This window comes from Trichogramma pretiosum, unplaced genomic scaffold (genome assembly GCF_000599845.2).
Source record: "Trichogramma pretiosum strain Unisexual culture from Peru unplaced genomic scaffold, Tpre_2.0 scaffold45, whole genome shotgun sequence".
NCBI classification, from domain to species: Eukaryota; Metazoa; Arthropoda; class Insecta; order Hymenoptera; family Trichogrammatidae; genus Trichogramma; species Trichogramma pretiosum.
In genome coordinates, this window is record NW_019641665.1 from 715,747 (window position 1) to 832,268 (window position 116,522).

Consider the following 116,522-nt stretch of genomic DNA (forward strand, 5'->3'; position numbering starts at 1 on the left):
AAACCGATGCACCGGGCGGTGTCGGCGATGGTTAATTATTGAGAAATAATGCTCATTTTATGCAATACAATGAGTTAATCATACGTAAAATCAAACGTGTTTAATTGTAATGATAGAAAATCACTCGACTTTTCACACTCTCTCGCTATTATATAATATTTTCTCTTTGTTTTATTATTTTTTTTCAACTCTTTTATATATAGGCATAATAATATAATATCGAAGTCGAACAAGTTCACATTGTAAGAGTTAAACAACAGTTGGGGGGATGTTTGAGAAATGAGAAAGACTGAAATTTTATACGCTCGATGACATTGTACACACAGTTATATCTGTATAGACAATTGATCGATATAAGTTGCAACATTGAATTTGTGACACACACCAGGTATGAATAAAGGTAGAGCCAAAACAGATGTTGAGAAAGAGTGAGACAGACGGACAGAGTAAAGGAGAGCTAAAGATAAGGTACATTACGAATACATGGCAGTGTACATGTCTTTTTTTTATATAATGTATACATTTTTTTTATTTATAGATGTACAATTTAATTTGTCTTGCGAGAAAGGGTGACACGTCGTTGAGGATAGATTATCAAGTACACGATAGATACTCTTGAGATAGCGAAAATGTCTTTGTGTGAAAAACACGAGTGAGCGCAATTGAAAAATGAAAACATAGATTTTTTCTCCATTAAGATTATAATATAAGAGAGTATCAATATATAATTACGATGACACCAATCATTACACGCAATTACATTTACTTCCATGATTACATTAACATCGTACCTATTGAGTGAATGTATCAGTTGTTTTTTTCTGTCATATTTTTTTGTTAATCCCATAATTCCTGCATATATTGGTGGATTTCTCTCATTTTCTTGCACAATACAGTATGTTAATACAAAGAGATATTAATTATATTTCATATATAGGGTCAAGTTTATATGTCGAATATAATTAATATGTTGACAATATATTAACGTATATTATAACATCATTCTACAATAATAATGATCATCTTAAATCAGTTTTTTTATTTTTTAGCTTTTTTTCGATTTCATTCTGCAATTACTATTTTTTAATTTTTCAATCCTTTTTCTCATATATATTTATTTCATTATAACAGTCAGACTTCGAGGTTGATGTGATGTGACATAAATACATACAATATGTAGATATACATATACATTCGTGTATATATACATGTACATACACACACATTTATATCGAATTTAAGGTTTATTTCTTTATTTTTTTCTCGGAGGATCGGAAGAGGGGCACGATAATCACTCACGTTCATTATTATTTTTATAATATAATATATATATTCCATTTTTCTTTTTCTTGACATCATAATTCTGCATTCTATGCGTCGTTAGTGTTATTTTTAATTTATCCTCAATTTAACATGTCATTGCTATGCTTCATATTAATTTTTTATCTCTGTCGATTTTTCCATTATGTTTCTCGTAAAAGGCAAGATTACGTTTCAACGTAATTGCTTACCTTAAGACATACAAATACTGTACCCTCCTGTTTGTATAATAATTCTGTACTTTTCCAATTTTTTTACACATATATATTAAGAAATAACACTCGCGAACTACAGTGGATAACACTGTGCAAGAGTATAAAAAAATTGAGATTCACACAATATATCGTTTTCTTTTTCCATCGACAATTTCCATTTTAAGTGGATTTATAATTTTTTTTATATTTTTTGCAATTGCAGCCTCCACCCCAAAGTTCATCGGTTAATTTTGTTACTTCATACAATTTATATCAATATATATCACACTCGCACAGCTGCATAATATACCTTATCTCGATATAAGTCATAAACAACTATAATAATCACTCACTCGTACCTATTTTTAATAATACTCTTAAAGTAGCTTTCATTCTTACATTATTGCTTTGAAATTCCGTATTGAAGACGCATGAGTGTCATTAAATTTGTTTGTTTATTATTTTTATTCTGTTAAATTCTCTCTTTTATGTTAATATTTGTAATAATATATATTTATTACGGGAATATCAAAGGAACGGGAACGTTTTTTATGTAATGTAGTAATTTGCTTTTCAATATGTTTGATTAGAACAATAGGAGAATCGTGGTGTTTTGTTTGTTTTGTCTTGACACTCGGCGAAAAAAAGTTTTAAGCACAGACTTTTTTTCAATGATTTTTATAATAATCGTATATAAATCTTTATAAGAATAGTTGAATGTAGATAATTTTTTTGTCATTATACTGTTATATCATGCGGAAGTGACTAAATCATTTTTAATCATGTGTGATTTCGTGTACCTATTATGTTTTGTTAATGATCGAAAATTCAACTCTCACGTAGGTGTTCAAATGGATGAAAAGTGTCGTGTCGTTTTTTATTAATTATAAATTCACAATAACGAGGATCAGTTCATTAAAGACTAGAATGATTGAGGAAACTCGTTAATAAATTGTTTTGTGACGTCAGCATTCAGATACAATATCGACCCCTCAAAGAAATCTTTTCGTAATATTTATATTTTTATATACCGTTCTACATTCATGGATTAGCATTGAATATGCAATTTTATAAATATATATATGTATATATAGATATACAGTTTGACTCGTACGTAAACTTCTTAATATATTATTTATATAAATACCTATATAATTTTTATTTATTTTATATTTATCATCTCCAATGATGTTTATGAATACATTATTATGTTCTCGGGTGAGTGATTGTGTTTATGCTACGTCCGTGGAAAACTCATGTGATGTGATGCCCATTGTAGGGATTGTAAAACGGTTTTGCATGTGTATGGTTTTTGTTTCAAGTGTAACTTATATTCATTAATTTACGTTACTTTATATTGCACGTTTACGCATTTTTTCTTAATTTTTAGGCCTCGTTAAAAATGCATCATTTTTCACCATCTTTACAATGTATACTGACAAAAGATTCACGAGAAATACATGAGATCTTTATAGAATATATATAATTTATATTTGAAAGTTCATCTGTGAATTATAATATTTTTCGGATTTAAGTTAACCAAATCAATGGATACATTTAAATATTAGTCTGTTAGAAATCTCTGTTTTTTATTATATCGTCAAATAATATTTTTAAAATTTTTGACTTGCTCAGTCTGAATCGTTTCATTGTTTGTTGCGTACTGATCGCTTCGAAGCTTCGATTTTTTTTATTTTTATCTTTTAATCCATTTGTAATGGAACATGACGTTTTTTTAAACGTTTTATCACTCATATAATTTTTTTCGCGATTATCGCGCTTGCGTTAAGCGCGTTTTTATCAAAAATACTTTGATCTTTATCATTTATGTTAATTAAATTTTAGCTTTTATTTTAAGGACAACCAATTTATTTATACAAGCCTAGAAGAATTAATTTTGCGCGTTACGATTAAAAAAGATACGAGGCGGTTCCATCGATAACTTCGACTTGTATTAATTATTATAGCCAATTTTTGCAGCTAGAAATGTCGTCAATTCGTAAGCAAGCTACATTAAAATAATTTCTACGAATAAGGTACTCTTAACACAATATACAAGTATTTTTCCTCGAATAAAAAAAATTTAAGAAAAAATGTTTAAAGCTTACGCGATCGAAACAACGAGCAGTCAGTGTTTATGTACGTGGTTATGAGATTTCATGGCGAGAATACGGGTGGGAGTTTCGTTGTGTTGTTCTTGTCATCTTTCATAACAATATTTCGTCAATTGGTTTTTTCTTTTCCAACGCACAAAACTCCCCTCAGCGAATAACTTTTCAGGCTCTTTGATCGTTAAATTTCATAATCTATTTCAGTATTCTTATTTGGCATGCCTTCCTCGGCAAATTGTTGTTTCACACCAAAAATCAGATTTTCTTCAAATTCTTTCGTAGATATTACAATAATATTTGCCTTATTAACTCAGCTCTGGTTATTAGTTATTTATATTCTCGAAGTGTTAGCTTTCAGTAATTTCCAACCCTCATTACGATAATCAGTCGAAAAGCTATAATATGCACATTAAAGTACGTATAAATATATTGTATATACACAGTAACGAGTATAATATATATACTTTACTATAAATATATCATGTACTTGTATGTCATATCACTTATTTATAACGAATTTTTATTCGTATGTAGGTTTATATATAAGTATATCCTATAAATCCTTTTTTTCTCGGACACTACACCTATTCTGTTTACCGCGAACAAAATTTTTTTGCGAATTTACGGAAGATATTGAATATCTCACAGGAATGAGCCTCAAAACCCGTTAGATTTACCCCATTTCTACCTATATAAGCCTCGCAATGTGTATTTTTGCTTTGCTTACATTAATACACATATATAACTATTACAATGACGAATAGTCACTGTCAGTCAGTCGCGTGATTTATATTCATTACATATCTATATGTTTTTATCAATATATCTTTTTTTAATAAACAGCCCCGTATAGTATAATAAATGACAAAAGATTGCGATTGGGCTCTTTAATATATAAGCGAGACTTCCTTAGACTTTAACAATTCTACGCCCGCAAAGTACTACTGCAGGATTAATTTTTTTACTTCATTCGTGCATACAAACTTCAATAATATACTCCTTCATTTGAATGCCTACTTTTCATTTCTATATCTCGGAATTCTTTCAAGCTGTCATTCTGTTAACCGTTTGCGTACTTGATGTGCGTAATCGATAATTTTTTTATTTTAATATGCACTAAAATACAGAGATTTTTTATTTTTATAATTGCGAACATACTGGCAGTCACTGGTTACGGTTTTCTCCTCAATTGTGTTTTTTACACAATTGTCGTGATATTTAAGTCTTACATTTAGGTAAAATTTAATAATATTGTGTTTAGTATGCATTATAACGTAGATTTATTATTATATAATTGTTATAATAATCGTAATAATAAATCGTAATAATAATGTACATCATCATATATATTTTAATTTAATATTACTTTTTTTAAACTTTTCTAACGTTTCATAGTTCGAAAAATAAATATAAAAATAATCCGGGCATTTAGGTATTAATATTTTGTATTTTAATAATTTTATTTCTCTTAATTACGGCATTTAATTATTAATCATTCCCGTGTATTCCTCGATTATTAACTTTTGCGATTTTTGCACAGTGAAAAGTCCATTATCTCTTTTATAATTTTTTTTGTATTACTTTTTAATATATTCATATAAATTTGTCCAACCTTTTTAAGTGTGCGCAATCGCAAGTACATTTTTCATATCATTCATGCATAGTATCATTGCGATTAAAAATCTGTATTTGAGCTTGCGACACTTTTTTTCAATCGTGATTCGACTTAAATGTGGGGTATCGACAACAACTTGATGAGCGATTTCCTTTGATTTTTATTTTATTGCAGGTCTTTGTCAATTTTCCGCTGACATGAAAAATATATGCTCGCATAGAGAAACTCTACTTTTTTTATGTCATTTTATTATTTCGTCACTCGCAAACTCCTATTTATGTTTATTTTTAAACGCGGTTAATACCAAAACCCGTGCAATAAAACGTCATCGTTATTTTTTCTTTTTTTTTCATAACCTAAATTCATTTTTACATTGTGGGAAGACTGGATGAAAATCGACCATATTTTCAACGGGAAAACGACTTACTACGTACTTTCCTGCATATTGATTCATCTACTTTACTTGAATTTCAATCTTTTTCGACGTCTTATCCTTCTTTTTCTCTCGCAAAAAGTTGTCTCATTTAAACGTTGCCGTTGTTAGATATTTCATTTTCTGCCTGTACTCGCGCGTATATGTGATCGATGTAATTGAAAAATCGTTCGGTTTTCTTATGAAAAAAGTCAAAGACACTAGATTATTTATGCTTCACAAATTTCGGATCCCCATAGAAATCTTACAATAATATACACGAATGAAAAGAACAATAATCATATATTTTTTAATGAGTACACGTCTACCATTTGCAGCGATTCAGTAGGATATTATCGAGAGCATTATCACCCGTAACATTAGCCAACTCAAGTCTCTTTATTATACGCAAGGTACACCTATAACTAAACAAATAAAGCAGCTATTGCCACTTGTTATACTCGATTGCATCGCATTTTTTTACTCCCACATGGAAAGAGGAACAGAATATATAATCAGCATGAAGCAGTCGTTGACATTATCGTGGAATGCACCATCAGCCCTAAAATTATCGATTACAGCAGCTTTTTTTTCTTCTCCGACTCGCGCGAGACTGTCTGAACTTTTGCTTTGCTGCATCAGTTCATTATTTTTTTTCGCGTTTTTATTCTCATTTGATAAAGCAATTTTCTCGCCGCATGAATGTAACGCTCTCATTCTCGAATATTGATCGACGCGCAAAGCAGTATAGCGTGCGCACATATACACGAACATAAATATATACGTATTATATTCGAGTCTGAGTGCAAGTACAGCTCGTGCAGATAGATGTATAGAGAGAAGTTCGCAGCCCTTATAGCATCGGAATTTCAATGGCCGCCCACGCCCTCCAACGCTTCACTTATGATAAGGCTTCATCTAAAGCTCATTTCAATTATTGCACAAACGTTTTAAATGTATATGATTTAGCATAACGATTTTCTTCTACAGCATTAGCCTAGCAACTTTAGCGTATAATCGAACACGTTAGTGATGAACTTTTAATCATACCATGACTCTTCGACATTACGATAGCACCAAGAGAAATGTTGTTTTCGGGTAAAGCGATAATATTTCCATGACGTTTCGCAAGTTTATTCATTCGAAATTTACTAGTACATGAAAAATTGTCCCGAGCTCGCGACTACTGTAGCATGTATGAAAAAAGTTTGATGCGCATAGGCGTCCCGAGGCGTATACGTAAGCTTCAAAACTCCATGTCAAAGTTGATTCAAGCCGTCGAGCATTCGAAAACTTTTTGATAGAAAACTCTTTTGCGAGAAAATAGATTCGTTTTTATCTTCGCGGTCTCGTTTGTTGTTTCATTTTTTCCATTGGAGGAAAAAAATAACAGTAAAAAAGCCACGTGGCAGCCATGCCGCGCCGTTGCCTTTGCAGATCAATGACACGAATCTGTGCGCGTAGCGAGGTTGAGAACCCGCTCCGAGCTTTGCGCAAGTGTGAGTGTATGTGGATGTGCGTGGGTGTGTGTTTGTGCATATACGTGCCCGCGAGGGGGTGGCTCCGAGCTCTCTTCTGTACAGGGCGTCGCCGCCGCACAGCACAGCACAGCACAATATCGACCGCTACGATGCCGTGTCATCGTCGAAGGAATGGTGTGTGCCTGCGTATCTGTGTGATTTGCATGAAACAGATGTTCTCGAGCGATTTTTAAGGAGCAGCGTCCTTTTGAACTTTTCCGTTGCATTCTTAATTTTCCTATATCGTATAGAATATGTTTCAGGATGACATTACATGACGCGATGGCCCTGGGGAAATATTTAACGTCTCGAATAGCTCGTTGTCATTGCCTAGAAATCACTCGGAAAATCAGGGAGGGATGCATCGACTCCGATGGAATATTTAGCCCTCCGCCCTCGGCAGTATCGCGATATCTTGCCACGGCAAATATCTCGGCTACAGTACGGAGCGTAAATTTCAGAAACACGAAGAATCTCGTCGTTGGCGCGTCGATCGCAAACATTCGCCGTACACTCATTTTCTTGTCCATGTCATCATCGAAAAACGAGGAGGCGAAAAAAAGAGCTCAAGCCATGCTGCTCGTCACGTCGCTCGCTAAGAAAAAATCTAGAGCGCGGTCAAGCAACTCTCTCGGCCGCATTTTTTCTTCTTTTTTTTATTCCCGCGATTATACGTATATATGTGTATATAAAATACTCCGAGTCTGTATGTGCGCGAGGGTAGCACGTTCATGCGGCAACAGCAGTATTTATCGATTTACTGCTGTGACTTCACGTACATGCACACGGTGAAAAGAGCGCGTGAGAGAGAAAGAGAGAGAGAGAGAGAGAGAGAGAGAGAGAGAGAAAAAGAGAGAGAGAGAGCAGAGCAAAGCCAAGACGAGGGCGGAGGCTGCACGTTTTGCCAGAGAAAAACTTTGAGCCGATAATTATGTGTAGGAACGATTATTGGTTTGCCGATTAAAAGGGAGCTTTCGTACTGCAGTTTTACAATATTAAAATACGAACACGAATTGTCATACGCAAGATGCAAGTGAAGAAAAAGTTTTGGATGGCGTTGCGAAAAACACAGGATGACGATAAGTAGTCGGAGCTATAAATCGCGCAACCCTTTTCCGGCCCAAGTCGTACGCCATAAAGTATAAACATCGGAGCTAATACGAGCGAGCGTGTGCTCAATACGGCGAGGCAGATAGCTATTGCATAATATATATCGACACTTACTCACGTGCACAAGCACAGACACACAGGCACACGGACACGAGCGCGCTGCAGTGTGTATAATGTAAAAGCACAGAGCAGCCTCCATCGCGGCGAGTCGAATCTCTGGCTCTGGGGTCTCTGAATGATGAGGAACAGGCGCGCCACCAAGCAACCCGACGGCATCGACCGCAAATGTTAAACGCACCACCACCCCCTTTGCAGACGAGGCGAGAGCGGCCAAGAGCGCTGCAATGCGACGTTGCCATCCCAACGGCCAACAGCCCCTGCCTGACTGCCTGCCTGCCAGCGCACAACACCCGATGCCCCCGTGTAGTATATACCACGCGTACACACGTATTTTCTATACCTATACACATGCCTGCTCTTAGCAAGCACGTGACATTTACTTATTTAGCACGCTTCGCGACGCGCTCGTTCTTGGCCGAGCGCGAGCCCAGCTTTTTCCAACATTTTTCGAGCTTGCGCCGAGCTTTTTTTGCGAACGCCTCGCGCGACGACGCCCGACTAACTTCATCCGACACCTCCATTATTTTCCTAATATCAACCGGATTCTGATATTAATGCTGTAATAAAATGCACGCCCGTCGTTGACTTCGCGGATCATCTCGAATACGTTTTTTCCCTTGCAGGTCGCCGTTGCCGCAGCATATTAGAGCCGCTAAAGCGGTAGAGCTCTGCTCCCTTTCGCGGTTGTTCAACCCCTCCCCCCCCCCCCCCCCCCCCCCNNNNCCCCCCCCCCCCTCTCTCTCTCTCTCTTCCCTTTTTTGATTGCTGTGCAATGCGCGTTACGTATAGCTTTAATGCCAACTTTTATGCTTTAATGCCATGTGCACCGTCTGCATGCAATTCGGGCATTTTTTCCGCTGCTTTTTTGTGTGTTTTACGGAAATTCAAGCTTCGCGTAATAAAGAAAGTTCATATTGAAATATGCAAAATAACAAAAAATAAAGAAGAGATAGGTATTAAAAATTTCTCAAAATTAGAGTGAATTTCTGTTTACAAAAATTTTCAATTTCAAAAAATGGAATGAACCATTTCTTATTGAAAAATATGTAAATTTTAAATTATTTAGTTATTTCATAATATAACTATAATAGTATAAATCATAATAATTATAATAATGAAAAAAATAAGGAATTAATAAATGAAGGAAAATAAAGGAAACAAAAGGTTGAAAAAATAATAAGATCAAAAATTTCAAAAATCATATATATTAAAATATTCATAATAAGTATTATAATGTAATAGTAATAATCGAGTAATATTGATTACTGTATATCCGTAAAATTACATAAAAAAATATAGAAATAATAAACTCGCATATTTATAGTAATTTTTCTTTCTGAAATCGCATTATTATTTTTTGTTTGTTAACGAACCATCGATATCTTAAATATTTTTTTTTAAACACTCATTAACGCGCTTTTTCAATTTTTTCATATAAACATTTAATGTTCATAACCGTAAATATATATGTAAATATATACTTAATTCTATAATCAGTATAGTATACATGCACATAACTGAGTTCCATGTGTGTGTAGGTGTGAGAGTGAATAAACGGAGTTGTCGTACTCACAAATCAGTATGTTTTCTTTTTCTTTTTACACAATTCTTTTTTGAATTAATGAAATTGAAAAAAATTATATAAACTTATGAAAAAAACAACATTCATAATAATAAATCGAAAAAATGACGATATGTTTATCCGTATGTGATATAATAAATTAAACGTATAAGTGAAAATGCTCTAAAAGCTACGACACATAAAATGTTTGTCGAATCAATCGAACTCTAACTTTACATAATATAATCGGCCACATTCTTAATCACTAATTTTACGAATGTATCTTAATTATACATATATGAGCAGTTTATGCTGGCTGATGTGTGTGTCAACGACTGAAAACTTCTGAGTTTTTTTGTCATTCATTACTTTTGTTTTACCCCTAATCACCCCTTCGGTACCATTCAAATTTGTCCCATAATGCCCGTAAGTATTCTCACTGAAGGATTGTTTCTTTTTTACTATTTTGCATTATAGTTATTTCATATTTAGAGGGGTAAACAAAAGAAGCTTGAAGTTATAAATATGAATGAATAAATTTATCATAAATAAACTAGAAGGGTCACATACAAACGTAAAAATATGACCACAACTACGCACGTTATTTTGCATAGGTCCATTCGGCTTCATTAAAAATCCCACAATGACTCAATACCATAAAATAATGCATGAATGGTAGTGCTTTTCATGAGTTTAAGTTTTTTACTAATTAAAATTAAATAATAATATATACAAAATAAATAATTACAAAGAATGAGATTTGTAGTAGGTGAGACGTCGACGCGGATAGCAATGCAATTTTTGTCTATATCTTGGATCTTTTACTCTTTCATCCAATTTAATTATTTTTGTTCGTTTTTTCGATTAATAATTACAATTAAAATAATAATAATACAATATATCAATATAAAATCTTTCTCAATAACATATGTAAACTTTCATAGACTTTTTAAAAGCAAAAATGAGTAAAGCAAAGAAATACGACTTCAATTCGACAGCATTCCTATTGGTAACAAGACACCGCTCTCCGCGTCGATTGTCATCAATCGAGTGAAAATACACTTTTTCACAGGTATTTTGACAATAATAATATCATCACTTGTTATGTACATCAACTAATAATAGTAACTGATAAAACCGAAATGGTAGCTATAATAATTTTTCTGATTTCTTAAATAATCATCACTGCTTGTATTATATGATAATCTTGCATTGACAAATGGCATCTGACAAAAACTTTATGCACAACAGTTAATAAATATAATATATCCATAATTATAATAATAAATACGTAACTATAATAATGCATTTATTCATATAATTCTTTTGCGTAAAGTATAATTTGCAGGTGCGATTTTCAAAACCTCGGAAATAACATCAAGCGGCGAAATTCAATTTGTTTGAAAAAAATTTGCGCGCCATGTTCAATAAATTGTTATTATTCCACTGATCAACGACCGAATATTTTTGCCCTGATTTATGAATTGATTCCTCTTTCCATGTTTTTAATTTCTTGATACTAAATCATCCATTTTTTTCCCTACTTTTGAAGTTCACTGCCTATCGTTTTTATGTTATTTTTACGATTAATTTATTATATGCTGAAATACTGTTTCAATATTCATAGTTTTATCGTTCGATTCCGCGGGCGGTTGCCATTTTCTCGAACAAAATGTTTTTTTTAATACGTTAAAGAAGTATCGGTTTCACTTTTTACACTCGCATATGTACTAAGTAAACTACATTATTTAATAGACATTTACAACACATTTATTTGTATACCGTAGCGTTTACGTCCCTGTTATTCATTTCATTTTATATCATTCCTTCTTTAATCGCTTTTCCATTTATATTGTAACCTAGTGATTTTCACGTGAATTTAAAAGTGTACGCAAAATTGAGTTCGCATACGACTTGTTTTTATCGATCAATTTGCAAAACTAAAAAAAGGAAAAAAATTTGTACAGAAAAAAGTAACTAAGCAGGAAAGCATGAAGGTGCCACTTTTGTATTATTGAAGCAAAAATGACTATATAACATCACACAAAAATAATGAATTTTTATTGGGACGCGAACGTCTTTCTTGTCAAGGTATTTGTTTAAAATTTGAGATCGTATCAGCCGTGTACAGCGTGTATTACCGCGCTTGTATTTTTAAATGAAAAAAGTAAATAATTGAAATAAATATTAAGTCAGAAGTGATGAGGTGCAATCATTATATTGGTTAGATTTTATTATATATACTAGACCGTGTCAAGTGCATTAATTAGACGATTATGAGGGTTCAGCGAGTGAATTCAGAGTCACATTATGAATCAAATGAGTACCCTTACAGACGTTAAGAATTTGTTTAAATGCGTGGGATATATGTGCTTTAAAAATGTACTGTTTCAATGCATTGTTAAAAATGAGGATGTGATAATAATAATATTAATCAAACGTCTTTAAGATGAGAAAATTATTACGGAAATGTAAAATCGAGCTCCTATAAATTTACTTTCATCTTTTCCTGTCCCATTTCTCATAATTAAGTATTTAAGCAGGTAAGTAAGTAGGTATGAAGTAAGTCAAAAGCAAAGTAATGATGAAAAATAATCATGTTTCAACTTTATAGAAATAATATATAATTTTGAGTATCAATTATGCTCATATAATATAATTTTTAATTTATAATGTGCTTACTTGCAATTTACAAACGTATAATATATTTTATTTCACATAGAAATTCATTTTTTTAAATAAATATTATATATTCAACTCTCACTCTTAATCTCAATCATTACTCTTTCTGATTATAACGTTATACACTTTAAACATAAAGAAAGAAATTAAAAAAATTGTTTTAAACAGTCTGAAACAAGTACATGTACAAAAAAATACAAAGAAATATTCAATGATTGCTCAAACTAGCAGAAAAAAATATATAAAATAATATAATAATAATAATATATAATAATATAATAATAAGCCATAAATATAATAAATAATGTTCATAAAAATAAAGATAAACGATATTTTTCTTTTCAATTTGTATCTCACTATATGCTTATATATTTGGGTCACATAACTTTCGTTAGCTCTATTGTAGTTTTCTCTATATCAATAATAAAACAAAATAAAAATTATTATAGATTTATGCTTGAGTGGGTTAGATGATTATTTCATTAACGAAGTTGAATTGATTACAAAAATTGTGTAATTGATCAGTAATATTGGTCAAGCACAAATACCCACTGTATGTGAAGTTTATGTTCTTATTCGTACTCGCGCTTTAGATCGATGTGCTCACTGGATTAGGTGATAAAAATGCACAAAAAAAACAATCGGTTTAAATATAATATCAATGTGTTAGTAATGGTAAAATATGGCGTGAAAAAAATTATAGTGTAATCAATTTTCATAATGAAGCTCATTGAATTTTTTATTTCACTAGATTTTCAAAGCAAAGTTCGGATATTTAACTTTTGTGAACTAATTTATCTTTTCTTTTACCACACATTATTTTCTTCATTTAAGATGCAAAATCTCACACTATTAATTTGTAATAATAATCATGTAGTTGTCATTCTAACCAAAAGTTATATTTAATAAGAATTATTAAACACGTTCACTATAAAATGATATATAGTTATTTAATAGAATAATATTTATATAACGTAGTAAATACAGATTAAATTAAGCAACAATCGTATCTATCGGGTTTCTTTTCGTTTATATGTCTATTATACAAAGTTGATATCTATGATTTATCATTTACCCGTTTCACGTTCATACTCGCTACTACATTTAAATCTCTAATAAATGTCTTACACCATAATTATTATTCTTTGAGATATGTATCGTCATGTATTAATTTTTTTCATAGTTTTTTTACGTCACGTTAGATTCTATATTTAAATATTTTATAAAATGCTCTCGTAATCGCGCATCTCATCGAACTTAAGAGGGATACACGAAGCTCTATTTATCATTCTGTCAATCTCTCTTTTATCATTTTTTTTGTTTGTAACTATAATAAATTTATATTTCTATACTTTTATATTGTTTACAAAAATTCTACAAAAGATAATAATAAAAAATAAAATAGGATCATTTGATTTGAAAAATCTCTTTGCTGAAGTTGGCTGGATAAATGTATTTATATATTTATATATCTACATGATTACGGGGTTTCTTTAAGGAAATCGAACACCGACACGCTCTTGTTACCATTTTTTTCAAATATTCTTCCCTTTTTCGTTTTAACACGTACAAGTGAATAAATATTTTTACGAGATTTTATAAATCCAAACAATGTGCGCACGATCGGAAAAACTGGCCTTGACTCCCTTGTTTACTTCGATACCTAATCACGAAAATTTTCCATGATTATTAAAATTGTGTAAGTCTTTTTTGCTATATTATATCGAAAATCGCTCGAAAGTATTGATCACATTGAAATATCTTTATTATTGTTGTTAATCTAATTTTTTTCAATTTTTCTTTTTCGAGAATTTATTTAGTCTTTTTTTTATGAAAATGGCAGTTATCGGTCACAGCCAATGGCTATTTAATAAACGCTTATGTTAGAACTATCGGTTACGTCATTATGTTTTAATATTAATTGCAACTAGTCAGTAGTAAAAGTCTTAAAAGTGCGCCATTTACGCTTTTATTATAACTCGTTGAAATATTTTTATTATAAGTTCACATTAATCGTTTTTTTAACTTTTTTCTGGCATGAAGAAACAAGACCGTGCGACAACCGAGTTTGAATCAGTACAAGAAGTCAAAATGTCGGATAATAAAAGCATTTCTACAGGGTTGGCGTGAAAAATTGGAAGAAGGCGATTGGTTCGCTCAGAAGGCAATATTGGTACATATTTTCTTGGTTTATACGTGCCTCAATTCTTCAAATTTTTTTCCAGCCGAAAAAGTTTTTTATCAATACTTCAGAGTTCTATAAACTCGATTCTATGCAATTCTTCGATAAACGTTTTTCAAAAATTTATTAGCTCGAAAATGGAAATTGCTTTCTATTCGAACCATAGTTTAGAACAAAGTGGCTTGTTTATAATAATGAACTTTGATCTCAAATAAATGCACATTTTCTATAAGAAGCTCGGAACCTCGGCTAAAGTAAGAGTCTAGCGGAGATTCGCGCGCCTGACTTATACTCGACTCATACTACTCAATCTCGCTCGAGCATGGCATTTTTTTCGCTCGCGAATCAGTTCAGCTTCAATTTTAGATGATTTAGTTATTTAAATCATCATCAGGTTATATTGATGAAGCATAAAATAAAGATTTATTACGTATATATTGTGACGAAAAAGAAACCGAGTTGGTCGGCAACCGCCCCTATATTTTGCGATGTATTTTGGTGGTTATTTCATTCGTTATTAGTTTCACGAAAAGTTCCTCAACTTTTAAGAAATTAGATTTCTGTATTTGTTCACGTGAAAACTCGCTTTCTTAATTATCATAATTGAATTGCAATAATAAAGCATGGTGACTCGTATTTACTTTTTCAATCTCGTGTGTCTTAGACGTATTTATAATACCATAATAATAATAATGGTAATCATACAAGATATTGAGAATTCTTCGTACGCCAATATACTAGTTTTTATTTACTTGATTACCTCATTGAAACACGAAAATTTTATCCTGCAGATATTTTCAGAAATTATGTACGCTCACGGTTTTATTTCGATTTCGTGAAGTCTTTAATATTATAACTATTATTATTTTTTTTTTTTGATTTTCTTTTCTCTCGACGAAAGATAAATGTTGATAGATCCTAACGATAATCTTGCTCGCTCGCACTCCGCGTTGAATCATCTGTTCACTTCATTTATTTATTTTTTTCGGTACGCCATTAAATTTTAATGGAGAATATTAACACACCTATAGTCGCGACTCTCGAAATATCAGACTTTATTTATTGAAGAGAATTACGTAATTCTGCATGATCTACATTACATACACGTACACATATAATTAACCACCCGTTATTACGCGGGTCACCTTTGTTCGTACATATATACCCACACACATATATATTAATATATTTATAATATATTTTTTATATTCTGTTTTGTTGATTACTTCTTTATACTCTATTATATAATAATTATTAAAAATTTTTTTCATGGTTTAAGTTGGAACGTTGATGCTAAAGAGAATACCTATAAATATATAATATATGTATTATGACATCACCGTTTTTTCTTTAAATTTTCACATTTTCATTGTAATTTATAATTTTTTTTTTCATATCATATATTCCGTTATACTTAACATAGAAAAAATATAGAATTCATTTTGCCTTGAACTTAAATATAATAAACCTCTTTTTTACTCATACATCTATCGTAAGCTTCTCCGTTTACACGTTTAAAAATTACTTTTGTCTCTCGAGCATCGTTCGTTTATCCACAGTTATATTTATTTATATATATTATAATTAATAATTAAGTGCGGTGCATTGTTCTTAATATAGTGCGACACGGCGCGTTTCAATATTTTTTTCTTCAATATAGTTTGCAGTGTAGAATTTTCAAGCACGACTTTTTTCTATTATGACATACTTTCCCCTCAAACGAAAATTCAACGGAAAACAAGCAAATATGTCAATTTCTGCACGAAAAACGGTCTTTACTATAAAATGAAGCGTATTTAATATAATATAAATAATATAAAAAAACATTGGTTTTTTCAAACTAATAAAATATTGGATCGTTGAGTAAATAAAGTTATCGACACGCACAAAAGAGAGAGATAGAGAGAGAGCGGATAGGTGTCTAAAATACCCGCAAACATTTTTTTAAATAATTGTTTTATTAATATTTTCTATTTTTCGAATACGATAAAAATTTGAACGACAAAAACTACAACAAATATAATATAATCAATCAAAATACAGAGGATACATAAATAAATGCACGTTCAATCGTGCAACTCTTTTTTGACAAAATTTTCACCGCGTGATCAATTTCCTTCAGATTTAATGAGGTAAAAAAGATAAAGTTAAAAAAAATTAATTGATGAATTAATTAATTGACTTCAATCTTTCTTATGCTCGTAAAATCATCAGAATCGAATTCTTAATTCACATGAGAATCACTTTTGGTAGATCTAAACCACGCAACGCGCGGAATCAATAAATGCTCTTTTGTTTTTTTGTAAATCTATTCATTCGATTACCCTTACGTTCTCTTTCTTTTTTTTTACTTTCTCTTTCTATAATATATATAAAAATAAAATAAATTACAAAAATATTATACGTCATTTTGAGGAAAAAGCCTTAAAATTATCGACGACGACGTTTTTTGTAGACTTATCAACGCGTACCTCGCTTTTTAGTCCTGTTCATTTTTTAAATGCGTGTTACATACTAATGTTTATCTGTGAGTGTAAGTGTCAATGTTTGTGTTCACTTGGGTATTACTAAGCACGTGGATGTTACAAATGTCTATATGCTGATAATCCGTCGATATTTACGAATCTCGTTGATTAGTTATTACTCAATTATTACTCAAGTTTTTGATAGTACAGATCCATCGTGCTACCGTTTATAGAAATAATTCAATTTGATAATCTATGATTTAAAAAAATAAATAAATTTTGGTAATCTTTAATCACAATCAATCCTAATTTTTTTTCGTTTTTTTTTTGTTTTTTCTTGGAATGACAACCAACAATTTTCGTAAATAAATAAATGCAAATATTTTAAAAACTTATTGACATTAGTAATATTATTTTTAAAATGAATGCAAATAGCTTTTTCTATCAATTATGTAACATTTAGATTATATTACTCTTCGATTGTTTCTGTAGATCGGTAGCACGATCGAAGGCATAATTTTTTCTTTCCATACCATAATTGTTCTTTTTTAGTTTTACACTGGTCATCTAATCTTTTTGCGTCATAATTGTTAAACAAAGAACGCGTTTACTAGCCTATACTGCAATATCAGCGCCATTTCGGAACACACTTAAACCAACGACCTTTGGATAGGGCAGGGCTTGGTTCAATTTTTCTAATTCTTCGACGACCACCTTGATTTACGATTTTTTTGCTTTTTCAATTACACAATTTTATTGCAATTATACGGCAATAATATATTTAATTCTAGGTATAAAATTTTTTTGCTTTTTATACATATTCAATTTTTGTTTTATAAGTATTCAAAGTTGCCGTGGAAGTGGAGGGGCTTTATATAGCCTAGACCGTCGACGGTCGTGCAAATGTATTTTTTTTGTTTCTCTTTTTCAAGCGCGTCTCACTGTTATTATTTATTTATTTATTTTTTTTAATTTTTTTATTCGTTACTTTTTTCTCCTCAAAATCGAATTTTGAATATCGGATAATATCACAATTATCGCGAGACGCGTGAAATTTTGACAAACACCACATATTTATAGAAAATAAATTTATCTCCCTTCGCCTTCTGCCAACAACTTTTCGTACTTGTTCTAGTCGAATTTTTTTACAAAATTATATAGATTTAACATGCAACTCAATTTTTTATCTACCTCAAATGATCATAATATAAATATAAAGTATAGTTCTCCGTAAGTCTATTGAAGTCATTATGTATATGTACATATACATACATTTAATATATATAAGATACATATATATAATCTCACGTCGACTTACTTCGGTGGTCGTCGACAGTCTATAGAATATCTGCATTATTAAATTTTATTTTTTCATCACCATACACGCACGATAGATTTAATAAAACATGCAAAAATCTAAATTTGCTCTTTTTTATAATATATACTCATGCTCAACACACATATATTGTTATATATTTTTATATTATATCGCTCGCGCATTTGTATACACAAAACAAGGAAAAATAATTCATCAAACAAAAAAATATAAATATAACAAAATACCAAGTTTTCATAAATCGCGTTTTGTATTGATCAATCGCTACTGACTTGTATTTATCTTCAACTACTGAATACCGTAAAAGATAAAATGTTCAGTTTTTACCATATTTTTCATATTACTTTAAAAATTGATTCGTTGTATTCGTATATAATATTTTAAATATATATTAAGTTTTTTAACGTTCGGTGAGGGCACGCGAATTGTATCATATTCACATCTATTATACATATATATCGTTATATTATATGCATAATTTCATTTACACATATCAATGTTCACTCATGTCTACTCTCCTTCCCTACAATGAAACAATGAAAAGAAAGTTGCGAGCTCTATGATAATATTAGTAATACACACGGGGTAAAAATTGTGAAGGACTAAAGATAAAACACAACTATATCTTATAAGATGTGTATATATACATGTACTATAATAAAACGTGCAAATTTCTCGCGTCGTTCGCGCACTCTCGACCGAATAAATAAGCTAATCTGCAATTATTCACCATTGTATATGATTTTGTTAAATACATTCTGACTGATTCGCATGATATTTACTATAAGAGACACACGCTTTTATACGGTTTTTCGTTAACGACATTTTTTTGTCTTTACATACTACGAGTTACATTATATTGGCAGCAGTAGCAGTGGAATATTTTTTTAGTTTCAAAACGTTGTGCGCTCTCGTACTTCACTGTTATCAATTCACGATCAATCGCTGGTAGTCCGTGTCAAATGTCAAATCATCAGGGTCTTGAATTATAATTCGTCGATGAAATGATACCGTGTCCCAGGATTGAATTTCTTTTCGATGAGCGAAGAAATGTTCATTTAGTCGTAGTAATGTGAAATCAAAATTCGAACTTAACGATGTAAATTTCGTATTTTCACACACGAGTCTTAGTCTCGGAGGGTTGGGGCATAGGGAGGGCTCTTCATTTTTGTTATATACCCATGTGTTCTCATATATGTACGTAGAGATCCATTGAATTAGCGTCCGTTGTTCATTAATAATAATCACATCGATACATCACCTCTTACTTTCAAGAGAGATTGCATATATATAGTAAATATATAGTAGTTGTACACAAAAAAGTAAGTTCTTCCCAGAAGATCCTCTCCCAATTGTAGCGTCGTTTATCAAAGTATAAAAAATCGCGTGTGTGAATCTTCATTTTTCTCATTCATGTCTTTCATCTATAGTATATGTTTGTTTTCGTTTAAACTAGTTTAAATCGAGAGTACACGTATGTATCTGTCTAAGTGAATGAGGAAGCGTGTGTGTTCATACCTTTGAGGTACGAATGAGCGTGTTGTGTGTTAAATGTAAATGTGTTATTGTGTCATAATCATCAGTCGGTAATGTATCTTACGCTGCCATCGTCTTAGATGATGATGCGCAACGCCTGAAGTACAGGCTTCGAGCAGACTGGACACTGGGGCTCGGAGCTCACGCAGATGCGATGTCCGCACTCGATGCAGAATGACTTGTGGCCGCAGGGCACGAGGGCCGTGGAGACGTCTTTGTCGCCGCAAACGACGCATTCCCGAGCGCCACCTTGGCTTCCGGGGCTGCCGGGACTGCCGGCGCTGACGCTGCATCCTGACGTGTTGGCAGTGCCTAGAAGCGAGTCCGTGGGCGAGACGGGAGACGTTGAGGCTGGAGGCGATGGTCTTGACGGCAGAGCTACTCCAGGAAAGGACCAGATCGACGACGCGTTGGCGGGCTGGGATTCGAAGCTGGGCGACTCGCCGATACCTTCGTCCCGCTCGAGGCCGTTACCCCAGATGGCGACGAGGTCGTTGAGGCCTGGAGCGCCGGAGCTGGACGACGAGCTGCTGCAGCTTCCCGAGGAAGAGAAGGCGCCAGAGGATCCATTGCTACCCTTGCTGCCGTTGTTGGGCTGACCGTCGAGACAGCCGAGTATGGACGTGAGACCGCCGCGGCACAGGGCCTCGAGCAGATCTTTCTCTTCGTTCATGCAGATCGGCAGCACGCCGGTGCGCTGGGTGATGTGGGCTTGGATCTCGGTTCTGGCCGCGGCTACGCTTTCGGGCAGGCCCGTGACCTCGAAGACCGGCTCCTTGTCGCGACTCGGCGTCACGATGTACGTGTGCGTCTGGTGCTGGATGCGCTTGATGGTGGCTCCCTTGGGACCGACCACCAGGCCGACTACGCGGTACGGCACGCGTACTTGAATGGTGATGTGACCGGGCACGGAGGCCGGTGGGCCTGGAGGTGTACCCAAAAGGGCACCCAAGGATGACTTGCGCGAAGCTCGGATTTGCGAAAAGTGCTCGGCGGCTGAGAGGATTTCGCGCTTGGCGCGAGATACATCTTCCTTGCGTCCGGTTACGACGAATACTGGCTCTTCACCGCGGACTGGAGTTTTGATGTAAGTGTTCGTCTTGGCACGCAGAGCCTTGATTTTGCATCCTGTGAACAGAAAGAAAACAACAAAAGTATTAGTTATGCTACAATCGTTGAGCAATGTTCGAGTGGCTCGTATCAAGAACCTGACGTTTAGTGATTTCGATTTTTCATCTATATGCTATATTAATGCGCGCGGTGCAAAGCTCTTTTGTTGCGTCGCACAATCGAAGCTCTTATTATCAGTCGAACGAACTCGCATAAAGCTGCGAAAACATAATACTTTCGAGCGTTCGGAATCTCGCAGCTGCCTATTGTAAGTCTGTAGCCTTACTGTTTAGCCTATAACATAACACATTAATGCCCCTCTCTTTTCAATTATATTCTCGAATCTTATGTACACACTCGGATGGGCTTTTTGAAGAAACCATACGTTAGGCTCATTCACCTTTTTCTATGGATTTCAACAAAAATTTTAAAGCTCAGCCACGTGCATGTCCCCTCACTCGCTGGTTCTTTTTGTCTTAGAGATCAGAGTGCTCGCGACGACAGAAAGAGAGAGAACAGTATCATCATAAGGTGCGTGTAAGTGAAGCGATAAAGGAGCGAGAGAGAGAGAGAGAGAGAGAGATAGAGAAAGAGAGTTGCAGCAGCAATTCAGTTGGCCTTGAAACCAGCTTGTGTATGTGAATGTGTGTATGTGTGTATCTGTTGCGCGCGTGTGTGTGGCGTGCATGCCAGTAATGCAGGTGAACCAAGAGCGAGAGAGCTTCTTTCTTTCTTTCTTCCTTTCGTTCGCTCGTTCACTCTCTCTCTCCGGTGCTGCTGCTGCTTCTGCTCTGACTTATAATATACTCATAGCAGAACTCGTTTCTCAGCAACAGCACACACCAACTTGGAGCTAGCTCTGGGAATTCATGTACGTATATATGTTGACTCTCGATCCTACATGTGACTATGCTTGGGCCTGCTCTGCCTCTGCTACCTTTAAGCTATTTGCAGGAAAGTAGGTAATCCTAGTTGTACGAGCATATCGTGTTTAGAATTAGGGTGAGAGAGCGCCTAGGATCAAGAGACAAGCAGTGACTCTTTTGACCGATGAAAATTGAAGCGATTATTATACGTTGATCTTGACTGTGAAAAACTCGACCGTCCAGGATTTTTTGTCATCCTCGAAAATTTGATGTCGGGACCAAAACTTGACAAACTGGGCATGACAGGAAAGTAGAAGACGAGTTTGAAATAATAATTGGAAAAAATGTTTTCTCAGTTCAACAAAATGGCATTCTTTTCAATTTAAACTATGCTTGCATTTCGATAATATCGATAAATATAATCCAAAAGCATTGCCTTGACGTATATACATAAATATACTATCATATACCATTATAAGACAAAGGACTTGAAACTCAGAGAGCGAGAGAAATCCTTGCGCGCATACCGCGACGCAATGTCAGGGTCGTTCAGTGTACAGCAGCAGTACAAACACATGCACGTCCACTAACACACACACATACACACTTATATACTTACACACTCACGCAAACACATTCTCTATCATGTGCAGTAGTGCACAGCGCGAAAAGCGAAGAAGTCTCGGAGCCGATGCTATGAGCCGTATGTTTATATTTTTAGTGTTTCAGGAAAAGAGAGTGCAACGATCGCGCGAAAGACTCGTAACGTGCGTTAAGGATGTATGTTGTGTGTGAACTGCATTGCCGATGTGTACATAGATATATGTATATTTCTATACGCGTGTACGTGCCCTGTGTGATGGTTACTCCATGTTGTAAGCTTCGGAGATGCGATTGGAAAAATAAAAATCATTATGATTACCGGTGAATCATCTATATAGAGAAGATCATTGGACGCCTAATGAAATAATCGCGAGGCAAGAGTTTATTCCGATATTAAAGAAATAGAAACATGTTCTTTTTCGATCAATGTTATTATTGTCGAGCCGCCAACCGGGGCCTCTGGATATTTTTCTCTTTCTTTCTTTCTCTCTTTCTCCTTCCTTCCCGCCGTCTTCTGCGATTCGCAAATTCGTCCTATTTTATTTTTGCTATCAAAGCGAGAGGCCCACGCTACGCATACAATATTTTTTTTTAATTTTATTTCACGACGTCGTTTCTGTCTCCCGTTCTCACGCGCTCGTCGCTCTTTATTTTGTCGGCTGCTGCTGCTGTTCTCGCTCGCCTGTTCTCAAAGCGCATCTATGGATTCTTTGTGACGCTTCAAAAGAGAACCAGGCGTATATATATACACGCTTGCACACATACATGTAAGAAAGAGAGGAAGGGATAAACTCCTTTTTTCGACTGTGAAACAAGAGTATTTTTCGCTCGTACACGCGGCCGCCCATAGCTCCTTCGGTAATATGTGCTTTAAACTTGAGAATCGATATTTCAAATCTATTTAAATTGGTCACGCTACGCGAGAGATATTCTCGCGCGTACGAAATAATAACAATCGGTCGTTTGAGGACAGCCGAACAGGTGATTGTTTCTCCTCTCTTGGTCGCTGCACCAGCCACAAGAGAGAAAAGGAGAGAGGAAGAGAGGCGGCAAGAGACATAAGACACACGTTGAAGCGAAGCAAAGAAAGAAGTGGAGGAAAGAGTCGATAAAACGTGGCACGCGCAAACTCGGCTATGTATATATATCTATAGGTGCAAGCGAAGAAAGGACGAGAGACGAGGATGTTGGTACAGTCCGAGCCGAAAACTCGAAATAATGCGATATCGCAGTCGTCGCCTTGGAGGTGAAAAAAATTTCACGAAAATTTCGAAATTTATCACGTACGCCGCCCCGAGATTAACATTGAAATTTAATGCTAGGCAGCGAATCATTGGTATTCGACAAACTTTAATAACGCCCGTACAGCACAATCCTGGCGTTTGTTGCACGATGTGTATATACGTTTCGTTCTCTCTTTTTCTCTCTCTCTCTCTCTCTCCGATCGTCCGCGTGCACCATGCTGCAGCATGCGCACTATATAGGTATATACAATACGTGCACCGCACGCAGCTTCGTATTCCGAAGGAGAAAGGAAAAGCAAAGAAAGAAAGAAGAAGTAGGAGTATGGGGGCGTGGGTCGTAGACAGTTGAAGGGCCGCGGCCAAGGTGAGTTGCGCGACTCGAAACTGCATGTCTGAGTTTGTGGCTCTGCCTGTGCATGTATATAAGTCTGAGCGCATTTGTGTGCGTTTATGTCTGCACGTTTGTGTGCGTGTATGGTGCGCACATGCAACGCCACGCGCGCTCGCTCGCAAGACAACTCAAACTCGTATCGAGATAACTTTTTTATTATTATTTTTGAAGATTAAGCCAGCAGGTGCAGCAGCGGAATCTCTATACGGTGTGGTCTGGCGCGAGACCATAATGTATATATACGAGGATTAGTCTGTTGGTGATGATGTTTACTATGAGATATGTGCAAACTTGATCTAGGGACCTTAAGCTACATTTATGTGCGAATATACCTCAATCGTTTGGGACCTTTTTTTCTCGGCAGCGAATCGAAAAGTGAAATATTTATATGGGCCGATCAGGGCGGTCCACACGTTGTACGCCGTCACTATAAGCGCGTCTATAGTTTCGTAATTGAAGATGAAGGGTTGCACAAAGAACCTACAAGAGCCCTTTTTCTCCTCTTTTTTTTTTTTTTTTTACTTTCAACGCACCAGCTGTTGTGTTCGATACACGTACTCGTTACTTTGTTGCACGCAAAAAGACTCGTCTTTTGTTACAGGCCACATATAAATTTATACATAAAATGCGAAGAAACGGAAATCGTTTCAAAAATGAAGTACATATAATCGCATATTCAATGCCGATATCGCGCAATAAAACACGCGGATGTCGCGTCTTATTGACATAAAAAAACAAAAGTAAAAAAAAGCAACAAATGAAATCCGACGTGCGCGAGTGTGTCGATGATCAATGATCGGCATACGAATGAGATGGAAAGCGCCAAACATTTCTTCCGCTACGCGATGTTTCCGAACAGGCTCTCTACGTACCCACACGATAGTCTCAAAGAGTCAATGTACTTGGTACGCGGGTGCGCGGCGCATAGGAAACCTCCACCACCGCCTGCATCGCCGCCGCAGCCGCACAGTGCACAGTGCAATTGTACACATGGCGCGCGTGACGTTACGTAATTTTTTTTCGAAGATGCAGTGGCGGCAGAGAGCAACAGCTCTCGTTGCTCAAAATTTAAACACATCCAGTGAGCAAAAAGAGAGAGAGAGAGAGAACCAGAAGCACAGCGGCTCATTCAGGCGAGTTTGAATGGCAAAAAAATGCAACGCTCGCGCCACTGGAACAAAGAATCGCGAGAGAGTTTCTTTTCAAGCTGCAGTTGCGTATATGTAAGTGCAAGGAGGGGGGCTAAATTCACGTTGTCATATTCCCACGGAACGACGCGCACAGAAGCTCCGCAGCCTTTAACTTACGAGTTCTCTGTCATCGATGAATGAGTGAGAAAATTGTCATGTTTGAAATAAGTCAAAAGAAGGTTTGAGGAACGAGTTTTTTTACTCCCTTCGTATAATGGTTCCCTGTTATTTGAGCAAGTTTGAAAATTCACTCGGTTTTTCTCATAAAGATCATTGCTAAGCGGTGTTTCACACATTTCGAAAGTTATAAATTTTATCGACGATTAGATCTCGTATCAAAAAAGAAGCAATCGAGAACAAACGAACTTCTTTAAGTGATCGATTGTAAGTGAAAGAGAAAAGAGAAAAAATATTGAGCAGCGGCTCGTCGACGCGCTTAGCAAAACGGCAGCAAAAAGGAAAAAATCGGTCTATTTGCATTCTCCTATTTCAAAGGATCTCTCCTCGGCCTCTCTCTCTCTCTCTCTGGCTCTCGACTCTGCGCACTAAATCACGCGGCGGTTGTTGTTGTTGCACAGGGCCCAGGTAACAGGAGCTTCGGTGGCCGATCGGCGGTGGTCGCATTATCATCGCCGCGCGCAGGAACATTTCGTGGAAACGAGAACGCGCCATCTGCCGCGCGCGGTCAATTACGGAGAACACAAATACTCAACAACGAAATGCGCGCGCGCGCGAATAGCCCCAACCGGCACAAAGTTTTGGCCTTGATCGCGCGCGCGAACGAGCCTCGTCCAACACCCAACTCTTTTTACCTCCTTCCTTTAGAGCGAAAGGCCATTTTTTCGTGAGAAAAATTAGTATCGGTTTTATTTATATGCTCGCGAAGAGAGCGTAATGAATTGAGATGTATATATACGTATATATCTCTCTGAGCATTATGTACAGCGATCGGCAAGGATATGCACGATCGATTCAGCCAATCTTATCCGCAATTCCGCGTATCCACTAATTAAAGGCCGAAAAAAAAAGTTGCAAAAATTCTGATCGATATCGGGGACCCATGACGCAATTCCATGGACTTGCGCGATTTAAGGATCCAATCTCGCCTCGTCGTTGACGTCGGTAAAACAGCGCAGCGCGACTCGGTGCCGGGTCAATTTCGGACGACATTGTACATTAACCTGGGAGGCCAGGAGTAAAAAAGTTAACATTTGCAAGCGTACATTATCCAAGAATTTCCGTGAGTCAGGTCAGTGAAACTGCTGTTGGCCGTCAAGTTGAAGGCCAACACCCCACACACGTACACACATTATATGCACATCGTACACAATATTGCAGGCGGTGTATATATGTATATGAGGTGGCGCACGAGCAAAAGAGAGAACCCGTGTTGTTCGTGTGCAGCATACACATACACACACACACACAAACTCACACGCATAAAGAAGAAGAGAGAAGTGTATGTGCACATGCACATTCCCCTCCACTTACATCGACAAAGTGCAGTGCATCGGAGGTTTCCCCCCTTCTCCTTCATGGTTTTGTGCCGTCGTCGTTCGTTATTTTTCGTTTTCCAACGCGCTATGTATAGTGTTTGCCAGCGAGTTTCATCCTAATCTCTCTGTTGTCGTTTTTTCAGCGACTCGCGCATGGCCAAGCCTCGAAAAGAGCTTCTGTCGCGCTTATCGATACGTCTAGTCGGGAAAGTGGGCAATTTTTCAAGCTCTTTTTCCATCGATGGAAATCCCCGTGGTAAATGAATTAAACTCGGCAAAATGAGCGAACGAGCCGTGGGTATATATAAAATTGCTCGCGCGCACACGTTCAAACGGACACACACATGAGTTGGGCTCTCTACATACGTAGTATGCATGTGCACTCTCGCCTTCCTCTCGGGCGCGTCCGCCTCTATAATAGTACGTTGACTCTTGGCTACTCTATATAGGCAAAGTAGCGCTACGAATAATTTGCGACTCTCGCCTCGTGTCGCGTCGTCGTAGTCATCGTAGTCATCTTTGTCGTCGTCGTCGTCGTCGTCGTTCGGACACGATTCAGAAATAATATGCGCGCACAGATGTTGTTTCGTCTTCGCATGAGCTTACTATAATACACCGAGAGCGATGATTATTTAGCAACGCTTTTTTATCAAGTGGTTTTTCTCCGAATGCCGCATGGGCACTATGTGCGCGCGGCGCAGCACTGCGTATATTTTTACGCTCGCGCGTACACGAGTATAGCTGCTTTTCTTCTAATCCCGAGTAAAGTAATGTTGAAAGACAATCGTGAATCATGCATAAAAATTGCGCGTACGCTTACACAGCAGCCGGGGGGATCGTCTTTATAATAATTATGTCTGCGAAATCGGAGGCGCCGATGAAAAGCTGCGCCAAGACAAAAGAAGCAGCAAGTGCGGAGAAATTTATCCGTATAGAATTTTGTTAACCTTGGACAAGTGGCAACAATAATGCTCTAGTCAAGAAGCATAAAATTTTTTTAATAGCTCGCCATTAAAGCTGCTCGAATAAGTGCGAGCTTTTTAGCCAGGCGCGCTCATAGTCGCAGCCACGGCGCGAATTTTACATCAGCAGCAGCAGTAGAAGCAGTTGAGCTTGCAGCTCTTGCGTTTAGTGCATTGCACCAGGCAGTTATATGTGTACCGTATAGTTATTTCAGAATGACTCGCGCGCAAGCACATACGCTTATAAACGCGTACGGAAAGCACATACATGCGGACAGGTCGTAGCTTCTTCTTTCTGGGCCGAGTGTCATCGATCTATTTTCGCTCTTTCTCTCTCTCGCTGGGGAATTTTGCTCGCGTATAAGCAAGTGTGTGTGCACATCGCTAAAGATGGAAAGAGCGAGAAGAGCGACGAGCTAGCCTATACACGTTTTATAGACCATATAGATACATCATTTGAGATTGATCGATTAGCTTTTGAAAACTATATGGTGATTGCGCGGCTAACAGGTAAAGTGCTGTGGTACTTATGTAAGTAACACATTTTGCACAGCGGAAAATGGCTGGTCATCGTAAAGTTCATTGATTCTAATTGAACTTTATATTATTCAAGTTTTTACACGGATGCATACTAATTGCTCCCAATTTTTAAAAGAAACTTGCGAGGAAAAAAACAATTTCGTATGCACTTGGACACTGTGTAAGTTGTATGACTTTGTGCATTTATAATAATAGCAAAAGTTCGTTTGCGGTGCACACTGCTGCTACATGTGTGTAATGTATTATTGTATATAGGCGGATATAAGCCGGTAGAGAGGGAGACCGGTCGTATGTACTATATTAAGATTGAACTCCACTGACACCGCGACGTCGTCGTCATAGTCTCTCTGCACTCGGTGTATTTGCCTTAGCGCATATATACGTATATAAGTAGCAAAACTTCTCAGTGGTGGTCGTCGTGCACGCGCAGTCGCACATATACACTCACACAAGTACACGCACTTGGACACACGTATACAACGCACACAGACACACATCAAGGCAGACATACGCGCAGCGTGCTCCCTTTTTTCACGCACGCTCAAAGTAGCGTAGCTCTTTGTCAACTCGCATGTACTTACGGTGACGGCTCGATGCATTATAACTTTTTCTCGCTTCGCGCAGTGCGTACGATTGCCCACAAGCATCTGCGTGGATATTTTACTTTCGGCAATCGCAACAGAGTGACGATTGTAACGCATTTTTACGATTATCTGGACGTCGTGATACGCTCGATACGATTGCTTCAAAAGCGTCCTTGAATCTTTGCGACGCACAATATTCGTAATAATAAAATAACATGCGGACGATGCCTCATTGCGCGCTGCTCCAATAATAATAATCATAATCGATCCCTATAGCATTTATTTCTCTCGATTCGTTATAATCTTGCCGAGTGCGAATGAGGGAGAAAATATCGCAGCGAGTAGAGTCAGATGTGTAAAATAAGGAGAAGTAAAAATATTTTTGCGCTCGGTTGCCGCCGTGAAAATAATAGAAACGTAATAAATGCTCGTTCGAGTGAGCAGTGAAAATACATAAGCGGCACGTAACGAAGACGAGACTCGGAGCTCTGAGCGTAACAATGCGAAGGACACGTGCGCGCGGCTGCGGATTGTATTTATTCAGCGTCAGGAAGATGATAAGGTTACTCGAAGCTATAGAGTAGGATTTTACTCAACGCATGTATCAACGACATTTGCGATTAAATTATTACTTTGCCGACCCAAGGCCACTGTCGTTGGAAAAAGTTGAGAGAGAGAGAGAGAGAGAGAGAAAAAAAGTTTCTCATTGTCGCGAGTAGATTATAATCCCCAGTGAAAATCGCAACATGCTCATTGGAGAAGAAAAGAACATGGCATGGGATGAGTCGCGTAACCTTATTCAAAGAGTCTCGCCGAGTTGAGGTCGGCAGTGCGGCCGTTCGCACCAATTAGTAGTTATTAGAAGCTTCGCGGACGCTAACCAGTAGTCCCTCGCCAAAGAATGAAGTATAACGTCGCAGATCGTCGCCCACACACACGCCTGCATACGGCATGCATATGTGCGTGCTTTTTTGACGAGAGAAAGAGTGATAAAAAGAAAAAAACGAGCGAATGATTCATTCCGTTGACTCGATTTAATTGAACGCAACGAGCATCTCATGTCTTGATCGGTGCAAAAGCACCGAGCGGGAAAATTTCGCGCTCTCGCCGATTTTGAGCCAGGTGTTTGAGAAAAACATTCTCATAGAGCTTGAAAATGCGAGACGACGCCGGCTCTCTCTCTCGTGGGACTAATACACGCAGTCGACACCGAACGTCTAAGTGTACACGCACACATACACAGTTATGACGTGTACGCTTGGCAAGAGCTTAGTTTTTCTCCCCTTTGCCGATGCCTGGGTGCATATTATATATATGTGTGTGCTATACGAGGGGGTAGCACTGTGTATAGTCATCAGCTGTGCCAACAGCTGTGGGGATTCACCGTTTTTCTGTAACGTGTGTAATACTATGGGGAAAAAGACTCCAAGAAAAAGAGAACCCCTCCGGTGAGTTATATACGTAGAGCCGGTTACATATATTACAATCGATTCTTCGAGCCATAGCAGCAACAACAACAACAAAAAATGAAAGAACTTATGAGCAATTCTTCGCGAGTTGCCCCTTTTGCCTCAGTGTTCTTGCGCATTTCAGACGGCAGCGTTCGGCTTCGGATACGCTTGCTCAATTTTTGGTACTCGATTACTCGATTCCATATATTTCATTATGGAGACGCGCGCGGATACGCGTCTCTGATATTGTATACATAAAATGAACGCGACGAGAATATTTAATCAAAATCTCACCGACCGACTGTATACGAACGACATTTGATATTATGCTCAATGCTAAATTAATATATTGAAATATTCGATGCGAGCATCCAGGCCCTCTTTGTGACAAAATAATACCCGAAAACAGGTGTTCGTAGCCTTCAAAACTCATTCTCTCGAAAAATGCCAGGACACAAGAGAGAGAGGTAAAAAAGGAATACAAATCTTAGAATTCATAAAGATACGCGCGTGATGCTTATCAAGACTTAGATGAGGTAGACAAGAGCTGAAAAAAGGAAAAACGCAACGTCCGATGCCATTGGATTAGGCATGGAAAAAAAGTTTTTTTTATATACTCTTCGATGCAAAATCTTCTTCCGACGACCAATACTCTCTCGCATACACATTCACGGCACACATACACAATACTCCCCTATTTTTTTCAAGCGAAAAGACGAGCAACTGTTCGCTTATAAAGATGAAATTCGAAGCCGAAAAGAAAAAGAATGAGAAAGGTGGTCCCCGGAGGCTTGGATTCGAAGCACTGTGGCCTTTGTTCATTCCGCGACTCAAGAATTTTTCTCTCTGCCCTCCGCAGACTATATCATTTACTACCTTTTTTTGTATGCAATATAGTCCTTTTTTTAGATAGAAAGAAGAAAAGAAGAAGAATTGTTAAGTGGCAATTTTCAAAGTAATGAGTTTGTTCGAGAAATACTCACGCCATGTCCGATTTGAGCAATCAAACCGGACATATACTTAAGAGATAAGCAAAAATCGTCCTCTCAAACGCCAGGTAGTATTGTCAGGTAATTTAATCGATGTCTCACCTGTAACAGAAAAATAAAGTAGGTATAAGTACAAAGAGTGAATGATAAGGTACATTGTTGTTAATAGTTATGAGCCCGAGTACTTTCGAGTACTTGTAATGCAACGACGATAACAATTAATCCACCGGTCTTTATGCACGGGTCCCTAACCTTACTCTCGTTACTGAAAAAAAACACAACATCTGCCACTAGCAAATATTCTTCCTGCGCCAGCTTTTAGCAAAGCAAAAGAGAGAGAAAGAGAGAGAGAAAGCATTGAGAGAAAAAGAAGAGATGAAAAAGAAGACTGGACTAGCTAGAATCCCTAACACAGTTGAGTTACACACAAAAACACATATTATACACACGCAGTGCATATTAATCGTGTGAAAAATAAGCGCGAACTAAACTACAAAAGAATCGCTTGCGACGATACGAGCCATACGTCTTCGTATACATAATGTGTAAACGTTTCATCGATTGTCAATTGCTCACTTTTTCCCTTATATAACAATAATGCAGTGCGTTGCGCTCGGCTTTGCACCAAATTTATATGTTTTCACCCTCAGCTGGGCATGCGAATCGTCGCATTAACACGCAGGAGTAGTAGACGAACGGAAGTCAGAAAAGTCACTGGACGTGTAAGATAAATTTGAAATTATTAGCAAGTTTGTCTTCATTCAGTCTCATTGGATTAATTTTCCTTGCGAAAATAGAAATATCATTTTCGGGGAAACAGATTAAACAAGCATCCGCGCTTAATTAAAACAGATAGGGATTTTTTTTCTCATGCACGTTTTTACGATGCGTATCTAGACAAGGATATATACAAAGCACGTCTGATTAGGTATGTGTTCCCTCTCTCTCTCTCTCTCTTTTAGCTGCTGTGTCGTCGACGTCGTACTACAGATCCCTTAAATGTTCACCTTCTCACCTCATAAAAAACGCACGCCTGTCTGTTAGTTCTCGCACAGACGTGCGTGCGTCCGACTCGCTGTATAAATTAACTCGCTCGTCATCATCAGCGCGCGAGCGGCGTTTCATCGAATAATCGTTAAAGCGAATCGGCGCTAAAAATTCGATACACTATCGAATGCACGTCTTTTTCGGTACGATTTTTTTATCTTCCTCCTTTTTTTTTAGCAAAGACGTATATAGCACATAAAGAAATAAGCCGCTGTTGTTTTTTATATTCTCTAGCATATATATAAATGGCCGAGCGCTTTGTGTGCATGTTGGAGGATTCCGCGAATTTTCAAAAGGAGGCGCCGAGCCCCGCCGAAACTGCCACGTTTTAATAATATTACTCACACGAAGACGCGCAGACACGAATTTGTGTATACAGCATCGGGTGGAAGCAGCAGTGGCAGCGGCAACGGCAGAAGCAGCAGTATATGATTCTTTCGTGAATACGCAATAACAAGGTCGCGGCAACATAATTTCTCAGACGAGAACAGATGAGGAGCGAGCGTAATAAATTATACATGCAATGTATTAAGATCTTTTCGCAGATCCGATCACGTCTCATCGTGCGTAGTATACTGTCTTTGTCATGCTGCGCCGGAGCTTTCGACTTTGTTTATGGACTACTCGGTCATTTTTCTTTAATTTGATTTTTTTCGCTTAAAAACAATTATTTGTTAAAATACAAAATCAATTCATACACAACTTTATGGCTCTATGGTTTAATCGAAAATCATACTGAAGATACGGTGAATAAGAGGGCAGCTGTCTGCCAACAAAGATCGATATATTTATAATTTCGCGTGCCACGAGGCAACGTCACGCGAGCTAGACGTAGGATGAACGTGCACAGCCATTGCAAAAGCAATATGGTTTGCGGTAAGTTCTGCACACTTGCGTATGTGCGAGTACTAAATTTACCTTTAATACTTGCACTGCTCGCACGAGAAAATATATGACGCGCGTGAGCTTTGCAAAAATCAACCATCGATTTTATGCGTCGACATGCAGGGAAGTTGACTGCGGTACGTACGGTATACCTGCAATATTGACTACAGAATTTTTTTTAGCATCTTCATGAGATGTTATAATTTTTCACGAAAAAAAAAATTCGCGACTTGCGAGAGCATAGTTGCTTGGCCACGTGGTTCGCACCCGGTCTGCAGACACGAGCGCACGCGCATGAGGGACAGACCGGAACAGCATCTATATGTATATGGAATTAACAGCGACTCACACGCGATATAAGTACGCGCTCAATTTTGTGCCAAGCGAAACGAGACGATCCGAGTTGGAGCGAGAGAGCATATGCACGAGCTCGACACAATAACAATAAAAAAATACGGCGACGACGATGCAGAGAGAGAGAGAGAGAGAGAGAGAGAGAGAGAGAGAGAGAGAGAGAGAGNAGAGAGAGAGAGAGAGAGAGAGAGAGAGAGAGAGAGAGAGAGAGAGAGAGAGAGTAAGAGGGAAGAGACAAGGACACTGGGACACATGCAAAAGAGGGTGTACATGTTTAAGTGTCGCACGCCGCGCCCATTCATGGAAACACGTCCCACGCGCCCACACTTTTTTTATAGGGCTTCTTCGCTATACGTATGCGCGCATATATAATATAATGCCGCGTAGCTCGGGTGTAAATCTCCGGATGGATTATCGACTCCCCATTTGCCCGGAGACGAAATTTCAATTTTCAACTAATTAGAGCAAAGATTTGAAGCGTAAGTTCGTGTACGCGCATAGAACGAAAGTTTATAGCATTATATATAAAAGCACATCCAAGCACATACTTGCATCATGTATATATGCAGACGAGCCATACATGAGTCATGGCAAGAATAGCACATACGTGCAGCGAGCGAAGCACCCGGCGAAAAAAGAGAGAGAGAGAGAAAAAGAGAAAAAGAATATGACGACGAAGACGGAGCCGCAAGCCTGCGTGCGCCGCGCGTTGAACTTTCTCGACTCGCCTTCGCTTCGCGGGCTCTCTGCGGACTTGCTACGCAAATACACGCGAGTATACATATGCAGCATGCGCCGCACCGGCGCGATGTTGTGCAACGTTATACAAAGACAAACGCAGCGCTCTCGTCCCTGCCGTCTTTTCGGCAGCTGAGCCTGCGGTCCTGTACATTTTTTTTGTTTTGCGTCGAATGAAAAATAGCCTGACTACGTTGTACGTGTGAAAATGATTCATTCGTACACGCGACGATGAATAATCAGCGAGGAAAAATCAATATAGAAAATAGAAAGACCTCGTGCCAAAAGCCGGTTTATAATTCACAATAGCAGCCTACATGCACGGCAGAGCTTTGAAAATCTAGAGTCACTAATTAATCGTCTCATGTACACGTACAGTAGCTAGCGGCCCTTACGTCGTGTGCTTTTCGTATAACGCATGAACCCCTTTTAGATCAGCACGCGACCAATGTACTACGCATACACGGCCGGATCATGGATGTATGCTATGCTACATATATAAATGCTATATAGATAGAGGAGGTGATCTTTCAAAACGAACGAGCGACCGAGCTCGAGCGCGAGGTGGTGCGCGCCGGCATATATTGACTTAACAGTGAATCACGAAAGCGAGCAGAGGGCTCGAGCTCCTGCCTGTACTCCACTCCGCAACGTACATTGCCAATAAGACAACGGATATTTATTTTCAAAACAGCGCTATATCACTGCGGTCGCCCGACAGGTGAATAATTAAACGAAACGTTAATAGCTCGAGTCCTAATTTTTTTTTTACACGTGCGTGAAATACTTCTCGAAAATTATCGATTTTACATTGATTACATTATTCGCTCAAATTAAACTCGGTGTCCATGGACATCTACAAACTCGTGTCGTCGATATCATCAAAATTATGTTAAGTATCATTGTAAAACCAAATTAATTTATTGGCTCGGTGGAGAGATTTATTGCCAAATGTTACGTAAGCTCGCCGTATTGATGAAATTTCTTTCCCGTATAAGCAGAAATTCGAAAAGGTCTATTCATCAATGAAATGCCAACTATGCTAAAACTGGAAGATTTTTTTCCAAGAAGCTTTGAAAAGAGGATGAATTCAATGATTTTTCACAAATTCATAAACCATTGTATTTTTTCCGCAAAGCGAAAGAAATCCATTCAATTTTGCAGTATATTTTCTCGGTAAATGCTCATTGATTGTAATATCTTTTCGAAGTTCATTAAGTAAAGGCTATAACAAAACATTCAATGAAACATAACAATACAGTTCCAAACGTCATAGGAAATTGTGTCATCTATACGTGGGTGATATTCCAAGAAAATTCGGTAAATATTGAATGAGACTCTGGAATCAATGAGCTTTACGAAAAAAAAATCACAACGAGAGATGCGAGCGAATGCTTCGCAAGAAAATTCACATAATAATTAGTTACCGAAATAGTAATTGCTTAAATTTTTTTCATCATTGCAAAAAAGTATCTCATGAGCTTTCTCTGCCTGAAACTCCATCGCAAGTCCGAACCATGCGCGCGCGCGTTCGTAAAAGTTCAGCAAAAAAGTTCCAATTATCTGTCGATAAAACTTTACGATGTACCTGGCAGGCATGTTGTGCTAGTTACAAACAAAAGTCTCGAGCTTGCCGAAAAAAAATGTACTGCGGACAGTACAAGAAAGGATTCATGGCTATTCAAAAGAAACTCTCCTTCTCTTCCCTCTGTAACGGAAATAAAATTCAGCAATGTCAACAATTCACAGGTATTATCGCGGGGCAACAATCGTCGTTTTTTGGAGCGAGGATAAATGAGTTTTACGACTGCAAAAACTAATTGCCGGTACAGTCGCTGTATCCCAGCGCGAGCCGAAGCTTTTTCGAACTTGCGCATCAATTTCAATCGAAAAGTATGGAAATCGAGGCTCGATGAACGCGGCGATAAACCTTGAGGCGCGCTCGAGTTTTCGCGATCATATTGGTGCACTTTTTTCGCTCTCGTTCGCGGAAGATCACGGCGAACGATAAGTTGTGCGCTACGTATGCGTGTAAACAATATATAGCAGCGCGCGCGGCAAGAGAGCGAGAGTGAGCTCAGAACACAGCGCTTAATAACCGACGTCCTCCTTATAATTTAGCCCTATTACCAGCTCTGCGTGCACTTGGCCAACGGCTCGTTCTCGTATTCTACTCTCTTTTGCTCTTTCGCTCTCTCTCTCTCTCTCTCTCTATCTCTCTCTCTTTGCGTGTATATTATATATAGATGTGCAAGTGCGCAAGCGTGTGTAATTTTTATTTATGTTCTTCTCGCTTTTATTTTTCAATGTGTGCAGCGAGCAGTTTTTGTAGCCTCGACAACCGACTCCTGGTCATTCTCTTTTCGTGTGGCTGACTCTCTCTCTCACTCTGCTAAATGTGACAGGTGAATTTTCTTTTTCGTACCTTAGAGTCGACACCGAGGCATAGTTAAGTTTTTTCATCCAAATGTCCCATTCAAAATCTATTGCTCGTTACTCAAAGGGCTGTAAGTTAAAGACAGCCGAGTACTATATCTTGCCATGCGTACGCACTTATAATAGATGCAAAATTCCAAGAAGCTGGCGCGTCGTCGTCGTCGTACGTACGGAGAGTAGATTATAGCTGGCACGACGAACTCTGGGGCACGCATGTCTCCCTCGTTATCCTCCTTTTTCTGAAGACGCTCGAGACCCGCACGGGTAGAAAATAAATCGCGAATCTCTCACGCGTATTTATATATTCCGACGGCATTAGGCGCAAATAATTTTCCAACTATGCTGCAGAGAGTGCACGCGCGGCGACTTGCCTCGAAAATTTTGTGGATGTAAAATCATTCGAGAGAGAGAGAGAGTGACAATCATTGCCGTATTACAGACCAAAGCGGACAACGCCGAGAAAAATAAAACGACAGTCAAAATTCAATTTACGGGGCACATATTTTTCAGACGTGCACCAGGCTCGGCCAGCGAGAGGCAATAATTGAAAACCACACGATACGGAGGGCGAAGAGTGCATCTAAATATATACGTGTGTAGTGTCAAGATCCGACAACATTTGTGTGTGAGTATAATACGTGCTCACACAGACACATACACGCATTCACTCGCTGGCTCGCGCGAAGTAGTAAGAAAGAGAGACAGAGAAAGAAGGAGTACGTATTCTCAATCGTCCTTGCGGCTCGGCTGCACTTGCACGAGCCTGCGTAATAACTTTTTTTCGAGCCCTTTGCGCACGGACGATGTGCTGCGCGCATTATTGTTATTGTTACTGTTGCTGTGTAGCCGCAGGGCAGCCAACTGAGCGAAACGCAAACGCGGGCGAGCACGCGCACGCGCATCACAACCGAAAGACCGCAAGAAATATCATTGCTCGACACAGCGCGTAGAACAATTTTGAATCGATTTTTTTCACTTCTAGTGTGTAAGAAAAACAACATTTTTGTGATACGGTCAACCAGAATGTATACACAAAAAGTTGAAGACGAATCTTATCGACCAATAGCTGGCTATAAATTACAACGCTTTTTTATGTACGAGCAAGAACCTATAATATAAAAATCCACCTGAACTTTTTGAACTACCCTTTTGCTTGTGTTCTGGTTCTCTTTCTCTCTCTCTCTCTCTTTTTTTCTCTACTTCACGGTGGAAACAAAAAATTAAAGCGCCGCCTCTTTCATTCCAATACATCTTGTTTTCTCACGATCAGCATTTCTGTTCTGGCTGCTATAGTTTTATTCGCTCTTTCTATAACGTGCAAAAAGTATCGTCGGTGGTGGCAACACAACTACTATATATCGATGTAATGATCATGATGATGATCGTCGGGTGTGTGTATTTATACCCACACAGAGGGAGATGAAAAGAAGGAAGGAAGGAACGAGACGTTTCGAGCTGTGTTTGTATATATATCGTGCATCCTCTATGCCGATTGCACATGCCGAGTTGAGGCCCCAGCGCTGAGCTATAAAAAAATGCATGAAAAAAAAGAGGAAGGATTGAGAAAGAAAAACAGCCTGCAAACTCGGCCTTGAAGCCACTGAACCACTGTGAGGTTCAACGATTGAACGACTAGAGTATCTCCTTCAGATGAGTACATACCATTAACATTAATGGAGCTACAGTAACAGAATCGGCCTCTTCTTTTTTAAACTAATGAAAAAAACTCTAGATAGTATTCAACATTGACAGTTTTGTATCAATAATACTAATAAATAAGTTATTAATCGACTCGCACACGATTGATATTTTTAGGTCTTGTTAGACGTAGCAATCCTTCTTTACGTATACAAGCGATTCTGGTATCCAATAACCACATCCTGCGTATCGTGATTTCTCAAGGCTTTGTACGCTCACACATATGCAATTTATACGTACAAACCTTTTCTTTCTTCAATAGCAGCTCAATGTGTACTTTTCTTCGGTTTAATATTAATTTTTCGAGAAAAAGCAGGGAAAATGGATATCGAAGTTAAGAGTACAAATTTGTGCCGAGGGCTGAGATATCAAGTAATTCAATTATCGAGCTCCGGGCATCGAAAATGTACCGATTTTCTTCTCAACAGCCGGAGAAGGAGACGGAAAAAACTGCGACAAGCTTAATCTTCGGTTAGCGTTACATACTCGCTCATATATTCACACAGGCGTACACAAACAAAATCGGCCTGCATGCGGTTGTAGTTAGCCTTGAAAAAACATTCGTATATATATAGAAACCCGCCACCCAACTTTGCATTGCTCCACGTGCTTTTTCCCGCGTTCAATGCACTGCCTCATGCACACTCTCACACACGAACATGTATATCGCATATGTACACTCGCAAGACGGAGCATCAAGAGATTCAGACGACACCTTTTGTACGCAGCGCATTGAATGGCTTTGAAGCAGCACACCATGCGGACGAGCAAAGCGATTTCTATTTTTTGTGCTTATTTTCCCTTTGCGGAATTTCCTTTCTCATATTTATTCGCATCCGTCAAAGTCCAAAGATCGGGCAGAGAAAAAAAAAGAGACGAGCGCCGTCAACCGCGAAAATTTTTGATCCTCTACCGGCTCAAGCGTAGAGAATAAAAATGAAGGATTATTCTAGAAGCAAGATACACATTGTTTAAAATATATACTTCGTGTACTTAGGGTGAGAAAGCGAGCATGAATGAAACATTCGAGCTTAGTATGAATAGACATGATTGTAGCAGAAGCTTTGTCAATATTTGCCCAGAATTATTCGAGTTTTATATGAAACGACGTGCATAGAGGATTCAGTTATTCTTTCCGTAGGTTTACAGTTTACTGGCAGCTATTTTCTGTAGTTTTCCATGATTTCAATTTTAATAAAGAAACATTTGTTTTTTCACCTATCGCTCACCCACGCACGCGACGAATTCATTTGGACTCGACCAACGATCGCTTACACACGTTTACTCACGTGAAGCAAAGAGAAATTATAGAGACTATTTCCAGATAAAAAATTCGTAATCGAATAATCATTTATACGAGGTGTTATATGAGCGTGTCATGTCCCGAGCACTTACGTAAGTTTGAATTTAAGGATTATCAGACAAAAGAATTTATGATAATGGTTTAAAAGAGAACAAAAGATATGTGAGTATATAAGCTCATCTGTATTCTGAATGATAGAGATGAAGTAACGTACACATCATAGATAAACCACACAAGGTGATCTTACGTATTCTAACGAATACCACAGAGAATCAAATGTCATTCCAAAACTAGTATATGCAGAATTCATGCACTTTTTGACGAACTATTTAGCTAATATTCACAGGATTTTGAAGTAGCTAAAGATGTTAAAGACGATTGTACGTGCAATTAAAATGGCATCGGTATTGTGTTCTTTTTAGTGCGTAAATGCCAAGCATCACCGGAAATCTATCTTAGAGTCGAATCGACCAATCATTACTTATTTTCTCCACGATACTCTTCGTAGAAATATCTACGCCAACATATATATAATATAGACGACCTCGTGGCTACCTGCTTATTTTCCATTCAAGCCATGTGCGCCAAGCTTTTGTGGATGATACGCGTCTTCCGTTCGCGTGATCAAACTTTTATTGCAAATATTTTTTTTTTATTTCTATTATTGCTTTAAATTGATAGATATTCCATGCGAATTTTTTCACAGATTTGACGTATTTTTCCTTAAAATACATACAATATTCAATAATATAAAAATCTCATCCAAATATACTTATATTTTCACTACCTATACAGAAAAGGTTTATGTGTGTTCAAGACTGCGGCAAAGATATGTCAATGCATACGCATATAGATGCGCGCGAAAAATTACCCAAACTAATTTGTAATGATAGACCGCCTGCAGAAATTTCGAAATCGTATGCATCACGTCTTTTTTTTCTTATGAATAAAAGTAGAAACAAAGTTTGATGGTGTATGTGTATATAATGCATATATACGTGCGTGTACACGCGAATTAAAGGTAATTTGCCGACTCAGACTCTCTGCGTTGTGTATGTGGTATATTTGAGTGCCAGACAACCTTATTCTTTTAAAGCAGAGAGTAAAATTGCAAACGGTAGAAGAAAAAGATGAAGAGATGAAGAGAGAAAGAAATGATGAGGCAAAAAAAAGGCGTGGGGGCCAAGGGCATAGAAAATATCATTATTGCAGCACAACAAACGAAGCAAAAAGTAAATAAATTTGTATAATGCAAATTCATGTGCAGCCAGCAGCCGTTTTAATGCGGATTTATGAAGAGATCCTTCAATTTGCGTGAAATAGTATAATTGACTTTTTAAATATTTTATTGAGATAAGTGACAAGTTCATCAAAACAACGATGCTAAATTTATGAAAATAGATGATAAGGATTTATCATGAATGAAAATCCATAAAACTTACGTAAAAGTAATTGCACAACGTTGAGAAAAAAGTTTTGTCGTTAAGACGGGTCAATAAATTCTCAATACGTTGGTCACAATGGTTAATACATAGCACAAAAATCACTTCTCAATTTGATTGTTACTCAGATTTAAAATTATTGCAAGAAAATTAGAAGAATAAGCTGCGGTTATGGGATGATAATTGGATTACAGGGTTTATTTATTAGTCGAGAAGGAGCAGATTTCACGGTTAAGTTTAAAAAAGTTGATATCACATAAATATCGATTAACATAAAAATTTCTTTAAGAGCTCAATGAACAATAAAAGTAAAAATGAAAATTTGTTTGTATGAGAAACTTTAGGTAGTATTATTATACGATTACATCCTGTAGTTCTAATTCTCATTTCCACCTAACCAATAGTTCGAAAGCAAACATAAAAATTTCGAGCTAACAAAAAAATTAATTTTGATAAAGCTGTAAAAGTCCTTCTCGAGAGAACAAACAACCCGCGTGTTTGGCCCATTATCGCGAAAGACCACAAATAGCTGCTTTCTCGGCAATCGTAAAAAGTGCCGAAAGTCACGATTAGTAAAAAACCAAAAGAGCGCTCGGAGGAAGCTCCACGGATGAAGAAGATATATTTTTTTAATTTTACCTTCGAGCATCGGAGTCGGAAAAGAGAGCAGCACTTAAAAAATGAAATGGTTTCGCTCGACGCATGCATTCTGTCTAATGAGTACAAGCAAATGTTATAAAGGATATATTGTTAAGCAACAACACGCTAGTTTCTCAGATACATATTCGGTACGTGCAATTTTTATAATATTCCGCACCTGTATGTATGTTTTCAGCTGCACACATAACGACGGTCGATAATTTTTTTTCTCCGAATTCGTAGTTAGCTGATTTTTTTAAATTTTTTAAATGCATCATTTTGAGTTATTGTTAACAAAGCGACGAGGTTTGGCTGTGTAAGTCGAGTGTACAACAATTATATCGGTAACTTACGATTTTTATAAGAAACACGTTGATTATTAAGATCTCCCAATGCTTACCTGCAACAAAAAAACAAAAGACATTTAAGATTAAAGAAGAAGCAAAGCACCACTTTGAAAAAAGGGAACGCTTAAATCACTATTATCGCTTAATTAAAGCCGCACCGTGAGTTTGAAAGTCTCTCCTGGTCGAGAGCTGATCATTCGTAACGATAGCCGAGGAAGTGACTTTTCTTTGTCTGTAGATATGTCTCTGTTGTATGCAACCGCGTGCGTTTGTGTGCGTGCGCGCGGGTATTTGTATAAAAAGTGATTAGTAGTTTGCCGCCTAATGAATTGCCTTATTTCTTTTTAGTGTAAACAAAAAAGACAGACGCAGAAAATAAATCGAGCGACAAGCCTAATAACGAATAAGAGAAGATGCGACGACGACGTAGTTCATATGCTCAAAGAGACTGTCTGCGAGAAGGGGAGAAAAAATATTTGAATAAAAGCAGTTCGTGCGTGTTTATTTTGTGATAATATTTGCGCGAGGATATTGTTTGATCGCTCGTTATCGATAATGCAAAAGCGAGAGGAAGGCCAATACGTCTCTCGGAGCCCGGATTGTTTCTTTAAAGGATTTTGGGACCTTGCACGGACGCTCGACGAGAGTACAAACGATTGGCAAATATTTTCAGTGAGTTGTTACTTCGTGGGAAGGCTGAGCGTGCGCTTCTGGCTCCATTAACTTGAGAACTTGGTGAATTAACATGATCAAAGTCGGTGCACGGACGATCGCCTCGCGCTCGATTTATCGATCACCCGCGTTTTGTGTATGAAACTAGCCAAAGATAAATCATATGTTTACGATGATGTGTACCAGTGCCGATCTAAAAATAATAGGACCAACTTGTAACAAAGAGCCGATACGTTATCGGCATGGTCGATCTTCGAGTCTCAAGGTAAGCTATCCGGTCCATTGCTGGCCATTATACACATAGATTTCACCTGCATATTGCCCGACGATAAATAGATGTGGAGTAGATCTTTTTTCTATTCTCCAGACGTAAAACTGCGACTCGCTAACAGCATCGATACGGATTTAGCCGCACGATGAAAGAATAAAAGATAAGTTGAGAACCATCGCGCCAATTCCCTTTGTCTGGAGGAGGAAAAAGAGAATGAAGGAGCTCAGGGGCATACGCGAGCTATTAAGCGCCAGCGGCACATTTTTTTCTTTTCTGATTTACTTTTTTTGTTGCTGTTGTTGAAAACCACGAAAGCAACGGAGAACGTTAGAACCCGCTGGCACAAAATATTGTATTTTCGAATCGTCCCCGTGTTTTTAATGTTTTCTACCGTTTTTAGAATAGCGTCTGTGATAATGAAAATTGCAAAACGTTTCGTACGAGTGATTGATTTAATCGACGGACGTGTTTTTAAATCGTCCTGTATAACAAGCACCAAAACATATGTTTTTTCAACTCGAATTATGTATATTTCGCTAACTACTTATAAAAACAACATTCTTGGATTTTATTGACAATGATTCACCGGCTCGACACGGTCTCAACATGCGCGCATACGAAATTTCCCATGTAAAGCTTAAAATTCTCATTAAATATAATCGAATTTCATAGGCAAAAACTCATCGCGCAGAAGAGAAGAAAGAAAAAACGATAAGATTTGCCGAAACACGATGAAGCCCGCACATCGAGAAAAAGACGATGACGATAGGCTGCGAAGAGGAGGCACGAACCGGAACGAAGTCGAGTGTGCGAACGAATTCCTTTTCGTGTCTGCACGCCCGACACGCCGCTATACGTGTGCTCCTTTATGATATTTCAAAATCGCCGGCACCACGCGCGCTCCAAACCAGAAAAGTCTAATACCGTCATCTCGATTAAAAGTGCTAGACCGAGTGTTCAAGTGTAAGGGCAGAATAGACCTTAAAGTCCTTTTCATCTTTTTCTGTTTCTATCTGGTTGATTCTCTTGCTATCTTCCCAACGAGGATTGATTCAAGGGCCTTTCGAGTGCCCAACTAATCAAATTCACACTTCAGTCATTTGTGAACGTGATTCTCTAGATCTACTTATCAATTACAATGCAAGAAAACATCCGCAATTGCTGCATTTGTCGATATATGCAGACGTGTAGAGCCGTATTTTTTTTACGTTGGTCGAACCTTTTTTTCCAAGTATCTTAGATGCCATATGAAGAAAACGAAAGTGCCACGCTCTATTTGACTAGCAAGATACGCGGGGAATAGAGATTATACTTTCCTTGTTCAAATAATGACTTTGAAATTGAAAGTGGTATTCTCATAGTTTTTTCAAATCTGGTTGCTATTCAATCTACATGAAAATCAACGAAAAACCGAGCCTTTTCTCATGCAAGATGAATTTTGAAAAATATATTTTGATCACGGTTCAGTAAATGTAAGGAGAGCTCATTTTAAAAATTAATGCACTCGTTATGTAATTTAGCCGTATGGTGTATAACATGGTTAGAGCATCTGAAATCGAGGTTAGAAACTTTTTCTCGTTTCAAGTCCGAAGAGAGTACGTAGCTCGTATAAGTGTTACAGTTAGAATCATTTAGTAAGTCAATTGCCACTGGCTGCCTCTAACAAATACATTACAAGCCAAGTGCCACGTATCATGTGTCCATCTCTCTGCTTTTAGCTCGATCAAATATTTTTTGCCGAAAATAGCATACGTAGAGCGGGAAAAAATCTGACAGGCCTTGTCACGTGTTCTGCGAATTATCAAGCACCGCCGAGCACAGCCATCTCAATAACCAATTTTTATACAAAAAAAAAACATTGTATTACTTCGGTGGTGTGTAGTGCGGTGGATTTTTATCCACCTTTTCGCCCGAATGATTCATTGATTCTTAATAAAATCAATGATTCTGTCATAAATTTGGTAATAAGCATACACTCTTCAAGGAGGCGCGCGCGGTGCAAAGCAATTTCACTGTGCGCTTCGGAGAGATTCAAAGAAGATGATACATCGTTTCGTACTGCGTGAAAATATTTATAAGCCTATTATCATTTAGGTTTCTTTGAAATATATCACAGATTTTAAAGGTAAAAACTACCACTGTATTTTAGCGAGATGAATAACGCACGAGTCAAAGTTTGGACCGGCGTTTTTGATTCAGTTGAACAAGCCTTATGAAATGATAAAAGGAGATAAGAAGCGACAGCTGACGAATATCATGCTTGACTTGAAATTTCGTTTGATTCAATACGAAGTAACCGAATTCGTTTGTTTTTCAAATATTTAACATCGGTTAAAACAAACTTCCGACTCTATGAGTACGACTATCTTATATGAAAAAAAATAAAGAAGACTGTACTGCCACTATTATTTTTGAGTATACATTAAAGAGTATTCAGCGGCTGCCGTTAATGAGCCATAATTTTTTTTTTCAATTTCTCAGAATTATCTTTCCAGTAGCATTTAAAAATGAAACTGCATTACTTCAATTAGCAAATAGATATATTGCCTTAAAATATTTACCATTTGTGAAATTAAGGTGGAAACTCGAGAAAGTTTAATTATGGAAACAATACTTTAAATCATAGGTAGCTCCAAATAACTTGTGTCGTATGATGGACTGGATTTTAATTTGAATGTGAGAACATTCTCAAGAAGCTACTGCGTGGATTTTTTCTTTGCTCTGCTCTCCAGATATATTAAATTACAATATTCGAAACTTTATTGAATTCAGATTCAGATTTATAATCGGATTTAAAACGATGGCAATGAAACTTTGGAAAGTCTTTTGTGCGGAATATGAGCGCGTGGCTGCTTTATTGGATATAAATTTATAGCACATTTTGATTAACCAAAAATTTATTGCGAACAATAGGCGATTAATTATTACGAGTTACTTGTTTAATCATCGAATTATGAATTTTCGTCAAATCGAATGATTGACAATAACCTAGGCCAATGTGTAATGTAGAGAAGATCAATAATACATTAAAATCACGTTGTTCTTATAGATCAGCCTCATCGAATTACAATGGCGTTTAAATGGCCGAGTTCGATACGACAATTCGAATTTAAGAAGGTTCTCAATTAATTTCTCAAAATCAAGCAAAAAAATATATGCGTGGACAACGTCATTGTCTTCGCTCGTGTGAAAAAGCTATAAACCATAAATTTCGCCACTATGTTGAAAAAAAAATCTCGAAAATATTAGCACCACAATTAAAAACGACTTCCAACGAAGTAGTAAAAATTCTCGCAGTCGCTATTTACAAAACAAAAAATATACGAGAAAGAATTTTTTCTCCAAATTTCCGAACGCATATCGCTTAATCGCCAAATATTCATGGCATTATACTAATATGCCAATACACACCGACGTCGAGAATGAGCTTTACCGTCAGCAAGTTGGTACTTGCTTGCACACGTAACGTCTCCGAGTAATTGCGTAAGCCTCGAGACTTCTTTGTATCGCGCGCCCAGTCACACACGTGTGAGAATGCATCGTCCTACTGCACTGCACGTGTTTTTCTCCGTGAAAAAGCGCGGCCTTGAGGCGAAAGCGAGTTTCTTATGAAAAAAAAGAGAAAAGGAGGTGAAAGAGCAATAACGCATTCAATATGTTGCACCAATCGAACAAGGGGGTAATATGGTGTCCTCAATTCCTTCGAAAAGAATAATTCTGCGGTAAATCGAAAGAGTATAGGACAGAGAAAAATGTAATCAAGTCATTAACATTTTTCATCATACTATTCGTACAGGTGCGTTCATTTTCTGATTGAGAGTCTTTAATCAATGCAAATTAAATTAAAATAAAAGAAATTTATACATTTATATCTGCTCGTGTGCATACGAAATTTCGATACGCCAGTTCATCGAAATAGATTCACAGAAACCAATAATTTATTCTTTTAGCGGCATGTTGTCCATGAAATAGCTTTTTTCTCCCTCGCTCTTAATACCATCGGATAAGGAACAACCTTCTCAGGTATATTATCTTCCTCTCATCGATCAGAATTTAACGATGTAAAAAAAATTTACTCCTCAGCGATCTTTAGGTGCGAAATACGGAGAGGTAAATGATATTATAAATAACGTAAACACATTATTTGTGAGCTAATAATATTGTATAATCATTCTGTATTCAACAATTATGAGCCATTCTACAAATCAAACTTGGACTTTATATGCTTTTATAATTTGGAGCTACTCACGATCGAGCGATCGCACACGGAGTCAAGACGGATCAGAGAGAGAGAGAGAGAGAGAGAGAGAGAAAAAAATCGATCTGCGAGAACCGCAATGGAGCAATTATACGTGTATATAAGCAAGGCCGCGAAAGGATTGAAAGGTTGCATGCCGTAAAGCTATCGAAACCTTCTTCGTTGTCTCGAGACATGGCCGAGCTGGAATCACTATGCGTACTTTTCTGTGCGCGGCGTCTTGCAATTGATAGAGAGCGAGAGAACATTTGCACTTTTTGTATTTTTAATGCTCGGTCTACGTACGTACGATATATCGAGGAAGATCGATTTAAATGCTGTGTTAGCGTATATACAACAAATAAAATCGCGTGCACAAACCTGGGTTAAATTGATGCTTAGAGGCACAGGTTGTGGTAGGTGTGTATGAAAAAAAGAATTCGCTCTTCTCTCCCTTTTCTATCTCTCGCTGCTTCGTTCCAGCGAGATTATACGCGTAGCGTCAAGAAGATTAGGTAAATTACAGTGGAACGATCGGGATTCTTTGTATTATTTGTATCCATTTTGTACATCTCGTCATTCGCAAAGACTTGACTTCAACGATTCGTCATTTGTAATTATTTATTAGCCAAACTACGCGCGTAGTTTTCTTTGAAAAACCTGATTTCAAATTTGAAGCAAAAATGTGTTGAGAATCGAAATGGTGAAACTACTTGGAGCAGCATGTGCATTTGTTTGTCCGTATAAAAAGACATGAAAGAAAGACGAAGAAAAAAAATTGCGTCGACGGTCGACGGCGATGTGATTGCCCCTCTCGCGCGCACGCGTATGTGTGAGGCAGTAAAAGACGGTCTCTCCTCGCAGCTCGCGCGTAGGCGTCGAGAATACGTTAGCAGGAGAGATAAAAGAAAAAGAACCTGATTGGTTTAATAGGTGTTTGATATCTCTTCTTCGTATGGTGCGCTGCGTTAGCTTCGACTATTTTTCGCACTCGACAAAACTTGAGAGACGGGCCGCGCTGCTGCTCGCTCCGATCTATCGGCCAATAAAAATGATAAACTACTTTTCGAAAATTTCGAGGCCGAAACAACATAATTACGCGCGAGATAAAATTGTCGGACGCGAGACAGCGATGAATGAATCGGCCTCGTGTAACTGTGAAATTTAAGAACATCGACAATGGCTGCTGCAGCTGCGCACACAGTCACACACACACATGCATTATACACACGGAGAGGCGGCAGACGCGGGCGCACAGAACGAGTACATCGAACTATGACGTCGTCGACGTCGCAGCTAACTATAGTACGGCCAGCTATTATCGTCTCTCGGCAAAGGCGACTCTTTCTCGCTGGCGCGCGCGCTCGTGTGCTGCTCGCTCGTTTCCTAGGTCAAGACTCAAACGCGTATACGCATAAAACACACTGGCCCATTGTGTTTAATGTGCAAATTGCGACTATTAAAAAAAGAAAAAGAACGAGAAAAATGGCAACGAAAAAGGACAAGATAGTCGTGAGGAAGGAAAAATGTGTACAAGACATTTTAATCGGTATCGTGGATATATTTTTATACATGTAATGTAATATATGCGACAAGCTTCGGGACTAGTTATACCCCATGGAATTACGGAGTGAATTCACTATGCCAGTGTCTATTTGAAATTTGTCATGAGAAACACATCCAGCATCATCGAAAGAGAGAGAGAAGAGAGAATGATCAGGCATACACGTGCACCGGAAATCTTAGAAGACGTCGCGTAGAACATGTGTAAGTAACTTTCGCTATCCTCAGAAGCGCAGGAAATAAAAAAAGGCAGACGAAAAGCCGGGAAAAGAAACACCAACGTTGACGACGACTACGATGATGAAGCAGCAGCAGCAGCTCGGCACTGCAGAGCCTCGACGAAACGTTCGAAATATACTCGCGTGTATATACAGGCTTCTGTATTCTAAACACAGCCGAGTGGAAAAAAATATCGCTCGCGCGCTACGATGACCCAGATTGTCGCGAGCGCGCGCGCGCAAGTTCACTACTATGCGCTCGCTGCGATAAATAAAAGGTGCGCGCGCGTGTGCACACGCGAGGAAGAGAGAAGAAGAGCGAATCGAGGCAGAGCGGAAATGCTGCCTGCAGTAGCCATTGTCTAGCGAATAAGCGCGGCAATTCCGCGCAACGAGCTGCGGAGCTATAAGCTAGCCGGCAGCAACGGCGGCACGCGGCATTTAGCCGAGTATACATGTAGTGCGCCTCTGCACGAGCGATCACGAGAGCTCGTAACGAGCAGAAATATAAAGCTATACGTGTAGCGAGTCTCGTGTCGAAAATCCATATTACGTACACAATTTTTGCCGAATTAAGCCAAACGCAGGTATGAGAAACGATCGCGCGAAATTCTCCCAATTTGACTTTCGCCGGAGTCGCGCGAGGACAGATTTGTTGCTGGCCTATCTCGTGTACTCGGCACGTGCGTCGTGTTTGTACCTGCTATCCGCAGCGAGATGTCGTTATACGGACTCGCGTGTAATATAAAATCACCGAGCGTACAACATATACGTACGGGAGGGGGCGCGGGGAGAAAGAAAAATAAGGACTCGCGCACGAGTATCCGATTATAAAAGCCATCAAGAGACCGCACAGGCTATATGGCTACATATATGTACGAACAGCAGCATACGTGCCGTATACGCGAGGAAAGTATGCGCGCGCCCTGCGGAGGAAGCGGAGAGAAGCAGCAGCGGCAGCCAGAGCCTCTCTCATCATGCGGATAGTTGTTATATTACCACCCACTGCATCGTATATAGGCATGCATATATACGTATAAATACGTTGTACATGTGTGTGGAGCTCGCTTCTCCTCTCTTCTGCTCTCTTTCGCTCCCTCGTCTGCTCTGCTCTGCCCTGCACTGCACTCTCTGTGTGAGAGAGATGATGCGGTCTGCTTCAGGCTGCGCCGTGCGAATCGTTATATTACGACTTTGTGGAATGTGCCATACCAATATATACTGCGTATCCGAGAGAGACAAGACGCGACGTATTTCCACTCGTATTATCAATGATTGAACACAAACGTTTGACAATGAAAGTCGATCGAGGACTCGAGTGAACTTTTGCATTACTTCCAATAAAGATTAGATATTCGATGAAAATTTCCAAATTTAACGCCGAATAGCGCCGAGGAGAAACTTTGTTCGAGGTTAATCGAACAGGTCCCCAGGATGACATTTGATACCCCGACGCGGGGACATGCGTGTTTGTAAAAAAGAGTTCTTCGCTTCCGATTCGCACGCGCTTTAACGTTATATGAACACCTGAAATCTTACGCGACCCATCGTCACGCACCGTCCTTTTTTCCTTCTTTGCTGCTTTTTTTCTTTTTCTTTTATTGGCCGTTAAAACTCCGGCAGAGAGAGAGAGAGAGAGAGAGAGAGAGAGAGGACAATATGGATAATTGAGCGATAACGACGTGTACATCCTTCGTTTTACCATACTTTTTTCACGGCAGGTACATTCGAGACGCCTCTTCCTCGTTCCTTTGGTAATTTATATTTGAAACCGCGCTAACTGTGACGTTTCATTTTGAGCGAGGATCAACAGCAGCACATATATGACAGTAGCCCAAAAACGAAACTACATATCGGAGCAAAAATTTATTATCAGAAGAGAAAAAGTCCGTCAATATTTAGTTGTCCACTTCCTCATTTAGCATCGAATCCATAAGTGCAATCATTCTTATCGTCGTCGGGTCGTCTATATATACTAATGAATCACTTTGAGTTGCAAATCATAACGAGAACTCATCTTTTTTTGGCCTCTGCAGTGCAGTCTCGTGTTAAAAACATTAAATCTACATCTCGATATTGTAAACGCGTCACGCACTAACGAATAAAAGCCGAATTGAAGAATTAAAATGAAACGTGACAGTTGGTATATGTTTCGGTACTTTTAGTTGGTTTTTGCCGTTGGTAATCGAAATTGCTCACTCGGTAAATAAATACGTGTGTAATAACGTGCAAGAAAAAGTCGCAGGAGCAACTCGTATCTGGAATCAGTTATACATGCTCCAAAGGGGGGGGGGGGGGGGGGGNGGGGGGGGGGGGGGGGGGGATAAAAAAATTTTGCGCGGTCCGCACACACATGATATGACGAACGCGGCTCTTAAAATGTACGCGCGCATGAGGCGAGAGAGTAGCACGTGGTGCGGCGCTCGTTCGTTCGCTCGCTCGCAATATGTATACACACAAACACACACACACACACCGCAGCGTGCACTCCATATATATGCGTACAAGCCATGCATAAACATCTGTTGGACGAGCAGAGCCAGCAGACGTCCGCACCGTCAGTGTCTCTCAACTCGTATTTTTACGTCGATTTTACAATTCGAGGAACTCGATCGTCGCGAAATGCGCCTTCGACCAAACTTTACTGTCTTTCGCGCAAAGTGTACTCGTGCACTCGCTAACGTATGTGCATCAAGCCTGGTCTATGTATCGGTCATTGATGCGAATATACTTTGATAAGGCGATCGATGAGGTTCGAATATATGTGACGCATGTATACAAACGCGTGTGGGTAGTCGCGACCGTACAGTACAGCCAGCTATATTCAAAGTGGATAAGTGTTACAATTTAGTCAGACTAGTTCGATAAGATGATTGGATAAACTATACCACATATATTCGCAATCAAAACAAACGGAATCGACTGAATTTACTATACATTGACCTAACATTGTGTATTACATTTACTCATTCACTCGATGAATATAAAGGAGAAAAAAGGCGTATAGTCAATATGCGAATAGCTGTTGTTATTGTTTCCGGATAAATCTAGTTATTAGTATTGATTAGCAACTTACGAACCCCTATCGACAATAGATTTTTGGTTGTTGATTGCGTTACTCACCTATAACATAAAAAAGAAACGATTATTAGTTATTGCAACTATGGAGTAAATATATTTTTCTATATAGAAATTTCGAGAAAAATTACTATTCATAACGGTTAAGCATAAACGAATAAGTTAATTACTATAAGAATGAATGATGCCGTGTAGTTTGTTTATTACGTAAAAAATTATTCGATATGATAATCTATCTATTAGTTTAGATTATAGTGAAGAAAGTTTAAAACAATTTATAGTATATGCTATCAATGATGTGCTCGGTAATGAGCATAATATTTTGTGTTGAACGCGTAATGTTGTTGACGAATTACATTTAAAAAATATTGATTATAAGCTTCGCACACTACTTTATAAAGCAACGCAGCACGCGATCTTCCATTCTCACAATGGAAAGGTTCTTTATTCTCGTCTCTCCGAACTACACATGCATACGAGGTATATTGTTGTAAAAATATGACGACGCAATAACAAATGCGCGTGCATCGGTTCATATGTGCGGCTCTCGGTGTGTCTGTAGGGCCGGAAGTTAATAATTTTGCGGTCACCTGTTCATCGTGGCTCAAGAATACGACGAGCGTTTCCCTTGGCATCGTTCACGAAATTTGAAGGAAGCCCCGCGCGCGAAAAAAGAGGCGCATTCACGGAAGAAAAGACACTCTTTCTTTTTGCAGCTCGTAATTTTCTTGGTCATCCTTGTCTCGGGACAAAAGTTGCTCTCCTTGTGCGGTTTTTAGCTAGCAACCGCACGCCAAGCTCTGGCTTTTCATTGATGAAAAATGTGTACAGTTAAGTACGCGAGTGTATAAGTACATGCACGATTCAATGGATGCGGAGAGAAAATGTGCACCACGTCGATTTCGATGGAATCGAGTGTAGCAGCTTGCGAAGAGCTTGCCGGTTTCATCAATTTCATTGTATAATGCATAACAGTAGTTACTTATAAAGATCGAAAAAAGATCGATAATACATCGGAGTGCGAAAATTCGTGATCAAACGACAATACTGTCTCATCATTCTTGAACGATGCAAATATAAAGTTCCATAACTCCATAGCAAGAGGATAGCTTATATTATCTGCCTACATAAACTATGCATGTATGTTGGTGATTCACCGTTGAAAATTGAAATTAGTCTTGACTTTTTGCCTATTGCAGGTTGATATCACCTGTCACCGGGGTATTATACAACGTTTTCTATGGGTAAACGAAAAATACCTGCTACGGCTAGCGTATGCAGAGAAAGCAGCAGTAAAAAATACACATGAGCCTTTGCTGGCGATGTGGCACGCAAGCAACGCTTGGAAACTCGATGCTCCGAGCCAAATGTGCCGCATATACATATAAAGCGGCGGTGGCGGCGACGAAGGAATCCCTGGCTCAGCGGCACTGACCGTTTCTCATGCGCGCACGCTGCTGCTGCTGCTGCTGCTGCTCTCATCGTCGCCGTCGTCGTCGTATAAGTATGTATATGTTGCAATAATACGCCAGAGGAGATAGAGCAAAACAAAAGCGTCACGTGCCGAGAGGGAGTAGTAGCTGCGACGAGATTTTGTTGCGCGGGAATGCAAGCGCGAAAGCAGGTAATTACGATCGGGGAATTTAACCAAGAGACAGATGAAAAACAATCCTCAGCTCCGACACGTCGCTGGGACAAGTGTGGAAGCACAGACAAAATTACCCGCGGCTGGCCGCGATTAAAAAACCAGTGCACACTGACAATAGCCCGAGACACGTTAAGCTGAGCGTCGTGTAATAGAAATACCCCGCACCACGTGCTTTCAGCGAATCGCAGATATTCAAATAACAAAGACATCGCTATCGTTGACGTGTACGGCGAATTTTTACTCTTATATCGTGCGCAGCTCTCTGTACGGTCTCGCATGCAAACAAAATAATATCTAAAATTACGCAGTGCTGTACAGATTTATCGAAACGTCGCGGTGCATTTTAGCTTTGCCATGCGTATCACAAAGCTCCTCTCGGGCGCTCGCGCGAGAGACCGAACGAGCTTATCGATCGGATCAATACGTATGCGCGTTTGAGAATGAAAACGTCTTACGCACACACTATACGAGGCAGAGTCGGTATTTTTTTAATCGTTCGACTACACACATGCATTCCCCCTTCTTGCCTTGGTATAAATTCAGCCCATTGAGCGCTCGAAAAGTTCAAATCCAGCCGTTGCTGGCTGGCCTTATCATCTCTCTCACTCAGCTCGCAATTCAATGATTCATCGCGCGAGACGGGACTTGGTAGCAGCAGCAGCATATTGTCGAACTGGTTTTCAAGCGCGCACGAGAGGCAGGCCAACGCACAAAGCAGTGACCCTACTGCATACGCGCATCGAGCTTTTTAACACGAAATCTTTGTTCGCGCTGCGCTCCGAAGGCGGATCTAGTTAACGCGCGAGCCTAAAATTTCGATGGTAGTTAGCGATTAACAAAGGCTAACCGCGCGCAAACGGCTTGTCACGCGGCTCATACAAAGACAGAGTATGCCGCGGGCTCGACATCGAGCGTACGTCGAATAATGCCGAAACAACTTCATCGTGCGATGCATGTATGCGTGTAAAGTCGCGTGCACAGCACATCGTTGTAGATGGCATTATGTACGCATACACCTCTTGTGTATCGATAAAATTAGTCGTCACCGATGCAAGAAGTTTGAAACCATACAACCACCAGCAACAGCCACTACTGCAACCTCATAGTCGACTGTGTAGGTGAGACTGCATGAATAGACATGTATACGTAAACGTACATGCGCGACTAGTATCATATTATCGGCCGCGACAATAACATGCACGCACGCGTCTATATATAATTTGCCTGCGCGTATGTGTCTGTGTGTGTGTAAACGTTGCAACGTCTCGATCATTGAGCGAATACTGCGACTACCGATGATTCTTCTCGTTAAATATAATTAATTTTAAGCAATCGTTTGATCAATTGACAAGTGAATGATTAATCATGGATTCGCGTGACAATATTTAATTCGAGTTTAAATTGAACTGCACCGAACAAACCATTGAACACAGCATGGCTTACGCAAAGCTTTCCAGAAGCTCGAGGATCGGTATTTGACCTTGACCATCATTTAATTTTGACAAGAACCGTCGAGGAGTGGACGATCTATCATTGAAACTAATCAAACAAGGTACCAACATCTGTCGGATAAGTAAATATAAAACTTTTTTGAATCATCGTTTATACACAGCAATATGAGAAAACATATGTTTGGGCTCTCGATTAATGAATATCGCTAGAAAAAAAGACCTCAAAAGCGAAAAAAAAAGCAAGATGAGCCGACGTCGAGCGGAAATGTGAAATCACGCCGCTAGATTACTCTCGTCAAAGCTCGATTTCGAAAAAAAAAATTTTATTCTATAGCGATTTGTGACAGAGTATGGTTCGCGTGCACGTGCGTAAGGTCGGCGCGGCTCTGATACGTCGTATCTGCGTATGCATACATAACGCTGTATGAGCCAACGTACATTGACACCGTTAGAATAAAGGGAGCACGATAAAAAAATTGTTATATGCAATGCGAGAGAGAGAGAGAGAGAGAGAGCTTGGCTGGATTGAGCTCGGCTCGGTACTATTAAACTCTCTTTGGGTCGTTCGAGACCTTATGGTCGTCGCGCTGTAACAGCTCGGAGCAAGGCATAAAGCAAAAATCAAAACATAGATAATATGCTGCCTCGCGCGACCTATTCAAGCGCGGCGCGCTCGTAATTGAGAAGGCGGCAAAATTTAAATGTTGCGCCGAGCGTGTGAGCCCCCGAGAGTACAGTGACTATCATATAGCACGGGAGCAGTCGTTGGTAGTCCGGAAAATAATGAGAAAAGCCAGTAGTGTCTGTGTGTTTATGAACATCTATATAAAAATGTAGTCATTAAGATGCGAGTATACGTTTACTCTGTTGGCATCACCTGTAGTCATTGCCGTGCACAGGGTCAACGATCCTCCAACACACAAAGTATTATGTATATACACAGACCGATGCACATTCGCGAATGTGTGAGTCAGTATATACGTATGTATTACTCGACTATATATCGTACAGAACACGAGCGGCCCCGAGTTTATCCTCTCCAGGGCTATCAAGAGAGGAAGAGCGAAAGAGAGAGAGAGAGACTTAGCTTTATAGCGAGTGAGGAAAAAGGTGCGAATAAGGCGAAAAAAGCCAAAACCGGAATCCTCCCCCCACCCTTGTGCAGCTACGTCTATGCTTTTCTCTTTCTTTCTCTTGCTCTCTTGACGTAAATACATAAATATATGAACTTTTTACAAGTTTCATTCGAAAAATTTTCCTCTCCAGTGATTTTTCCTTCGTCACGATATCTTTCGAGATTACGTGCATTTTTGAGCAAATTTTTGAGAAATAAAAATCGCTGGAATCTCGGCGTTCCAACGTGTTTGCGGAGCTTAATTTTTGTTTTATTTTGACAACAATCTTATTTGTCCTCGAAAACAGCTGATTTGCGAACGTACAAATGAACATCTGAACCGTGCGTATTTATCGAGTAGATTATAGAGATTACAATCGGACAATAGTCATACATTATAAATAACAAGAATCAACTTAAAAAAAAGAAGGATGACAAACTAATGAGAAAATTGAGGGATGCTCGTTAAAGCCAATCAACTCGTTCGCAGCATTATCAGACTTGCTTTATTATTTTAACATATTAAGCCTCTCGAAATTGCCTTCGATCCATCTGCTGCTGCTGCTGCTGCTGTTGCTGCCGGCGTGACGTTACCGGTCTGATGATTTCGACTTTCATCATTATCATCTCCCGCTCTTTCGATTCTTCGGCGTGGCACACGCACATGTTCTTATTGGTCTTCGTGTATGGCCGCCAGAATTCGGAGTCAAATACGTGAGTGTAACGAGGAGCACCTGTCTCGACGGGATGCAAGAGCTACTGCTGCAGTAGCAGGTGAACGAGCGCACACCCATCGGACGGGCGAAGATTCCTTTATTCTCTCTGGAAGATTTTTCGAGCGAACTCGATAGATCGGCCTGCGCAACGCAATTCGTCAATTTTTCTTCGTAACAACAATATTTTCGTTTGGCATTTACAAGTTTCGGATTCTGGGAAAATGCGTAAACGCCATAGCTGAATGTATATCGAGGAACGCTGCTCGGCGCAACTTCATACGCACTCCGCTATGACGCTGCTTTTCAAGCGCGAGCTCGCGAACCTTGGAATAAATTTCATTTTTAACCATCTTATGTCGTCGCGGCAATAATGCATGTGTATATACATATTGTACGGCAGTGCGCGAGACCACATGGCTGCCGCTCGTCGTGATTTTATTTTCCGACTTCTCTCTCTCTCTCTCTCTCTCTCTGACTCCTCTTTTTTCTTTTAACGCATATAATAACAACTTCAAGACAGCCAAATACTTATTATATATATTTATATACATCCCGCGATGATTTTTTTGTTGTTCTCGCTCCGTCTCGCTCTCTCGTATCAGCCCGTATACATACACTTCTCTCTCTCTTGCTCGTTCGCTCGCGCGCGCGAGTTCAAGGCCGTACGAGCGCGTGCTGTACACTGCGTTATACACGCACAAACACACACATACACACATGCATATAATGTTAGGATTATTTCGCGGTAAGCAGTTTGTCTCTGGTCAATGTCGTCGTCTTGCGTCTCGAGTGAGGAATTCGAGAATAATTTTTTTCGCGAATGTGCGCAGTCGCGATTTTTTTAGAGAAATAGTTTAAAAGAATAAACGCGCTTGAAAAATCATTTTTTAACTCTAAAAAAAATAAAAAAAAGTAAATCGTAATTCACGCACGTCTACTCAAAGTTGATAAAAGTACGCTCTATTCTATTAGCGATAGAGCACACGATATTTCAAAATTGAGAAAGCCAAGAGAGAAAAAAGAGCTGCCACACACGTGTAACGCGCGCCGCAGTTTCGAAATAATCCGAAGAGGCGCAAAGCAACTATTATGACGGATACAGTGTGTAGAGTATATCGCGTCAAACTTATATACACGTTACAGCGAGTACGTGTCAGTGTGCGCATGTATGTGGACGCGCGATCACCCAGACATTCATGTGCACCACGTATACACACTTTCGTGCGTCCGGACAACTGCTCGGGATTCACCGTGTCGTTTTGGGTACGCTCAAAAACTCTTACATATTTCTAAATGCCGCAGAATGATCGATCTTATACCGAACTGAGCTATCGGTCTTAGCTCGAAGAGTTATCTTTAAAATTCAGCTCGTGTCGATGACCAATTAGAGCTCGCTTACGCGAACAAGAGAAGCAAATTTTTCGTTACGAGCGCAATATTTACGTTTTCGACTTAAGACACACGAGGTTCACGAAAGATCCACGCGCGATATACTTAATAACCTCGTTTCGAGCTGGAGTGTCATCGAGGCACGATCATGCGTACGGACGGATTATATGTGATACATGTACGTGCACAATAGCCGGTTCACACACGCGTGTGCGAGCCTATGAGGCGTTCGGCTTCGATCGATTACAACAATTCGCGTACGCACACGTGAAGCATTTATATTTACAGCCCGGATTAGTCACTGTTTGAGCGCCAACTTCTGTCGTGCTTTACGGAGTACGGAGCAAGCGAGCGCGCGGCGGCGGCAAGAGAGAGAGAAAGAGACAAAAAGAGATTCGAGTCATGTCTACTACTACCGCCAGTTCAACGTCACGTAGTTTTTGAGAAAATATATATTGGATCTCGCGAGAGTATTTGACTTTTCATGGAATTTACATGAACCTGCAGGCTGAGAATACTTCGATACGATACATCAAGTTTCGAATTTCGTTGCTACATGTCATCGCAAGAGTGCACAGCAGCCGGCTTCCACAGATCGAGATGAGCGCTGTACTCTAGAGCTATTATAACGTTCTCTTACGTGACCGACTCCTAAAAATATTACGCATCTTGGAAAGTCATAGAATTACATGCTTACATGGGAGAGCGACTTTGAAGATTACACATGGGTGATATCGCAGCGAGCTCACGCCAGAGCGGCTGTATGTATAGTAATGCCAAATTCTGATAACAACAACTGTCGCGCTTCAAAGTCATATGGACGAAAAGAAATATATTATCTCGTGTATTTTCTCAACAATGGGCTCCGTTGCGACAGAGAAAAAGAGAGAGACACACACACATAACGAAGACTGTGCAAATTTAAATGCTATGGTATAAGGTAGACGTTACTGACCTTGTCTGCCGACGATCTCGGCCACGTGCTCACTGCTGGGTACCGGCACACATTCCGTCATGTTTTGACTCTTCTTGGTGCGCGCAGCGTCCTCGAAGACACCCCCGGCGGACTGTCCCTGGCCCAGGGGGTCGTTGGGATCGACGCCCACGCCGACTCCGCAGCCGTTCACGACGCCGGCTTGGCCGTTGACGCCGGCACTGACGGCACCGTTGGCGCCGACCATCGAGCCAGCACCGCCGGCGCCGTTGGCATCTAGGCCCAGCATCGACAGCTCGAAGGCCAGCTGCAGAGCTCGCTGCTCCTCGAGGGAGGAACCACCGTTGGCACTGGGTGCCACTACACCACCCGTGCCTGCACTACTCGCACGTTCCATGTCGCTGAACAACGAAGTCGGCATACTGTTTGCGATTTTACGTATTGCTTCTCGAAAAGTGATGCTCGACTAGCGACGAATCAGTAGCCAATGATGAGAAAACCTTGTGAGAAAAATGTCACTTATATATGCACTTTAAAACTCGTCTTCTCGGTTTCACGTTTATTGTTGCTGATGCTGCTGCTACTCCGTAACGTTGGGGGGGTTCTCTGCGAACTCTGCGTAATACGTTCGAGGGAAAACGTTGAAAACTTTTGTTGAACGTAGAAAACAAACACCCGACACACTGCAACACACGCTTGTGCAGTACAACAGTATAGTAACTCGATTAACTCGTATAATTTTGCGCTGTTTCTGCTCGTTAATTTATATCATTTGTAGTGATAAATTGTGTGTTGTTATATGTATTAAATATATATATACATAAATATATATATATTTAACGTTAACTGTTAACGGCGATCACACGTTGACGCGCCAGCAACCCACTCGCTGCTTGTCTGCCGCTACGACTAAGTCTTTACTAAAGTGCCAGTTTTCGCGCTGGTGTATAGCAACGGCTCGAGCGCGGAGTGTAGAGTCGTCGCCCCGCCAGCGCAGAAGCGCTCGTCGTAGTCGGCGCACACACACCACATACACCACACACACCGGCAAGTACAGCGAGGAGCATTCCCCTCTCGCGCATGGCCCGACCAGTCTATGTAGCCTACAGAAAGCGAGAGAGAGACGGAGAGAGAAAGAGATGAGAGATGTGCCTGCCTGTATGTGTGTGCGTGCCAAGTATGGCGAGCAGCGCAGCAGATGTCGCGTGGAGGGGGCAGCTTCGGGCAGCTTGACTATACGAGCCGAGAGCGGTTACCGGCGAGTGCCCCATCGGCGGCTTCTGACGCAGTCACGTGGTACAGCCAGCCACTGCCATAGCTGCGCTGCAGCGCGATATATGTCTGTTTCGAGCCCGCCGCCGTATGTACTGCGATGCTCCGTCGTGCAGCCAAGCCGGAAACTGAGCGAGGGGAAACTCTGACCGATTCTTACGGCTACGATGACGAGTAACGTTACGTATCCATGTATACGGCTTTGCCAAGGGGTTGCGCAGCTGCTGCTGCACTAGCTGCCAGTGCTGCAGAATTGTTCCAGCGCTACGGAGGCGAGATGCTGCAAATATCGAGCGAGCTCAGCCCTTCTGCAATTTCAAACCCCAACTAGAAAAGTCATTCCATCTTGCATTCTTCGTCGATTCTAGCTTTTAATTTTACAATCACACTCTTGATTCAACGATCTTCAAAGTTTATGATTGAAACTCAAAACTACTTGCTAAAAAATTATTTCATCTAATTAACCATTGGTCGTAACTATATTAGATATAGATTTAAACCCTTATATATATTTTTTGTGCAAAAAAATATTTTCAAACTAGGATACTAGTATGAAATTGTGCTATAAATCACATTTAGTTGTTAAATTTTCCGAAATGTATATAAATTAACCATCGCAGCACAAAGCCTTAAAGTGTAAACCGTACTTATATGACATTTGAAAAAGGACCTAAAAAATATTTTCTTCGTGATTGTTTACTTTTATGCTGCCATCAAATCAAAATTCGATTCCTGTTAAATTCAATACTTGAACTATCAGCCAAATATATTCACAAAATAAAGAGAACAATTATTGTATTAAGAAATCATAAATCAAACATGCAAAATTGAACCGAGATAATTATCGTGCACTGATGAAAGTCTCCGGCACATTCATTAATTTTATGTTACTTGCAAAGCACTTGCCAATGTCGGAAAACAAAAGATAAACATGGACGGTAACCAAGAGTAGCCAGGCGTTGCTAGAAGCAATCTTGCATCTTTACTTGTTATTGTCAAGTGGCAGTTCAGCGATAACAATCTTCAGATTAATATTTTGTTTATATTCTTCTATTATTGGAAATGACAAGGTTTAATTATAGAAAATGTTATGAATTTCATTTCATCATCAATTTTGAGACAAGTTTTGTAATTACTATTCTGCATTTTTATTATTTGGCGATTTTCACGATAGACATTTTTTTCTGATAAAATGATACATAGTTTATGCCATTTCGTGCAAGTAATTAATTTAATTTCCATTCGATTTTCAAAACTAAAATTCGAAGATTTTGGAAAAATTGATAATGGGCAAAACTATTGCTGCCATGAACAGTTGTGTTATAGTTTCTTGATAGTGTCTCTGTTAATTAAAAGGTTTATCGAAAAATAAAGTACGGAGAACAAAAAACAACCGTTTAACGACCAGGTGGTGAACGCTTTTTTAGAACAAATCGCCTTTTTTCATTTTACGTTATTTTTCGTAATATCCATCATAACACCACGGATTATGAGCAATTCATGGATCTGATCGTCTCACTCGACGTTGCGATTGTTAACTTCGATGATCTGAAAAAGTGTACACCACCTGGGCTCTGTATAGCTCAATTGGTTAGCTCTGAATATTAGGATACATGAACGCGTTTTTGAAAAATATGGAATGCTAGAAACGCAAAAGAAAAAAATTCACAGGCAAAGAACACGAAAGAGGCTCACGGAAACAGATGAGATTAAGTGAAAAACTAAAATTTTGGAGTTTTAAAATTTACTAGTACAACATAGTGTTCTGTTATATTTATATCGCTTCACAATCCTAGATAAGTAAATGAACATTTTCTCTATTTTGTCAACACGGCAGAAAATGTTCATCCATTACAGTGAAGATTAGGGATTTAACATTTTATCATCGATAATAATCGCTCAATTTTATATCTTACAGTATGTCTCGAAAATCCTCGATACGAAATACTTAGTCGTCGGTGTGTTACACAGCAGACAAAGAGAGAGAGAATCGAACGAACATGGCAACATCTTCGTTTTAACGTTTGTATGTACTGCGGAGAGGATGAAGAAGAAGACGAAGAAGAAGAAGTAGAGGAGCACAAGAACAAACGTGAGTGTATAGGAAGGAATTTTCGGGCGCCCTTCGAGATGGTTCTTTCGTCTTCTTTTTGGCACAAAAGCCCAGACTTTCTCTCTCTAATCGATCGCGGGAATCTGTCTATAATTGGCCCGACCAAGCGAGTACACACACACACATATATATACGCTAAGACTGCATCTTACAAATACACGTTCTCGTGCGCCGCTGCTACACACCGTGTGCTGTGCAGACTCAAAAGCGCCTGTCTTCTATATACCTTTTCTTTGGTGCGTTTATACAGCTCCTTGGAGCATCTGCCGCGACTCTAAGGACTCTCGTCTCTCTCTCTCATTGCGTGTGAAATGGAAAAAGCCGAGAAAAACGAGGCAGATTCTTCCTACGCATTCTATAAATTTCATTCGAACGATTATCGAGATTCTCTCGTTGCGCAAGCAAAGCATAAGAGCGTGAACGCGAGGCGCGTTTACGCGACGATATAGTTAATACGTTGGAAAAATTTCGAGTCGCGCCGTAACAAAATTAGTGATACGCGTGTATGTACATACAAAGTGTTCGGCAGCCCGATAGTCATTGGATTCCTACGTCCGATCGTCCGAATCGAGCGTGACAGGGAAACCATACATATTAGAGCAGATAAAACAGAATATGAATGAGCTCGGGTAACGCGAGAAGCAGCGAGCCGCGTGTGCGCGATCGTGGAGGGCTTTTTCACGAATTACCACGCGATGAATCGTGCGGCTGCATATCGTTGCGCGTCCAGCACAGCCGATATGGCCTACACACACACACACACACACACACTCGGTTTGACTTCCTCTTCCGAGATGCATTCGCATGTTTGAGTATTATTTACCCAGAAATCGGCCGGAAATCGGCGCACAAAGCCAATACGCGTAAAGTAGGTTGCGAACAACAACGACAAAAAAAAACAACTTTTTTGGCTGGTGGAAAGAAAAGTGCGTGGTAAAGCTGAAAAGTTTGTATTCGCAGCGATTCGATATGTTATAAGGAAATGAAACGAGTTGCAATGCACCGACAGTTTGAATCTATACGAGAAAATGATTAAAATGTGCAATGATTTGAAATGAGTTTGGTTTTCGACGAGAAATCGTACAAGTGCAAAGAGCTATAAGAAGAGCATCGTAAGTTGGCATTTCAAGAAAAAAATCCCATTTAATCAAGAATTCTGAATAGTAAAGAGCAGTTGCTTGAACTTATCGCTGCAGCGAACAACATGTTATAGAAAATTGTATCATTGTACAAAAGTGAATAGTAGCTTAGCGAAGCGTAGCCAGACAGAATCAATGTAACGTTGCACGAGCTCCGCGTCGATCTATCGATCAATTGCGTTTAGAAGCCTATAAGGAAAAATTGAACGAAATTCGACTTTTGGAATGCTTTTTGAGCTTGGCCATGATGGGCGTTTCATCTGCACGGGCGAAGATCGTTATATTAGCGCAGCGGAGAATTTTATGGCACAAAACGACCCTCGTATATAGAGCTGTCCTAGCTGAAGGGGAGAGTTGCTTTAAAAGTCTAAAAGAGCGGGCTGCCCTAGTTATTACTATGCTCGGGGAATGTGTGACTTTTCAGGTAGGTCGCGTCGCAGGGAAAATTTTTTTAACCCCATGAAAAACTCGTATCTGCATAAAGTTGGCTAATAACGATCGCTGATACTCGAATGTCCGTTACAAAGTGTAACCGTAACCGATTAACGTGCGAAGGACAAACTACGTACACCATCAAATTAAAGATTATAAAAATTTAAAAGAATACGAAAGGTAGTTTTTGCGTAAAGATGTTTCCTGGTAACTAAACTTGGCCTAGGCAGCAAGTATACATACGGAGGAGCATCGGATCGGTAGATCGCTCGAGACTTGGCCTTCGTTCTCGTAGTCGCTTTGTCGTTTCGCGTTGTGTGCGTGTATGAATAAGCTTAGCAGTATGCTATACGAGCGAGCTCGCTGGCATACTCTTGAAAACTACCGGTTGACAATGGGGAAGGTAGTGGTAGCCGACGAGTGCAGCTGTACGAGTCCGCGCGAAGGGCAAAAAATACTAGGTTACCACCTGGCTTGAGAACTACGCCTTTTGTGCCTCTCTCTGTATACATGTGCACCCGTGTATAGAGTTGTGCGCGCGAGTAATAAGACAAGATGACGAAAGCGAACGTTTTTATATTATTATACGCGTATTTCTCGAGTTTCGGCGCCCGTTCACTCGCTACCTCGGCTGCAGCGACGTTTTCCGAATTATGCGCGGCTCGTGCGCCGCATTCATAAGGTGTGAATTATGTATCAGTCGTAAACGCAGAGCCAAGCCGATGGTTATCTGAAAAATGCACGGCCTTTACCGGGGCGAATTCGAATTGCGACGACCGCTCGCAGATATTTAGCGGCATTCCTAGAGCCCTGCAGTTGGATTCGCAGATCGACATTCTTGGCCGGATCGCTGCGTGGCAGTAATTTGCATTGTCCGGCTATCCGCAAACTGCCCGGCCAAGAGAGAGCCGACGACGACCCACGAACTCGTCCGAAAACTAACTTTCCTCGTCCCTTTCGTGCGGCGCGCTCCAAACTCATATATGCCACTGGCTCTCTCGAATGCAGTGTGTACTACGCAGGGAAAACGTTTCTGGCCCGTGCACAGACAGAGAGAGGATCAAGTGCATCTGCGGCAAGAATTTTCGAGCAGCTTCGGACGCCGTGCGACACCTGCCCTCCGAAGCTTTATTATGTAAACCTTGTCGATGTTTGCCCGCCAGTTTACATGCATACGTACGTCGCAGTCGGGCTTAAACGCGCGTGCCAGTTTACTTGAAATATATGTGAACCAAGAGAGCAAACCTGTAAATCGACCATTCTTCATTGTCCCGTCGTGGACTTTGAATTTTCGACTGCAATCGAGTTTGTAATGCTGTAGCCTCCTTGGAACGCAATTTACTTGTCAATTTTCTTACCTTCGTTGCATTTTGGATTCGATGCGAGATGGACAATGACATTTAGTTGCTTCTATAAGCCTGAATTTGGCGTAATTGATACTACAAGTGAACCTTACGATTGCAAATTGGATAAAATTAATAAAAATTTGAAAATGTATTTTTTCGGAGTTGTTTTCGGCGAAGATGTTAGTAAATACGAGTAGTCAGCGTACAAAAGATGGGTCAATTTGTCCATTTCCGGCTTGAAAATAAAAATCGTCGGTTTCCTCGCCGCTGTGTCTTCTCTTTTCTCTTTTTTTCGTCTGTCTCGGCTTACTCGCGTGATCTCGCGTGTACGTGTGTGCGTGTGTATACGTACGTGTGTATGGCCTATAGACGCGACGAATAGGTATATAATATTCAAAATAAAATACGTATAGCGGCGCGGAGAATCGCGAAGGAACAGAGCGAGAGGGAAAAAAGAAGGAAAAAAAAGCGAAAACGAGAGCGGTGGCAGCTGCCGCGCGCGCCGGTTCGCCTCGCACCGAGCACAAACACACGCATACGAACGCGCGCACTTACATACACACACATACACACGCTGCTGCTGCTGCATTGTCGAGGCGTCGCGCACTTCTCTCCGTATGTGCCATTGTAACGATTGAATTTACGGCATAATACCTATTTACAAGTGCGTATGCGCGTATTCGAATGCGAGTGTCGCTCCCTCTCTCTATTCTCAAATATTTCTCTCTCTCCTCCCGGTAACCGTCGCGTCTCTTTTGCTTTTCATAAATCAAACGAGATGAATTTCTCTCGATGCTATACACACTTTTGCCAAAGAACAATCCGCCTGCCGAGAATTATACATCCTGCTGCTTGTTCTTTGCTACCGCTGCTGCTGCTGCTACTACTACTGCTGCCCTCGGCTCCGTGTACATATTAGTGTCAATATTTTTTTAAGCTCTTTACAAAAGTTTCCGATCTCAAGGTCCTCATAGAATACTCTGTAACGTAAGAAAACAGCAAAGCTAATTTAGACCCTCGTTAATTATGAATATCGCCCAGAGCGAATTATGTTAATAACGTTCGAATTCGTTCGAGTCCAAAGTCCAGAAGGGGAGCTGTTACAGAGCCGACCAGGCGTTTGAATTTTAAAATGTGCGCTCGTTGCTTGGACGGTTGACATTGTGACCGTCGAGGTTGACTCCGGAGATTGGCAGCACCGAACACGTCCCAGCTCGCTCGAATTTTACCCACCGTCGCATCGGTAGATTCGTGCTCCACCTACCGTGAATATACGCGAGTTCGGAGCAGCAGACAGCAGTCACTCCGCAGTCCGCCGCGTGGAGCCAATGCACTCGACGACGCAAACGAGCGCCAACGCGAACCGTGCCTTACTATACACACACTGCTTATCGAAATAACATTGATTCATTCAAAGTTCCGTGGGCCGATAGACTCCCACGCGCCTGTCTCGACGTGTAAATAACTTGCAAAATGCCACTCGTTGTATGCTCGGCGTAGATCTATATAGTCACGTAGAAAAGCCTCGCCCTGTATATATACCTGCGGCGATCAGTGTCGATAGTTTTGTATTCGTTGCCTAGTCAAAGAGTTCACTGCAGCAAACATGTTTGCGACGTTTTGGATCGGTTTCGCTTGGGTCTTCCGCATGCTGCAGAACGCTATTCTCGGATACTACGATTTAATTATAGTTACGGCTCTCATAACTAATGGTGCTTACGTTTATCAACGAATCAAGAACTACTGGAAGGCCAGTCAGAGCAACGTAAACAGACACGAAAATGGAGCGCTTCATGGAAAACACGTAATTGTAAGTTGTTTTGGGCAATTTTCTTGTACATCGATTAAAAGCGACTCTCTATGCTTTGATTTATCGTTGAAAATAACTGTTGGAACAATAAAAACAAACCTGAAATACAGTCAGAAATTTCAGAGCATTTTTAAGGTTATCTATCAGTAACCGGTAACAGACAGCGGCTGTCTCGTTGTTTAGTTACCATCTGACGCCACTTGCTAGAGCAACCTCAACTGGCCTTTTAAATTACAGATCAAAATTTTTCCTTACGATGAATTAATTTGTTTCATCTATTGTGAAAGAATAATAAATGATTTTATTTTGCATTTGATTTTTAAAATTTACTACTACAAAAATTTACTCTACTCGTAGCATAGTCGATTTTTAATCCTTTCGATTTACTCAGATTACAGGAGGCTCTTCGGGAATTGGAAAATGTTTTGCCATGGAGGTAGCCCGTCGCGGGGCCAATATCACCATCGTCGGTCGCGACAACGAGCGCTTGAAACTGGCCTACGATGAAATTATTCAACACTGCAAGAACCGCAAAGATCAAAAGATCGAGTGTCTGTCGTTGGACGTCGCCCGATCCGCCATCGCAGTCGCAACGGCCTTCGCGGACCACGAGGCTCGCCTGGGCCAGTGCTACATGCTCGTCAATTGCGCCGGCAATGCGGTGTGCGGCAAAATCGAGGATACCGCCGAGATGACGCTCAAGCACATGCTCGACGTCAATCTCGTCGGCTCTTACAATTGCGTAAAAGCCATAGTTCCGGGTATGAAAACGGCCAAGGAGGGAAAGATCATTTTAGTTGGATCGCAAGCTTCATTACTGGGTAAGAAGGAAGAGAGAGAGAGAGAGCAATTTTGCACAATGTGTTTGTAAAGTAGCATAGTCAATGCCAATTTTCGCTTTGTAATTTTACAGGAATATACGGGTATTCCGCCTACTGCGCGAGCAAATTTGCAGTGAGAGGATTAGCCGAGAGTTTGTCGATGGAGTTAAAGCCTTACAACGTATCGGTTACCTTGGCGCTGCCACCGGATACTGACACCCCTGGATTCGCGGTCGAGCAAGAATCCAAACCATTGGAAACTAAACTAATATCCGAAAGTGCCTCTCTCGTACAACCAGAAGTCGTTGCTCAGCAAATGTACAAAGACGCTATGGTGAGTGTAAAATAAAATTCATTGCTCTTAATTCTTTTTCGCCATTTTAATCGATGACTTTTTTCTATACTTTAGGCTGAGAAATTTTTCTCGATTGTCGGAGTTGAGAGCTTTATTTTGACAACTCTGTGCTCCGGCATGTCCCCGTACAGCTCGCTTTACGAGTTGTTGCTTCAAGCACAGTTCATGGGACCGTTGAAGCTCATCAGTGCCTTTTATCGATATCATTTTGATAATATTATCAATCGTTGTGCTAAAGAAAGAGAAAGTCAGAAAAAAGTTGAATGAAAATGCGAAAAAATTGGTAGTTTTTAAAATATCTCATGTAGTGATTGAAGTTAGTTAATTAATTTTAAATTAGTACAGTGGTGACCTTACCAAGCGAGTGTTGACGACTGTTGTACTTAATATTTATTGAGAATATTTTTGTATGCGCCACATAGATATATTTTATCTTGGAATTTACAAAACAAATTTTTTTTCATAAACAGTTTGGTTTACTTTTTTATTTCGTATCCCATAAGTTCATGGTATAATTGTTTTTTTATCATTTTCATTGAAGCTTTATGTTTGTTATTACATACATAAAATTGAGGACGATTGCTCGTAGTATTCCAATATTTGAAATAAAATTCAGGGACCAAGAAGGAGAGATGTCGAGGTACGTTACGTACCGCAACTTGTATTCTATATAAAAAATCCAAAGTAAACGAGTAAAATGAAAAAAGAACTCGAAGTTTATCAATTAAGCAGCTTTACAGCGAAAAATCACGCGTCGCGATGCTCCTTGTTGGTTCCCAAACTCAAACGTTATCGTCCCGAATATAATCTCATTTGTTCATGCTCTTACACGCACTCTTACACACACACATCCTCGTGTAACGTAATTCCGAATGGAAAAAAGGAACATCGTAATGTGTCTCACGTCGGCGATGATGCACGCACACGTGTAAAAAGGAAGTAGAAGAATAACACAGCGACGCATACAGACACACGCACACCCACAACAACGATGCGCTAGCCCCGTACATTTCATACTCGCTGCTGCCTCGTGCTCACGCTGTCAGACGAGTAAAAAGCTTTTACGCGCAACGTATAATACTCCTTCCTCGGAAAAATTACATCGAGTGCTTTCGCTAGCTTTCTCTCTCTCTCTCTCTTTCTCTTTTTCGTCCTCTCTTCCTCTCTTACTATGCAATAGCTTGAGAGCAGAAGAAGATTTTTTTTCCTAAAATGTATTATTTTTTTTCAGTAAAAAATGAATACACGCACTTTTTTTCATGCATATTCGAGATAAAATTGATGATGTTAGCCACCCTTTGCTCTTCGATCCCGACCAATTTTATTCATTTTTTTTATTTTAGATTGCAAAAGTTTCTGCTTATATGATCATTTTTTCCTCAAGTCCGTCTTAATACATATCTTTATCATATTATTTAACATTTACATTCGTCCTCTTGATCACGTTCACGCGACTAAATCTAAATATCTTCACACCTGCAAGCACAATTCATTCTTTCAATAAATACGTTTTGTTTCGTTTATTTCGTTTTAATGGCTATTTATCATTAAGTTTACATGCTCATTCGCTTTCGTTTTTTATGGACACACCTCGTTTCTTTGTATAATTAATCGCGTCATTTCGCAGATCCTAAGCCGAAGAATCTGCGAGACAAGGCTTTTATGTATTCTTTTGTTTACAGTGCAATTTCTTGTTGAGGTGTTTCTTGTTCGTTCGCTCGCTCGACAAAGAGATTTTTCCTTGTAATTCTGCGGTCCATTTAAATTTCGGAGATAATCGTCGACACTGTCCGAAATGCATGAAAATCAGAGCTATTTTCAGCAGAGCCATCGTTCACACGAGTGCTTGATTATCACCGAAAAAATGGAGTTAATTATTATTCAACTATGTGACAATCGTCAAGCGCTCGAACTTCGCGTATTATTATATATCGTTGAGATATATTATACAGATCATTGAAAGCTTTTAATTTTTTTTTTCGTCGACTTCGCCTCGACGCAATCGTATATTTCGTATGCGTTTGCGCCAAAACGTCGCTACTTCGTAATCGTATGTATATAATATTTATTTTAGTCATTTACGTATAATAATATATTTATAATGATCATACTTCTCTCCTCTCCAGCTGATTCGTGTTGTGTAACGCGTGCATGTCGTGCATCGGAGAAGCTGCATAGAAATCGTTCGGAGCTTTTTTTTTCTTTGTACAATAGGTGCATAATCATTTGAAATTATACGCGATATATTTCAAACAGCCGCAGCAGTATAAGCAGCAGCAGTGTCACGTCCACGGCTGAAATAATTCAGTGCCATTGCACAAATTTTCACCTCAAGCTAAAAAAGTGCCGTCGTTATACTTTCAAATGTGCTTTCCTCTACACATCAAGTTTTTCCGAAAAAAAGCTAAGAGAGTGCCGAGTTGTACGCTATATTCAATTCAAAAGAGGATGACTGCTGCTGTGTTACTGTATACATATACCTGTAGGGAGTGAGGAGGGTAAAGTAGACGGAGACAGGATAGTGCGTGGAGGAAGGGGGTGGCATGGAGTGCAAATGCAAATGGGCATGCACAATTTATAATACTTCAACAAAAAAGTCTCGACGACGCGCACACGCTGCTGCATACTTTTGTATTTAGCTTGCTCCTATGTGGCTTGTTGCTTTATCTTTTGCTTCCTGAAGGACGGACGGGACGAACAAGCGTACACGCGCGCGCACATGCACGAAAAATTCTCTCTCTACTCTTCGAGCCTTTTTCCATCTTTTTTCCCTTTTTTCTAAAACTTTGTGCCTTTGCGTCTTCCCGAGAACCTTTTTTTTTTGTTTTCCAACGCCTTTTTTTCACGTCCTCGAAAGCTCTTCATTCGAGTTAATTGGATCAAGTCGAGGATTTTCGTGCCTTTCGCTATTGAAATTTATTGGTTCTTGGGAAAAGGTTTGCATATAAATTTATCCACTGTGAACTATGTTTACTTTTTACGCGACAAACCGACAAATCTAACGTTCATTCGCTTCTCTTACCAATGTTTTTTAAAGCTTTGATTGCTCGTGGAATTCCAAAAACACTGCGTTTTTAGAATTTCCACGACGTTAATTCGATTAACACTAGTTGAGAAATGCAATTTTGCTTACAATCGACTGTTCGTGTCAGTTCTTGACCATGCCCATTGAAAGAGCAACGTCGACATAATTTAATGATTGGGTCATGTTCACGTCACTCTTTCAATTATTTTTTCTTCGCATAAAAGAAGATTAATTTACTCGTTTATACCTTGAAATTTTTTATCAAGTAGCTTTAAAATGTGTCGCAGGATCAACGCGATATTATTAATTGTAATCGTGTCGATCGAACGATTCGTTAAAGGGAAAGTGCCATATCGCGCTCGTTTGTCTCAATCAAAATAGTAATTCAGTCATCATTATTACAATCGTTTTTTTTTTGTTCTCCTAACTACAGATGTAAATATACTTAATAACGGGCTTTGTGTGTTAATCAAGAATTTCATATACGTATAGGCAGTTAATGATTTTACGTGCTTGCATTTTATCATTATATCTAGTGACATGATGATGATTTATACGGTACGACGTAATGTGCTTGCACGTGTGACTGACCAGTGCAGGAGACGTTTTTGTCGCTCGAATTTTTACATCGCAATTATTAGTGAGCCTATATAACATTTTCATACATACGCTCCGGTAATTGTGCGCTGACACAGTCGTGTTCGAAGGTAGAGATGCGGTAAAAAAAGTTGAACATTTTTATATTTACACATTTAAAAATCATTGTGATAAGTTGAATGGTATTATTTTTTGTTTGTTAAAGTCCAACGAAACGTCACCCACGGGCAGTTTGGTTAGCACAGGCGGTCAAACGCAGCGCTTTTACTTCTTGTTTTTTTTTTTTTGTCAAAATTCTCCCACGCGCGGACGATTTATTACTATTTATTATTGTTTGCTCCTTATCATCATTTACAATTGTCCACAATTACGGATGTTCGTTCGCATTATATGGATGACACGTACGCCGTGTATGCGCGCGTGTCATCGTAATTACTTAAAAAGCTAATTTATGTACAGACGATTATTCGTTCCTTTCAATTATCGACTTTAATAACTTTTATAGTTTACTCGTCCCTGTGCTACCGCGATTATCAAATGTTTGCGTCGTTTCTTTTTCTTAATAAGACGATGACTCGTACGCGAGCTTGTTTTTTCTCATTCTTCCTATATATTTTATAAATATTATGTATATGTTCCATCACGCAATTGTCACACACAGATCGGATCCTCACGGCTTATATTCTCATCGGCGTTTGAGCTGAAACTCGTTCAATATGTAGTGTATAATGATTTTTTTAGAATACGCATTCACAGTTGTTCACGAGCTGCAATACATACACCAAGTATATATAATTAAGTAAATACTTCGCTTACAATATACATTTACATATATATTTTATATTTATATTTTGTATAAAAACATTTTTAACGATGTATCATGTACTGTTGAGAATAAGGTAATAACTCGACAACTAAGTTGTACTGAAAGTTCGCATCACAGATTGGCAGTACGTTGCAATTATAAATGTAATATCAACAATGTAAAATAATTCTTATTTTCCCATGCTGTATATAATTGTTCAACATATATTTTGGCCAAGGCAACGCGACTACACTTTGGCCGGTTGACATCGAACGAGTTTCAATTCGGTTTTTCCTCTCTCCCTCTCTTCCTCACGTATAAGCGCGTCGAGGATGCAGGACGAATTTCAGCGAATATGTATCTCCATCCCTCGCAATCTTTGCGTTGTGCATCTATTCGCAGAAAATTTGTTTTTTTTTTTTTTTACGTATTCGAATTTATTATTTAATACCTTCGCACACAAAATTTAAATACACAATGAAATTATCGTCTTGATTGAAATCGTGCGACGAGCGACCGCGATACAATTTTTTCGCCCTCTCGCCGAGGACAGGCTGGCTGTATCGCTATCGATCGGACGATTATCAATTTATTTTTCTTTCCACTCCGAATCGAGAATATATAAGGTCGAGTCAGGATTCATTGAGGTGAGCTCGAGATTCGTATATGCAGGAGAGCGCCGCTCATTAAGACGAGGCGTGTCGCGCGAAAATCATTCATGGGATAAAGCTCGGTAAATGGCCTCTTCAATCGGCATATTTTATATATCCGTATATATACCGAAATATATATATATATGCGGCTCGATCTCACCTCACGAGGACTCAAGCTCGTTTACATTATACTTTATGCAAGAGGCTAAAGACACATCGACGTGCAAATAAAGGCTCGAAAACTCGCGCCTCGACGATGTGCCAGTGGTACGGCCCTATAGAGCAGCCAGACGGGCTACTGCTACCTATATATACGTATATAGCAGCGCGGAGAACAGCTGAAGCTCGAGGGCTGGTAGTAAGTGTCGTTTATCACTAATGGCCTCGGCAGCTATGTGCGTGCCTGCGCCAGCCCCTCGGTATTAAACCTTCTCTCACTCTCTCTCTCTCTCTATAAGCCCTCGACGATTATATCGATACTCGGCATTTTCCCGCTTCCCGCGCGCGCTTACATTTCATCGATTTATAAAAAATTTTACATTTTATTTTTGAAAATCCATTAAATTTTGGTTTAATGATTATTGTATACTCGAGAGAAAAATAAGCAATGAAGCCGTATCGTTTTTTTGCCCTCGCGCGAAAAAAATTTCATAACGAAAGCACTCGAGGAAAGAAAAATATGGTTTTACAGAGTGTCGCTGCGGCGGTGGATGCAATGGAGCGGTAAAAATCAACATTAATGCGAGAAAATTAGCTTTATACCGGATGCCCTCTCGAAGCTCGATCGCCCATGAATCATCCTCCGTTGGCGCGAAACAATTTACAGCCAAGTCTGTGAGCAAACGTGTATACTGAAAAAAGGCGGTACACACATATCGCACACGCGTCCTGATAATCGGCGCAACGACCCGATTTCTTCGAAGCGACAGATTTCAATCGATCGCGCGGGGGGTTGCTGTTTTTTCCGGCGCTCGTGCTTTTTTAATTAAGAAAAAAAAAACGCTAGCTATATTGTACACGCGCGTCGCGGCGTCGGCGGCGGCGGCCAAGAGTGCGAGGAATGTTAATGAAAGGGCCGTAGCTGATAATTTCTCAATGGAGATATTTTTACTTGCTTTCGCGCGCGTTGCGTCGATAATTGCTTTCACGGCACAAATGATTGGGTGTCGCTCGATTATAAACGCCTCGCGCGCTCCACCTTGGCTTACTCGAGTCATTATAATAATTGACCGATGGAGCTTCATTAACTCCTTTCTATTTCGTTAGGTCGATATTTTAATTTTCCATTCTGCGCACTTTACTTTTTTCCCCTCCGGCTGCGGGGTATTATATATATAGGCAATCTGAATATAGGCGGCGGGTACCACGGGCACAATGTTCGTCGTCTAGTACTGCGAGTTCAACGACTATAAACTTGACTTGTTTTTTTTTCAGACTAAACGGCCGGATCGCATTTTTTACATACAAATATAAGACTGTCTCGAGATGAAGATTTTTCTTCCAGCTTATCCTTTTTTTTCTCCTTCATATACACAATACCTATGTGTCGTTACGTATATACTTTTTTTCTAACCGTTTTTTTCTACCCTCTCTCTTTTTGTGCTCTCTTGCAAATGACTCGCATGTACATTTATATGATGTGTCGACGGAAGATCATCGTCTTCCCGAAGACACACTTAGGCGCGCGTGCACCGGAAAAAAGGCAGGCAAAAGATAAGCTAAATACGACTCTCGCGCAGGCAAAAACTCGCGAGTTTCGTTTATTCGCGCTGTATCACACATGCAGAGAGAGAAAGACAGAAGACGAGAGCGCAGCGATGACACGAAATCAAATGCTATAATGTCAAAAAATTTACTTCAAATCGCGTGTATGATAATATTTGGTGTGCATGTATAAGACTCGAGTGTGTGGGTACGTGTACGTGTTTGCGCGCGCGCATCAGCTCGCAAAATTTGACTGCCACAGTTTCGTTGGCTGCCTGCCAAAATATGCGTCCCGTGTATATATATGTGTGTGTATAAAGCAAGAGTCGTATTTCATCGAAGATATCTTTTTTTTGCTACACACTTTTATACCTATATATAATAAATCAGTCGAGCGCGTAGTCGAGCGTAAAGCGGCTCGTGAAAGAACAAATTCACTCGCCTACAGGGCGCATATATACTTTTTTCGCTCTCTTTCTGCCTCTCTCTTCTCTCATCGTTCCGCCGAAGTTTCTCGTTTCTCTCCTTTTTTGTAATGCGAGTAGAATAGAAGAAAATATAACCGAGTGTTAGTTACGTAGTCGGTGGTACTTTCTTCGAGCTATAAACGTATATGATACGCGATTCTCTTGGATAATCTTCGAGGGAGGATCGCAGTTAGACGTCGATAGTGATAGCAGCTCGATATAACATTCAAAACAAAGCCAACTAACTCGTGCCGATGTAAGTTGGCAGTTTCACGGCGCAGGTATGGAAATTATTAATAGGTGATCGATCAGTGCGTGTGCAAATCAACGAGTATCGCAGAAGCGCGTGCCCGATAAGCTGCGCGATACACTGAATTTTCAGGTAGAACGAGACTGTCGCGTCGAGCTGCTCTCGGACGAGCCCCGAGCACGATGACCTCTTACTGATCACTCGCGATTGTCCTCCCTCGTCGAAAATCAAGCGAATGCCGTGTACGTATCGTCGCGTCTTTTCCAGTGCACGCCTGCGCCAATACAGCAGCTACGTAAATCCACGAGTCTCGTTCGAACGAATAATGAATTCGCGGTATACACCGCAGCAGATAATTCCCATCGATCTTCTCTCAATCCTCTCGCTCTCTCGCAATCGTTATGTATATTATTTATAATGTGCGCCAGCTCCAGCGTGGGCCGCCGGTCGACGCCGGCGATGTCGTCGTGACGCGCAGCTCGGCAGGGCCGTTCATCGGGCGCTCGGCAAATAGGTCTGGGTCGTCGCCACCGCCAGGCCCAGCAGTATCAGGCCGCAGATCCGGACGCGTTCGCTCTCGCTCGCCGACAGGCTCAGGGCGCTCGCCAGCCAGCAGAAGAGCCGACAGCAGCCCGGCACCGAGCTCACTCCCCGCTGGATCGCCGCCGGATGCTCACCTGCGCAAACAGACATGCAAAGCAAACGATATAGCCAATTACAATAATATGAAATCGAGAATAGGGATGTGTAAAAGTGTGGGCATGGCTTGCTGACCATTGAGTACGTGCAGCTGCACGCTGATGGCCTCGAGATTGCTCGGCCGACAGGTGTAATTGCCCGAGTCCTCCGGGCCGGCGTAATAGATGGTGAGATTGCTCGACGTGTCGTTCGTGCCGTCGATCAGCTTCGTCTGTATGGACATCTTGCCCCGGCGCTCCTGCAGCTGGCGCTCGTGATGATACCAGAACACGTAGAAGGGTATCTCGAGCGAGTTCTTTACGACGCACTGCAGCATCACCGTGCTGCCCGTCTTCACGTAGCGGTCCTTGTCGCCCAGTATCTCGATTTTCGGAACTGCCCAAGACAAATTAAATCCAACGAGTGCAAAATTAATCCTCGAGCTCTGCTCTCGCTATAGCTGGCGCCAGCTGCTGCGGGCTGCGATCGCCAAGTCGTATAACAAGTAGTACGAATCAATATACGCACCGACCACCACGAGATTCACTATGTGGCTGAGCTTGGGCTCCATGGAGATCTGGCACTCGTACTCGCCCTCGTCGTGCGGTTGGGCATATTTTACCAGCAGCGTCCACGTGTTGGTCTGGTCGTAGAACTGCGACTGGAACCTCTCGTCGGCGATGAATACCGTCCGGTCGACCGACAGTATGTGAGTGTCTTTCGTCCGCACCCATGAAACCTGCGTCGTCGATTCGTCCGTTCGTCCGTTCGGCCAAGGGGCAGAGGCAAACAAAGTTTCCAAGCAACTTTAGCCATGCTCAATGCGCTTATGTGTATGTATACCTTATAGCCTTTCGCCCCGAACGAGCGAGACTTTGGCCGGATTTAATTCGATATCGTATAGAGCTGAGCTCGCTAGCAACTATATACCGTGTACGACCAAACGACCACTCGACTATTCAAATCGATCTTGAGCGAGCCACGCGCGCCGCCCGCAATGACGCGTACGGTATCCGATTAACATTCAGCTGCCAAGGATAATAGCGCTTAAATGAATGTGTTTACGCGACCCTCGACGAAAAAATGAGAGACTCGACGCGCGCGTTTACAGCCTGTGCTCTCGGGTGCGAACTGCGAGCTGGTGTACAGCTGCGGGGCCTCTCGTCTCTCTCCTCGCATTCGCCTGCATTTTTCTGTTTTTGTCATGCTCCCCTGCATTATATTAAGACTTTGAAGTGGGATGCAGCTTTTTTCCCCCCAGCTAGCTTTATTTTTTGGCTTGTTCTCTGCCCAAGAGGAATTCAAGCGCGCAATCCAGTCGCTTTTTTCTACCTGTTGAGCAAAGTTACCTCCACCCAAAAAAAAAATAATAATAAAAAAGAGGCAAAGCGCTTGAAAAGCGAAACTGTCGACAATGGAACGCGTTTGCCACGGTTTCAAGCGAATATTGTCGTCTTGTCCAATTGTCGGATGCAGCGAGCCACGCTCCGAGGCCCCCTTGTTTTTCTTATTGTTGTTACAGCACACATGTAAGAACCACGTTACGTTTGTTGCCATTCGACTTCAATAAAGACTACATCGACGTTTGCATATGACCAAAGAAAATCGACCGGGTTTTTTTCAGTCGACTGTTGCGTACTCGGCTCGAAGAAAAAAGAATGGGATATTTACGCGCGCAGCTGCGTGGGCGGCGGACAAAAGTACTTGTTGATTTTTATATGCAAATAAAGCGACTGACGACTCTGCAAAGCGTAGTTTTCGATTTATGTGCTTCGAGTGCGTGTATACATTGCGAGTGTGTGTGTGTGTGCGTTGAAGTCTAGTGCAATCAAAGAGCTTTTGCCGCGCCCACGGAGGCCCTGCGGGATTTTCGCTATTGAAACTTTAGCCGAGCGTAATGTATTCAGATTTCCTTTGACAGTAAGCAAGAGGGCATAATTTGTCTTGTCGAACGAATAAATAATATTCCAAAAACTTTGCTTCGATCTTTTGTGTCGAATTTCCGGCTCAAACGACCGAGCCTCGAGCTCTCGCGAGTGGAGCTTTCAATTATCGCCTGGCGTTGAGTTGAAATTTATTAGCAAGTCATTATACGTGACAAGAGGCTTAAAAATGAGCTTGTACACAGTTGCAAAACGCGAGATAATTAGCCGAAAAAAAAAGTTTCACAATCGCGAATATTACACGAGCCGCAAATAAAGTTCGAATACTGCTGAGCGAATTTCATGCTAATATCGCACACAAAGCCAACTTTTTAATCCATTTGAAAGCAAAACTAGGGAACGAGCGAGCGTCGCGAAAGTTACGCGGGGCATAAATACGAGCCGCACAAAAGCGCAATTCGCGCGCGCGCGCCAATAAACATACCGAAAGTCATTTGCGCAAATGAGCATGTAAGAAGCGCGAGATATAAGCGAGATGGGAGAAAACGCACACGCTGGACGACTCGATATCGTAAAGTCCTTTCGCCCGCACGCACTCGCCAAGTGAATACTTTTTTTATCCAGCTAAACGACATTTTTTCCATTTACTTTCCTCGGAAATGATATTTTTCTGCATTCGTTTGACGAGTTAAAAATTCCTCGATTCGCGTTTTGTCGTGCCGTAATAAAAATTAATTTCAATAGTCGAGCTGGCTTTTTATGTGCTCGCGCGCAATTTGATAAATTATCATTTAACTTTATTACAATTTTTTCGACGAGAATCAAAATTCATGAAAAAGAGGGAGGTGAAAAAGAGGAAGAAAAAGGAAAAAGAAGACGAATCCGCCGTAACGATACTGCTCCTCGAAACTCGTTGAAATAAAATACAGCTCTCGTCGCGTTAAATTTTTTGCCATGAGCCCGGGGTACAGGGAGAGAGCGAGCGAGTACGTGTATACGTAGGTGCGGAACAGGCGAAAACGAGTCGTAAAAAATAAAAAAGTGAGCGCCGCGACTCGGGGAAATATAACTTTTTTACATAACTTCGCAATGGTCGTAACAAAACTTTTATATACGCTACACACGTATCCGTTGTCAGTGTTTTTAATACATGTCATTGCGTCGCGTCACGCGCACATATATAGCAAAGTATTACTTTTGAATTTATATTCGCCGGGACGAGTGCAGCCCCGCAGCCTCCTCCACTCTCCGTATACGTATAGTGCGATTGTTGCGCGATGCGCGTGCGAGATTCGAGTCCTTCGGGCGTAATCGCGTTTCGTGTAGTGGTGCAGGTGCCTCTACACACATTATACTCACCGACTTGTTGCCAATCTGTCGAACCTTGCAGGGCAGGTAGGCGTGGGTGCCCATTTGCACGGTGACGTTGGTCACGTTCTGCGCGTCGATGTAAGGGCCCGTGTACAGTCCGCCGTAGCGCTTCACCAGTGAGTGCGATCTCGTGCTCACACCTGGAAATATAAAAGCATAGATCGATTAAAAAATCATTGTCCCAGTCTTACGGAATTATCGATGCATGCTCGAGCACTCCGACGCGTTTTTCCTTCTCTTTCTGCACGCCTGCACATATAAGGCCATGTATAACGAGGTGCGCCCGCCGCGCGCCAGCTAATATGTACTTAATATGGACTGGAATAGTAAATTACCCGAGTCAGTCGTGCGGCCGGCTGATATATCGTTAGAACAAGCACGTTAATGCGCTTTATTATCGCGTATAAATTGTCTCGAGTAGCTCGAGAGCAACATTTGTTTCTCGTGGTTTTCGGTTTACACGTATACACACACATACATGCAACCTACATCCCCTAGCGTAAATGTCCTCTATCGCCTCTGCATGTTTTTTTTAACTACTCTTTAAAAGCTACTTTTCTCGACTCTTGTTCCAGACTCGACCGAACCTTTTTTTTATCAACTTTAATCCAAAAGATATGTTTATAATGCAAAAGCCATGTAATGCACTCGCGTGTTTATTTTGTTAGAAAAATAACGAAGCCAAATGTAACGTTACTCGGAGAGAGAGATTTGTTAGCTCTTCTGAAATTTCAATAGGACACGTATTCAATCCGTTAAAATCTAACGAAAAGCTCGGATATAAAAACGTTAGAAGCATCCCCCTCCCCCAAGCTCCTTCTTCAATTATATAGCTAACATCGAATTATCCATTTTCAATATTACTAGCTTTTTCTCTCTTTTCCTCTTTCTCTGCCCTTACGCTCGCAATGTACCATCACTTTTCAATAATATTACTCTGATATACATATATACATATCGATTTCAGCCAACACATACCGGGCAAATATATTGTACTGAAAAATATCACTGAAAAGAGAGCCAAACAAATAACGACAAAAAGGGAAGGGAGGAAAAAAATTCATGCATACTGCAGAAAAGATTCGTAGGAGTGAAAAAACCGGAATAAAATATATTATATAAAAATATAAAGAGGGATGAAAAATCAACTGCTGCATAAGCGTAAGCCAGCGGGCGTCCGTACGGTCAGCGCAACACAATGACCCGGAGCTTGAGTAAGCGTGGCAAAATTTACTCGCAGCTATGTGCGTGCTATATATCGCGTCGTCAATATATGTACGCGAGCGACGAAAAAAAAATGTAGAAATGGATGAATTCGTGTAATACAGTCGATCGTCGAGGGTATTTTGCAAGGCAAATCGCGTTCGATTATAAATCGCTTATCATCTTCAATTTGTGCGCCGGGGCTGAATAGAAATCGATGTTCCATATTCGCCGAGGAATATTTTGGCAATTATTACACAATGAAAAATCGAGCTGAATGCAGCCCTCTTGTGCACGGTGAATTGTATCGACTCGTATTAAGGAAATTCCAGTATACGCTTTGAATGTGTATTAAAAAGGCACATATTAATCGGGGAATTCCGCAGTACAATAAAAGCTGCTTTCATGAGATCAGCCCTCGCAGCAAAAGTTTGAGCAGTAAAAAATTTGTTTTTGTTCGACGCTGCTGCATATACGTGTACGTGTACGTACAACAAGGATCGGGAATTCCGAAGAGCTAAAATGTCGGTGCGTAAAAAATCTATTAGCAAAATAATCCAATTACGCTCGTTGATATTGCCTCGATGGCCGCGGCCGCGCATTCAAGGTTTATATAATATGTTGTTGGCCGCACGAGTGCACGTATACACACACACACCAAGGATTCCTTATTACTTTTGTTCTTATAATGTAAAATCTTTTTTCCGAGCCCCGTACAAATGTGTGTCAGGTCGCTTGTTTGCCCTGGCCATATAATACGAAGGCAAACTTTCGCTACCGCATTGAATTTGGTTTGTTATTTTTTTAAGCTCGTTTGTTCTCCGTCAAAGTTTCTTCCCCGTACGTCGGCGGAATATTATTTATACGCGGCACGGGTTTTGCAGCGTCGTCAAAATAAACAAAAATTCGAGGAAAAAAGCCGTAGCAGTAGGAGCACGACGAGCGGGCGCATTAAGAAAATGAAAAATTTGCATTTTCAGCAGCGTCAACGAAAAAGCAGCTGTGTGTGTAGCTGCAGCAGCGCAGCTCATATAGGCCTCGGCCTCTCTGCCAACGCTCGGAAAGTGGGAGTACGTGTTCCTCTTGGATAACAAAAGGCTCGTTGCGCGGCGAGAGAGGCTGAGCGTGGGGGTGCGGGCGATACACTCGAGGCTCGACTGCATCGAATGTACATATACTCGCGCCTACACACCAACACACGCACGTGCGTACACGAAGAGGCTCGTTTTACACTCCAACTCAAAATGCTTGGCTAATCTACCGTGCACTCCTCTGCCTCTCTCTCTTTCTCTCTCTCACTCGCTTTCCATATGTGTGCTGAGTAATCATGATCACACCCCCGGAGCATGTAACGAGGATTTTCCCTCGTGTATACACACGCACGCGCCTATATATACGCACACATATTGAAACTGTTCAAGCGTTATAAGTGGGAATCAGGTATAGTGATCGCAGTACGACACGAGCAAGATGGGGCACAATGACACGCACGCATACATACATATACACGAGCTTGCACACAGATTGAAGTGCGGTTGCGTCTGTGTTTGCGCACGGATGGGCCGCGCGCCTCGGAGCAAGGGAAATCGATGGTTCTCCGACTTGTGTAGAGCGCACCTATTCGTGTGCAGCGCCGCACACGCTTACCTGAGCTTTGGCTTTGTAATTGCTTGTTGCGTGCCTCTGCGCGCGACACTGCTCTTCATTCGTTGACGCGTAAAAATTAAGAAACAAACTTATGACACACTGTGCTCGCTTGGTAAAAGTTCGCGAAATCTTGGCTAAACCTTGCGGCTTGTAAAATCGGACTTACAGCACTGGCTTCTCAAAAAAAAGAAAAAAAAAAGGGAAAAAACATGCGCCCTAGACACGTAAGACGTAAAGTTTCTCCTTGGCACGGCCAGGAAATCCCATACAAAATACTCGGCTAAAGCTTTTAATTCTGGCTGAGAAGTTTTATTTTTACGAAAACATTTCGTGCCACTGTTTAACGATTTACTTTTCGTGCTTTTGATATTGCAAAAGAAAGGAGGAGCCTAGCAAACGGACTTTAAAAATACGACCTAAATTGGGTGTCGGTGAAAAAAAGCAAAAAGAAACCTTTTATACCACAGAGGGAGGCGCGCGCGTCTATCGTGGCAATCAATTCACGGGACGAGTCTCGGTCGCGGTGCAATGCGGCAAGAATCCGTGTGGAAGCTGCTATTGCTTGTCCGACTGGGCGCGTCATCGGCGTCGTCATTTGTCCCTCGGATATAAATCATTCGCTCGTTCGCACGCAGTACACACTCACACACACACACACATGCATTCTGATTTGGCCTGATTCTCTCTTACTCGCTCTCTCACTAGCTGCAGTCGCTAATTGAGAAGTTGGTATTATACTGCGATACGATGCCACGAGGGTGATGGATCTATCCCTCCTGTTTTTTGATTCATCGAGTTAGCTCTTACGGGAATGAGCTTTTAGCTTTCAGCGGTATAATGAAACATTTTTGTTGCTCCTTTCAGTGAACGAGTATGCGCGCAAGCTCCACGGAAAATTCATTATAGTACCGTAATATGTTTTTTTATCATTTATCTATATAGCTCGCTTATTATTTAGTCAAATACTCAATCACCATTTTCATCGTCCCAATTGAATTTTTACGAGCAGACCCCTGCCTCGTTCATTTACCTTGCTATTTGGATTTACGGGTCAATCAATTGTTTAAAATGCAGCTACTCTTTTTTTATTCATGAACGTGTACATTCGCATCAAGCATGTAAAAAATGTTCTGGGCTATAAAACAACTATAACGAGATATTGAATCGATGTCCATTTCCAATTACATTTGTTTCGCTGCAGCAGCCTTCACTTTGGTTAATTTGACCCGCGATTGATGCGAGCTCACTTTGGACGATGTTTACAGCGATTGAGATTTCCGTTTTTTCCCGGGCATTTATAAAAAAAAATATTATTTATTTTCGTCGCAAAAAAAAGTTACTGATGAATGCGCAGCATAAAATAGCTGAAATATCCTTTAACCCGTTAAATTAACACTTGCCACAAAAGTTAACCTACTTCCACGACGTTGATGTTAAAACTTTGCTTTTCTTTACAACTTCCACAAATAGAAACCGAAAAGGTTTTGATAAAAAATCATTAGCTAAAAAATGTTGGCTTCTTTGCTATAATGTTGAAAATACTTATATTAAATATAATGTAAAAGTAGAGAAAGTTTTTTTCTTTGCAGAAGGATAGGAAAAATTCAATTTCATGTACAAGCATTTGAATTAATGTGATCTGAACTAAACTGTAAAAATATTTTCATGACTCACATCTTATTAGGTTTCATATTAAAATCTTTAAATTTTATTTGGTTTGTTTACATCAAGTTTTGTATAGTTTTTTTTCATTTTCTAGATTTCTATTATAAAACGTAAATTATACTAAATTTGTATTTTTGAATTGAATAAAATTATTAATATAAGTTGTGTTCAGTAATGAATATCATTACAACGAGTTTCTTACCAATGGCGTTGTTGTTTATCAAAACTTGATTGATTTTTTTCCAATGATGCTTCTTTTATACAAAATTATTTTGACTTTACCACTTGTAGATTTACAGAAAAATATATTCGCCATCTAGCGGTAGAGACTGGTTTTAGTTATGATTGGATTTTTATATTTTTTTATAGTAAAAAAACAGTATGAAAAAAATGATTTCGTTTTTTATGGGAAAAAAATCAGAATTGATAACTTTTAATAAAGACTTCATGTAAAAGTATCTTCAATAAGATTCAGTACCAGCTACGTTAATTTCAATGCCTAATTTTACACTTAATTTGCATCAAATTTCCAGTATTTTTAACAGTAAACTTCATGATAGCTTTTAAAATTAGTTATCTTATTTGTATAAGTTTCCTTATTAATTCTTTCGTAGCTGATGACTCAAACTTAAAGATATCTTATAATATGATACTATGAATCATTTTTTTTACCAATTAGTCAAGAATATAATAATTTGCTAACATTCAATCATAAATAGTCGCAGGCAAACGTAGACATAAATCTTGTTTTTTTCGCCATTCAAAAAGTTTATTCACGAGGAGGACGGAGAAATCGAGTTAATTAAAACTACTGATCGAAATTTCTTTTTGCTTTCGCGAGAAGTTAACGATCGGACTCATTTCAATGGTTTCTTCCGCAAGTCCTTATGATATGAATTATACTTTGATCACTAGACGACCGTTTTCTTTTTTTTTTGCCCCCGTTTAAGATTATTATTGAAGTTTTAATTCGAGGGCAGTTGCACATTCGTATATAAAGTTGTGAAACAAACTTCTATAGAATGTTCAAATTCTTTGGTTTTGTGTTCTAAACTGTGATAAGAGCATCGCGAAGAATAAGAAAAAAAAGAAATGTTTTTTTCAAATTTAATAAATAAATGTTATGAACGTATTGGCATTTTCAAAAAAAAGTGGTAATAATATTGACCTACTTTCAATCTTCTATTAAATCTCAAATGGAAATAGTAGAGTTTTTTTTTAAAAAGAAAGTTTCTTTTGACGAAAGCGAAATAATAGAAAAAACAGTCAGTTTTAAAAAGAGTCAGAAACAGTTATTTATTCTGGATACAAAGATTTGCTTGAAAAAGAATAGTATATTTCTTAACGGGTGCACAACTAGTTTTGTTAAAAAACCATATGTGCACCAGTTAATGATACTATTTTTTCCCTACGAGAGCCTAAAATAGTAATAAGTATTTTAGGTTAGAGTGGAAAAACATGATGCTTTTATTCATCTGGAATTGTTCTTAGAAATCTTAATCATATAATGAATCAATCTAATTAGAAATCATAAAACGTATAAATCTGTGTTAACATTGGAGATAGCTGATCTACTTAACAGTTGAATCGAGCGAGAAAAACAATTGCAGAGCTTGCAAAGCATAAAATAATCTACACTTATCGTCCAACGAATACTTGATTTGCTCTAGCGAAGGGAAAATATGTCAGAGTTTCTGTCAAAAAGAGTTTGGAGGAGCTTTTACGCATGCTCGCTTGACGTAGCTTATCTTATCCAAAGGGAGTGTCCGACAACGAATGTTACACGGAATGTGGCCAATGAACTTTTTTGCCACGTGCGTTCTACTGCTTAAATTTGTCATGTACTTTATGAGAGCGAAGGTCTTTACTGCGTGACTGTTGTTGAAAATTGTTAAAAGTTTGCAATTACTTCATTAGGCAAGGGTCGCTGTTGAACTAGTTCTAGCGAGAGTTTTCGATCCTGTGCGAATTACACATGAATCATGGTTTATGTGATAATATTTCGCGAATATAAGCGAGTTAATATGAAAACAGAGGGAAATGAAAAGCAGTCAAAAGTCTTTCATCATAGTTCGTTATTAGCTTATTGCAAGGGAAGCAGCTAAATCAGTAACTGCAGTTTACAATGAATTCTATATTAATTACAGCGCCTATTAAATACTATCTTGCCGAAATTAGTAGTAAAGTTTTGACAGTTTACGCCCTCAAAAAGCAGGTCAATACTGTTATATCATAAGTTAATCGCGTAGTTTTTCCAACTCCGCATCAGAGTCTAACGCACAAGTTTTTCTCTCGTTAAATACTTTGGAAAATCAAAAGGCTCTCCTTGCTATCTTCATATCAACATTCTCGACATTTATAATCACCTATATCTGCCATAACGTCGGCCGCAAACATAGCCGTCTCTCTCTCTTCTCTCTCGTCCGCCGACTCGACTCGATAAAACTCCAAAGTTCTTTGAAAAGAAGCTGTGCAGCCTCTGTTTATAAGGCTATATTCAAGCTATCTTGCCTCTCCCAATCAGATAAACCGCACATCTTTCGCCAGTTTCAAAGAAGAGTCAAGTGCATCGCACGCTTACTTAGCTCGCTGCTGATGCTGCTGCTGCTGCTGCTGCTCGCAGTCGCCCCAAGCGCTTTGGTTTATTTTACCGGGATTAAAGCAATTAAATTTTCCGTAAAAGATGCGAAATATATAGCTATAGGTGGGCTCGTACATGTATACGCATGTATGGGATTTGTATTAAATGCGAGGCAATGAGCTTTGATTGTCAAGTGGATTTGAAACGATGCGCGCGCGCCACTCTAGTGTTTGTTAATCAAATTGGTCAGTTTAATCGATGCTTATATGAGTATTCTCCTGTGTGCAGCGTATGTGCAGCCGTGAGCGCGCGGGGGAGTACATTTTCGACGCGCTCGTGGAAATGAATTTCATTCAATTGAACGAGTGTCATTGAATTTCTAGGCAATCGTTTATTTATTTATTTTTTTCCTCGTGAATAAACGTCCGAGTGTAGCGCGCGCCAGATCGAATGCCTTTTTGGCGCTCGGGAATAGGTAAAATCTATAATTGAATGCCGTGCGCGCAAACAATCCTGCTTTGCATCTACAAAGTTTGAAATTGAATAAAACAAAAAATATTTTCATTTATTTTAAGAGCACGTTGGGGATTAAAATCGCAGCCAAATAAAGCATAGATTCTTATGCGAGCTATGCCTACCATACTTTGTTTAGAGAGGAATAATTAAAAGGATACAGAATCGTAATGAGAAAAAATATATATCGGTAGATTATTCAACCATGTAAGAGGAGCGTTTTATTATGTGTCCGAGCAAATAATTAAAATCGATCGTGCACATGGCATACATTTCATAGATAAGAATAAGTATCTCTCCGGCTTGTCTATATTTACTCGCTAATAGAACGGAAGAATAAAAAAAGAGTCGTGAAAAGAAACACACGTTCAGAGAGAAAGAGAGATATGACTCTTCTTTCAACGTTGAAGGTATTAAAAAAAAATCTGGAAAAAAGATGTAGAAAAAATCTCATCGCTGCACTCTTTCTCTCTCTCAATATAATACCTTAGGTTTTATTGGATGTTTTCTCTCTCTTTCTCTCTTACGCTCTCGTCTAGGGGGAATTTTCGGTTGATCGGTTTTGTAAAAAGAATAACGGGGGAGAGAGGAGGGGGGAGGGTCTCGATAACTGTAACGCGATGTGCTGTGTGCAACTCTTACTACCCAACCCTTGCTTTTAGAGAAAGAGAGTTTTTTATACGACGCTCTGTGTGTGTACACGGATGCTTTTTGCACGATCCATGCAGCCCGTACATAGTGCTGCGCGCTTCTTTTCTTTGTTGACTCGCGCACCGCGCGCACAACCGGGGATATAGGTGTCTCTATGCGGCGGCTAGATCTGCTATTTTTTTGCACACAAAGGAACGGCTAGTGGTGTACGCGGTGCTGCTGCATATATATACGTTTTGTCTCGCTACACGCTCGCTCCCTATCTCTCTGTGTGTCTCATTCCGCAACATGTCTTGTATTTACCGCTCGCTCGCACACCCACACACACACACATACACACGAATACGTGCCCGGCTGTAATTGCGCTTTTTGCTCTCGCGATATCGAATCGATTGCGCGATATGTGTGTCGTACTGCTCGCGTTGACACTTAGGAAAATATTTTTCGCGATAGCTGCAATTTTTATGTATCGGAATAAAAGTCCATGTTAAAGCCGTCTGCGCTCTCGCGAGCTCGCATTGTCCATTCGCTCGTATACGAAATCCGCGGCGCACAGCGAGGCTGCCGCTATAGCTTTTGCACTTCTCCATTACACATACGAGACAAGACAGCAAAGTGTCCAGAAGAAAAGTACGCGAAAGAAAAAGAGAGAAGGATAGAAAAAAAGTTTCTGCTTCGGAGCAAAAGATCGTCGTCGTCGTCGGCTGCAGTTGTCGTAAAGGTAGTCGAGACTCGGTGTGTGCCCGTTAGCGTTTATGTGTGTTATTTCTTTATGTTCTTTTGCCCCGACGAATTGCTGTTTTTTCTTCTGCTTATTTCTTTTTACTTTTCTCCCTCTTTTTTTTTACTCCTTTTTCTTCTTCTTCTTCTTCTTCTTACTCAGTCCGGGGAGTCAAGAGGTCAGAGGGTTGAAAGAAATGATGAAGCTAGTGCCCTCGTGATTTATGATCGGCCAAAAGCTTGGTTTTCCGAAAGAGACCGAGTGAAGAGAGGAAAACACGATTACATCTTGCGCGGACAGTCGAGAAAATTGTTCTTTATTGGTATTTCTATCGGTCAAAATTTTACAGCCAAAAAGTTAAATTACATCAGGGACAGTGGATTACACGGTTTTGGAAAAAAAAAATCGAAAACGAACTCAATTCGCGAGCTCGAGACTTATATGCGATTTGTTTCGAGCGCCGGAAGCTCAAAATGTGTAAGCTCTCTCTTCCAATTGAAAATCTCTCCGTCTCTTTTACCGCTCGAAAAAAATTGAGGGGAAAAAGTGCGCTCCATTTGTTGCGAAACGCGCATCATATCAAGCATCGATTTCGTGTTTTAAACTTGGTTTTCTTAGCGCTTTGTCAGTGGAAAAATAATCAAGCTAACGACTCGCGATCGAAGGAAGAATAAATAATGGAAAATCTATGTGGCTCGAGCACAAAGAGGCTCCCGGACGAGTAATCAAGTTTTACGGTCGAGAGGCCTATAGATCTTGGCGACTCGTCGGCTGTACACGATACATATAGACACGGCAGCTCGTAAAGCATCTCGTCGAGTAGTCGTTATTATTTAACTACTAATTTCACGTGCTAAAGAGACGTTATTACCTAAGAGGTGATAAAGCCTATCCTCGTATAGGTGAATAAATGATTCGAGAAATTCAAGTGCGGAGAACGTCAGTGTACAAGACGTAGATATATTATAAAGGGGGCAGCAAGCCTTATGGGTTCCGAGTGTTCCGTAATTACACTCTTATCGTTGCGCCGTTGCATTATCAAAGCGTAGACACTCGGCCAGCCGCGCACTGCCAGCGGCAACTAGTTTTAAACACACACACACACATTCAGCTGCGAAGGTGAGTATAATTTTAAACTCGATACTTGTGGCTGTCGGGCGCACTCGCAAGTTGCTAGCGGGCGCGCGCGCGAGCTTTAAACGATTTCTCGCAGCTCGAGCTGGTAGCTCTGGGCTGCGGTGGCCGAGCAATAATGTCTCGGTGTTAACCTTTATCTTTACAACGTGCAACGTTGCTGCCTCACGAGCGACACTTTCTTGCAGTGTTATACTGCTACACACCTGCACGGCTATAGCCACTGCTCGTTCGCTCGCGCGCGCCAAGAAATCGCCTTTGGCCGAAATGGTCGAGCGTCTGTTGGTAATCGGCTTACTGCCGCCCTCCCGCTGCCACCTCCTCTGCCGGCTCCCGCACATAGTAGCCCCTAAACTAGCCTTTTATATTTTCATTGTTATTTGCTCGCGCGTCTAGTCTCGGTAAATACACTCGTTCGCTCGCGTGTAGCAGCGCAATAGAAAAAAGGGGGGCGACGCTCCCGGAGAGGCCAGTCATTACTCGAGGATTTTTACCCTTCGACTGTTGTCGTTGCTGCCGCTATAAAAAACAGCTTTTCGCATGCTTGTTAAGGGCAGATTTGAATTTCATTTGTTCCGGCCATCGCTCCGCGCCCGAGCTAACAACGAATTTGTGTCAAACCGGCTTGTTTTCGATAATATTCTCGCTCATCGGGAGACAATTAAATACTCGTTGGTGTATAATAATTACACTGGGGGACTGTATAGATAGGCTGCTGCTGCACCGCCACTATAATAACAGCTCGCGCGGCTGCTGCTACTGCTGCTGCTGTGTAGCTATACTCTCGAACGAAGAAAGTAATTAAAACGTCTTCGTCTCGTGAGAAAACAAAGAGAGAAAGAGGCTATATACACTCCCCAGTGTACACATCGTGACAATTTTCCACTTTCTCTCGTTTTTCTTTTTCTTTTTTTTTCTTTTTTTTTGTAATAATAACAGTCGCTGCTGCTGCCTCCGTTACAACCGACCGAACTCGCTGTGTGTACCCCCCAGCTGGTTTTTCGCAGCTATTTATATCATTATACGAAAGAGATACTGTATATCCTCTGTGATTTCCTGCGCTTTATTTTGCAGCCTCCAATTTTTCGTGTCTCGTTCCCCTCGAGCTATTATCCCGTCTTATTTAGTGCGTGCGTGCTTTTTGTAAATCATCGCTATCGCGCGATTAGATTTTTATTGTAGCGGCCTCGCCAAGTGCGCACCCACAGTGGGCTCTCCGTAGCGCGCCGAATAAAAAGCGATTTTTTTCTCGCATATCTCGCGACAAAATCAAATTTTACCTGCAGCTGCGAATGTCTTTTTTTCCAATTCTATAGCGATATAGCGCGTTGGAGTACTATACGTATATGTACAAGCCGAGTTGAATAATATAACGTAAAAGATCGACTGGCGTATACGTACGTCACGGGCGTTTTAAACCTCCGGCTGACGCGATGTTTTCTTTGCCATTCAACGATTGGCAGTGCACGCGCGCGCGCGGCTGGGAAAAGCAATGAATTTCCAATGAGATGCACGACTTGGAGAAGTCTCTACTTCATTAAATATTTATCGATTTTTGTCCCTGCGCGATATGCGTGTCTCGATGCGTCGACGCGTGTAGGAGAGAGAGAGAGCAACACTTTGCCCCCGACGCGTGATTTTAATTTACACAATCGACAACAATAGATCCTCGCCCGTCGTGGAATTACACCGCCTCGTACATTCATTTAAGCTTTTCCTTAGTAGTACACAGAGGCCAGTGGACCTAATAATATGTACGTATACAAGTGCAAGTAAGCAAAACGATATAAATGTGCATGTGTGCGAATGCGAGTGTGTGTCGGTATAGGTCGAGAGTTGGTCTATAGAGAGTTAGAGCAGCGGTGCGCTCGTCACGCGGAAAATCGAATTGCTTTTGCAGTTGGCGGCGCGGTGGCAGTGGTGTTAGCGGTGCGATGCAAAAAGTGTCTATAACTGACTGTGTGCACTCGACAAATTAGGCCAAGCGCTGCCTAGATGCGAGTGGCGCGCGCGAGAAATGCCATTCCAGTTTCCTCCTCCTCTCTCTATCCTTTGTGTGTGTATATGTGCGAGTGCTAGTCTGCGGCTCGACCCGTGAGTATAACTCGCTGTATATACTGCTGTACTAGTACTGTGCGCTGCACACTCTCTGCTGCTGCTGCTGCAAAGTCCCCAAAGAGCAGTTGCCGGAGATATATAGGCTGGACAATTATCAAACTGTCGATGTGTATATATGTATAGTATACTGCCGAGCTCGAGTGGCACAGTGCGAAGCCTGTTGACCTACGAAGACGTCGCATTTTTAAGACGTTTATTTCATTCGATGCGCTGCTGCTGCTGCTGCTTCTACTGCACTATAACTGCCTCGACGCTCGGACGCGCCAGAGCGAGCAGAAAAAAGTTTGCGGGGGGAGAAGGCAAGATTTCACGTGTATAAGTTTCGCGTGCGAGAAATATGTAGTAAGAGAAAGAGAAAAGAAGAATTGGAAAATTGAAAATTCATGGCTCTATGGGTACATATACGGCTGCGCGAATTTTGGCATGACTTTATAAATTCATAGTTTAATATCATTCCATGTGACCTGGAAAAAAAGCTCCCTCTCTCTCTCTCTCTCTCTTTCACAGCCGAGCGGATGAATCACTGCGAATGGCGGGTAGATGGCATAATTTATGTAACGCGCCACACTAGTTTGGCCAAAAGAGAGAGAAATAGAGCTTTGGGTAGCTCGCCCCGTACAAAGATATAATCTACTAATTGTATAGGGAGATATCGAACTCTCGCACGAGGCTTTGCCGTTCAAAAACCGAAAAAGAGTCTATAGACGCGTCTTTATACGGGCCGAGTCTTGGCGCATTAAACTCTTGCTCGAGCTTTAAAGACACACCAGATGAATGGTCGTCTTTATGTGCGCGAACGCTTAAAGCAAACATTTTCAAGCTGTGTAATTAAAGTCGAGTACTTGAGGTGCGTGCGTTGCACGAGCCGGTGAACAAAAAAGAAACACCTACGAACATTAAACCGTGACGTGATATTTTTTACGCTATCGATGAGATATTTTGTTAACAAGTTTTTCTCATTATTTCAGCCGGAAATCGTGGCCCATCGTGTATTTAACCATGTAAATAATAACTGGGCTCGACAATTTGCTGTAGCTAAATTAACGAAGTTTAATCTCGGCCGCTCGTAAAACATAAAATACTAAATAGCCATTTAAAAAGTCAAATTTAGCAGAAAATTTGCTACTTGATTAGGTTTAAATTGCAGCTAATAAGCAGCGGCAAACTATAGCCTCTGCATAAATGCAGTCCATATATTCGACGAGCTCATGCAGTTGCAATTGACTTTTTTTCATTATAAAAGCTCGACGATCGCAAAACAGAAGAAAAAGAATTGCCCCGTTGGATGAGAGAGATTACACAGTATTTAAGAATCGGAAAATGAGTCACTGATAAATCGAAAATCGCGTCTTATAGCGGCAGGAAGAGGAGGAGGGAGAAGAAAAAAAGGCCATAGCGTAAAGCACACGCGGCCTGCCAGCAATTCCGCAGGCCGTATAATTCAATCAAGCCAGGCGCGTGTGTGTGGGTACATGTATTATACGAGCTTGCTCCGTTATAGCGGCGCGTGTATGCGGTGAAACGTTGCATTTTTAGGATGCACGCGCGTGCATAGCGAGCGAGAGAGAATATCGACTTTTTGGCCTCGAAAAGCAGTGCAAAGCAGCAGCAGCAGCGGGAAAAGCATTGACGAGTCCCTCTCTATAAACTCTTTGTTCTAGGTATCGCGAGCGACTATTGCACAATATATGACGCTGCTGCTGTGGCACGGAGCTGCGAACAACGAGAGGGCACGACTTGATTATTGAAAATCCACCAAAAATCGCGTTAGTCAGTTGTTCCTCTCTCCCTCGCTGCTGCTGCTCCGTTTTTCGCTGCAAATGTTATTCTCCCACCCCACCTATCTCGAAACGGCCCGATGATTTTCTATGTGTAGCTCGAGCTCGTGCCCATATACATATAGGCGTATACAAACACTAGAATATAGGCGCCTGTTTCGGTATTGTGTACAGTAAATATGTTTCTTCCAAACGGCCCGCGTTATTGTAAGCGGATTATTTGGCCGTATATACGCGGGTTGTGCCTAGCTTCGCTACTGCGCTGTAGCCCTCTTTATACTGCTCGCAACACAGCCTCCTTCTATTGTGATAATACTTTAGATACCGGCGAAATTCAATATAAGATAGCAAAGAGGATTAACGCAGTTGATTTGCAATGTTAATTTTGAGAGGGAAGAAAGTATAAGAGAGGGAGAGAGCATAGATTTCCCATTGCCATTTACGAATACAAATGCGTACGTACAAAGTTGCGAGGAGATGAGTTAGGATAGACTTTGTAAATCTTAACTCCATCAATCTAGTGCAGATCAAAAGCATCTCTCTCTCGCTCGCTGTATAGTTGCAGAATCCCTAATACAGTACTAAATCCAATTCGTATCACATATCCCCGAAGGAGTAGCCTGTAGCAGCGGCAGCATCACTCTCTCTTGCATAGAACGCACATATAGCATCCATAGGTACGGGAATATGTGCGAGTTTACGTGTATAGGTATGTGTGTGTATGTGTCTGTATGCTCGAGTGCGAGTAAGTGCGTGAGAGAGCCGCAGTGTATGTGTATGTTCGAGAGAAGAGTGAGATCGATCGCTCCACTTAGGGAGCGGTGAATCCTCCGCGCGCGTTTGGATGCACTTTTCTCTTTTCTCTCGATTCCCTATATGACTAGCTCTCTTTCTCTCGTTCTGCGCCGCAGCCACGACCTATAGCTACGTATGTATGAGCGATTACATGTTGTAGCAATGGAAGCAGCAGCAGCTGCGTCGCTGCACTTACTTACATACACATACATCTACATGCATGCAAGGAAAACAAATCTCGGAGAATCGCCAAGAGACTACGCCCCCCTCTTTCTCCATCTGCGAGTACGTACGGCTCTCAAGCTCTCGTTCGCTAAGCGATGACTTTTCATATCGTCCCGTGTAAGTATGTGTGTGCCGCTGTTGCTCGACCACATCCCGAGCGACGATACCTCTCTTCTTACGCGCGTATCGCATGCAAACGCGAAAAAGAGAGACCGGTAAGGCTTGCTCGAAGGATATCGCGATCGAGGATCTATTTGGCAGGCCGAGCGGACCTCGGCCAATTGGCAATAAAGTGTCGCTCCTCGAGATATACATAGAGCTTGGCGCGTGCGGGCGGCACGTCGCTCTCCAACGGATCGCGCGCGCGTACGGAAAATAATTTCTCGGATCTGTGGCGAGGCTGAATGAAAAAACCCTCCCCCAAAAAATAGAAAGAGAAGTAGGTAAGCGATCGAATGTATATAGGTGGAAATGCTTACCGGTAATGCCGAGCAGAACCCAGCATACGAGGCAGAGCACGTAGTAATTAACGCACGATGACGTTCTCATCCTCTTCTCATTTTACCTCTTTCTTGCTTCTCTCTCTATCTCTTCTCTTTCTCACTCACACTCGCTCACGCGCACTTTTCCAGCTCCTTCTTTCTTTTAAGCTTCTTTTCTTCGGCTCGTCGTCGTCGTCGTCGTCTTGTCTCACGGAGCACTTGACATATCTCAGAGCAATCGTACGAGTGCGAGTAGCAGTGGCACTGGCCCATTCATCCCAAGATAACAACTATAATGATGGATCATCGTGACGTAGCGATGCCACTACTACTACTGTCGCTGTTGTTGTCGTCGACGTCGTATGCGTTATCGTTGAATGACCCGAGTGCACATGATCACGTCATTATTATCTCGCACCATCAACTTTTCGAGAATCAACTTTTGATCTCGTCTTCGCACGCACTTTACGCCGGCCGAGGAAACAAAAAAAATTTCCACGACCGGTTGATGGATGTACGCAAATCGACACACTAGCACACTTTTTTTTACACGAGCAACATTTACATTTCTAGCTGTTGTTGTTGTTGTTGTTGTCGCTATCGTTGTTGTTGTTGTTGTTGTTGCAGATTGATTGCCTCGTTGTTGTCAAAGAGTCAGATATGGAGAAGAGAAGGTAAAATAGGTAAGTGATAGAGGCAAGAAGAGAGAGGCAAGTGTATGTATGTTATAAGCGAACCCGGGCGAAGCTCACTCACTCCTCTCTCTCTCGCTCGCTCGGCTCGATCTCTATCCCCTGTTGTTCGGCTCGAAGCTTTGGCAGACTGGCTCGCGCCCGCGCCCCAGTAGTAACCCCCTGCCGTTTGCCGCCACCGCCGCTGCTGCTGCTGCTGCTGCTGCGTCCCGGGGCTCCCTACAGCAGCAGCAGCTGCCGCGCACGCGTATTATAACATTGCGCCCTATTCTAAGAGAAGTTGACTCGAGTCCTCCTCCCTCCTCCCAGTCTCTCTCTCTCTCGCGTGCCGATTATTACTGCTGCTGCTGCCGCTACTGCTGCCACTGCTGCTGCTGTTCTTTGGGCTTCTTTTCTACATGATTATCTCTCGCAAATATACGTACGGCCATGTCACAAATACGACCAATGATGTCATTACGTCGTGTATTTTAGAGCCTCTTCTACGGGCTTCTCTACGGAAAATTTCCAATAATTTAAGCTGGCCCTTATTAACTAGGAAACGGATTCCCATGAAAATTTATTAGACTAAATTTTCTTATACGGACGATACCCTGTTCGGAATTTGCCAATTTTGTCAGAGTTCGTCGACACGGCTAATATATCGATTCATTCACTTAATTGTGAGTATCGACACGAGACTAGACGATAGAGATTTTTCTCAACTTTTTCATTTAAAAAAAGAAAGAGAGGTATCCACATTCGAAAGCGATGATCTTTCCTAGCCGCGTGTTTTACGAGCCTCGAGAACGTGATCTCTTCAGTCCTGGCGTGGCATTTCCAGCGGCGAACGAGGTGATACGTCTTCTTGATGGTCTTGTGTCACGCGTAGGTACTTCCCGTATACGTTCGACTTTACAATACTACACACATAGTTGTCTCTCGTATTTATTTCTAACGGTGTCCTAGACCAAGCTGCTGCAGTAAGACGAGCTGTTCGGGCAAAATTACATTTGCGCAACTGTCGCCCAAGTACCAGCTTCGGGTGTGCTGGCGACGACGAATTCGGCTATACAATGTACCTACCAAGTACGTGCATGTGCGATGGGATTTTTAATTAAGCTCGCTCGCGCACGTCTCTTAATGAATAATTTTTCCAGCGTCGTAATTGTTTTTATATTCCCTGGGAGCAGTCGCGCGAAATCAGGCGTCAAAGTTTCATTTCTAGCGACGAATAAGCCGCGTTGAGAAAAGTCTATATAGGCGAGGGATGAGTCGCGCGCCGCCAGCCCAGAGGAAAAAGAGGGACGAAGGGATTAATGGATTTATCGCGCGGGCGCGTGGGAAGCAGTGCTTTTCCGCAAGCGGCTTCTGATACGGCTTGTTGTTGTCTCGCTGCACACATAGTACAAAGGTTCTCTTGCTCGCTCCAGACTTCACTTTGTTGCTGCTGTTGCCGCCGACGCCAACGCCACCGACGTCGCTCGCTTGTTTTTTCTTTGCGATTTTTTTTTCAACAATTTTACCTCGATACTCGTTTTTTTATGGATGGGGGATAGGACTCTGTACAGAGGAGTCGACAGTTCATTTAGCCAGCCGCAGAGCGAGGGCGTCGCGTCAAATAGCTGAATTAATTGTTGTTTTTTGATTTCGTCATCAAGCAGAGCATTGTCGTAACTTTTTGATTTTGTTATTCACGTCATACGACGAAAGTTTCGAAAATTGATGAAGAAAATAATGGAAAATTTGGCCAGCCCTCGCTGCTGAAAAGCGAGACATTCATAATTCAGCGCGTGTATGATTATAATTTCATTATTTCAAATGAAACATTAATTAATTAATACGCAGTGTTTTCAAGGGTCCTGATTCACTCGCGGCGCTCGCGTTCGCGCTTTCAATGCTTTTGAAATTATACATCCACGTTATTGGACCGTATCTAATGACTTCAAATTATGTAGGTTACTCTGTGATCTTATCCTATTTGATTTCCTATTTGAGCCAAAATTTCAATGCAAAGTAGAGCCGCGCGTGTAATTTTCGTGCGCGAAATCGTGTGCGCTGCGCTGCGCTATTTTTTAATATAATAAAATCTCTCGAATGCCGCGAGCGCATAAATTAAACAAGGGATAGATAATTATACGTTTGTCGGACTCGTTGCTGCTGCGCGAGTGTGTGTAGGTGCACGCATGCTGCTGCTGCTACTGCTGTTGCTCTCTATTAATCCCAGCAGGCGGCACACGACTCGTACACGAAACTTAAAACAAGATATATACATAGAGCGAGCGAGAAAAGTCGCGCGAAGGAGAGAGCGAGACAGTTTGCAGACGAACGAGGAATACATACATCTTAATGCGTTTTTCAAGAAGCGTAGGCTCGTATACAGCTACCACGCATACATACTACATATACGCGCACACGGCTGCAATCAGGACTTTTCGCCCCCACAGACGCATTTAATATATGATACAGCGGTCGTTAAAAGTCGCGCGAGCTGCAGAATCTTCCCAGTCATCCGCTCGAACTTTTGCCTGACTTTCATCATGCTATAGCGGGCGCGCCGCACAACAGCCGAAAGCCCGTCTTTAATAAATTCTTTGCCTCTCGTCTTGGCTCTCTCCCGAGCTTTCTTCTTCTCTTTCTCGCGCTCGCTTCCTTCGCTATATATAACCTACACGTGCGAATATACAGTCAAACAGACAAAAGATAAACCGCGAAACGAAGAAAGCGCATTGAGACGTGCATATCGCACGTGTATAGACGACGAAGACGACGTCGGAGTGCCCCAAAGTCGACTAGCTACCGCTGCCTTAAGAAGGATTGTTGCCAACTTTATATTATATTATCTAGCAATGGAGAAATTTCGACGTGTGTGGGCTGACTCTGCTCTCTCTCTGTGTAAGTTATTCCACTCAACAATACCAAAAGCTCGGGCAAAGGTATAATACATAATGATGATACACTCGATGTTGCGTATATATTCTCTCTCTGTATCTCATAACTATCGATTATAATTATACACGTGCACACATGCGTACACACGTATACATAGCGTACGACGTGGTTAGAAATGAAAATTGAGGATTTGTGGATCGCGCGTGGAAATGATGAGGTTTGTTGGAGCAGTAAAATGCAGCTGTTAGGCGCATGGGATATATACGCGTACAAATGCGCGCGAGAAGAGCAACGAACGACTATGAGCACAGTCGTGCTTTTAGACGCGCGAGTTTAGAGCCTGGCGACACAGTCTACAATTTCTCGTTAGTTTTAATTATGGCCATGATCGCGCGCGCTTCGACGCCGATCAATTAAAATTGCGCTCGACGATTATTACGACGCGCCAACGCGGGACGCCGTGGCTATTACAGGTGACGGGCCAAAAAAAAATTGACAGCTTGCACGAGTTCAGTTCGGTTTTCGGCTGATCATCAGCGAGAGCGTGTCAATTTACTTCTTGCAATTTTTTTTCTAATTACTAAATTCGCGCTCGTGAAAGCTTGCTGCTTTTCATTCCTTCGTATAATTTTATTATCATGGTAAGAAATGAAAATATAGCGAATATAAAAAAGTTATATTGAAATAAAAGGGTAAGAAATCAATGTCACATCATTTACGTTTTATTTTTATAGTTATAACTGTATATTGTGTGCCGCTGCCACGGAGTTTAAAATCCACGAGCCCTTTTTATCGGACTGTTATTTTCTTGCCCTCTTCTCTCTCTTTTTTTTCGCTTTCTTCTTGCATCCGTTCGCGTGCATTTACTTTATCTTTTCTCTCTTGACTTTGGGATTCGGTGCACACGGTATATACGTATACTATATACACACACCGATGAACTACTTGAAAAATTGATCCTCTTGTGATTCTCGAGCACCCGAGATGATTACATATACGAGAGGCCAAAGCAAGTGCGACTTATAAAAATTTCACGCGCGCTCAACAAAAGCCGTATAAGCGAGAGTAATGCTATGATTATTTTTTCAAGCACACGGCTTGTGACGTGTCCATCGACGCAGTTTATATTTTTGTTGCGCCACCGCTTGCCTCCTTGTGCCAATGGAAAATAATCAAATAACCCCTTTCTAGCTCCACGGTCCAGCGTGGCGCGTTTTTTTTTTCATAAATAAACTGCCGCGGAGAGCCAAGTCCATCGATAAAAAATTGCCATTGTTTGATTTAATTTTTTCACGCTGCAAAGACTGCTGTAAATATTTTTTTCCTCCCTCGTGCAAGCGAGCGTTTATTTTTACGACAAAATAATCTAATACATTATGCACATAGGGAATATAATAATAAGTTATATATATGCAGGGAAAATACAGCTCGAAACTAATTTCAGCTCGTACACTCGGTACAGGATATACATACTGCACTTATCTATGTTCCAAAGCATATGTATATCGAGTATCAATTTTAATGATTATCGCCACAATTAATATCGATCATCATTTAATGTATTACGCATTGATAATCTCATGAATTATTCGGCGAGGTAGTTCTCTGCGCTTAAATATACTCGTGACTTTGATTCGTCATTTGGATTTGGCCACAGGTGTATTTTTCTGCTGCAGCTGTCACCGGTCGAAAGTTATAACATAAAATAAACAAAGGCGAGTTCGAGAGTACGTACGTACGTACGAGCTTGCTAATACGAATACAGGTAGCTCTGCCATAGTAGTAGGAGTCTATATAGGAGTAATGCAGGCAACATCAGATCCTTAAGCTGCTTGAATTCTATGAAAACATTGGCGCGCGGAGAGAGCGACCCAACAAACATTATATATACAATCTAACGTGTAAGAGCATTTCTCCTTCTTGAAATTCTCTCACGCTCGACTCAACATCCAGAACAACGTTTCCTCTCTCGCTCGCGCACACAGGGATTTCGCATGCTACAGCAGCAGCAGCAGCAGTAGCAGAGGGAGAGGCGGCGGGGGCGCGAGCTCAGATGCTCTCTTCTCTCTGAGCTCTAGATGTAGCCAACGTAGTAGTAGTAGGTAGAAGTAGCAACAGCAGCAGAGTAACGCGTACTAGCGCTATACTACACAGCGCAAAACGGAAATTCGCTCAGGATGTGCAGCGCGGGGGCGCGGTCGACATTTTCCTTTCACGCGCGTGCGAAACAATTTTCCTCGGCTCTTAGTTCTCTCTCGCGCGCGCGCACACATACACAAATCGATACGGTATAGGTATATGCAGAGGCTTGCACACGCTGCGCGCCTGCATTTGCATGTTATTATGTTAGCTTATAGCTCTCTGGCTTCATATGTATATTGGATTATTTAACCAGCAGGAAGATTTTTATCCCCCCATCTCCGGAGTTCTCTCTCCGGCTAAAGCTGAAATGGCCTTGTTGCGGCCGAGTGTATGTGTCTATAATGCAGACACGCATAGTGCACTGCACACATACTCGGCAGCGGGGGCTCGTGTATTTCGTGCATGCATGAAAAGACACGAGTATCCTAGCCTCTTCCTTATTGCAGCATAGGAATATTCAATATAGCCCGTAGCGCTTATAGTTTTGCTCATGCCTTGTATACATACATATGATGCGGTGTCGCCGCACTATTCTGCGGCTACTCTACTGAATATATGCATGTGTGTGTGTCTCTATGTGTGTCTGTCGATAGCACGTAGTACATAATCGAATAGATGCGCCCCAGCTCCAACTCTTGGAGACTCGAATTATAGAATCGGTTGCATATCATCGTATTTTTCCATGCGTCAAATTTCCGATTTAGCGCGACGCATCGACGACACGACGTGTACATTTACGTGAATGGTGCCGCGAGCAAACGTTTAACGCCAGCGGATTTATGAAACAGCTCTGCGATTCCGCGAAATGTGGACAACAATTTCTGCGAGGCCTATATATAGTCGAAGTGGCATGTAACATAACGTTGATCGCACACACACCGTTAGCTCTGCATAATTTGTACGCTCGGCCCGATGGATCAGAATACAATTTGTCCGACGCGCTCCAAATTATTAATTCAAAAGGAAATGTTGGCGTACTGCAGCGCAGTAGGCCGCGTAAAGCTTCGATTTCAATACATAAGATAATCAAGCGGACTTTTAGTGTCCCCGATTCGATTACCGAGAAATTTCGTACAAGCAATAATTTTGCAAATGGACGCGCGCTCGACAGCCAGAATAGAAAGCTCCGATAAATACACGTATACACGTGCGCACACCGAATGAGCGAAGCAATCGCCTCGCTAAGCTAAGAAACGATCGTTAAATTTTCCTCGATAATCCAGCGAGCTGCTGCGAGCGAGAGCAAATGTTCATAAACTCATTTAAAGGCTGGCCGTGTGCCGTGCTTTCGACTCGTCGACATTCGGGCTAACTCTTTTGCGCGCAGCAAAAGGCATTTGCATGTTACATATAGAATATATTCAGCATCGATTGCTGCGGTAGCGTAATTTTTGCGAATCGCGCGCGTGCAATGGCGCAACTTCGACTTGGAGCGGCTCGAGTCCTCTCGAGAGCTAATTTGGTTACATCCCTTTTGCGGCTTAACGCTTGCTTTGCTCTCGCGCCGCTCCTAATACCTTTCGTCGTCTGTTTATCCTCGGCAAGATTTGCATTTCCAGTTACTTAGTCGCGCGGCAAGTGTATACGTACAAGATCGAAAATCGTAACCATCATTTCTCTCCCGCTCGAGCAGCCTCGTGGCTTTTCATTTATAGGCGCAGTAGCGCACTACACGGCTGCAGCTGGGGATGTTTGCCGTGCCAACATAAATACACACATATATAAACGCGCTCTATTGAATCTGCCACACCGGTGTAAGCTTAGAAGAGGGGAGGTCCGAAATCAATTGACCGGAAAATACAGCGCGTATTATATTTCCCGACGTTCAAAAAGCCGCCCCGGGGAGAGAGGAAATGTTACACTGCTTTATTGAGTTGACAGTCAAAGTGCATACGGGATTTTCCGTGCTCAGGCAGCTGTAGAGTTAATCTCGGCCTCGCGTCCCATGTAAATATAATGGCCGCTACACGCATCGTCCATTTTATTTGTTTTTGTTTTCGTTCCAAAGAGTCGTTCAGATATTCAATAATCAAGTGCGATAATAGCGTCGAATTTACTTTTCGATAGGCTCGCAAAGTGGCCAGCTTCACATTATATACGAGCTTTTCTGCTGGCGCTTATAACTTTGCTCGAGCCACAGCCCCTCGCGAGTGCAGCCTGCATTACACGAATTTTCTACGCCGCGTACAGAAATATTATCGAGTGGCGGTACTTTGAGCGCATAAACGAAATTAGCGATTGCGTATATAGGGCGAGTCAGGGCTGCGCATATGCATATCGCAGCTTTAAACGCCATTTATCACATTTTCCCAGCTCGTCAGCAAATATTTATACCAGTCGCCAGATAAATCATTTTTATTAAACGCTTCAACGCTACCCTTGCACCTTTTTTTCTTTACAAACGATTGATTCTGATGAATCGACTTTTTATTTAAAAAAAAAGATCAGCTCGCGCGACTCATCGATTTTAACGCAGGCGCATGTGCGTGCGTGGTTGGATTTGCATTTAGCTCGAACGAATAATAATAGAGAAACGCTTCGTGATTGATAATAATTTCATGTTTATCATTTGACGCGCAGCAGCAGCGGCGGCAACTAGATTTCGTTCTGCCGACTACTTCTGTCTTATCATTAATGCGAGCCCGCGTACAGTACGCGCGTAATTTACGCGCGCGCGCGCCCGACACACGCGAGAGCGAGAGAGGCGAAATCTACATTTTGATGCGCGTTTCCGACAAAATAAATCAGAGCGTCGAAAACTAGATTTTGCGAATTATGCCGATGCAGCGGGGACGCGTATCGTGAAAGATTGCGGCAGCTCCATCCGTTCAAATTGCCTACTTAGTGCAGGCTGCATTGTCGCTGCGATAGCGAGATTATACGTACGCGCTTTTTTTCTGCCTTGGACAAAAAATAGCTTGTCATTCTACGGCTCACAGCGAGTTATAAAATTCATTTTCCAACGCAGCGCACGCGAGACGTGTCGCTCTCTGTCATCATATTTCAATCACTGTGGCCTATATATCGACGCGATTGAGACAAAACTGCCTCTGTCTCGCTTTTCACGAGCAAAGAAACATGTTGAGTCGTTTATGCTGTGCGACAAAAAAGCTGTATACGCACACAGGGCCGAGCTGGCGAGCTTTATTCTCGAAACGAAAAAACAAAAGGATGTCTTTTTCTTCGACTGGGAAACGATATCGAGTAGTTTGCAAGATTCGAAAACTGCGCGATATAATATATCACATCAAGATCGCTCTCAAAGTGATTTCGGCGAAAAAAATGCAATATCGACCGATATTACTAGGTAGATATCAAAGACGCGCGCGTGAGCTGCCTTGAAGTAAAATCGATTCTCTCTCGTTCTTACGCGTTAACGTGAAAAGTAGCACGCAAATAAACAAGTACATATTTTGCAGTTCAGTCGAGACGTTAAAGGAAAAATATTGTATTTATTCAAGTATACGTATAGCTTGCGAAAAAGACGGGATAATTCGATGATGTGACAAAGCTCTCTCTCTCTGCTCGCGCGCACGATGTTTTTTGTGCTGCAGCTCTCCTTCGTGCGCTCACACATACACACATACACACATACACACACACATTTGTTTCTTTTCGCGAGCTTGCGCGCGCGCGAGCTCGCGAAGTAAAACTAATTTGATCTGCGCACGGAAAAACAAGGAACGTGAATGCTCGACAAAAAAATAAACACGTAGTTGTATTATATGAGGAGAAGAAGAAGAAGAAGAGGAGGCGGCAGGGCAGGGGGAGGCTAGCCTGAGTGCCAGGAATGAAGAATGGCACACGGAGGAGTCGCATTTTTCGACTATGTACGCGACGTTTGCAGCGGCTGTCTACTACTGCTGCTACCGTCGCTACTGCTGCTGCTGCTGCTGCTGCTCGAAGAAGTATGCCTTGTGGGACGAACGTATTGTATACCTACTGCTGTGTGTCGCGCTGCTCTCTGCATGTGTATGGATCTTTGTTCAACGACGCCGAGAACTTTAGCCAATGTATATGCGAGCCGTATACTCTTTTTTTCCATACACCGTCGGCCAGGATTATATTAATAATTTTGTTATAAAGACAAAGCAGTTAAAATTAGCTGCACGAGGAAAGGCTTGCGAATAAAACGAGAATATTAATAGGGATTTTTTTTAATATACTGTAAAATACGCAGTAAATGCGTACAAATATATGCATATAAATACAGCCTTGTATATATAGATAGCAACGAATGTATACATCGTAAGTGGATTAGTTGCTCTACTCCTAACGAGAGTGAGAGAGAAAGAAAGTGAGAGAGGGGTATTATCTACTTAAAGTTGAATTTGTTTTCTATCCTTCCTCTTCTGGCGAGGCTTAATTCTCGTTAAATCGTCCCTGAGACTTTCTTTTTCGTGAAGCTGCAAGCTTGGGTTGCTCTATAACAGCCTGCTTGATGTTTGCCTTTTTGATAACGATACATAAAATATGCAATCATCTTGAAGGGTACTTTCACTCGATCCTGAAATTTATGCAGATCGAAGCGAGGCTTTATTCTCATTGCTACGATTTTCTATATCTCGTATTGTTGCGAGGAATTCAGGTTGCAGTACCACTTCTTTTGCTCAAATGCTCATTCATATTTGGGCAAATCTCCAAAACGTGGTTTCTTTGGGTAATTTGCACAAAAAACAATTGAAAATGAATGCAACCCTCTGAAACTTTTACAATATAATTATATTGTGATGAGGGGTGTGCGGGTACCTGGAATATTCGGGTCGGGACGGATCGATTTTTTTGATCGGGATTCGGGTCAGGTTCAGACTCACCCGAAACTAGGCTGAAACCGAAAAATTCAGCCAGCCCGACCCAAACCGAACGGGTCGGATAAAGATGTCGGGTAGCCCAATTTTTCAGGTATCCGCCGAAACCCTACACTAATAGAAATATTGTCCGTTCGTAGAAACGACCCCGTTCTTGACAACCATACGATATTTCTAGCAAAATTGTAGTCACTGGGCCGAAAAAAGAGGTAGGAAATAAGACTGAATAGCTAAGGCTCCGAAAAAGGAGGTAGCTTCTGTGCCAAAAAAAGGGTAGCCACTGGCCAAATGAGTATGATCATTGATTGACCTATGGTCAAATCGAAAATTAATTAACTTCTATATGGGTTATATTTTTGAAAATAACGTTCCATAAACACGAGTAACATTGGATGCTACTCAAGTAAAAATTGATGCTCTCAGCTATTCAAATCTAAAGCAAGGTATATTTAGCACCTACAAAAATGCAAACACTTTAAAATACATGATTGGCATTACTCTTGGAGGCCTTATCTCCAAGAGGCTAGTGGCCTCACCGTCAATGCTGCAAAAACCAAGGCCATCTTACTGGGCAGCATTCAACAATTAATGCGGATAGACAAGACATCTCTGCCACCATTGCGCGTTGGCGATGCCGTCATACCCCTCAGTAGCTCGGTGAACGACCTTGGAGTGACGCTCTCTGAAAACTTAACTTGGAATAAGCACGTCCCCCGGCTGTGCTCATCAGTTCATGGCGTTCTGTAGAGACTGAGATATAGTGGCTACTTTCTGTCCAGCACATTAAAGAGACGCCTTGTATTTTCGCTTGTGATGCCAATTTTTGATTATGCCTGCCTTACCTTCTACGACCTGACCGACTATCTAAATACAAAGCTGCAACGCCTGTTCCATGTGCTGGTGCGATTTATTTTCGGGCTGCGACGACATGCGGCTTTGCGTCCCTACCTGGAGGAGCTACACTGCCTGAGCATGGCAGACCGAAGAAGATATTTTCTGGCGATGCTCACTTGGAGAGTGCTTCGGACCGGACTGCCGCGTTACCTCGATCAGGGTCTTAGGCGACTGGACGTTACCATCCGCAGATCGGCTCGTTTGGCGGGAGACCGGCCGGGCGTATTCGATATCCGCAGGTGCCGTACAAATGCATACGCCGGGTCCTTCTCGCGCTCAGCGATGACCTTATGGGAGTCGCTGCCGGGCTCAGTTCGTCGGCATCAGAGAGAGGGTGGTTTCAAGGCGGCTTTACTGGCTTACCTTGCCGAAGATCGGTGAAGTCAGTGGTGATTTTTTGATTTTTGTGTTTTTTGATTTTTGTGATTCTGTGATTGTATACTTATGCTCTCGTTGTATTGTTGGATTGTATCGTTGTATTATTCTAATTCATTGTAATTTTTTGATTGTAAAACCCGTCTTGATATAGTTTGTAGATATAATTTGTATTTTTGAATTTAAAATGTTTTTAGTAATAAGATTGTGAATGGTCGAACATGGTTCGACAAAAATTTTTTCGATCGCTCTGTGCTAGACGCCTTATGAGCTGTCTGCGTTACAGCTGAAACCGTTAAATGTATTGATAATGTATTGGCAAGCCAAACTGTTCCATTGGAACTTGGCTAAAATAAACGTTATCTATCTATCTATCTATCTATCTATCTCCTATCATAGTCTTGCTTATGGTGGCTCTACTAGTGACCAACAGATAATCGAGAGAAGTGATCTAACTAAAAAATGGGGGTATTCTTGTGCAATATTCTTTATAGTGTTACAGTAAATACACCAACTGTGATGGCCGGTGGATCTCTTCGACATAAAATTGTTATTGATAACACAGTTGGTTGAAAAGTAATAATAATGTTCATTGAAGAACAATTAGATTAGGTACAAAGTAGGTATAATGATAGGCGCACAGCGAGGTGTTCTCTCTCTCTATCTCTCTCTATCTCACGATACGCAAATCATTTCTCACGTCCCACCGTCCCAGTTCAGAGATTTGGTGTCTCGCATGACTGCTGATGCCCACGCTGTTCACCAATGGGCCATGGATAATGGCCTTAGCTTAAATGCCCAAAAAACTCGCGTTTTATTGCTGGGGAGTCGCGTTTTCATCAATGCTCTTGGCAGAGCAAACCCCCCTAAAATTGTTCTGGCTGATACAACACTCGAGTACTCACTCTCCGTTAAGATCCTTGGTCTGGTGCTCGACTCAAAGCTGAACTGGGATGCACAAATTTCATCCGCCTCGTCTAAAATTCATTATGCCCTATACTCCCTACGTCACCATCGCAACTCCCTGTCACGACATCTGCGCCAGCGTCTCGTTCAGGCGCTGATTGTTCCACACCTCGATTACTCAGCGGCTGCGCTCACAAACCTCACGGCTGAGCAGAAGCTCCGAGTGCAGCGCCTACAAAATGCCTGCATTAGATTCATCTACGGCAACATCCCACGAATGGCACATATCACGCCCTATCGATTAGCGCTTGGTTGGCCCTCTGTTGCGCATAGGCGCGACCAACTCATGATTCTCCTGGCAAGGAAAATCGTGATCAGTAACACACTCCTGCCTGGCAGCGCGTTTCACACTCCTCGAGAACCGTGATCCCGACCGTAGAGTGATCCGACAACTTCCTCTACGTCTTGACTACCCATCTGTTCGTACATCAACACTCCATAATTCATGCACTCATATGACCACCAAACTGATCAACTCTCTACCAGCATTGTTCTCCCTTCTGGCCACCTCTCCCAACCCTCGCACGTTCCTCCGAAACCACTTCCTCTCCCTTGAGAAGTCAGAGTGGCTGCAGCGCTGTGCGACTGAGAATCTCTCACCCGTACCTCTTTCCCTCATTGGCCTACTTTCACTTCCCAACTACAACTAATAGTGCAATCAATTAATACTAAAATTCACCCCGCATGACTGCAGTCCCTAGGCAATTGTTGGTGGGCCTGGGGCCTTTGCTCCGTCTGCCCTGGCCCAGCGATGGAGCTGGCGGGCGGCTCCCGCATTCTGGCTTGTCCCGCTTCGGGTCGGCACTCATTGGGTGTCATTGAGCTTTTGTATATATGTAAATATGTAAATAACTGTGCTGTACTCTATTTTTTATTTTCTTTCATTTTGCCATTTTAAATTGTCTATCTGTATGTAATCTATTACCCATCTGCGCTAATTGCTCAATGTATCTATGTATTTTTATAATTCTTCATTTACTATCTGTAATCTACTTCGGGGCCACATGGGGTTCTACCCCCCGGTCCCATAAATAAATCAATCAATCAATCAATCAATCAATCTCTCTCGAGGCTCGGCGGTACCTCTACGCATTTACACGAAGTGCACGCACTCGTGGCACACGCGCACACACATACAGGAGGGAGCCACCGGGCGGCAAAACGGAGTGCAGAGAAAGACTTTGCAAGGCCGTGAAGAAATAGCAAAAATACTTTAACATACTAAATCAAATTGCTTATCAGTGTATCGCAACAAGAGTAGCAACTCTTATAATCAATAGATTGTATTAATAGAAGTTGAGTTTAGGTGAGTACGTTGCTGTGTGCGTGACTTCCACGAGCGTAATACATAAGCTGCATACTGGCTTTGCCGGGCTGGCTTCGGCCGCCATGGCCGATGACTTCCAAGTTTGAATGCAAAATAATATCAATAAGACGTTTGATTCTATAATGGAATGGCAAAAAGCACAAAATATCTATGAAAGGGCTCATGAAGATGGCTATGAAGATACAAAAAAAAGTGTAAAATATCATGCTAACCCCGAAAAATTTAATCAAAAAATACCCAGTTCTAAAATTCAAGACGCAATTCAAGGTGATAACGCAATGACGGTATACAGTGAGAACTCCAAAGGCCCATAAACTATCTGGGTTAAATAAAGTGGGAATTTTCAGATAACCCACTCAATATTTATACAATTGGTAAGGTAGTCTATGGAAAATACAAGTCTGCGATTGAAGTGAAAAAAGATGGTCGCTTCAGAGGGGAGGTGATTTTCAGTGATAGAAAAGAAGCCAATCTCTCCATCAGATGAAAAGTTTAAGCTTCATGGGTTGTCCACATATATTTCTAGCTATAAGCAGACTAGGAAAGGTGTGATTAAACATATCCCCAAAGAGCTATCTGAAGACGAGTTTAAAAATGCTCTAATATTTGAAACATCCATTTGTCAAGTAACTCGATTTACAAGAAGAAACCGAAATTAAACGTGAAACAAAAATACAATTATTAAAATTACCATGGGTTCCTGATTCTAGTTATACTTTCCCAGCTAGTGGAGAAAGAAATTTGAGATTTCGACATCAGTGGTTGAAACGCTTCAATTGGCTTATTTAATCTCAATTAGATGGCGCGTTTTGTAAGTATTGTTTTTTTTCGATGATGACACTGCTGGAAAAGGCGATCGCCAAAATTTGAAAAATTTAGTAAAGGAGCCTTTCAAAAATTGAAAAAAAGCTATTGACACTTTTAAATTACACGAGAATCATATATACCACAAAAATTGCATAATTAAGGGCACTGATTTTCTGAGTACAGCTTCTAATTCAAAGCGCGATGTACTTAATGTTCTCGATGTCGCAAGGATGCATCTAATACAAGAAAATAGAGAAAAGTTGCATTCAATAATTGACACAATAATAGTGTGAGGGAGTCAAGAAATCGCGTTAAGAGGTACAGACGACTATGGGCCGCTCTCTATCGATGATGAAGAACCAATTGTGAATGATGGAAATTTTAGGGCAATTTTGCTCATGAGAGTCAAATGTGTCGATGAAAATTTTAAAAAGCACGTCAAAAATGCACCTTTAAATTCAATGTACACCAGCCCAAAGATTCAGAATGAAACTATAGATATTTGTGGTGCTATAATAAATAAACAAATTGTGAGTTCTATAAACGAAGCAAAAGTATTTTCAATTCTCGCCGATGAAACTGCGGATATCGCAGGTTCCAAGCCTAAATTAGGCATAACGAAGACTCCGAACTTCCGATGTCCACCCATGACGAACAGAGATAAGACGATTTATATTGTAGTTGATACTACAAGTTTAAACAATTATTTCAACGCCATATATGATAAGCTAGTGCTAGATGTCATCTTTTTTCAGAACATCCGCGTATAGCGAGTGAAAAATCCACGTATAAAGAGGGATGAATGTATTTGAAAAATTTTAATTAATGAAATTCGAATAAAAATGTAAGTTTTTTTCAACAGTGGAAAATTAAAAAAAAATTAACAAAAAAATTCCACAAAACATAACTCATCACAAAATTACTTTGTTGTAACACAGCTTTTGATAAAGTGTTTTTAAGTAAATGTAGAGAGATTAACTCAACTTACTTGCCAAGCTCCAAAACTCATCCGATATGATACATGTAACACCAATTCCATCAATTTTATATGTGCATGTAGCACAGGTAGACTGTATTTAAAATAGTCTTCTGTGACATCCTTGCGCATAATAACGTCTAATTTATTCATCTCAGTTGGTCTGGCCTTATAGAGAAAACATGATTGAGTTGATTTATTTCCTGTTAAAGCATTGCAAACCTGCAAAGAGTTTTCATAGAAAATTTTATTTTACCCAAATAAAAAGAACAGCGTAAATGATTTTAAATAATGAGCTTATTTTTGATGATTTGAAAATCGATAATGAAAAAATACTTTAAAGTACGTGAGCGCACAAACTGATCATGAATTCAGTCTCGTTTACAAGTATTGAAATATAAGTAATCGGTAAATTTTTAATTATTTAAGTTCAACTACAATCTAGTTACCAATTATACAAAAAACGTCTATTTATGCTGAAAATTTGAATATTCAATGCGGTCATAAGAACTTCAAATAATTTAAAGAAAAAGACTTATTATAATGATAATTAAAAAGCTTATGATCTAATCAATATGGTCGAGTCTTAGAGAAATCGTATGGCATAAAAACTTTTTTTTCATGATGGTTTGAAAAACTTTTTGCCTGTGATGTTACACATGTCTTCAAATGTTATTAGAATTTTCAGGACTGTGCTTCATATTTTTTCAGAAACCTAAAATTAATATTTTCTCAAAAATTATGTTAATTGTGAGTATTGCTCATCATAGGGTGACTTAAAGCAAAAAACTAACGACCTTTTTGACTGGAAATTTCTCAAAAAATCTAGAATAAAAATACTCCAAAGGAATCTAAGCTTTTCGAAAGCTTACTCTATGTAGAGATATATACAGAGAGAAACGTAAAAGTTACAATCTACACATCAAGACTGATGCAATTTATCTTTCCGATCGATTCAGACTAAAATCGCTGAAAACTTCACACAGTCTCCTTTAAATTTCAACAAATACCTCTTCAATTTTTGTATGTTCTTATCGTCAAAAAAGTTCTGAAACTCTTTGTGACTTTTAGGTTTTTTTCAACAGAACAAGCTTTCAAAAAGCTTAGATTTTTTTGGAGTATTTGAAATTTTGTATTCGTTGTCTCAAAAAATCGTCCATATATAAAATTATAAATAATTAGTAATTTGTTAAAAAAGAGTTCTTACTTTTCCATCTATCATACTCAAAATCATTTGAGCGCTAACACTGCAACCAGCTATTTGAACGTCTGTGAAATTACGTAATTGTTCCTCCATTGATTCCTCTGTAGTGCGACATAAATCGACCGTTTCTTTTTGAAATAAAATTTGAATGGGGCGACAAAATCGAGTGGAATTCGGTGTCTTATTGAACCATATAGTTTTATGTGAATCTGATTCAATTAATATTAACGGCACCAAAGAAACGCCAAATACATTCTCACAAGAGACATCAATCTCTCCTGTGAGACTTTTTTGTTTAAATGCATGCGCATTAGTGCCATCAAACCCGTACTTACTAATCAATCGAAGTTTCATATTTAACTCCTCCGGATAACTAATATCGAGATACTTTATCAAGCGAGCAATAGTGTGCGACAATAAGTCCGCAAGTGGAACCTCACATTTCGATTCCGTAATAACAATATTATTCGGATAAGTATCTAATTTAGCCTTAGTTATCTGCAACACGAGAAATATTATAATGTAAATGATAAGGATGTGCGAGCATTTGACCTACATTCTTTTCCTTTCTGCGACGTCTACGACACCCCTTGGCCGAGGACGAGGCCGTGGACAATTGACACCGCCTGTTACACGGGCGCTTCGACCTGGCGTTCCTGGCCGGGGAGTCGCAGGATCTTCCGTCCAGGCCAGTGTACCGGCAACAGCCACAAACACAGTGCCTACACCTGCAGATTTGCCTAACTTGCACGTGGCCAGCAAAAAAGTTAAAACCGCCCCGACGGCAAAAGCTGGTAGTAGCAAGTCGCCCGTTGCGAACCCTGTACGACCTGCTGCATACACCGTCGCAGCGGAGCCTTCGCGTGTGCCGCAAGTCGCTTCTGTGAGCCTGAAAGTGACGCCGCTCTTTCCGACTAAGGATACAAACGCCTTACGGCCAGCTGGAAATGCCTTGGCGGAGCCCTCGCGTGCACCGCAGGTTTCTCCGAGGAGCACGAAAGTGACACCGCCCGCAGCGTCTTTGCCGAAACCTAAGCATGTCGAAAATCCTAGGCACGGGTAAACGGGTATCTCCGTCGACCGCGAAGGCAATTGCAAAAGCAACGGTCTCCAGCTCGCAAACGTCATCGACCGGGCCAGCCAAAAAGGCTTCATCGACCAGGCCAGCCAAAAAAGTTTCATCGATCGGTCCAGCCAAAAAAGCTCGCGACGATCAGGACGGCGGTGACAACGACAACGACGTCGCGTCCGTTGACGAAACCCGGTGCGATGACGATCACGAAGATGACGGTGAGGAAAAGAAAGGTCATTCTTGATAATAATTCATGACAATACTTAATGATGACAATATGGCACGTTTACACAGCCGCAATAAACAACACAAGTTTGAACAGGTTCTGTATAACTTGACTCGATTTTGGAACGTTCGCGAATTTTCGCAAAAATTTTAACCCATTCGCTGTATATTTCAGTTAATTGGCATTTGAAATATGTTTCAGGTATATTAGAAATTACAGATATACTTTCAAAAAAAGGTTACAACTTCAGAAGAAACCATTATAAACGTATTTTCAAAATTCGACTTTTTTGACATATTAACTAACATTAAAGAATTTTTATCTACTGATAAAAAATTACAAGTATCAACATCACAATCATTGTTTTGGCGGAACATTTCATTTTATGAATACATGCATTTTTCTCAAAGAAAAGTAACAGCTACATTTAAATATAAAGATTATTACAAATTCGCTTCCACTTACAATCACTGGTATATATATACAAGAAAATTTAAAGAACTTTTTACGTTACATATGTGCGAAAAATTATCAAGACAATATTTCGAAAAATTCGCCAGACCAGTGGCTATGCAATTTTCACCTTCTACGCTACCAGAAGAAATGATTGATACAATTTTCGATCTTTTAAGCAACAAAGATTTATGCAATATGTATTTGTCAATTCAATAGTTTTCATATAAAACGTTTTGCAATCTTGACAGTTACTTTTCTAAACACTATTTTCCAAAAAAATTCTGAATATTACAGCTGAACAAAAAGATTCATAAAGTCGTTTAGTAGTCGCAAAGAAAAACTATAACACAGCTTACAAACTATATCTCTGTGTTCCAACAGTAATGAAAGAAAGAAATTGTCAAGACACACAGTGCACATATATAAAATTTATTAATGTTTTTAAGCACATATTGAATAATAGAACTGATATGAAGGTCTAAATCAAAATTCTACAAAACTCAGCCCATAAAGGGTACTTTTCTGAAAATTTTGATTCTTATCAGGGATCCCCACCTGAATAACTCTGATCTGAACCTAGCGCACAGTGCCGAATGGCTAAAATAACAAAAATAAGCTATTTTTAGATGTAAAGGCCTATTCTGGTCTATTCTATATCTATTCTATCTCACGTGCAAGAACGACTCTCATCTTCTGTGTCACTTCAAAATTCACTCGCACACTCTCCATAACCCTCACCTCCACGAAACGCACCTCCAAGAATTCCAAGACTATCCTCAAGGATTTCACGTCTGGTTGCCGTCGAGTCTCGATCCAGGAATCCCATTCGTCGACCACCTATAAATCCAGAAATAGACTCATCGGACGAAGAGGAGAATATTCCGCAAATTCATTGTCAGGTGAAATCTGAGGTGAGGAACTTTGGCACTACATCTCATCTGAGATTTCACCTCAGAACTCAGCTGAAAAATTTCAGTGAGGTAGGAACTACATCGAACGCAAACTTGCCAATGACTATTGTTATACGAACTCAATTAAAATTTATCTTTCAATTAAAATTTATCTTAAAATATTTCTACAGATACTGTATTAGGTCCTAATGAAACAAAAGACGTCGTTTTGTACTTAAACCGTTACAATATCTTTAACTGTGATGATGCATATGCATTAAAATACTAAAAATTCTCGGTAAAGAATATGAGAAAGATACTGTACTAGTTTTAAAGTTCAATGATGTTGGCATACAATTTGTAATTCTCCAAGGTATATTTTATTGTAAAAAGAAGTTTATTTTGAAATTAAAACTTTAACAAAACTTGGATTTAACCATTTCTATCATGCTGATGAAATTATTGAAAACAATGAAAATTATATTTTAGTAAATATTAAAAATATTTCTCAATATCCACCGCTTATTTCTATAAAGAAAAAAAATTATTACTTGATATCCACAAGACATGCTTTTTAATATGTTAATGGATAAGAGTAGTTTGTAAATCAAAAAATCAAATAAAATTTATTAATAAAACAATGAGACATTTTTCTATAACACTAGAGTATATGAAGTTTACTGATAAATAACATAAAAACGTTCTACATAGAGTATAAACGCATGCAGTGCGATGTATCGCGTGATTGAGTCGTACACCCTGAGCAAAGGCAGTAAGCAAGCACGAGAGAAAGAAGGCGGGGGGGGGGGGGG

General features: G+C 40.5%; 3 protein-coding genes across 3 annotated transcripts; 1 reads left to right on the forward strand and 2 right to left on the reverse strand.

The window, feature by feature from the left end:
* Positions 1-18,777: 18,777 nt before the first annotated feature.
* On the reverse strand, positions 18,778-60,747 carry LOC106654593 (RNA-binding protein MEX3D). The gene is made up of 2 exons (XM_014374561.2): positions 59,792-60,747; positions 18,778-21,292 (listed from the first exon to the last, which is right to left on the reverse strand). Exons 1-2 carry the CDS (start codon positions 60,189-60,191, stop codon positions 20,241-20,243), a joined length of 1,452 nt encoding a protein of 483 aa, XP_014230047.1. The 5' UTR covers positions 60,192-60,747; the 3' UTR covers positions 18,778-20,240.
* Positions 60,748-67,369: 6,622 nt separating this feature from the next.
* LOC106654672 (3-ketodihydrosphingosine reductase) lies at positions 67,370-69,525 on the forward strand. Its single transcript, XM_014374685.2, has 4 exons — positions 67,370-67,882; positions 68,274-68,703; positions 68,796-69,037; positions 69,113-69,525. Exons 1-4 carry the CDS (start codon positions 67,679-67,681, stop codon positions 69,323-69,325), a joined length of 1,089 nt encoding a protein of 362 aa, XP_014230171.1. The 5' UTR covers positions 67,370-67,678; the 3' UTR covers positions 69,326-69,525.
* Positions 69,526-69,568: 43 nt separating this feature from the next.
* LOC106660581 (Down syndrome cell adhesion molecule-like) lies at positions 69,569-96,798 on the reverse strand. Its single transcript, XM_014383626.2, has 5 exons — positions 96,002-96,798; positions 80,480-80,631; positions 77,766-77,976; positions 77,334-77,633; positions 69,569-77,236 (listed from the first exon to the last, which is right to left on the reverse strand). The coding sequence occupies exons 1-5, from the start codon at positions 96,069-96,071 to the stop codon at positions 77,052-77,054; spliced, it is 918 nt and encodes a 305-aa protein (XP_014239112.1). The 5' UTR covers positions 96,072-96,798; the 3' UTR covers positions 69,569-77,051.
* Between the last annotated feature and the right edge of the window lie 19,724 nt (positions 96,799-116,522).

What these genes read in the sequence shown, in the direction of transcription:
- LOC106654593 (XM_014374561.2), bottom strand. Translation starts at nt 60,191, where the DNA reads ATGCCGACTTCGTTGTTCAGCGACATGGAACGTGCGAGTAGTGCAGGC. An exon ending in CGAGATCGTCGGCAGACAAG is followed by an intron (nt 21,293 to 59,791) that starts GTCAGTAACGTC and finishes TTCTGTTCACAG; the next exon opens with GATGCAAAATCAAGGCTCTG.
- LOC106654672 (XM_014374685.2), top strand. Translation starts at nt 67,679, where the DNA reads ATGTTTGCGACGTTTTGGATCGGTTTCGCTTGGGTCTTCCGCATGCTG. An exon ending in TTCATGGAAAACACGTAATT is followed by an intron (nt 67,883 to 68,273) that starts GTAAGTTGTTTT and finishes CGATTTACTCAG; the next exon opens with ATTACAGGAGGCTCTTCGGG. An exon ending in AAATGTACAAAGACGCTATG is followed by an intron (nt 69,038 to 69,112) that starts GTGAGTGTAAAA and finishes TCTATACTTTAG; the next exon opens with GCTGAGAAATTTTTCTCGAT.
- LOC106660581 (XM_014383626.2), bottom strand. Translation starts at nt 96,071, where the DNA reads ATGAGAACGTCATCGTGCGTTAATTACTACGTGCTCTGCCTCGTATGC. An exon ending in GGTTCTGCTCGGCATTACCG is followed by an intron (nt 80,632 to 96,001) that starts GTAAGCATTTCC and finishes TTATATTTCCAG; the next exon opens with GTGTGAGCACGAGATCGCAC. An exon ending in GACAGATTGGCAACAAGTCG is followed by an intron (nt 77,977 to 80,479) that starts GTGAGTATAATG and finishes TCGACGACGCAG; the next exon opens with GTTTCATGGGTGCGGACGAA.